Here is a 144,179-nt window from a genome sequence, read left to right as displayed (position 1 = left end):
GTGGATCGTTTGAGCTCAGGAGTTCAGAAGCTCAAGACAAGCCTAGGCGACATGGTGAAACCCTTTAGCTGGGCATGGTGGTGTGCACCTATGGTACTGGCTACTCAGGAGGCTGAGGTGGGAGGATCACTTGAGCCCAGGAGGCGGAGGTTGCAGTGAGCTGAGATCATGCAGATAGGTAATTTAAGGGGCAGATAAGAATAACCTGAAATAAAATGATCAAAGACAGGAGAACCAGAAGAGAAAGGGATCAAAAAAGTCAGAAGAGGATAGAGATCAGGAAGGAGAGAATACAAAGTAAAGAGAAAACATATGCAAAATATTATGAAAGTAATGTGGAACTTGGCAACAAATTGATTCCTTCCTATCTCATTTCTCTTACATGTAAATATGATGCCAAATTGAAAGTCTGGATGATTAGAAGAATAGTCTAATCATTAGAAGATTAGTTAATCTATGATTAACAGAAATAAGGAACACAGAGGAAGAATAAATTGATTGGGAGGAAAGATGATGAATTTCAGTTGTGACACACTGATTCTGCAATTAGGGCATTAATGGCTAAGAAACAGATGGGAAACTGCGACAATCTCAGGAGAAAGGTCAAAGCTGGAAGTAAATATTGGAAATCATCTGCACAAAGATTTTAGTGAAATCCATGAAATTCCCATGGAAAAGAATATCAAAAGTGAAGAGGCAAAGAAGATATACAAATGGTCAATAAGCACATGAAAATATGTTCAATGTAATGAGTCATTATGGAAATACAAGTCAATCATAATGAGACACCAGTTCACACCCACTACAATGGCTATAACAAAAAATACTGATAACAAGCATTGGTGAGGATATGGAGAAAACGGAACCCGTCTACACTGCTAGTGACAACGTAAAATGCCACTAGCAATGTAGGAGGCATGGCAATATAAAATAGTGCAGCCGCTTTGGAAAAGTTGTTCAGTTTTTGTTGTTTTTTTTTTAAGAGTTAAACATTGAGTTATCATATGACTCAGCAATTCTACTGCTGGGTATCTACTCAAGAGAAATGACAACATATATTCATATAAAAACTTCTACCAGGCCGGGCACGGTGGCTCACGCCTGTAATCCCAGCACTTCGGGAGGCCGAGGCAGGTGGATCGCCTTGGTCGGGTGTTCGAGACCAGCCTGACCAACATGGAGAAACCCCGTCTCTACTAAAAATACAAAATTAGCCAGGCATGGTGGCACATGCCTGTGATCCCAGCTACTTGGGAGGCTGAGGCAGGAGAATCACGGAGATTGCACTCCAGCCTGGGCAACAAGGGCAAAACTCCATTTCAAAAAAAAAAACTTCTACCAAATGTTCATAACAACATTATTTACAATAGCCAAAAGGAAGTAACTCAAGTGTCCATCAAGTGATAAATGAATAAACAAAATGTGGTATATCCATATGATGGAATATTAGCCATAAAAAGAAATTGGACTTTAGTAAAATTAAACCAAAAACCTTATGCTCTGTGAAAGGTACTGTTAAGAGAATGAAAACAGAATCCATAGAGTGTGAGAAATATTTTCAAAACACATATCTGATAAAGGATTTGTATCCACTATACACAAAAAGAAAACAATCAATTTAAAAATGGGAAAAATATCTAAACAGACATCACATCAAAGAAAATGTATGGATGGCAAATAAGCATGTAAAAAGATGCTCAACATCATATGTTATCAGAGAATTGCAAATTAAAACCATGAACTACCAGTACAAACCTATCAGAATGACAAAAATCCAAACAACTTACAACACCAAATGATGGCGAGGATGTAAAGCAACAGGAACTCTTATACATTGCTGGTCAGAATGCAAAATGACAAAGCCACTTTGGAAGCCAGTTTGGCAGTTTCTTACAAAGATAAACATAGTCTATGCTCACTGGTATTTACCTAAATCAGGTGAAAACTTATGTGCCCACAAAAACCTGCACACAAATGACTGAAGCAGCTTTATCCATAATTGCCCCAAATTGGAAGTAACCAAGACGTTCTTTAAAAGGTGAAGGGATAAACTGCGGTAAATCCATACAATAGAATATTACTTAGCCATAAAAAGAAATGAGCCATTAAGCCAAAGAAAGACAGGGAAGAAGCTTACATGCATATTACTTAGTGATAGAAGCCTCTCTGAAAAGATTACATGCTATATTATTCCAATTATATAACATTCTGGGAAAGGCAAATCAAAAGATCAGTGGTTGGTAGGTGTTCACAGGGAGGAGGGAAAGACTGCCCTAAAAGTCCCCTGTGTTTTACCTTTTCATCAAAACTCTCTGTATGATACTGTAATGGTAGATATATGACATTAGACATTTGTCAAAACCCATAGAACTGTACAACACAAAGAATGAACCCAAATGTATGGACTTTAGTTAATCATAATGTGTCAATATCAATTCATTGATTATGACAAATATACCACACCAATGCAAGATGTTTGTGGGCAAAATTATGGTCAGGAGTGGAGAGGAAGGCAGTATAAGGGAATTCTCTGTACTATCTGCTCAATTTTCTGTAAACTTAAAACTGCTCTAAAAAGTAGTCTGTTAATCAAAAACGAAAACTTAAAAAAGAGAGAGAATAAAGTGCTGCTACATGCTACAGTATGGATGAACCCTGAAAACGTTACACTAAGTGAAAGAAGGCAGCCATAAAAGACCATACAGTGTGTGATTCCATTTATATGAAAGGTCCAGAATAGGGGAATTCTATGGAGACAGAAAGTAGATTAGTGGTTATCTAGGACTAGGGGGGGAATTAAGGGGAAATAGAGGGTGACTGCTAATGGGTATGGGGTTTCTTTCTGGGGTTTTCAAAATGTTATAAAATCTATTGTGGTGGTTGTGGTGATGGTCTAGAGCTCTGAATACACTAAAAATCACTTTAAATGGGTGACTTGTATGCATATCTCAATAAAACTGTAAAGATGGTAACCAGTTTGAAAATCTCAATAAAAAGGACAATTTTCTAGGAAAATTAGCTAACTGGAATCACAAAGAAGTAGAAAACGTGGGGAAAAATAGGGTGTTACACATTTTCCTCTGATGATTGTTACAGTGCCCAGACAGCTTTATGAGCAAGTTCTTTTTAATTTACAAAGAACAGGTAATTTCCATGCTCTAAAAGTGGTTCTCATTATAAAGTAAAAGAAGGAATAAGCCCATTCATTTTATAAAATTAAAGTTATCCTGATCACAAAACCTGACGAACACCCACACAAATACACAGAGAAAGAAAACTGAAGACTAATGTCACTTAGGAATATAGATGCAAAAATCCTAAATGAAATGCCAGCAAGCCAAATCTGGCAAGACATTATGAGCAAGGAGGGATTATTTCAGGAGTGCAATTTACTATTAGGAAGTCTAGACATATAACTCATCACAACAATCAGTTGAAGGAGAAAACCTAAACAAATGACAAGAAATTAATATTTCAAATTTATTTTTTAAATCTATTAATAAACAAGGAAAAACCTATACCAAAACATAAAGTTGGGCAAAAAAGAAAAAAAAGTTCAGTTTTACTTGTAATTAAATAAATGTTAATTTTAAAATATGATAATCAATTCCTTATAGTCAAATTGGCAAAATAGTAATATCAAGAATTTGGGAAAAAAAGGATATACCAATATTCTGCCTCTAAGATAAAAATTGTCATAGGAACATTTAGCAATACCCATGAAAAGCCTTAAAAATTAACATACAGGTGAAACAACAGTTGCACGTCTAGGAATTTCTTCACAGGGAACAATCAAGGACTTGGAAAGGTGTAGTCACATACTACTTACCTCTGCATTGTTCATAGTACAGAAAAACAGAAAGTAACTGAAATGTCCAGCATTAGAAGATTCATCAAACAAATTCTGGTTTGTTCATTCAGTGAAATGCCATGTAACCAGTGAAGGTAAAAAAGAACAATGAACTTAGGTATTCTGAATACATTCAGTAAAAAAAGCTTATGAAAGAGCATGTAGAATACAGAGAAAAGAAGGCTGGATGGTTACAATAAAATGTTAATAGTGGCTGTCTCTGAGTGGGAAGAATACAAGTAACTTATATGTTGTCTTTTTTTGTATATCTGTGATTTTGTACATGTTCTATAATAAACATATATTACTTTGGTAAAGAAAAATATAATAAGAGTGTATTTTAATGTATATATTCTTAACTAAGAAGTTTTGCTGCTAGAAATTTATCTTTAAAATCAGACATTTACAAGATTTATGTATAGGAACACACATTATTATAAAAGCAAAAAAAGGAAACCAACTAAATGTCTAGCAATAGCAATTATAAAGTATGAAATAACTATGGCTATACAATGGAATACTAGGCAGCTATTAAAAATCATGAGGTAGAAGAACATATAATGACAAAGAAAATTAAGCAAAAAGGCAGATTATAAAATAGTAAATACAAAATGAGGCTAATTTTTTTCTTTCATTTTATACATTTTTAATTTTTTTAATTTTTAATTTTGTGAGTAGTTAGTATGTATATATATATGTATATATATATGGGGTAAAATTTTTAAAAATAAAACTATATGGAAAAAATACTGGAGGGAAATATACCAAAATGAACATCAATTACAGTTCTCCCGAAGCCAAAGAACCACTGGCAATTTGTTTATTTTCACCGTTCTGCATTTCACAAACTTTCCACAATAGATTTTAAACTCTAAGGCATTTGAGGAGCAAGGAGCGAGAAAAGGTATACAACCATAGTAATTCTCTCTGCTGCCATTATACTAGGCATTTATAGTATCCCACAATTGAATGCAAGAATTGCTCCTGTATAAATGGGAAGAACATGGATTAAAACAAATGAGAAAAGGGGCAATGTGCTAATATGTTGTCTGCATAATTTTTTAAAGCATAAACATAAATCTGGAAACCAACATATTACAAGGTTAAGAATGGTTACTTCTTGTTGGTAGGAATGTGGGTAATGGTTAATTTTGTGAGTGTGATTTTTTTTTAATTTTTGAAAAATAAAAAAATAAAAATTAAAACCAAATGAGAGACCTATAAATATTTCCACTCACTGGTGTTGGGGCAGTGTGAGTACACTTCTTCCTCTGTGTCTGAGACTGTGGGAAGAGCCCAGTCAGTCCCCAGGATGGGAGGGAACATTCATGGCCACTGCTTTCCTCCCCTGGTCTCAGAGGCTGAACATTGGTGCCTTCTCAGTGAAATAACACAGCGATGCTAGTCTCTCCATTCACTGTATGCCAGGGAGCCCCTAATCCTATGGCAACGGCCCCATAAATCAGGCTCATGGACCCCTAACCCTTCAGAGCTCCCGGTCGGCAGAGTTCTCTCCCATGCCATGGCCCTCTATTCTGGCTTCCGCACCCTGACATGAGACCGGGAGCTCCTGGAGGGCAGGGCCTGTAGTTTAGCTCAAACCTTGCCTCTGTGACTACCCTAGTGCCTTGCATAGAGTGGATATTCAATGAACATTTATGAGACTTTGAAAGGCAGGCAGGTATGAAACATCATCTTGGTGCCTGACTTGAGAATAGAGGAACATGGATACTAGCATGTATCCATGAAGCCTTTCATCCTCTCAGGAAAAGCACAACCCAGCCCATGGCTTGGCTACTTCTTGGCGTGCGCACGGGTGCAGTAGTCTCACGGATGAGAATGCCACCTAGTGGCATGGATGTGGTAGTCTCGTGGATGAGAATGCCACCAGGGTAGGCATGGGCAGTGATGAAAGCAGGTCAAAGAAGAAATTAAACATGGTTCAAACAGATCTTCTTTGAAATAAAGATATACAAACCATCACAATAAGTGGAACAGTGGGGGCTGGATGAGGTGTCTGTATGAAGGCATGGCAGCTACAAAGTCAATATAGCATCAATATACAAATTTACCTGCGATGCAATAGGTTTCCTTTGTTTCAAACTGAAGGAAGACATTCCATCTCACTGCCAAAGGCTTACAAATTAACGCTGAGGGTCAGGGTTCATGGTACTTACTCAAGGTTCCTGTGGCTGCTGTTGTAGTCCCATAACTTTAAAATCATTCTATCATCTTGGAGTACTTTCTCTTAGTGGGGAGATGATGGAATTTGTTGATCATAAGAAGTATATAATGGGAGAAATCTCCTTTGCTAAAGGTTCATGTAATGAAAGTTATGAAAAAAACCTTTTTTTTCATTAAAGCAAACTAATTTTTCACTGAAGAAAAAGTAATTATTTAAATGTTTAAAGAAACAACTTTTTTCATTAAAGCAAATTAATTCTTTAAATATGTCGGAGTGTCTCCAGGTACTGACTAGTGTTCTTAGAAAAGAAAACTTTTAAGAACAGAAAAATTCAGATCAAAAGAACACAGCCCTTATCTTTCCCCCTTCAAATATAAGTCAAATAGTGGCTGTGAAACTGACTGCAGGGAAATCCCTCCATTTTTTATAACATCAAAATGGAATAAGGCTTCATTGCTCAAGCTCATACATACCAGGTCTGAAAGCACATGTGGGTTAAATATCTCAGACTTGGTTTGTTTGAAATGATGTTCTTGCTTTCAATATGATCAACTAAAGACAGTTACTCTGGACTTAGAGCTTCATGGAACAACATAGACTTGATTATGCCAAAAGTACTTTACACAGCTTGAGAAGTCCACTCTTAACAGGTGCCTTTGGAAGTCAAGGCAAAGGATTTTTTAAAAAATTGAGCTGGAAGAGATCCTGACCAGTATAACTAGACAGCCTGTGGGATTCAAGAGGTAACAGCTTATCTGCTTTTAAACACTAGTACAATAAGAGAGTTCACAATAAAGTTGGACAACCGCCATAACATCTTTTATCGAAACTGTTGCAAGTTTCTAACTGATCTTTCTGTTTTCACTTGACCCAATTTGGCCAAACCCACACAGCCTAGCACAGGCTTATAATTCTACCATTATGTGCCTGTGCTCCAGCCAAACTCAATTTCTCACTGTTCAACTGTATCAATATTTGTTTTACCTCTCTAGCAGTGAAAAAAATTGAGTCACCCCAAAAGGTTGTTAGGATCATTCTCAAGTACTGTAAAAACCCTGTCCAGAAGAGACATATCCTCAGACATGCAGTCACACAAGACTCTGCCTTTGAAAATACAGATCCATGGAGGATGAGACAAGAGTTTATACCTCTCTGCACCTGACCTGGGTTGTTTTATTGCTTGTTATGCTACTGACTAATCCAGTGCTTCCCAAACATTTTTGGAGTTTTGACATTTCACTGGTTCTAAGCAAAACAATTGTTTGTATTGTTTTTATAAAATGCACCTATCCTACCCCCAAGAATGCTATAACTTTTCAAAAAAAATTAAAGTTAATTAAAATGAATTTGGCTTTGAGAAATTTAGAACAATTTTGTGAGGTACTTTGAAATCCTATGAAACACTCTAGAATTCCCAAAACAAGGAGTTGAGAATAACTATTTTGGCAAATATGTTTGTCTCTCCATGCTTTGTTATTCCCACCTATAAAATGAAACTAATGATGCTCCTACTCTTTCCCAAGTTTCCCAGTCTGTATATTATGAGAACCCAGGGTTATAGAAAGAACTTTGCTTTCCCCAGAATAAAGGATTCCCATCTAACCCAGATAAAGAAATTTAACTATAACTCTAAAATCTCCTTATGAGATTAACATTCTAAATGTTACCAGCAAAATATGAGATACTGAAACATTACCTGATAACACAGAGACATAAAATTCTTTCAGGCTGCAAAAAGATATTTATGTTACTAAACTTACATTTGAAGATCACAGTGCTTGAGAAAGCGTAGATCCAACATCCAAACATAGTTGCCATTGGGAAGGAACTGCCTTTAGCTTCTGTGAACAGAGGAGTCTCTTCTGAGGTAGGGATGGGAGTTCAGGACTCTGAGAAGATAACATGTCATAATTTCCACTGGGTTCTCTGTTGAAATGTTTCTTTCTGCAGAGAGATTAGAAGTGCAGCACTGGGAGGAGAGGCTGAAAAACAAACATAAGCCTCCCTTGTTGGAGTACATTTTATCCCCACAAAGTTATTTTGTTTGTGATCACAATTCAGTGAATTCTTTTTGATAGAATTCTTTTATTGCAACTGTCTCTAAGAGGCTAAATTTCTCCAAGCAGCACTCTGGAGAATCCCAGCATTAGACAATAATTATAAATAAGGGTTCTACAAGTAACCAGAGACCCAGGCTAAAAGGAATGTGATAGGCCATACAGGGTACGGCTCTGCCTCCAGGCTGAATAAGAATCCTAACCCAAATGGACTGGGAAAGAGTCCATGTCATTCTAAAATAATAACAGGAAAGAATCTGTTATGGATTGAATGTGTCCCCGCAAAATTTATATGTTGAAATCCTGACCCCTAAGGTGATGGTATTAGGAAATGGGTCCTTTGGAAGGTGATTAGATCATGAGGGTGGGACCATCATAAATGAGATAAGTACCCTTATAAGAACAGGCCAGAGAGCTAGCTCACTCTCTTCCTTCTGTGTGAGAACACACAGCAAGAAGATGGCCATCTGCAACCCCAAAGAGGGTCCTCACCAGAACTCATATTAGCACCCAGATCTAAGACTTCCAGCCTCCAGAACTATGAAAAATAAATTTCTGTTGTTTTCAAGTCATCCAGTTTATGGTACTTTGCTTTGGTAACCCAAACCTTTCTGGATGAGGCAGAATCCAAGAGTTAGAGATTTGAGAGTCAGAAAACACCTCTAGAGATCACTTGTTGTAGCCTTTTGCAGAGAACAAAGGTATTATATTAATTTTTTGTAGGCCTAATGTTAAGGTATCCTTAGGTGAAAATAACTAATGTGACATGAGCTACATATAGTATACAATCTCAAATAACATGATTACACAACTTATTAAGATCCTATGACTATCTTTTGCATATAAAAAAGAAGTTAGTGTAAATTAGTTCTTAGCTAATGTAAAAGTACTGAACAGTCCTTTGTGCTTTTTTTTTTTTTTTTTTTTTTGAGACACAGTCTCACTCTGTTGCCCAGGCTGAAGTGCAGTGGTTCGATCTTGGCTCACTATAACCTCCACCTCCCGAGTTCAAGCGATTCTCCTGCCTCAGCCTCCCGAGTAACTGGGATTACAGGCACCTGCCACCACGCCCGGCTAACTTTTATATTTTTAGTAGAGATGGGGGTTTCATCATGTTGGCCAGGCTGGTCTCGAACCCCTGACCTCAAGTGATCTGCCTGCCTTGGCCTCCCAAAGTGCTGGGATTACAGGCATGAACCTATTGAGCAACTGCTTAGGTTAACCTACTCCTGCTCTTACCCAGAATCACAGGTGACTTTGAGCTTTCAGAAGAGGAACCTATCCCTTAAAAGACCCCAAAGAAACCTTGGAGTGATAGAACAACATTTCATTTTCCCTAGGAATTTCTACGTGTTTAGAAAAGGAGGTCTAGATTAAACCAAGCCACTTCTCAGAGCTAACTAGACATACTAACAGGAGGCTGCAAGTTTCCCAGATCATAAGCCAGGCAAAACCACACACAATTCCTGCAAGAATGGCCATAATTTAAAAATTAAAAAATAATAGATGTTGGTGTGGATGTGGTGAAAAGGGAACACTTTTACACTGCTGGTGGGAATGTAAACTACTATAACCACTACAGAAAACAGTATGGAGACTCCTTAAAGCACTAAAAGTAGATCTACCATTTGATCCAGCAATCACTACTGGGTATCTACCCAGAGGTAAAGAAGTCATTATATGAAAAAGACACTTGTACATGCATGTTCATAGCAGCACAATTTGCAATTGCAAAAATATGGAACCAGCCTAAATGCCCATCAACTAATGAGTGAATAAAGAAAATGTGAGATATATATATATATATCTCCCACATGTACGATGGAATACGATTTGGCCATAAAAAGGAATGAAATAATGGCATTTGCAGCAACCTCCATGGAGTTGGAGACCATTATTCTAAGTGAGTAACTCAGGAATGAAAAGCCAAACATTATATGTTCTCACTTATAAGTGGGAGCTAAGTTATGAGGACATAAAGGCATAAGAATGATATAATGGACTCAGGACTCATGGGTAAGGGTGGGAGGGGTGTGAGGGATAAAAGACTACACATTGGGAACAGTGTACACTGTTCGTATGATGGGTGCACCAAAATCTCAGAAATCACCATGAAAGAACTTTTCCATGTAACCAAATACCACCTGTTCCCCAAAAAACAATTGAAATAATAATAAATTAAAAAATAAAGAAGATGACATTGCTGGTGTGAATATTAACTGATGGAGCCACTCTGGAACACAGTTTGGCCATTAATTCTTTCAAATGCTAAATATAAATTTACCATGTGAACCAGCAATTCAACACCTAGGCAATAAATAAAAATGAAAACCTATGTCCACACAAAGACTTGTAAGTATGCTCATGACTGAATTATTCGCAATAGCCAAAAAGTGAAAACAATCCAAATGTTTATCAACTATTAAACAGATAAACAAAATATGATACATCCATACAATGAAATACTAGCCAGCAAAACAAAGGAACAAAATACTGATATATGCTACAACATTGACGAGCCTCAAAAACATTATGCTAAGTGAAAGAAGCCAGATACAAAAGACTAGATATTGTGTGATTCTATTTATAGGAAATTCCAAAGACAGGAAATCTACAATAACAAAAAGTAAATTAGTGGTTGCCAGGGTTGGGGATAGGAAGGTGACTGACTACAAATTGGCATGAAGGATCTTCAGAGGTGATGGCAATGTTTTAAGAGTAGATTATGTTAGTGGTTACATAACTGTAAATTCACTAAAAGTTACTGAATTGTACACTTAAAAGGCTGAATTTATGGTATGTAAATTTTATCACCATAAGGCTGATTTTTAAAATGAGGGAGAAATAAGGACTTTCTCAGGAAAACAAAAATAATGATGGAAATCCTAGCCAGTATTCCTACACTACAAGAAATCTTGAAGAGGTTTTTTTATACCGAAGGAATATATTAGATGGAAACATAAATCTTCACAAACAAATCAAGAGTGCTAAAAAGAAATAAATTATCTGATCTAAAATATTACTAGAAGTAAAATATTGTGCAGAAGTAGCTATAGTAATATCAGACAAAGTAAACTTCAGAACAAAGGATATTGTCAGAAATTGAGATATTACACAATAAAGAGGTCAATTCTCCAATTAGATATAAAAAGTATAAATGTGCATGTACTTAACAGAGCTTAAAATATATTAGACAAACTGTGACACTACTGAAAAAATAAAATGACAAATACACAATTATAATGGGAAACTTTAACACTTCTCTCTTAGTAACTGAAAGAAAATGTAGGCAGAAAATTAGTGATGACATAAATTACTTAAACAGCACTACTATTCACCTTGACTTAACTGATAACGTATTTTTAAAACTACATCCAATTCACGTTTTTCAGCAGCACATGGAATGTTCATAGAGATCAACCATGCTGTGGGCCATAAAAAAACTCAACAAATTTAAAAGAACTGAAATCATTAAAAGTATATTCTCAGGAGCTGGGCGTGGTGGCTCACGTCTGTAATCCCAGCACTCTGGGAGGCCAAGGCGGGCAGATTGCTTGAGGTCAGGAGATCGAGACCAGCCTGGCCAACACGGAGAAACCCTGTCTCCACTAAAAATACAAAAATTAGCTGGGCATGCTAGTGCATGCCTGTGATTCCAGCTACTTGGGAGGCTGAGGCATGAGAATCGCTTGAACCTGGGAGACAGAGGTTGCAGTGAGCCAAGATTGCATCACTGCACTCCAGCCTGGGTGACAGAGTGAGACTGTGTCTAAAAAAAGAAAAAAAAGTATGTTATCAGGTTATATTGGAAATTAATAAAAGAAAGATATTTGTAAAGAGCACTCTTAAGAGAATAAAAAGACTAACCACAGACTGGAAAAGAATATTTGCAAATCATAAATCTGAAGAAGAACTTGTATCCAGAATTAAAAAAAACCCTCAAAATTCAACAGTAATAATGATCCACACAGTATGGTACTGAAGGAGGTATAGACACATAGAACAACAGAACAGAATAGCAAACATATACTTTGGGAGGCCAAGGTGGAAGGATCACTTGAGGCCAGGAGTTTGAGACTAGCCTGGGCAACAGAGTGAGACTCTGTCTCTACAAAAAATAATAACAATAATAAAAGCTGCATATGGTGGCACACACCTGTAGTCCCAGCTACTCAGAAGGCTGAGGCAGGAGAATTGCTTAAGCCCAGGAGTAAGCCATGATTGCATCACTGCACTCCAGCCTGGGCATGGAGTGAGACACTGACTCTTAAAAAGAGAAGAAAAAGAGTATCAGAGACAGAAATAGATCCACGCAAAGATGCCCAATTGATTTTTGAAAAAGGTGCAAAACCAATTCAAAGGAAGAGGCAGAGTTTTTTCAACAAGTGGTGTTGAAGCAACTGGACATACATGGCGGAGGGGGGGGAAAGAAAGAAAAAGAAAAATGAACCTTGACTTAAACCTCAAACTTTAACTCAAAATGGAACACAGTGTGAAATGTAAAAATGTAAAACTTTTCAAAAAAACACAAGAGAAAATCTTCAGACATAAGATTAGTTGAGGAGTTCTTACATTTGGCATCAAAAGCATGACCCATAAAAGTAAAAATTGAAAATTATACCTCATCAAATTTAAAAACTTTGCTCTGTGAAAAACTCTTTCAAGGAGATTAAAAAAGACAAATTACAAACTGAGAGAAAAATTTGCAAATTATATATCCCACAAAGGACTTATATCTGGAATATATAAAGAACTCTCAAAACTCAACATTAAAAAAAATCCAATTAGAAAAGAGGCAAAAGACATTTAACTGAAAAGGATACACAGATGCCAAATAAGCACATGAAAAGATGTTCGATATCATTAGCCCTCAAGAAAATGCAAATTAAAACCACAATGAGATATTGCTAGAAACCTATCAAAGTGGCTAAAATAAAACACTGTGACAACACCAAATGCTAATGAAGATGTGGAGCAAATGGATCACTGACATCGCTGGTCAAAATGTAAAACTGCACAATCACTCTGGAAAATAGTTTGACAGTTTCTTTTTTTAAAAAAAAAATTATTAGTATTATTATTTATTATGCTTTAAGTTCTGGGGTACATGTGCAGAATGTGCAGGTTAGTTACATAGGTATACATGTGCCATGGTGGTTTGCAGTTTCTTTAAACACTAAAAATGGATTGGCCAGGCACAGTGGCTCACGCCTGTAATCCCAGCACTTTAGGAGGCGGAGGCAGGCAGATTATGAGGTCAGGAATTCAAGACCATCCTGGCCAACATGGTGAAACCCTGTCACTACTAAAAATACAAAAATTAGCTGGGCATGGTGGCGCATGCCTGTAATCCCAGCTACTCAGGAGGCTGAGGCAGGAGAATCGCTTGAACCAGGGAGTTGGAGGTTGCAGTGAGCCGAGAACGCACCACAGCACTCCAGCCTGGCGACAGAACAAGACTCCATCTCAGAAAAACAAAAAAATAGATTTACCAAATGACCCAGCAATGGCACTCTTGGGCATTCACCCCAGAGAAATGAAAACTTATGTTAATGTAGAAACTTGTATATGAATATTCACAGAAACTTTATTTGGAATAGCTCAAAGCGGAAACTACCAAAATTGACAATGCTTAAATTATAGTACATCCATACTACGAAATACTATCCAGCAATAAAAAGGAATGAACTATTGATACATGTCACAACTTGAAGGAACCTCCAGGAATTATGCTGAGTGGGAAAAAAAGCAAATATGAAAAGGAAACATACTATATAGTATGCTTCCACGTATATAACATCCTTGGAATAACAACATTATACAGATGGTAAACCAAATAGTGGTTGATAAGGGTAAGGGATGTAGAGTAGGAAGCGGGTGAGGCTGTGGAGAGGTAATATGAGAGGAACGTTGTGGTGATGGCACAGTTCTGTATGTTGATTGTCGTGGAAGCTACACAAAACTATACATGTGATAAAATTGCATAGAAACACACACACACAAGTATATGTATAACTGGTAAAATCTGAATAACCTCTGTGGATTGTACCAATGTCAATTTTCTGATATTAATATTGTACCATAGTTAGGCAAGATGTTAACATTGGGGAAGGGTGAGTGAAGGGAATACAATTCTTTGCAACTTCCTTTAAATCTATAATTATTTCCAAATAAAGCTTTTAAAATTAACCATAAGAAAACAAGCAACCCAATATTTTGAATGGACGAGAATATAAACAGAAAATTTACCACAGAAGTTAGATGGATGGCAAATAAGCATGTTAAAAGATGTTCAACATTAATAATCATTAGAGAAATGCAAATTATAAGCAGAAAGAGATACCACTATACACCTTAGAGTGGCAAAACAAAACAAAAACATACACAGAAAAACTAGCAGTACCAGGTGCTGGCAAGAATGTGGAACAACTGGAACTCTCAAGCCCTCCTAGTGGGAATGCAAAATGGTACAGCCACTCAGCAAAAGTTTGACAAGTTCTCGAAAAGAACTATAACCCAGCAATTTACCAAGTAACCCAGCAATCCCACTCCTATTTACTCAAAAGAAATAAAAACTATGTTCACACAAACCCTGTACACAAATGTTTATAACAATGTATCCATAATAGAGAAAAACTGGAAACAAACCAAATATCCCTCAACTATAGGACTCATAAACAAAATGTGATACATCTATACAATGGAATATGACCCAGCAATAAAAAGCAATGAACTCCTGGACTGGGTGCAGTGGCTCACGCCTGTCATCCCAGCACTTTGGGAGGCAGAGGCAGGTGCATCACTTGAGGCCAGGAGTTCGAGACCAGCCTGGTCAACATGGCGAAACCTTGTCTCTACTAAAAATATAAAAATTTTTAGCCAGGCGCAGTGGTGCACACCTGTAGTTCCAGCTACTTGGGAGGTTGAGGCATGAGAATCCCTTGAATGTGGGAGGCAGGGGTTGCAGTGGGCTGAGATCACACCACTGCACTCCAGCCTGGGCAAGAGAGTCAGACTATCACACACACACAAAGGAATGAACTACTGAAAACACAACAACATAGTTAAATCTCAAAAGCATTTTGCTACCTGAAAGAAGCTACATCCAAAAGGTTACAACCATATCATTCTGTTTCTTTGATAATCTGGAAAACTACGGGAATGGAAATTAGATCAGTGGCTGCCAGGGTTGAGAATGGAGAAGGGGTTGAATGCCAAGAGGCGGTACAAAGCAACTTCTGAGGTGATGGAATTGTTTGGTAACTTTAGTGATGGCATTAGGCAAAAGCCATAAAACGGTACACCACACCAGTTTGCACTGTGTAAAAAAATAAGTAAACATGCCAAAAAAGGATCCCCCTGCATACCCACCTAAGTGACAACATGTGCTGTCAAGGACGGAGAGCAAATGGAACTCACACATTGCTGGTGGTAATGTAAATTGCTACAGCCGCTTTAAAAATCTGTTTTTCAATATCTGCTAAAATTAAACATATGCATATCCCATAAATCATCAATTTTACCTCTAGACATGTACATAATAGTAATACATATTCACCAAAGAAAGTAAATCCAAGCATGTTCATAGCAGCTTTGTTTGTATTACAAAAACCTGGGAACAATTCCAGTATGTACAAATAGCAGAATGGGTAAATATATCATGGTATACTGATAAAAATGGAATAGTATATGGCAATGAGAATAAAGTATTGCTGACATGACAACATGGATGAATCTCACAAGCAATATTTAATATAAAAATCCAGACAGTAATATGATTACATAGTGTACGATCCCATTTATATAAAGTAATAAAAAATGTTGCAAAATAGCGATTACCTTTGGGCAGAAGTAGTGACTTGGAGGGTATTACAAAGAGGTCCTAGCGGTGTTCTATTTTGTGATTTAAGTGCTGGCTATCTTGTTAAGTTGTGAATGTTCATCAGTGCATTCACTTAATATTTGGGCATGTTTTCTGTTTGCAAATTATACTTCCATTAAAAATGTTTTAGGCCAGGCATGGTAGCTCATGCCTGTAATCTCAGCACTTTGGGAGGCTAAGGCAGGAGGATTGCTTGAGGACAGGAATTTCAGACCAGCCTGAGCAACATAGTGAGATCTCATCTTTAAAAAAAAATTTTTTTTAATGTGCTGGGTGTGCTGGTGCATGCCTGTGGTCCTAGCTACTAAGGAGGCAGAGGTGGGAGGATCACTTGAGCCCGGAAGTCAAGGCTGCAGAAAGCTATGATCACATCACTGCACTCCAGCCTGAGTGACAGTGAAATCCTGTTTCAAAAAAAAAAGTTTAAAAACTTTTAAATGTATGCTTCATTTTCTTTTCTTTTTAAAATTTAGGTTTGCTTATATAGCCAATTGCTAAAAATCTGTAACTAAAACCAAGATTACAGTAGCTCAATGCATAGAAGTTAAAGATAGATAAGGCAATTTTGTAACCTCGCCTTTTACTTTCTGTTTGTTGGCTTTTACATTACTTCAAAATTGTTAAGGAGTAATAAATGCCTGTCCACGTCCATTCCTGTCTGGCCTAGAACATTTAAACTGTCTATAAGTCTTTTGGCTGTAAGTCTCTTGGCCATAGAGGTCCTACCAAGGGACAGGATGGACCTGGGGCAGGCAGCCAAACCACCTCCACAATGCTATGGGACAAAATAAAAGTTTGTCCATTGATGTTGCCTCTGGCAAATCCTGGCCAGAAGGAAAGAATGTAAACCAAAAATAAAATTCTAAGCTCCCCAACCACCTGAATGGACCCCTCCTCTTGGCCAAGGGCATTCCAAAGTTAACCTGAAAAACTAGTTCAGGACATGATGAGGAAGGGGGAGTCGGACATGCCTCATTACCATCAACATGAACACAGTCCTTAAGACTGATACAATAGACTCTTTAAGTCTAATAAGAAACATTTACAATCTATTCTCTCTGAAGCCTGCTACCTGGAGGTTTCATCTGCATGATAAAACTGTGGTCTCCACAACTCCTTATCGTAAACCAGACATTCCCTTCTAATGATTCCAGGTCTTTAGATAATAACTCAACCAATTATTAATACCAGTCAGAAAATTTCTGAACCTGCCTATGACCTGGAAGTCCTCCAACTTCCATTTGTCCTGCTTTTCCAGACCAAACGAATGTACATCTCACATGTATCAGTTGATGTCTTACATCTCCCTAAAAACCAAACTGTGGCCTGACCACCTTGGGCATGTCACCAGGACCTCCTTAGGCAGTGTCACAGGCACGTCCTTAGCCTTGGCAAAATAAACTTCTAAATTGATTGAAAAAAATTTTTAGGTTTTCTGATAAGATTGTCTGATTCCAAGGGAGATGTGTGAGAATTATACATGAAAGCTTTTGTTCCCAATTGGACAGAAGGATGCAAGCGACTTTTGATCACCTGCTCTACCATGAACAGTGCCAGGGGCTTCACAACAACCACGAGAGGTATGTATTTTATGTCCATTTTAGAGATGAAGAAGACTCAAGAACAAGAAGATTACTAGTTTCAATTACAAATATATGATTCCAGCATTTCTAGAATGAAAAACTCAGGGAATATCTGAGAGAGAAAGGTCTATAAAGAGCACTAAATCCAGCCCCTTTATTTTACAAACTGGGAAAATCTGTCCCAGGAGGGAAAGGGACTAGTTCAAGACTACCCAACTACTCAAAGAGAAGGAACTCAAATTTCAATCTCTTGAGTGCCACCCAGTGGACAATGTACCATGACCGATATTTACAGACAAGTTATCAAAAAACTTTACAGAATAGGGGGAAAGAGCACTCATTAAACTGGGAATTGGAAGAACTGGATCCTGTCCCAGTTTTGCCAAGTAAGGTTAGCTTCCCCTCTCTTGGCTTTAATTTCCCCATCTGTGTAATATGAAGTGACAATAGGAAAACCAACATGAGGCAGCAAGTCTTGGATCCAAGACAGAGACAGATCCAGGTTTTGTGGGGCTTGAAGCTTGTAACATCTGGGGCCTTCTTTAAGTATAAGAATGCAAAATTACCAGTATAAAATTGGGAACAAAAGCAAATATTTAAAATGAGAAAAAAAAAACAAAAGAACACACATTTGAAAACGTTGACAAATGTTAGAAACATCTGAAAATTTAGAAAAAAATAACATAAATAGCTACTTATCTTTAGTACTTAACTGCCTCATGCACTTCTATAGTATGTTATTCCTGCTTTTCTTGTTTGTTATAGTTGGAAACACAGGATTCAGCATATAGTTATAATCACAACCAAGATTTATTACAGCAATGTAGTTAGGGCACACAGCCAGATCACAAGCAGAAAAGACAGGCAAAGTTTGGAGGAGCCCATGCACAGACTTCCTTATGCTCTCTCCCTCCCATGAGGGGCCACACAGAGCACATGCTTCTCTCGGCACCAAATATGCAGTGGCACGTGTGATGTTTCTGGCCAGAGAAGCCCAGACTCATTGCCCACACTTTACACTGGTGTTTGGTAACAGAGACTTCCTCTGCCTAGCATGCACCAAAATTCCAGACTCCCAGAAGGAAAGCAGGTTTTCAGCATAAACTACGTTTTCTGTATCAACAGTCAAGGCACAGTGAGCCATCTTATCAGTTAACTGTTGACTAGGGAAATTCTGAGAGTCAAGTTTCCAGATGCCTGCAGGGAGCATAACTTCCAAGCAGGTCTTTCTAAGGGTAGCAGTCACAGGAACTGTGACTGTGCCCTTTCCAGCTCAGGACACATTTGATGCTGTGACTGTTTGGGAATTCAGTCCTGACCAATTTAAGAGGTTGTGTTTCTTAGCTGTCTCTGGCTCCTGGTTTGCGCAGTTTAATTCTGTGCCTGCCCAGCAAAACTCTTCTGCATACTACTCAATGTTTCTAGTCCTTCTACAGGTCCATGTCCTACAATCATAGGAATTCTGAAAAATGCCATTTCACAAAATCCCCTTCCAAATGTGCAAATAAATGTATCTTGTATTTACAATTGTGTACACTGCACGCTGGGTACATTCCTGACAAGAGAGCACTTTTGCTTTTCAGTGAAAATGGAATCCTACACTTACAATTTTACACATCTGATTGATGACTGGAATATTTTTCCACACACTAGCTTCTGGTGCTGTACATTGTGAATCTTGGTTCTCCTCCACTGCCAACATACTCCTGATGCCAAGTGCTGCAAGTCACAGTGACATTACAATGTACCCTTCAGCCCCACCCCTCTTGTCCTAACACTGGATGCATCAGCACAGTGAGCAGAAGTATTCCTGCAAGCTATCCCAATAAAGGGCAGCTGGCAAAAACTGGGAAATATATGGAATTGCCTGTGGACTCCTGAAAGATATCTCAAAAATATATCCTAAACTAAATGAATCCCAACTTAATGTCCCCTTAGTTGAATTCTCAATATGACCATGGTCATTGCATTGCTACCCAACACACAGGCAAGAGGGATAGAGACAGCATAGCGGAAAGAAAGATTCCCTGAACCAACTGTGGTTAAAATATCTTTTGTAGATTTTCCAAACCATACAACTGTAGGACCATAATGCTAGGGCTCCTTCCAGGGCTGTTCAAGCAAGAGACACTGAAGCTTTATCTTAAACTTCATTCACTTCACTGTGTACTTGCATCAGGTCTAGAGACTTACAGAAGAGAAACCATGAGAAAAGACATAGGGCCCAGATAATGAGACAGAAGGGAAGAGAGTACACAATCAGAAACAAGGACAAGGAAATTAAGACAAATTCCAGATAAACAAAGTGCAAAATTTACCTGGGAATGTGTGACCTGCATGTGACCTAGCATGGGAGAGGCAGCCTGAAGAGTTATTCTTCCTAAGCTGGGGCACAACACAAGGACAAAAACAACAGAGCTGGCTTTATTCCATGGCTGAGCCAGGAGGACATACCATGAGATTCTGTCGATATTGAGTGGACAGGAAGAGGACTAGTTCAGAGATGTCAGGCTTCTTAGACCACAGACAGAGAGGTTTTGCTAGGCAGGCACAGAATCAAACTGGGCAAACCAGGAGCCAGAGACAGCTAAGAAACACAACCTCTTAAATTGGTCAGGACTGAATTCCCAAACAGTCACAGCATCAAATGTGTCCTGAGCTAGAAAGGGCCTTCTAGTTACCATATTCCACCATTCCACCACCATCTTGTGGTGTAGAGATCAAATCACCATAGTCAGGGTCAAAAAGACTGGATGAGTCCTGCCTTGATCACTTACAGTACAAGCTGAGGCAAATCACTTCCCCTCTCTGAATTTCAGTGTCCTCATCTCTCGAGTGAAGAGAATGATAATGTGGTCCCAGGAGCCCGTGAAGAATTCAGTGTCACATTAGGATGAGAAAAAGGACCTGGAGAGGCATTCCTGCTGACCCAGAACACAACACAAGAATCTAAGGGCAAGCACGCTGTAAGCCTCAAAGCCTTGCAGGAATGTTACCTTTCCTTTACTACAGAGGAGGCACCAGCAAGGGAACTCTCTCAGCACACAGTTGGAGTCCTCAGAAAATGTTGATTCTCATGGACTCTTCTCTGTCCCTAATGTACAAGCAGTTTCAAGCAGGGGTCTTGTTGGTATTTTAGGGGGAAATTGATGGTATTACTTTGGGATTAATTTGATAAGACTAACGGTCATTTTACAAAGAGAAAGTCATCCCATAAGTAGTATGGCTGGGAAGGGAGAAGGAAGGAGGGCGCAGGGGACCTGAGCAAGCATTGAAATATCTAAACGAGAGGTAAGAAAGCAAGGGCAGTTATGCTGTGATTGAAGATGACACTTGCACCCCTATCATCTCCCCACCAACCTGTGGCCCAGATGACTTACTGGCCACGAGTGAATCAATGAATTCTTCTCAGGAAGAGAACCAGTTTGCCTTTTAAAAATGCTGACAGTGAAACCCAAGTGAGGAAACTCACCTGCTGCACCCAGCGTGCAGGCCACACTCCTTCAGTGGTCCTTTAGGAGTTGGACCCAATCTAGTTTCCCAGCCTCTTCTCCCATGACTTCACTCTACGAATGCGTCTGCTCCAGCCACGAACCTTCTCTGGGCTCCTCGAATGTACGTAACCCTTTCAGACTGTCCTTCCCCCATTTCCCACCTAAAAAAACCCTTTTGACCTTCAAGGCCCAGCTCAAACACCCCCTCCTCTACGAAGCCTCCCCCAGCCCCCTGCCCAGAGTGAGCAGTTCCTTCCTCTTCACATTCACCTAACTCCTCTTGCCTGTAAGATGCCCCCTTACAAGTAACAAAGACATGAGCGTGCACCTACCTTCAAGGAGCCTCTTTCAGGAGGGGGCCTGGCTTCCATCTGCTTTCTGACATACTTTGCATGGAGATCTGCCCTCTCCTGCCAGGCTGTGCTCACACCAATACCAAGAGATCACGAGATGCCCTGCCAGCAAATGCCCTGGAAGCACATCCCCTTCATGCCCCTGGCAGTCGTCTAATGCACACACAAGATCAAAGCAGCTCTCAGGTGGCCTGTTGCAGGGCACAGCACAGTTCTGCCTATGCCAAGGCAGATGCTGGGCCCTTCCCTATTGTGTTCAGCATGCACCCATTCTCCAGGGCACCTTTTCTGGGCATTAATTTATCCAGTCAGTTAATATGGATTGCACAGCCTGCTATATGCCAGGTACCATGTGGACCCCATCACCCGTACCCAATGCAGGCCCCTCTAGCGGGCAACCCTTGCTCCACACCTCCCTGTTGGGCTGCTCGAGACTGTCAGGTCGGGCTCAACCTGCTCTCCAGCCCTGTTTCCTTCCTATCCCTTTCCTGAGTGTTAGTTAGCCCCAGTAAATCTTTGGCCCTGCCAACTCCCTCTCATGGTCTGCTTCCTGGAGGACACAATCTGAGACAGTGGGTTCCAGAGTGGTCTGAGAAAGCAGGTGGTAAAATGGGGTCTTGGTACAGGATTGCCCCACATCTGCCCAACTGGCAACAAGGTTCCCATCTTCGGGAGTAGGTGGCACGCAGGCGGCTCCAGGCACAAGATGGCAGGCTAGTTGCCAGACCTTTGGTGTTAGAACTTTTGCTGGGATGGCCGGCTTGTGGAGAGGAAGTTCCTGGCAGGTGAGGAGATCCAGGCAGGGCGGATGCCTGGAAATGAAAACTCAGAGAACAGACAGTGGTGAGTATGTTTCCTGGATGACCCACAGGGGATTAATGAGAGGCCAAGAGCAATTAACAAACATCTAAAAATTAAGCAGAAACACTGGAGTCTTCCTGGTGGTTTACAAAGTAGCCCCTGATCCAGGCAATGGGCGAGCAGCAAAGTCTGAAGAACAAACCCAGGACTTGCTAAGGTGGCTGAACTCCAAAGACAGGTGAACGCTCAGCCAAGGCAGGTCTGTCATGCCAATGACACCAGCCCTGCTGGGAAAACCTACGTCCCTGATACATGGAACAGGCACATCTAGGAGAAGGTCTCTGAATATCTGGTCTCCCCAGATGCCCTTGAAACTTCTGAGCCCGCAGCATCAGCCCATCCCCTCCCATGAAGCGCTGCAGGCACCCTATCCCGAAGGAGAAATAAATAACACAAGAATTTTCCCCACAGGTGTCCTCCCTCCCAGGAGTGGCCCTCACCTTATCACTGGCTGCCAGGTAGGGTGACCAACAGTCCCAGTTTGCTGAGTGAATTGCAGTGCTAAAAGCCGGCGAGTCCCAGGGAAGCAGGAGGAATTGGTGAGCCGACTGCCAGACCCGTGACCAGAATGCAGGGTCTGCGCAGCGCCATGCAGGCAGGGTGTGCTGGGTCTGGGAAGGGGGAAAGCGATGACACCCTTGAGGAGCTGCAGGATCAGCATGCACGTGCAGCGGCCGGGGGGGTCCCTGTGGGATGGGACCCGGATGCAGCTCAACCAGTGGGGACTTGGAGACACTCTGCTGCTCAACACAACTGAATGCCCTGGTAGGGAGCCGAAGGAATGGGGCAAACCTGTTGATGGCATGGGACGGGCAACAGTGATGGTCCAGGCCTGAGTGACGGTGAAAGGCCCGAATTGTCACGGCAGACAGTGAAGGAAGGGATTCAAAGGCTAAGCAAAGTGAGCTTGCTGGAACTGGACAGAAGAGGTGAGGCCAGAAGACACCCCGGAGGATCAGGTTTCAGGAGAGGACCCAGAGGACGCAAGCGTCAGCAAGGGCATCAGGAATGTGCTGGAGAGAGGGTGCCAGCATCCCTCGGAGATCCAGCGTGGGAATCCTCTGCAGGCCAGGGCTGACCACAGGAGAGTGTCTTGCAGAACGGGGCGCACCAAGAACTGGAACCTGATAAGGGTGGTGCAGCCTCCTCCTCCTCCTCCTCGTTTCCTTCTCCTCTTCTCCTCCCCTCTTCCTCCCCTCCTAATTCTCTCTTCCTCCTCTCCACCTCCTGTCCTTCTTTCTTCCTCCTCATTTCCTCCTCTTACTCTCCTCCTCCTCCCACCTCCTGCTCTCCTTCTCCTCTCCTCCTCATCCTCTCCTCTCTCTCTTCTCTCTTCTTCCTTTTCTCCTTCTCATTTCCTTCTCTCTTCCTCTCCTCCTTCTTCTCTTCTCTTCCACCTCCTCCAACTCTGTTCCTCCTCCTCTCCTCTCCACTCCTCCCCAACCCCCTCCTCCTTTTCCTCTGCTCCTCTTATTCCACTCTTCCTCTTCCTCCTTTCCTCCTCCTCCTCTCCTCCTGGTCCTTTCTTCAGCCTCCTCCTCTCTGCTTTCTCCTCTTCTCCGCCTCCTCCTTTCTTCCTCCACCTCTCCTCTTCCTCCAAATCTCCTTCCCTTCCTCTCCTTCTCCTCCTCCTCTGCTCCTCCTCTCGTCCTCTCCTCTTCCTCCACCTCTCCTCCTTCCCTCCCTCCTCCTCCTATTTCTCTCTTTCTCCCTTCCTCCCCGTCCTCCCCCCTCCTCCTCTCCTTCTCCTCTTTTCTTTCACTCCTCCTCCTCTCCTCCTCTTCTCCTTCTCCTGTTCTTTTCTCTTCCTCCTCCCCCCTCCTCCCTCTCCTCTCCTTTTCTCCTCCTCTTTCTCATTTCCTCCTCTCCTCGACCTCCTCTCCTCCACATCTGCCTCTCCTCCTTCTGTCCTTCTCCTCTCCTCCTACTCCCCCCTCCTCCTCCTCCTTACTCTTCTAGTCCTCTTCCTCTTCTTCCTTCTTTGCTGCTCCTCCTCCTCTTCTCCATCTCCTCCTCTCCTCCTTCTTCTCTTTTCTGTGTCCTCCTCTCCTCCTTCTTCTCTTTTCTGTGTCCTCCTCTCCTCCTTCTTCTCTTTTCTGTGTCCTCCTCTCCTCCTTCACCTCTTGTCCTTGGTCTCATCTCCTCCTCTCCTTCTCCTCCTCCTTCCCTCCTTCAACCCGCTCCCTCTCTTCCCCCTCCTTCTCCTCTTTTCTTCCCTCCTCCTCCCCTCCAGCTCCTATTCCTCCACTTTACCTCTCTCCTCCTCCTACATCGCACATTCGCACGACCCTGTGAGAGTCAGGGCAGAAAAGGAAAGCTAAAAGGCGGACAAATGAGTGCAAGAGAGCAAAAAAGGGAACCCTCTCTAATCTAATGGGCAGGGCACTGGACGCATGCGAGCACCTCCTCCTTGGGGGAGAGGTCACAGCCTCCAGATGGAGGGGCAGTGGGACACTCCATGATCTCTGGGGTTACTTACAATTTGGAGTGCTTAGGTGAATACTGAGTCCAAAACAGCCCTGCAAAGAGACAGAAGAACAAGCCCCTGTGTGGACGAGGTCTCTGAAATACAAAAAGCCAACATGGGGTTAGAGGCAGAATTCAGAAAGAGCTCCTACAACTCCATACCAACAAGGCAAATGACTCAATAGAAAAATGGGCAAGCCAGGCACGGTGGCTTACGCCTGTAATCCCAGCACTTTGGGAGGCCGAGGTGGGTGGATCACCTGAGGTCGAAGTTCGAGACCAGTCCAACCAACAAGGAGAAACCCCATCTCTACTAAAAATACAAACTTAGCCAGGCATGGTGGCGCATACCTGTAATCCCAGCACTCAGGAGGCTGAGGAAGGAGAATTGCTTGAGCCCAGAAGGCAGAGGTTGTGGTGAGCCAAGATTGCACCAGCCTGGGCAACAAGAGCAAAACTCCATCTAAAAAAAAAAATGAAAAAGAAAGAAAGAAAAAGAAAAATGGGCAAAAGCCATTTCCTAGACAAGGAAAGCAGGCTGACCAAAAAGCATCTGAAGGGAAACCATGAATCAGGGTCAAAGCGGTCCCAGACTGGCCGTGCCCCGGAACACTAGGCAGGATCAAACGTCAACCGTCTCCAGAGAAGGGCAACTTCCTCCTGGGCCTCAGAGTCAAAAAAGCACAGCGAGGGGAGGTGGCTGCACTCTGGAAAGTGTCAGTGGGGAGGCAAAGGAAGAGGAAGGGGGTGACAGGCTCAGAAAATAGGAGTCGCTGCACGGAAATTAGGCTGAGCAAAAAGAATGCTTCTCTAGGGGAGCATGTGGGCAGAAGAGAGGGACTGTGCAGCCGGGGATGCTGAGCACAGAGAGGGAAGGTGATGGCAAATTCGCAAGGGACAGCTCTAGCCAGGGAGGCTAGCCTGCCATGGAGGGAGAGGACAGAGCAGGAGAGGGCAGGGTTGGGGGCAGGGGTGGGGGGGCAGGGTAGGGTAGGGTAGGGAAGTGGGGAGAGGGAAGGGGAGGGGAGGGGAAGGGATGGGAGGGGAAGGAAGGGGAGGCAAGGCTCAGAAGGCCACCGGGATGGACAGGGAGCTCTGCAGGGAGCTCCCTGGTGATGAGGAAGGAAGGAAGACCTGAGCGGGGGCTGTGGTTTCAGGAAGGAGGAAGTATCCTGGGGGAGGCAGGCAGAGGATACAGTCAGCTGCAAAGCAAGATCTTTGGAAAAGGCAAGGACTTCCTAAAAGAGATATGATGTGTGGCACGATACGCATGCAAGCAAGGCCTGAAGAAGCAAGCAGAACTTGAGGAAACACACCGCTGGCCCCAGGAGTGGGGGTCAGTTGAGTGTGTGCTACTGGGGTGCAGCCAGGCACAGTGGTTTCAAGGGAGCAAGGAACCCAAGAAGGCCCCGCATGTCTGCAGTTGGCTGACTATTGCCCGGGACTCCAGAGCATCCATGGAGGGCCCCACAGGGGAAGGCAAGAGCAGGACGGGTCTCCGGAGGTGAAGGCCAACCTGACCTGCTAAGAGACGAGAAGAGAGGGAGGGGAAAGTCTTATTCCTGCCAGGACATTGTTAATGGAAGGAGTGAGGAGGCAGCAGGTGAAGAGAGTGTGGCATGGAAGGCAGAAATCAGAGCGTTTTTGGGTCTGGTGCTGACCTGCTACTGGGAATGAAAATCAAGACTCAGGTGCATTCTGGTCCCTTTCTCAGGGTTAGCCGAACACCACCCGCATCCCTGCCTGGCCTGTTGATGCCATTCTTCTTAGGCCCACTCACCGCTGCAGCTGCTTTACTTGCACTTCCTCTCCTCATCCGACCACAGATCAGACCTCTGCTGCTTGCTGCCGCCCAGGGAGCGTGTGCACCTATGTGCGCATTGCACCCCACTGCCCAGCACACCCAGGAGTGAGAGTGAGGAGCAGCTGGGAGAGTTGGAAAAGGGAGCCCTTATGTGGCCACCAAGGGCTTCCCTGCTAGCAGCCACACGGTGGCTATCCAGCTCATTATGCGAGTTCTAGTTCTTCAAACAAGAGGCCACGGGAGGAGCAACAGCAACCCACCATCCCAGGGATCCTCATTCATGATTTGAAACCACTCCCAGCAGGTTCTGGGGTGTTCGGCAGAAGCTGGCAACCATTCTTGGGGGGAAGGAACCCAGGAGGGGATGCTAGCATGCATAGGAATTGGAACTGGTGATCTGAAGGTCCCCTGCAGCCCTACGGCCTACATCCCATAAAGAGGGACCCTCTCCTCCTCACCTCATCTCCAGCATTCCTGCTTCCTCGAGCTTCTCCAGGGAGAAGTAGGCGCATCTCACTAGAAAAAACAAGAAAGCAGCCCTTTGCTCATTCAACACTTACTAAGCAGATACTGTGCCCTGGGCACCCAGTTTCAGAAATGAGTAAAACACCGGCCTTGCCTTCAAGGAACTCAAGAGACCCTGCGGCAGCCACAGACTCTTACAGAGCAATTACCACCCTGGGTTGCAAGAGCCTAACGTGGGGTGGGGACGGGGGAGGTACAAAATGCTATCAGAGCTGGAGACGAAAGTCTCTAACACTTCGGGTGGGCCTGTGAAGGTGACGTTAAAATTGTGCCTTGAAGGAGGCCAGGAGCGCACCAGGACAAGGCCATGGGAACCGCCGGTGCAAAGCAGGGAGACCTGGAACAGCAGGCTGGTGGGGACCAGTGACTAAACAGCACAGCGTGAACCCAAAGAGTGTTCGGCTTAAGGGTGGGGAGAGCTGAGCCGACTCCCTGAACTGCTAGGACTTAAACGTGAGAAGGCCCGGCAGCGTTTTCACTAGAGGATTGCTGGGGACAGATTTGTGACTTAGAAACTGAGCCGATGGAATGCGGACGACAGACCTGAGGGAAGAAAGACAGAGGCCTCCAGGTTGGTCAGGACGCTCATGGAACAGTGCAGGCTCCAGACCACGAGGCCTGAATTCTGGAAGTAGCAGTGGGGATGCAGGACGAGGAGCCGTTTTGTCTCATCAGGCACTCCAGAGGCAGGGACCCAGAACTTGGTTATGAAGTCAATGCGGGAGACTAGATAAGGGGAGGGACAGAGGAGTAAAGCATGGCAGCACTACAGAACCTGAGCCCGTGACTGAGATAGAGAAGAGAGTTTGAAAAGCAAGTTTGCCAGGGAAGTTGGGCTGTGTGCTGGGAGACTTAGGTCGGAGGAGGCAAGACATTAAGAGTGGGGATGTTTCTCATCACCTGCAAAAGAGGCGTTAAAAAACGGTCCCTCTGGACCCCACTGGCAGGCACTGACGAGCGGCTAGGACACAGGAGAGCAGGCCTGGGGGGCTCAGCCCTCCAAGACTCAGCCTAGAGCTGCATGGACCCCAGTCAAGTGTTCCCGCCCTTCTTGCTGCTTCTGTGCCCTCTGGGGGTAGACACTGGAGGTGCAGTTAGGTCGCTGCGGGCAAGTTTGGACTCTTGCCTAAGGGTGCATCACAGAAGGGCCTCAGCTCCCTCCCCCAACTCCATCCACAGCTCCACCCCTAGCTTTTCCTCCTGCAAGTCCGTCCCCAACTTCTCCTCTTGCAGCTCCGCCCAAACTGCTCCGCCCACAGCTCCACCCCAGCTGTTCTGCCCCCCTGCTCCTCCTCCCTCAGCTCCGCCCCAGCTGTTCCTCCCACAGTTCCGCCCCCAGCTCCTCCTCCCGCAGCTCCGCCCCAGCTGTTCCGACGCCAGCCCCTGCTCCACCCGGCACTTAACCATTTCCGCCCATAGCTCTTTCCCACAACTACGCCCTCCTCTTGCAGGCGGCTCCTCCAGAAGCTCTGACCCAGTCCCCGCTGCAGCCACAGCCCCAGCTTCTTTCCCCCAGCTCCTCCTCCCACAGCTCTTTCCCACTGCCCCGCCCTGCTACCCCTTCATCACCACTCCCAGCTCCGCCTCCTCTAGCCCCGTCTCGCTTCTCCTACCCCTCTGCCCACCCCAACAACCTTTCAGCTCTTTCCTCCAGCTCTGCACTAGCTCCTCCCCCGCCATTCTCACCAGACAGCCTTGGTGCAGCTTGGCTCCTCCTTCTCCAGCTCTTTCCCGAAGCCCCGCCCCATCTGCTCCCACAGTGCTTTGCCACAGCCTCGCCCTGCTCCTCCTCCAGGAACGCCCGGCTTTCCCTCAGCTCCACCCTGCAGCTGAGCTGTGCACCAGGCCCTCCCACAGAGCTTTCTCGTGATTCCACCCTACACCTCCCCAAGCCGCCGCTCCCCTAAGCTGGTTCTCAGGAGTCCGCGGAGTCCTCCCGCAGCTGTTCCTCGCTCAATTCTCCCACTGCCCCGGCCTGCTCCTCACACCACTGATTGCAAAGCCCCGACCCCAGACCCTCCCAAGTGGTTTCTCTCGGCCCGGCCCTACCCCGCCCCTCCAGCGGCTGCTTCCAAGGCCCCGCCCCCAGCCCATCCTCAGCGGTTTCTCTCAGCCCCACCCTGCTCCACCTGCGGTTGGTTAAAAGGCCCCGCCCCCAGCCGCTCCCCAGTGGTTTCGCTCAGACCCGCCCTGCCCCGAACCCCGCCCTGCTTCTCCCGCGGCTGCCTCCGAAGCCCCGCCCCCGCGGTTTCTCTCAGCCCCGCCCCGCGCCGAGCCCCGCCTCTCCCCATCTCCTCCGTGTTTCTCCTGGGGGTGCTTCCAAAGCCCCGCCCCCAGCACCCCCCTCAGCGGTTTCTCTCAGCCCGGTCCAACCCTTTTCTGAGCCCCGCCCTGTTTCTCCTGTGGCTGCGTCCAAACCCCACCCCCAGCCCCACCCCAGAGGTTCCCCTCGGCCCTGCCCCGCCCCCCCAGCCCCGCTTCTCCAATGGCTGTTTTCAAAGCCCCGCCCCCCCAGCCCCTCCCCGGCAGTTCCCTCAGCCCCGCCCCACCCCTCCCCGAGCCCCAGCCCCACCCCTCCCCGAACCCCGCCCCGCCCCACCCCTCCCCCAGCCCTGCCCTGCTTCTCCAGCACCAGCTTCCAAAGCCCCGCCCCCAACCCCTCCCCACTGGTTTCTTTCAGCCCCACCTTCCTCCTCTCACCAGCCACCTCCCTCCCCGCGCTGGTTCTCAGTAGTCCGCGAGCTCCTCCTGCAGCCTCTCCTCGCCCAGATCGCCCATAGCCCCGCCCACAATAGTTTCTCTCAGCCCCACCCCGCCCCCCTCGAGTCCCCGCCCCATCCCCTCAAGTCCCCGCCCCATCCCCTCAAGTCCCCGCCCCACTCTCAACCCCGCCCCAGCGGTTTCCTCACTCCCGCCCTTCCCCTCCCCCAGCTCCGCCCTCCTCCTCTCAGCCCCGCCCCCAGCCCCTCCCCATTGGTTTCTCCCAGTTCCTTCCTGCTGGTCTCGCAGCTCTGGGCTTAAAAATCCTGCCTGGTGGCCTCGTCCCGCCCCTCCTCTTCCTCCCTCCGGTTCCTTTTCCTCCTTCCGGTTCTTGGTCCAGGCTGCCAGTCTCGAGCTCCCCGGCCTTGTCCTGGTTGGCTGGCGCGGGACAGGATCCGGCAAACTGAACAGCGTCTCCTTGTGGCAAGTGCGTGCGTACGTGCGTGACGACGTCACTGCGTGGCTTCGTGAATACGTGGCTTCCTAGCGATTTGGCGGTGTATAGGCATGGCTGAATACGTGCCTCCTGCGTACGTGCGTGGTGTACGTACGTGCGTGATTACTCGCACACGTACGTTCCTCATGAAAGGGACGACGGGAGCTGCATGAAAGCCGAAGAGTTATGGACCGCTAGCATCTGTCACTGGCCACCGGTTTCCGGGAGTAAGCGGCAGCTACCTTACAGCCCTAACACGAGCCGGGCGCTCTCTCTTCTCACCGCGGCCCACGTCTCCTCGCTGGCTCCGGTGGCCTCGCTGGGTCGCGAGGAGGCGGAGGACTGTTCTCTGAGGCCAAAAGCCAGAGTCGGCCCTGAACGCCCACGACTCTCAGGGTCCGGAGACCGTGAGACCGGCCGCGGCTGAAAGGTACCAGGGCCCCTGATGCCGGAGCCCGTGTGCTCGGCCCTCTTGCGGACGGTACCTGCGGGCTGGGGTTTCTTTCCCCTGGGTTTCGGTCAGGGAACCCGTGCGGGGCGCGCCCGAAGCGCCCTTTCGTGTCCCTTGCTCTCCCCAGGGTCTCGGCCCCCCTCGTTTTAAGCGCATGTACCCGCGACGTGCGTCTGCAAGTGCTGCTCCACACACAGCGGCCCCATCTCGGCCCGGTCTTCCCTGCCTCCCGCTTGGCCCCTGTGCTGTAAGCTCGCCTGGACCCCAGGCCGGGCGGTGCATAGCTCTGTGGCCTGTGATCCCGTGCTCAGCATGACCTAACCAGAATTAAGCAGTGGACAATGGGATTTAGGCCCCTCAGACCCTCGCCCGATGACAGTGGGAGGGGAAGTGTGATTTTTCTCCCCTCGGATGGAGCGTGCTCAGCTGTAGGAATGTGACTCAACTTGCTGAAATGATTTTCTGCTCTGCGGGCTGGTGCACCCTGTGACCCAGACAGGTGTGGAGGGTCCCACCGCTCTGATCAGCAGAACCAAACCGTGAGTGAGGTGCACATGTGTTACTCTTAGGACCGGCCCTCCCAGCTCTTGGTTTCCAGTGCCTGCTGAGTAGAAGACCTTCGTAGGGCCATTAACCAGCTTTGCTGGCTTTCATTTAATGACCTTTCCTCTTTATCTTCCTTGTTGTGCAGGTAAAGAAACTAAGTGGAAGAGTGTTTCCTCCTCTGGCCGTAAAGCAGGTACTCTCTGCAGCACCAGGTAGGAGGGGACTCAACCCCCTTCTTGCCTTTTCAGTTACATCAGTTGCTACTAGGGATTCCACACACACACAGTTGGCGTTTGTTGTGATTTTGTGGTGATGACGAGAAAAGGGTTGGCTAAGAAACTGGGCGGCAGAAAAGAGGCAAACATTCACTGTAGCCATGTATCCCGATGGAAGTGGCCAGGCCCTGTGGGGGACATTCAGCCTCCGTCAGAAGTAATCCAGAACCAAGGAACCTGGTTATCTTTGGTCACTCATCAGAAGAATAATCATGCTCGGGGCCACAAGTGTGTGAGGAAATGGCACCATGGATGGGTTGGTGGAGGGTACACGGGTGAGTCTTTGTGGAAAGTCATTTGCTGGCAGATATCAGCATCTTAGATGGGCGTGCCAGGCGGCCGAGGCATTTCCTTCAGCGTGTCTTCACACAGCGAGTGTTAGAGGTAATGTCATTTCTAGTGGCAAAAGTGGGAAGCAACTTGTAGCTCTCCATCAGTGGAGGAATGGTCAGGCAAATTATGAGACGACCAACAATGGGATATCACCCAGGCAGTGAAAAACAAGGTAGATGAAGATTGTCAGGTGGAAAGAATGGGCTTGATGTGCTGTCAAATGGCAAACTCGTGCCCTAGCCTGTGCAGATGTGTTGGGAACAGCAGTTTGCCAAGATGGCTGAAACAAAGGACCATAAAGGGGCTGGCTTAAACAACAGACAATCATTGTCTCGCAGTTCTGGAGGATGGAAGTCTGAAATCAAAGTGGTGGCCGGGTTCGTTTGTTCTGTGGGCTGTGAAAGACAATCTGGTCTGTCCCTTTCTCTTAGCTGCAGGCGGCTGGCCGGCAATCTTTGGCACTCATTAGCTTGTAGAAGCATCTCCCTTATCTCTGCGTTTATCTTCTCATGGTGTTCTCCCTGTGTGCATGACTGTTTCTCAAATCCCCCTTTTCATAAGGACGCCAGCCACATTGGATGCGGGTCCGCCCTGATGGCTTCAGTCTCACTTGATTGCCTCTGTAATGACTCTGTTTTTGTATATAAGGCCACATTTTGAGGTGCTGGGGTTTAGGACTTCAACATACGCATTTTAAGAGGACACTGCAACCCATCACAACTGACAAAGGCTCTGAGGTAGAAACAAGCTTGGCATGTTCCCTCAGAGGATGGAAGGCCTGTGTGGCTTCAGGTGGTGAATAAAGGGGAGAGGAGAGGACGTGGCTGGGGTGGGAAACCAGATCAGGAGGGACCTTGAGTGCCCTGAGAGGAAGTGTGGATTCTGTGCTAGTTGGGGCAGGGAGCCCTTGAAAGGTTTCAGTAGAGGAGTGACATAATCTCATTGTCCCTGTACCAAGATCATTCCGATGGCAGTGTGGTCACAAGAGTGCAGAGGACAAGTGCTGAGGCGGGGGTGGGGGTGCTATCAGGAGACTTCTTCAGAAGGCAGGGGGTTTTAGGGGATTGGATTGGGATTGTGGCCATAGAGATTATGGAAAGGGATCAGATTCAGTGTCGGTTTTGGACACAGTGCCACGGGATGTGGGCCGCAGATGTGGGAAAGAAAGGCAGGGCAGAGAGCAGCTAGGTCTGGGGCAGGAACACTGTAGCTGGTGATGCCACTCACAGAGGTGGAAGGGAGGTGGACTTGGTGGTGATGGTTGGGGTCCTGAGTATGTACGGGCCTGTCCACCTAAGGCTGAGTCTGAAGGGGGGTGGCCTGCACCACGGGATTCAGAGCAGGACGGTGAGCAACGTGGGGGTCCCAGAAGGAGGGAAGGAGTGTGCCCAGCCATGCTGGGGCTGCTGAGCATGGACTAAGATGAAGACAGGACTGGCATGAGGCCGGCCATGGGTGCTTGTGGGGATAGGTCAGTCAGTGGAGTGGGTGGTGGGGGGGTGGGGAATAAAGGGAGAAAGGTGGGGGTGGGGGCAGAAGGTTCAGAGAGGAAGTAGAGACTGCGCATGTAGACAGCTCTTCTGAGGTCTCGGCTGTTCAGGGTTGAAGAGAAGGGAGGCAGAGCGGGAGGCGCGCGTGTGCTCAGAGTAGGGATGCTGAGCGAGCATAGATGGTGGCTGGTGGCACCCAGGGCCCGGAGTGAGCCAGAGGAGCAGGGTCCAGAGCACAGCAGGCAACCAGCTCGGCTGAGGCAGCTCACCCCAGAGACGGGAGAAAAGCAGGAGATCTGGAGCTCAGAAGGCTGCAGTGCAGATTGGGAAAGGAGTGAATACCAGGCAGCTTTGGCCCTATCAGGGCTTTGTCTCATGAGGATGGGTATATTTTCTTAAAATCATAGAGCGTACTAGAGGTTGCGTTTATGTGTTGAAAGGAAGGACAGAGAGAGGAGTAGGGGCAGCTCAAGGGTGGAGTTCAGGGCCAGGGGGCGGGGCCACAGGCCTGAGGGGTGAGGGCAGCCACTATTTCTGACTGTTCTGTTAGGTGCCACGTACTGGTCTGGGTGCTCTTGGTGCCTTATCTCCCATCCTCACAGCCATGTGGAAACTGAGGCATCTCAAGAGTCTATGACTGGGCTGAGGTTCTGGTTTCAAGCCCAGGGTTCCTTCCAAGGCACAGGGCTGTCCTCCATGCAAGAGGAGGGGACCCTCTCCCAAGCCACACACGCAGGAGGCTGGGCAAGAGTTGTGGGAAGTCAGAGCCCGTGTGACTGTGGGCTGGTGCCTCATTCTCCTCAGCCATAGAGTGGGCCTCACAGTACCACTGACCCTGCTGGGTTACTTGAAGATTCAATTTGATGATCCGAGGATCATGCCATCCCAGAGGCTGGCACGTGGAAGGCATGTGTGTGGGGTTGCCAGTTGTTCTGATTATCATTCTTCTTTTCTCAGCTCAGATTAGGACAGGGGCGTCTGCTGACAGTGGAGAGCAGTGGTGGGGGAAGGGGCTTGAGGAAGGTGGCACCCAGAGGGGTGGAGAGGAGATGTCTGACTGAGGGCCATCTGAGGTCACGGTGCATCCTGAGGACAGAGCTGAGATTGGATGTCAACGATGTGGGCTCAGCAGCCCTGGAGTAGGAGCTGGGAAGGTCAGTGCCTTGGTGGCGGCAGGGCCAGGGCGCTGAGAGTATTGGCAGGGCACAGCAGGGGAAAGGGAAGAGAAGCAGAGCGTGGGACTGTCCCTCTGTGCTGGAAGAGGGCTAACACCAGCCCCGACTCTCCACTCTGGCTAGGCCGAGGGGGCCCTCTGTCCTCTGTGTTGCCCTAGGGCTCGGTGACCTCTGTCATAGCACTGACCACATGCTGTCCTGCCTGTGCCTTCCTCTAGCTGTCCCCGCCCTACTCCGGACCGCCCCAAAGACTCCATGGGATGGACCTGAGTCAGCCGAATCCCAGCCCCTTCCCTTGGGCCTGCTGTGGTGCTCGACATCAGTGACAGATGGAAGCAGCAGACCATCAAGGTCAGTGCGATTTAGGCCACCTGAGAGACACGGGGGGAAGGTCAGGCCACTGCCCATGAGCTTGGAGGGCTGGCGTGTGATGCGCTTCTGTGCTTCCGCAGGCCACGGGAGGCCCGGGGCGCTTGCGAAGATGAAGTTTGGCTGCCTCTCCTTCCGGCAGCCTTATGCTGGCTTTGTCTTAAATGGAATCAAGACTGTGGAGACGCGCTGGCGTCCCCTGCTGAGCAGCCAGCGGAACTGTACCATCGCCATCCACATTGCTCACAGGGACTGGGAAGGCGATGCCTGGCGGGAGCTGCTGGTGGAGAGACTCGGGATGACTCCTGCTCAGATTCAGGCCTTGCTCAGGGAAGGGGAAAAGTTTGGTCGAGGAGTGATAGCGGGTAAGTGACAATGTACCAAATGCGCAGACAACGCCTAGGGCTGCCGCCCAAGATCTTGCTTGGGGATTTGGGGGCTTCTCTTGTCGTCTGAACTGATTGGCGTGTATAACACAGTTTCCTTTGGCAACACACCTTCAAAGGGGCGGCAAGGACCTTGGGCTGGGGGTTGGTATGGCTGGCTTCCGCAAGCTCTGGTAAACCATTTCTCCACTCTGGGCCTCAGTTCCTGTTTCTGATCTCAGTGAGAAGCCTGGTCAGGGCCATGTGCATGTGGTGTTTGTGGTGTTTGGCTGTGTGTGTTTGCGCATACATGTGTGAGTGCACATGTGTGGCAGAGACCATGAAAAGCAGCCCAGCCCACCAAATGGGTCAGGTGGCCTCTAGAATTGGGCTGCCTGCCTGGCTTCATGAACCTGCCCCAGCCCCACCACTCACAGCATCCTGGGAAAGTCCCCTAACCTCTAGGTGACTGAGGCCTGACATCAGCACCTGTCCCCTGGTGACCTGCTCAGGCATCACCTGTAGCTTCCCAGGCAGTGGCTGGTGCCCTTCCAATCTGCAACCGCTGCCCTCAGAAGTCTGGCTTGGACCTGCCTCTTACTTGTGTGGCTTCATGAGGACAAGGCCCTCTCCTCTGCCTTTCTGGAGCCCTCCCCCTGCCTCTCCCAGCGTTTCCTGAATGGGGTTTGGTTCGTTATCAAAGCTACGGAAGAAGGACTTGACTCCCTTCTTGTCATTTTGCTGATGCCGTCTTACTCTCTATTGATTGTGACTTTGAGTAACTGTGTTGTCACATGGGCAGGCCTTGGGCTATGGAAGTGAAAGGCATTCATGTGTATCTCTCTTTGTGTACAGGACTCGTTGACATTGGGGAAACTTTGCAGTGCCCCGAAGACTTAACTCCCGATGAGGTTGTGGAACTAGAAAATCAAGCTGTACTGACCAACCTGAAGCAGAAGTACCTGACTGTGATTTCAAACCCCAGGTGGTTACTGGAGCCCATACCTAGGAAAGGAGGCAAGGATGTATTCCAGGTAGACATCCCAGAGCACCTGATCCCTTTGGGGCATGAAGTGTGACAAGTGTGGGCTCCTGAAAGGAATGTTCCAGAGAAACCAGCTAAATCATGACACCTTCAATTTGCCATCGTGACGCAGACCTGTATACATTAGGTTAAATCTGAATTTCCACTGCTTTGGAGAGGCCCACCCACTAAGCACTGTGCATGTAAACAGGTTTCTTTGCTCAGATGAAGGAAGTAGGGGGTGGGGCTTTCCTTGTGTGATGCCTCTTTAGGCACACAGGCAATGTCTCAAGTACTTTGACCTTAGGGTAGAAGGCAAAGCTGCCAGTAAATGTCTCAGCATTCCTGCTAATTTTGGTCCTGCTAGTTTCTGGATTGTACAAATAAATGTGTTGTAGATGACTGGTTAGTGTTTGAGGCTTCGTTCTATGTTTTCTCCTGATTTGTTCTGGTCAAAACTCATCAAATGTGTAACTAGCATCCAGGCGACATTACAGAAAGTCTGGGACCTGGCACTGAATGTTTGCCTGGTAGTGACTAGCCGTTAATCAACCGACTCATCCAGGATGAAGAGGACGTCAGACTTAGAGCAGCTGTCTGTCCTTTCAGGTTACTCTCACTCTTGTGAAAGTGTCTGTCAGTTTCTGAAGCATGTGTGTTACCTGCATCACACAGCTACTTCCTATCCTAGCAATACATCCAAAATACAGCTCTAGTAGAGTGAGGTTAACTTGGAAATGTGATCAGTAGTGTTGTTTTATTTTGTAGTAATTTTTTTTTTTTTTTTTTTTTTGGTGATTTAACAAAGTTTCTAGTTGTTATCCATGAGAATGATGGGCATTTCCCCCCAGGTATTGACTGCAGTGGCCCTTCTCTTCTGAGCCAGGATGTTATGGTGGTTGTACATCCCATGGCAGATGGGGTGGCCTGACTTTCAAGTGGGCCTCTTTGGAGGCCCCTGGATGCTAGGCTAGGGATGCTGAGCTGCTGACCAGACACTTCCTGGCAACACTGGGAGGGACCCATGAGGAAACAATCTCCTGTTTGAAGATACAGGAAGATATTGCCGGAATCAGGAGTCTATTCTTTCTCCTGACCAGCAGGCCAGTCTCAGGGGACCAGGTCTTCCTGAGCTTGGCCTCGACACTTCCTAGCAACATCCTTTGCTGAGTGTGTGAAAATGCTGCTTCTCCAAATAAACGAGGACAATGGGGACCACAGCCTGTCTTGGACAGGATTTCCAGCCTCCCCTGGTTTCTGCCAATGAGATGTATATAATATAGAAGGTTAAAAAAAACACAGACAACAGTTCTCATTTAAATTGTTTATTATTTATTTCCATGGAATTTTGTTTTTCTTTATTAAGACCAAAAATGTGTTTCTCATTAGAAAATGGCAACTTTTATGGGCCATTAGTGGCCTGTGAGTTCACGAACTTGCAGTGTTTCTGAACTGTTCACAGAGTCTACACTTGTAATCTGAGGAGCCTTCCTACTCCTCCTCATTGTCAGAGGGCTCATTTGGAGACATGACTGAGAGGGAGGCCAACAGAGCGTAGTAACAGATATTGTACAAAGACATTACACTACCATTATCTGAGTAAACCAGACTACTAAGAATCCCTGTGCCTTCCATCCAGGTAGTAGCCGAAGATGTAAATGTGACATTCCCAGAGGTGCCCTCCCAACTTGGGCCATTTGGTTCCTGAGGGGGCCCATTTCCCAGGGGATGCCTAGTGGCACTCTTCTTGGACCACATGCCAGAGCGCCTGAAGGACTGGGTGCCACTGGGTCCCTGAACACTGGGGGCTCCCTGCTGACGCATTTTGATTGCTGCTTTCCTGGCATTGATGTGATAGATACGTAGGGAGCGTCTTGTAGCTACCAGATTCTTTCTCTTTGGAGTTGGGACACGGGTCGCTTGCTGAGCGGTGTTTCTGAGGGCATCCTTTCTCTGGATATTCTCCAGGAGCCTGGGCTTGTCTCTCTGAAAATTGGAGTTGCAGTAGATCTGAAACAAAATGAAACATGTTAGTTGTTCTGGGATAAATTATTCCTTTCCCACCTCTCAAAATTATGATTTTGTTTTGCAATGGAGAAAAGAATGCTTTAAGTGGCAGCAAGTGTGGTTATGCTCTACAGCATGACCTGACTAAAGATAAACAATTCATAGATCAAGGCAGTAATATATAAATAGCATGGATTTTGATATTAAACTGCAACCCCGTAGAGGTAATATGCAGGTCTGCAAAATATGATGCTCACATTATCTCTAAGGGGGTTGTAGTTTAATATCAAAATCCATACTTTTTAAGTTCTATACTTTTCATCTTTCAATAAACAATATTTCACATTTTCAAATGCTATCTTTGACACTTAAGCTCTTACAGTATATTATTTAAATTGGTGTCCTATGAAGATATGTTTGAGAAAGAGAGAAAAGGGATTACAGAAATGCTTTCTACTTTACCATCATTTTCTTGTTTCCTGGAGAGTTGCTCGGGCGTGTTTTGCAGAATCCATAGAGGTTCAGCTGGCGAATGAAACTCGTCAAGCGGTCTGTTTTGAAGATCCTCTCTGCACCTCTCCGTTGAAGAACCTCCCTCTGGAAGAGATCCTTGTCGATGATCACGGCGTCTCCATCATCGTTCCAGCTCACAGACTTGAATGTGTCTTCCTCCACAATCGTCCAAAGCTTTCTTGGGAAGGAGAGCCTAAAAAGGTTGTGGTTGTCTTCCACATTGACCACGCGTTGGTTTCGGTCTTCTGGTGGTGAGTTATCTTGGGAGCCTGGATCTTGGCTCATGGCTTGGTCCTCGTGCCTGTCCAAAACCTCGCTGGAATCTGGATTTGGATCAGGTGAAGAACCAGGTGGGCCCCCGCTTGTTGGCTCTCCACCAACAGATGGGGCCAGCTTGGCTTCATATTCCTGTTCAGTGTTCTGACTCGCCATGGAGCTACACCAGAATCAGGAGCATTTTGTACCCAAGGCCCTTATCACTGTCCTAGCAAGTCCAAAATGCCTTCAGTCAGAGTAGGTGTGCCCAATAAATACTGTCCACAAAATTCTAGAGTCTCGGTATCAGGGCAACCAGTGGCTTAACTCATCATCTGCTGTATTTGTCACATGATGTCACAAAGGTGGCTCTCAGCCAATCTGGAGAGGGGGCCCTGGCCAGGTGTTGCGGGAGTAGACAGGTGGCATGGCCTTCAGCTTCTCCCTTTTCTAAAAGTATAAACAGGCATGGTTCAAGTTCCCAGAAAAGTCTCCCATCTTCTGACAGTCACATTGTGTCATAGGGCCAGGCCCCAGATGAGCTGAGAAACCATGGCTGTATGGCCACTCCCAACCCTGAAGACAGGGGAGGCCATTTGCTGGCTTCTAATTTGCTCAAGAGCCAGCCCCTAGTTATCCCTAGCTTGGGTTTCACCAAGACTGCCTGACTCAGATGGACCCCTCATGGGTGACTGCCTTCAAGGAGATGGTGGTCCCTACCAGGCTGTTTGGCCTGATCTGTGTGGTAGCACCCCTCTTTTCCAATCCCCCCCATCTCCTTCCTGCTTTGGTCTCTTCCAGGTACTCCTAATGATTGGTTGGATGTGCTCCAGTTGGCCCAGATAAAGTGTTTCTTATTCCCCTTGGTCAAGTTGTCCCCAGAGTGGTGCTGTGCCTGAGCATGGTGGGAGCACTCCCCTCACTCCTCTACCACTGTGTTACCCATAGCACCATTTGTGGTTGGATGGCCACATCCTCAGCTGTGCTTTGGAGTGTCCTGTGGAGCTCTGCTTGCCCCTGCATCTCACCCTCTTGCAGATCACAACAGGAGATTACCTTTAGTTTCATTTTTGCCCATAAATACTGTTTTCATTGCCCAAGACACGTTCATTTCTGAGGCCTGCTTTACACAGACTAGCCTAAGAAAAGTTTCTGCTTGTCTAGTTAGACCTGATTAAAGTAATCCAGCACGAAAGTGCCATCATTATGTATTTGAAAACAGATGAGCGTATGAGTGTGTGTTGGGGTGGGCAGGAGGAGGGAGAAAACCCAAATGAAAGCCATGTTCAACCCCAGATGAGAGGATACGACAGTCTTTTTGGTGATACATTTTCTCTAGCCATTAAAGACAACTTTGTTCTTAATATTCACTCTGTATAGGGAGACAGAGTGATACAGTGGAAAGGCCCCAGACTGAAAGGACCCTGGGTCCTTGTCCCACTGAGTAGCACCCTTTGCCCACTCAGGGTCGGCCCTGAGTGCGAAGAGGGTTGGAAGAGGCTCTTCCAAGGTGCTTTTCAATCTCAGGGCTCTCTAGTCCTTCATGGTGCCCCCAGTGCCTGGATGCAGGCTTGGTTCATGGTCACCAAGCTTTTTAAACAGGTTTACAAAGGTTTTGTTCAAGGACTCAGTGTAACCTGTAGGCACACACACTCTGAGGCTAAATATTAAAATAGAGGCCATTGGTGACATCTCTAAATGAGGATCCTTGAGTATTCAATTATACAGCTGGTATCTTTCACTTACATACCAAAGTGCTTTTTCATAGGGGAATTCTTAAGACTGAGAATGACATTTTGTTGTGGCTTTTGCGAACTTATAAACTCTGCTGATTACTTATATAAAGGCTTTTGGCCATTTGGGAGGGGAACGATCATGAAGAAAATTACTAGGGCAACTACACGGTGGCATTCAGCCAAGAGCTGGTATTGATTTGATTTAGTCACACTATGTCATGTGGCTTCTATAGGACCATTAGCGACCATTGTCCTTTGTTTTAAGTCACAGAATGTACACTGGGATTTTGAGTCTAAGACATCAAGCTCCTCTTGTCCCCTGGAGGGAATATTCAGGGCACTGACTTAAGTCTAGTCCGGAAGAGTCATGGTGGGAAATCCAGCCTCCTCCGGCTAAGCCTGCTGAGTCCCCAGAGATGAGCTCTGCAACCTTCAGCAACCATTCAGACATTCTTTATGAGTCACCTGCCACCTGCAAGCCACTTTGAGGAAAATGGCTGGTCTTCTCTTCCATGCTCCAAAAGCCCCTGAGATGGCCCCTCTGCATTGCTGCTTTATGAATAAAATCATCATGGTCAGGTGACCCAAGCAGAGCACAGCTGACTATGGTATGAGGACCAGTGGCCCTGTGGAAAGCGGTCTCAGTGCTGACTCGCTGCAGCTTCTTTGTAGCTATGCAGCAATCAAGAATAGTGCTGAGCTCTTGATGGTGGAACCCCAAGGTATGAGGCCAGCCACAGGCCAAGACTTGCTGTGTAGGCCTTGCCTGTCACATGATCCCCCAGGCCCTCTTCATCCTCCCCGTGGCCTCTCAGGATCTTCTTCCCTGCTGATCTCTCCCGGGCTCCAGGATGTGTCCCTGCAGTTGGTTCATCCCACCCCAGAGGAGTCTTTCTAAACTGCGGCTCGGAACTTGTCAGTTGCTTAGGCACCAACTCCTCACACCTCCAAGGCCTTCCTTTCCCAGCCTCGTTAGCCACTGGGCTGCTCTTTCTCACACACTCAGGTATCCGCCATGCCACCTGCCCTTAACCCTCCTTCACTCAGCATTTGCTTGATGCTGGGTCCTGGGTAAGACAACTCTCAACCTATTGCGGGATCTGGCCAGCAGTCTGCAATGCAACGGTGCTCTCTCTTTGTTCCCAGGTGGATCGGCAGGATGAGAAATAATAGACACACGCAAAACAGCAAAATCTGGGTCCAGGGGGGTCACCGCCTTCTGGTCCCACGGTGCCAACAACGCATTGGATATACTGGCATTTATTATTAAGTTTAGTGAGGGCAGGGGAAGGTTAATGAGGGATTTAGGGTCATTTGATTATGAGGTGAGATGGTCACATGGGGATGAAGTAATTCTTTAACATAACATCTGTATGCAGAAGTACAGTATACAGGGATAAGAATTTATGATATAGTGTGTGCATCAGTAGTTTCTAACAGAGCCTTAAAACAGAAACACAGTCTTTCCATGACCTATGATTAGCAAGATATTAATCAGCAGTAACAGTTGCAGCAAAAGCTGGTTACAAACAATCCATAGAAACAGGATGTGAAGCTAGACAACCGGTTAGACCAGAAATTCTCAGAAGGGAGTATGCCTTAACCCTAAAGAGGCCTAGAAGAGCTGTGGCAAGATGAGGGCGTTTATAGCCCTATCTTATCCATATGGACAGGTGCTCCTCATGCATCCGTTTATAGGCTCTCCACAAGGGTCACATTCCTTTCCCAGAGCTGTGAACATCTGCTTTTCTAGGATAGGAATCTTGGTGATGTGAAACCTCCCTGACTGCACGTCCATTCATAGGCTCTCTGCAGGGGAAAGCACATCACGTGCTGTTGGCTCATTCTGGCAGTCCAACCTGGCATTGTCTTTACACAATCCTGCATGCAATTATGTATTTACAATAATCAGGAGCATTTCATCTTTTATTCCATAGCAGTAGTTTCAGGGGGTCTCCCTACATCAACCTCTGGTTCCCTCTGGTGCTGTTTTCTGAGCACACTGTGAACTTCCTTGCTGGTAAGGGTGCTTGTGCTGCCTCCCCTATGGGAATGCCCTTTTCAACCCAGAAGTCACTCAGCTTGTCAGGGTCCAGGTCACTCCGTGAGGTCAGCTGGCAAGGCTTATTCCCAGGGGCTGGCCCAGCACAGCTCTCCACCATTGGTTGGGTGGATCCTGAACTCCTATGAGGTTGGGCATGTTGATGAGCCATCTCCCCTCTGGACTAAGAGGCCCATGAGGATGGCCGAGACCACAGTGCAAATGTGGCCCTCAATACATGTTGGATGAGGAAAGTTCTATGTCACCAGGAGCTCAGTGGGGTTTAGCATCCTTGGACATGGCTCTACATTAGAACAGTGATAACAGAACAATTATTGTGAGCTCCTATTGAGACAGGAAAATAGGGTCTAGAAACAGGGAACTTAAGGCCACTCTGTGCTAACTTCCTAAAAGAGAAAACACCAGGGTCTGGAGGCAGGAAATCTAAGGCCAACTCACTCTGACTTCCCAAAGCTGGATCAAAAGGAAAATACCTGGGTTTGGGGGCAGGAAACCTAAGGCTGATTAACACAAACTTCCTAAAGCTAAACCAAAAGACAAAAACCCCATCTCTCCATGCTGAGTAACAAAGGATCAGAGGCTACTCTCCCTACAACCATCCCTCTTCCACCACATCTCAGATGGAAAGGGAGGGGAGGGTGCCTTGTTGACCGTGGGCCAAGCAGGGACCATCCCTTCATCTGCATAGGGTGCCAGTTCACCTCAGCCTTTAATTAGCCACAGACCAAATCCTTCATCCAGATAAGGGGTAGTCATTAAGAACCTCAAATGGGGTACTTAAAGCCCAGAAAACTTTGTAACTGGGCCCTTGAGCCACTTGCTCAGACCCGCTCTCACCTTGCAGAGGGCTTTCTCACTTTAATAAATTCCTGCTTTCACTGCTTTGTTCCTGCATTTCATTCCTCTGCTACTTTATGCATTTTGTTCAATTCTTTGTTCAAAACGCCAATGACCTGGACAACTCATAGTCAATCCGCTGTGCTAAGTGCTCTGCTAGTCTGTGTCATTTACTGTGCACACCCATCTCTTGGGTGGATATTAGGAATGAGCCCATTTCTCCAATGAGCGAAGCTAGGCCATGGAGGGGTTGAGCCATGGTGCAGGTTCCGCAGTGAGGAAGCAACAGGGCCAGAATAGGCCCACATGGTCAGACTCTCAGACTTACAACCTTACTCAAGTACAATGAGTGTTCCAATGATCTGAGCAGAAGAAGTTGTCTTTGTAAGCAGAAAATGGCTGAAGAAAGCAAAAACAGAAAACAGAGCGGATTAGTCATTGATATGGTTTGGCTGTTTTGTCCCTCTAAATCTCATGTTGAAATGTGACCTTCAATGTTGGAGGTGGGTTTAGTGGGAGGTGTTTGGGTCATAGAGGTGGATCTCTCATAAATGGTTTGGTGCTGTCCTTGTGGTAATGAGTGAGTTCTCTGTTAGGTACAAACCACCCCAAAGAGCTTCTTGGTACTGCCAACACTCCCCGCAAACCTCCCCGTGCTGCCCACCCTTCCCCCAAACCTTTTTACATTTCCAAGCCCTTATCTAGGCACCGCAGTGAAGCCAGCCTGATAGAAGACTTTACCTATCAGGCCTTGCTGCGATAAAGCAAACCCCAATTACAAACCATCCGGACCCAACAGGGGGAGGTTGTGGGAAGCATAAACAAACTTTACCTACACCCTCCAGTACCATAAACATCACAAGGTGATATGTGGCAGAATTAACCAGCAAACAACCCCGGGATGCAGCCATACCAAAGGACTCCCTCAAACTCCCTGCCCCAATGTAAACCCCCTGTTCTGTAAGCTTGGGACTGCTTTCCTTGACTGTTAAGGGGGCAGCCGACAGGTTAATAAAGGCTTGCCTGAACTTGGGGCTCTCTCTCTCTCGTCCTTTCTCTCGGCTAACCTTACATTCTCACTCTCTAAGTTCACATGAGATCTGGTTGCTTTAAAAAGCCTGGCAGCTCGTTGTTCTCTCTCGCCATGTGATACGCTGATTACCCTTTTGCCTTCTGCCATGACTGCAAGCTTCCTGAGCCCTTACCAGAAGCAGATGCCAGTGCCATGCCTCCTGTACACCCTGCAGAACCATGAGCCAAAATAAACATTTTTCTTTATAAATTACCTAGCCTCAGGTATTCCTTTATAGCAATGCAAAACTGACTAGCATATAAAATTGGTACAGGAGTTGGGTGATGCTATACAGATATCTGAAGATGTGAAAGCAGCTTTGGATCTGGGTAATGGGCAGAGATATCAGAAGATATCAGAAGAAGACAGGAAGATGCAGGAATGTTTCAAACTTGTTGGAGATTTGTTAAGTGGTTTTGACCAAATTGCTGACAGAAATATGGACAATGAAGGCCAGGCTGATGAGGTCTCAGATGGAAATGAGGAATTTACTGGCAAAGGTCACCCTTGTTATATCTTAGCAAAGAACTTGGCTGCACTGGGTCCATGCTCTAGAGATCTGTGGAAGTTTGAACTTAAGGGTGATAAATTAGTGTATCTGGCCAAAGGGATTTCTAAGCAGCAAAGTATTCAAGATGTTCCATGGCTGCTTCTAACAACCTGTCTCAGATGTAGGAGAAAAGGAAAGACTTAAAGTTGGAATTTATAATTAAAAGGGAAGCAGAGCATAAAAGTTTGGAAAATTTGCAGCCTGACCATGTTGTAGGGAAAGAAAGAGCATTTTCGGAGAAGAAACCAAGCAGGATGCTGAGGAACCACTTGCTGGAGAGATTTGCACGACTAAAAGGGAGCCAAGTGCTACTATCTAAAACAACGGGAAAAAGCCCTTGAAGGCATTTCAGAAATCTAGGCCCCTCCCATCCCAGGCCCAGAAGCCTAGTGGGTAAGAATGGTTTTGGGGGCCAAGCCTGGGGCCCTGCTGCTCTCTGTAGCCTTTGGACACTGCTACCTGCATCTGGCTGATCCAGCTCCACCCATGGCTCAAAGTGCCCCAGATACAGTGCAGGCCACTGCCTTGGAGGACACAAGCTATAAGACTTGGTGGCTTCCCCATGGTGTTATGTCTGCAGGAGAACAGAATGCAAGAGTGAAAAAGGCTTGACAGCTTCCACCTAGGTTTCAGAGGATGTATGTGTTGAAAAGCCTGAGTGCCCAGGGAAAAGCCTGCCACAAGGGTAGAGCTCCTACAGAGAGACTCTACTAGAACAGTGCTCATGGAAAATGTGAGGTTGGAGCCCCTGCACAGAGTCCTCATCATGGTACTGCTCAGTGGGATTGTGGGAAGGTGGCTGAGAATGGTAGAGCCACCAGCAGCTTGTACTCTGAACCTGGAAAAGCAACCGGCACTCAACTCCAACCAGTGAGAGTAGCCATGGGAGCTGCACCCGCAGAGCCACAGGGATGGGTATGCACAAGGCCTTGGCATCCCACCCCTTCCATCACTGTGCCCTGGATGCAGAATATGGAGACAAAGGAGATTATTTTGGAGCTCTAAGATTTAATGACAGCCCTGCTGGGTGTCAGACTTGTGTGGTGCCTGTTGCCCCTTTCTTTTGGCTGATTTATCTCTTTTGGAATTGGAATATTTACCCAATGCCTGGATCACCATTGTATCTTGGAAGTAAATAACTTGTTTTTTTATCTTACAGGCTCATAGTTGGAAGAAACGTGCCTTGAGTCTCAGATTTTGGAATTTTGAGTTGATGCTGAAATGAGTTGAGACTTTTGGGGAACTATTGGGAAGGGATGCTTGTATTTTGCAGTGCAAAAAGGATGTGAGATTTGTTGGGGGGTCATGGGCAGAACGAAACAGCTTGGGTATTTTGTGCCCTTCAAATATCATGTTGAAATGTGAACTCCAATGTTGGAGGTGGGCCTAGTGGGAGAGGTGTTTGGGTCATGGGGGTGGGTCCTTTATGAATAACTTGCTGCTGTCCTCACAATAGTGAGTGAGTTCTCTCTGTCTGTGAGTTCACATGAGATCTGGTTATTTAAAAGAGCCTGGCAGCTTCTCCTTTTCTTGCTTGCTCTCTCACTCGCCATGCGATATGCCAGCTCCTCTTTTGCCTTCTGCCATGAATGGAAGCTTCCTGAGCCCTCACAAGAAGGCTATGATGACGCCATGCTTCCTGTACAGCCTGCAGAAATGCGAGTCAAAATGAACCTCTTTTCTTGACAAATTACCCAGCCTCAGGTATTCTTTTATAGCAGTGCAAAAGTGACCAACACAGTCATTTCAAAGTTACTTTCCTTCTAGAGTTAAAGATGAGGGGACACGCTTATAACACTGACTCAGGTTGACTGAATCTTCTGAGTATTTTTGTATTTTTTTTTAATTGGCCCCTTTGAAAGTTCAGTATAATTATGTGGCATTCGGCACAAGTGACCCCATTCTGGTTGGGTCTGGTCAGCCGGGGCTTAGGGAAGGAGGCTAGTCCACAGCAGTGGCATCCCCTGAAGTTTGTTTCACACAGGCCCCTGAGTTAATGAGTCTTTCTAAAGGAGGCTTTGCTTGGTTTGCTTATCAGCCATCTTTCCACTCTTGCTGTAGACAGGGACACCTGGATGCTCATAATTTGCTTTTTTTTTTTTTTTTTTTTTTTTTTTGAGACAGAGTCTCGCTCTGTAGCCAGGCTGGAATGCAGTGGTGTGATCTTGGCTCACTGCAACCTCCGCCTTCCAGGTTCAAGTGATTCTCCTGCCTTAGCCTCCCGAGTAACTGGGATTACATGCTGGGATTATGTGCCAGCATGCCCAGCTAATTTTTGTAGTTTTAATAGAGACGGGGTTTCACCATGTTGGGCAGAATGGTCTCGATCTCTTGACCTCGTGGTCCACCCGCCTCAGCCTCCTAAAATGCTGGGATTACGGACGTGAGCCACCACGCCTGGCCATGCACGTTTTTAAAAATTAATTAATTTATCCTATTGCCCTGCTCAGAGTAAAATATGCTGGGTTTTTTTTCTACAGTATCTTAAAAGCCTTTTGTAACAATGTTTGTGAGCAATTGTGTTAAAATTATTCTGAATTAATATCTAATGCTTGAACACACACACTGTGTGTGCGTGTCTGTGTGTGTGTGTTAAACTCAAGTATAGCACATAGAGCCTCTGTAGGTGATAATTCTTGCCTCTTGGGTTCCCTGGAAAAAGGAAGTCCATATGGAAAAGAGAGGCAGTCTCCAGGTAGAGATACATCTTCAGGGATTTTAAAGGAAGTTTTCAGCTTGTGTTCTATAAAAGCACCAAAGGTGACTTGTGTGTATAGCCCCTAGGTTGGAGGAAAGCCTTGCTGGTTTTTCTTTTTCTTTTTCTTTTTACCTTGCTGGTTTTTGCTGGTTTCGTTGCAGCATTTCAGCTCTCCTGCAACAACACTGACATTTCTCTATTGTTTTTCTCCTCCACACTGAGACCTATTGGCTCAGAAGTCCACCAGCATAAAACCCAGATTTTCATACTTCTAAATTGTTTTCAACATAGCTCAACCAGGAAGATTGTTAGGCATTGGAGGCCTTCCTGGCTTTCATACCCTGGTAAACCTCACCCCACATGTGCTAACCATAGATAAGATGGAGCCTTGTGGTTCGAAGACCCCCAAGACACTGTCTAGCTGCTGAGAAACATCACTTAGACCCATAAGCTCCTTCTCCAATTTCCATCTCCCCCAGCAGTTCTCTTGCCTTCCTCCCCATTTGATGGTGATCCCACACCCATAAACTCTAGAGAGTCTTTTGCTCTGAGGATGTCCCCGCTTCTGCTACCCTATCCAAGCACCACCCAATAAAGTTGTCTGTGTGGTACTGCCCCTGGTTGGTCATAGCATTTTTCTTGATCAACCGCCTAATCCTGCACAGTGTGCAATGAACTCTGCTGAACTTGGAGTCTCGCACTTAGAGGTTGATGATTATCTGAGCTGAGGTGTGTGATTTTAGGGCGTCTGTTTGGACTGTTAAACTGATAAGGCCAGAAGGCCTTAGAAAAGCACACCAGGCAGGCTTCTCACTGGGACATGGAATGCTGCTGTTGTCTGGTCTTGAAGCATCTCGGCTTTCCCGCTGCAGTAGAAAACTCTCTGACTGTTTTGGAACCCAGAAGTCACAAATTACAATAGGCTTGTCTCGACTCTAAGCTAAAACCCAAAAATGTCCACTCTGGGCTGTTTCAGACTCATGTCAAGCTGTGCTGAACAGGAAGCAGGCATAGCTCGATGCACTGGAGGGGTCTTTGACCCTGTGATCCTGGTAGGTTTTGAACACCCCACTCTGGAGTTTGAAACTGTCACAGCCTAGATGCTGTCCTGGACTGTCTGCATCTCTTGCAGATGCCCATGATGAGGGGATTGTTCTCTGGTGGGGCCAGCGAGAGTGGAGCTGTTCATGAACACTGTATTTTTGATGTAGACAGGTTGCATTTTTTACTGGTAATGCTGTCAAAAGCTGCACATTGAGGGAGGGCACCCAACAGGAATTGTGATCCCTCTGCCCAATTGTGACAGATCAGTCTTAGACCTTCTCTCTGTGATTTCCACTGCTGGTGACTTGTGTCCAGCGATCCACATTAGTTTCAGTTTGGGAAAGTAGACAGACAGCCTGGCTACTTTCTTTCCTTGCTTCTGGCCTACAAGTCAGGCAGTAGGATTATCAAATGCAGCTGTGCCCAGGGAGGGATTATTAGTTTTTAGATTGTTGTTCTACACTGCTCACTGCATAAATGAGCAGGATGAAAAGGAGTAAACCCATTTTGGAATCTTTTGTAAATGCAGGATTTCTTCCTGACTGCTTCCTAAACATGATGGGCCTTTCTGTTCTCATGATGCTGTATGACAGTGTTTTTCTGTAAAAACAGTGTCATCTCTCTTTCATATAGCCCTGCCAGGCAAGAAGGCCAGGGGGAGGGTAAGAGATGACTGAAGCAATGTAACGCTTTTATTGTTGAGTGGGCCATGCTGATTTCATAAGGATGGAGGAAAAAGAGAATGAGACATCTGTAGAGGTGTGGGAGAAAGCATTGTGATCTTGGTGTTTCAGAACTATTCCTGAAAGCTTTCGCCTCTTGCTGAAGGAAAACACCCCATGCTGCCTTTGAAAGCTTCTGCGAGTTTTGTGTATCCAAAATGATGGCCATGCCTGAGACCACACCTGACCCCACCGACTAGGGGACAGAGGAGGTGGCCCCAGCTTCTCCATGTTCCCCTTAGAGCACTGCCAGGTGTCCTCTGGATCTCTCATGCACAAGCCAAACTGTCTGCAAGGGAAACCAAGGATGGAACTGGATTATGTGGCCTGTACTGGAAAACCTGTGACTGGCAGGAGGTGCTAAAGTGGGAGGCCACAGTGTGGCACTGTTAACCTGTGCTGCCTGACTTAGGTACACCCTCTTGTGTTGCCTAAACTATGGTACACTCTAAGTTTGCAGGGAGACCGTGTGTATGCTCGGGTATTGTACAGCTTATGTGCCCTGCCTGTCATGACACTGCCTCAGCCCTGGATGGCTTCCAGGTCAGCTCGAACTTCCTGTCCAGAGCTGTGTTTTACCTGAATTGATGCCCCAATTGATTGAATTGGCCAAGTATAAAGAAAAAGTACTGAAATTTAAGAGGGAAGCCACGTGACTGTCTAAGATACATCTCTTTGGTTAATGGGGTTTGTGTTAACTGGTTCAGTACAGGACCCCTAACAGGCACAAGTGACATCTATATGCAGCTTGGTTTCCACCCTGTTGTGTCAGGTCCTATGATAATTTTCCTGTAATATGCCTTGGCCAGTGGGGTGCACTGTGAAGAAAAGAGTTCACACAGCAGGCCTCACTGCTATCTTTGGCAAAGCCTGCTGCTTTCAATGTTATCCATTGGCTGGATTCTCAGGACTTGGATTTGGGAGGGATTCCACCTTTCTCAGAACTGATCAGGGGGGTTCACTATACCCAAGCTGCTTATGCAAACAAAAAGCTGCACACTGCTTTCCTCCTGGGAGTCTGAAATTTTGGTTCATGCCAGGCAGAACTGCTTATGTGACCAGTGCCAAGTTCAACTCATGAGTGATGAGGTTTTACTGAACTCCACTGGTTGGCAGCATTTTACATGTGTGGTCACACCTTGTTGTGAGGGAATTAAGTGCATTCTATGTGACCCTACTGGGAGATGAGATGACTCTGGAACCTTGTGTCTGGTCTCCTGCACTTCTCCCTGTGCACCCTTTCCCTTTGCTGATTGTGCTTGGTATCCTTTCACTGTAGTAAGTTGTCGTCGTGGGTAGGACTATATCATGAGTCCCATGAGTTCTCCTAGTGAGCTACTAGACCTGATTCAGTGGTCTGGGTTCCCCCATTTCATTTTGGGGACCCTGACACACCTATCCATCCCTTCCATCTCCCACTCCAGGGAATTTCAGATTAGGACGCTGCTGAGAAGAATCATAATGGCCAAGCTTGCTTAAGTGCTTCTTAGGTCTCAAGGACTGTTCTCAATGCTTTGCAAACATCCATAGATTCTATTGTTCCACCCATTTTGTGAAGGAAACTCCGAGTCCTATCATCTATGCAGCTTTTCTGTAAATCCAACTCTGTTCTAAAACAAAATGGTTAGGTTTCCAAAAAGTAAATAGTAACAAGAGCATTGGGGAAAGAAACCAGACTTGAAGTAAGATCAATATGGCAGTGAAAATTCCTGTACCATGTTTTCCTGTTGTATCTCTAAGCCTGGAGTCACAGTCAGCCCAAATATGAGAACTGCACATGAGGTGTGGACAGGAAGAGATCTATGAGAAAGATTTTTCTTTACTGACCAAGAGCTAGGAAGACAGGCCTTTACAGCATACAGATAATGAGGGACAGAACCTTTTTATCTTGCTTGCTCTGCCTCCAGGCCAGCCTCTGTCCTGAATCTGTAACCTGTGGCGGCAGCATCAACCACAGCTGGGCAGGCACATAAACACTCCAGGCAGTGACTCCTACTCTCTGATGAGAAATTTCATCCAAAAACCCTGGAAGGATTGCAAGGAGGAAATGAAAAGCACTTGTGCAGGTCACAGCAAGGGGCACAGGCTAACAAAAAGACTGAGGCCTACTCATAAGTGTGTAGAACACTTCCTCTCCTCCACGCCTTACCACTACGTCAGGAGGGCTCCTGTGTAATAGCAGGAGAATGGCACTGAAACAACTGTGCATCTCAAACTTCATTTAAAAAGTCTCTGGGGAAACCCAAGATGACAGGGGCAGACCAAAAAAAAGGAAACCAGAAGAAAGTTCAACCTCTGATGCCTCTAGCTCCACAAAACAGTAAACACAGTCTAACTCTTAGTCAAATAAAAATAAACCATCACTGTAAAGGCCTATTTTCCTCAATTCCATTTACCCAGTACATTATATGTTTTTAAAAAATAATAGAAATGTTTCTTTATGGAGGTAATGTTTTGTGTGTTGATTTTTTTTTATTGAACAAGTAATATTAAAAAAATGGTAATGGAACACATATAGTCCCACAACCTTTACACATATACCATTGCATTGTGTAACAGCAGTAGCAGTAGTAGCTAGCATTGATTGTACATTTACTGTGTGCAAGGCACAAGCTAAAAACTTTAGGAGCATTGCTTCCTTTAATTCCCATGACGATTATGTAAGATAGTTATTTTACTATCTCATTTTATGGATGAAGAATTTGCAAAACAAAGATAATAATGGATATAGTACACACTTATAACCAGAGCATGAAGTCAACTTTGCATTAAGCTTCTTTCAGTTAGTACAATGATGTATTTTCCATATTGAATAGACCATTCCAGTATATTCACATATCAGTTTTCTTCTCATTAGACATTTAGATCATCCCATTTTTCACAATTATATTTAACATTGTAGTGATCAATTTCATTTAGTGCTTGTCTTGAATTATTTTTCTTAGGATGGGGTCTCAAAAGTGATCTTCCTCAATCCAAAGGTAAAATCACCTAGTTTTGATAATAACATACTAAAACAAAAAACTTTTTAAAGAAAGCCCACATTTTGTCAATGTTTATAAAACCAAATCATTCTCTTCATAGGTTTAGATAGTCATACATTTAAAATAATGGTACTGTAATTTTAAAATTATGAAGGTATTTTTATATAATTCAGTCTCATTGCAAAATCACTCCATGGAGACTATCTTCCAGGCAGCTAGGCACTTCAAGAAAACTTCCAGATTTATGAAGGCAAGATGTTTCTGCCTTCTTCTACTGAATTCACCCCCAAACCACAAGACAATAAGAACCAGAATCACAACTCAATTTTGGACAACACCAGAAGACATTTGTAACTCAGAACTCTGTTGTACAAGCAGAGGACAGTGGCAGGAAAGGTCAAACCAAGTGTCTGAAGAAAGGCTCAGGAACCCAAGGCACCAGCTACTGCAGAAGGTGAGCAAGAAGTGCAGGCTGAAAACAAGGGAGTTATGTGAGTCTGTGTAAGAGACAGAGTCCCCCAATTTTCAGTCCTATTAGCAAGAAGCAGGACGGCATCCTTCAGAGAAACTGAAAAGAGAGCCTCTGGATATAGAGTCACAAGGCACAGAGTGGGGCATGGTGTACCAGACCAGACCCAGGGGACTGGATGAAGTCTGCATCTTGAATGGAGAGACCTCCAGATGTCTGGTTTTCAACAACAACAAAATTACAAGGCATAGTAAAAGAAAAATAACAGGTTGGAAAGAATGAGTATCAGAAACAGACTCAGCATATGGCAGAGCTGTTTTGTGAAGCTAGAGGCGTTGGAGGTTGAACTTTCTTCTGGTTTCCTTTTTTTTTTGGTCTGCCCCTGTCATCTTGGGTTTCCCTAGAGACTTCTTAAATGAAGTTTGAGATGCACAGTTGTTTCAAATTGACAATTTTTCATTTATTTTATTTTTTATAGACACATAGTACCCATAGTAGGTGTATATATTTATGGATTACATGAGATATTTTGATACAGGCATGCAACATGTAATAATCACATCAGGGTAAATGGAATATTCACCACCTCAAGCATTTACCGTTTGTCTTATAAATAATCCAATTATACTCTTAGTTATTTTAAAATGTACAATTAAATCATGTTTTACTATAGTCACTCTGTTGTGCTATCAAATACTAGATCTTATTCTTTCTATTTCTTGTATCCATTAATCATGCTCACTTCCCCCTTCCACCCCCAACTACCCTTCCCAGCCTCTGGTAACCATCCTGCTACTCTCTGTCTCCATGAGTTCAATTGTTTGTATTTTTACCTCCCACAAATAAGTGAGAACATGCAAAGTTTGTCTTTCTGTACCTGGCTTATTTCACTAAACGTAATGTCCTCCAGTTCCATCCATGTTGTAGCAAATGACAGGGTCTCATTAGTTTTTAGGGCTGCATAGTACTCCATTGTGTATATGTGCCACATTTTCTTTTCTTTTTTTTTTTATTATACTTTAAGTTCTGGGGTATATGTGCAGAACGTGCAGGTTTGTTACATAGGTATGCATGTGCCATGGTGGTTTGCTGCACCCATCAACCCGTCATCTACATTAGGAATTTCTCCTAATGCTATCCCTCCCCCAGACCCCCACCCCCTGACGGGCCCCAGTGTGTGATGTTCCCCTCCCTGTGTCCATGTGTTCTCATTGTTCAACTCCCACTTATGAGTGAGAACATGTGGTGTTTGGTTTTCTGTTCTTGTGTTAGTTTGCTGAGAATGATGGTTTCCAGCCTCATCCATGTCCCTGCAAAGGACGTGAACTCACCCTTTTTTATGGCTGCATAGTATTCCATAGTGTGTATGTACCACATTTTCTTAATCCAGTCTATCATTGATGGACATTTAGGTTGCTTCCAAATCTTATCTATTGGGAATAGTGCTACACTAAACATGGGAGTGCAGATATCTCCTTCAATATAATGATTTCTTCCTTTTGGGTATATACCAACCAATGAGATTGCTGGATCATATGATAGCTCTATTTTTAGTTTTTTGCAGAACCTCCCAACTTTCCCATAGTGGTTGTACTAATTTACATTCCCACCAACAGTGTTCCATTTTCTCCACATCCTCACCAGCATTTGGATAAATGTCATTTTAACTGGCATGAGATGATATCTCATTGTAGTTTTGATTTGTATTTCTCTGATATTAGTGATGTTGGGCACCTTTTCGTATACTATTAGCAACTTGTATGTCTTCTTTTGAGAAATATCTATTCAAACTTCAGATCTTTTACTCATTTTGAATTGGATTATTACACTTTTTCCTATAGAATTGTTTGAGCTCCATATATATTCTGGTTATTAATCCCTTATGAGATGAATAGTGTACACATATATTCTGTGGGTTGTCTCTTTACTTTGTTGATTTTTTTCCTTTGCTGTGAAGAACATTTTTTACTTGATGTGATCCCATTTATCCATTTTTTCTTAGGTTGCCCATGCCTGTGCTTGCAAAGATTACTCAAGAAATCTTTGCCCAGATTGATGTGCTGGAGAGTTTCCCCCAATGTTTTTAGTCTTTTCATAGTTTGAGGTCTTAGATTTAAGTTTTTAATTCATTTTGATTTGATTTTTATATATGGCAAGAAATAGAGGTCTAGTTTCATTTTTCTGCATATGGATATCCAGTTTTCCCAGCAGACATTTATTGAAAAGACTGTTTTCTCCAATGTATCTTCTTGCCACCTTTGTCAAAAATAAGTTGACTGTAGATGTATAGATTTAGTTCTAGGTTTTGTTTTCTGTTACATTCATCTATGTGTCTGTTTTTATGCCAGTGCCTTGCTATTTAGGTTACTGTAGCTCTATAGTATAATTTGAAATTGGGTAATGTGATTAATCCAGTTTTGTTCTTTATTAGTAGGATAGCTTTGGCTATTCTGGGTCTTTTGTGATTCTATATAAATTTTAGGATTGTTTTCTATATTTATGTGAAGAATATTATTGGTATGTTGATTGAGATTGCATTTAATCTATAGATAGCTTTGAATAGTATGGACATTTAACAATACTGATTCCTCCAATCCATAAACATAGAATATCTTCCTATTTTTTTGGTGTCCTCTTCAGTTCCTTACATCAGTGTTTTATAGTTTTCATTGTAGAAATCTCACTTCTTTGGTTAAGTGAATTTCTAGTTATTTTATTTTATTTGTAGCTCTTGTAATCAAGGATTACATTCTTGATTTTTCAGATTATTTACTGTTGTCATATAAAAATGCTACTAAGTTTTGTATGTTGATTTAGTATCCTGCAACTTTACTGAATTTATCAATTCTAATAGTTTTTTGGTGGAGTCTTTCGACTTTTCCAAATATAAGTTTGTATCATCTGCAAACAAGGATAATTTGACTTCTTCTTTTACAACTTAGATGTCCTTTATTTCTTCTTGTCTGATTGCTCTAGCTAGGACTTCCAGTGATATGCCGAATAACACTGGTGAAAGTGGGCATCCTTGTCATACTGCAGATCTTAGAGGAAAAGATTTCAGTTTTTCTCCATTTAGTATGATACCAGCTGTGAGTCTGTCGTACATGGCTTTTATTGTGTTGAGGCATGTTTCTTCAATACCCAGAATTTTCAGTTTGTTTGTTTGTTTGTTTGTTTTTTGAGACGGAGTCTTGCTCTGTCGCCAGGCTGGAGTGCAGTGGTGCGATCTTGGCTCACTGCAACCTCCACCTTTTGAGGGGTGTTTTTTTAAATCATGACGGGATGTTGAATTTTGTGAAATGGTTTTTCAGCAGCAGTTGAAATGATTATGTGGTTTTTGTCCTTCATTCCGTTGATATAATACATTACATTGATTTATTTGTATATGCTAAACTATTTCTTGCACCCCTGGGATAAATCTCACTTGGTCATAATGAATGACCTTCTTAATGTGTTGTTGAATTTGGCTTACTAATATTTTGTTGAGGATTTTTGCATCTATATTCTTCAGTGAGATTTGCCTGTAGTTTTCTTATTTTGGTGTGTCTTTGGTTTGGGTATCAGGGTAATACTGGCTGTAGAATGAGATTGGAGGTATTCCTTCCTCCCCTACTTTCTGATTTGAAATAGTTTGACCAGGATTGGTACTAGGTCTTCTTTATCATATAATTATATATATATATAAAATTTACAGTTATAAATATATATAAATATATATTTACAGTTATAAATATATAAAAACATGTATATTTACAGTTATAAATATATAAAAACACGTATATTTACAGTTATAAATATATAAAAACACGTATATTTACAGTAATAAATATATAAAAGCACGTATATTTACAGTTATAAATATATAAAAACACGTATATTTACAGTTATAAATATATAAAAACACGTATATTTACAGTTATAAATATATAAAAACACGTATATTTACAGTTATAAATATATAAAAACACGTATATTTACAGTTATAAATATATAAAAACACATTTACAGTTATAAATATATAAAAACACATATTTACAGTTATAAATATATAAAAACACATATTTACAGTTATAAATATATAAAAACATATTTACAGTTATAAATATATAAAAACATATTTACAGTTATAAATATATAAAAACACATATATTTAGTTATAAATATATAAAAACACATATATTTACAGTAATAAATATATAAAAACATATTTACAGTTATAAATATATATTTAGTTATAGATATATAAAAATTTAGTTATAAATATATATATTTACAGTTATAAATATCTGTAAATTTACAGTTATAAATATATATAAATTTACAGTAATAAATATATATGTTTACAGTTATAAATATATATGTTTACAGTTATAAATATATATTTACAGTTATAAATATATATATTTACAGTTATAAATATATGTAAATTTACAGTTATAAATATATGTTTACAGTTATAAATATATATGTTTACAGTTATAAATATATATGTTTGCAGTTATAAATATATATTTACAGTTATAAATATATATTTACAGTTATAAATATATATATTTACAGTTATAAATATATACATTTACAGTTATAAATATATACATTTACAGTTATAAATATATATATTTACAGTTATAAATATATACAGTTATAAATATATATAAATATATACATTTGTAAATATATATAAATATATATAAGTATACACATTTATAAATATATATAAATATATACAAATATATACATTTATAAATATATATAAATATATACATTTATATATATTTATAAATGTATATATTTATATATTATAAATATATATTTGTATATATTTATAAATATATATATTTGTATATATTTATAAATATATATTTTTATATATTTATAAATATATATATTTTTATGTATTTATAAATATATATATTTTTATGTATTTATAAATATATAAATATATAAATATGTATAAATATATAAATACATATTTATATATATTTATACATATTTATAAATATATATTTATATATTTATATATGTATATATTTATAAATATGTATAAATATATATTTATAAATATGTAAATATATATATTTATAAACATAAATATATATTTATGTATATTTATAAACGTATAAATATATATTTATGTATATATATAATTTATGTATATTTATAAACGTATAAATATATATTTAAATATATATATAATTTATATTTATATATATATTTATAAATATATATATAATTTATATTTATATATATTTATAAATATATATATAATTTATATTTATATATATATTTATAAATATATATATAATTTATATTATATATATATTTATAAATATATATATAATTTATATATATTTATAAATATATATATAATTTATATTTATATATATATTTATAAATATATATATAATTTATATTTATATATATATTTATAAATATATATATAATTTATATTTATATATATATTTATAAATATATATATAATTTATATTTATATATATATTTATAAATATATATATAATTTATATTTAGATATATATTTATAAATATATATATAATTTATATTTATATATATATTTATAAATATATATATAATTTATATTTATATATATATTTATAAATATATATATAATTTATATTTATATATATATTTATAAATATATATAAATATATAAATGTATATTTATATGTATTTATAAATATATTTAAATATATAAATATATATTTATAAATATATATATAAATATATACATATATATTTATATATATTTATAAATACATATATTTATATATATTTATCAATATATATTTATCAATATATATTTATCAATATATATAAATATATATTTATATATATTTATCAATATATATTTATCAATATATATAAATATATATTTATATATATTTATCAATATATATATTTATATATATTTATCTATATATATTTATATATTTATCTATATATATTTATATATATTGATCTATATATATTTATATATTGATCTATATATATTTATATATTGATCTATATATTTATATATTGATCTATATATTTATATATATTGATCAATATATATATTTATATATTGATCAATATATATATTTATATATATAAATGTATATTAATAAATATATATATTTATAAATATATAAATGCATATTTATATATATTTATAAATACATAAATGTGTATTAATAAATATATAAATATATATTAATAAATATATTTATAAATGGATATTAATAAATATATTTATAAATGTATATTAATAAATATATTTATAAATATATTAATAAATATATTTATAAATGTATATTAATAAATATATTTATAAATATATTAATAAATATATAAATATATATTTATATATTTATAAATATATTTATAAATATGTAAATATATAAATATATAATATATAAATATATAATATATAAATATACAAATATATATAATATATAAATATATAAATATAAATATATAAAAATATATAAATATATAAATATATATAAATATATAATATATAAATATATAATATATAAATAGATAAGTATATAATATACAAATATATAAATATAGAAATATATTTAATATATAAATATATAAATGATAATGTAAATATATAAAATATATATTAATATATATTTATATATAAATATATATTAATATATATTTTATATATATATATTTAGAGACGGAGTTTTGCCCTTTGTTGCCGAGGCTGGAGTGCAGTGGTGGGATCTTGGCTCACTGCAACCTCTGCCTCCCAGTTTCAAGCGATTCTCCTGCCTTAGCCTCCTGAGTAGCTGGGACTACAGGCCTGCGCCACCACACCTGGCTAATTTTTGTATTTTAAAAGAGACGGGGTTTTCCCATGTTGGCCAGGCGGGTCTCAGACTCCTGCTAGGTCTCCTTTAAATGTTTGGTAGAATTCAGCAATGAAGCCAGTGGGTTCTGGGCTATTTTTACTGGGAGACTTTTTAGGTAATTAGCTGAGGTCGTATTTTCCTGGATGATCTTGATGCTCATTGATGTTTGCCTGTGTTTAGACATCGAAGAGTTAGGTATTGTATTCTTCACAGTCTGGGCTTATTTATACCCCTCCTTCTTGGGAAGGCTTTCCAGGTATTTAGAATGACTTGGGTGTTGTAATCTAAGCTGTTTCTGCATTAGGGGCCACCCCAAGCACAGTAATGCTGTGGTTCTTGCAGACTCATAGAGGTACCACACCTAGGTGGTTTTGGATAAGATCTGCAAGAATTCATTGGATTACCAAGCAGAGACTCTTGTTCTTTTCATTTCTCTCAAACAAACAGAGTCTCTCTCTATCTGCTGAGCTGCCTAGGGCTGGGTTTAGGTGACACAAGCACCCATGTGGCTGTTTTAGGCCAGAACTGAAGTTAGCACAGCACAGAGTCTTGCTCAAGGCCCACTGTAATCACTACCTGGCTACCACCTAAGTTCACTCAAGGCCCCAGGGCTCTACAATCAGCAGGTGGTGAAGCCGACCAGGCTTGCATCCTTCCCATTAGGGCAGTGAGCTCCCCCAGGCCCCAGGCTGGTCCATTAATGCCGTCCAGGACCTAGGGGCTAGAGTAAAAAACCTCAGAAGTCTGCCTTGCATTCTCCTCTGCTGTGGATGAACTGGCCATCAAACCATGAGATACAGTCCTACCTGATCTCTCCCTTTTCCATAGGCAGAGGAGCCTCATCTCATGGCCACCACTTCTATAGGCCCACGGGAGTACTGACAGGCTACCATTGATGTTCACTTAGGCCCAGTGGCTCTTTAGTCAGCTTGTGGTGAATTCTGCCATGTCTGGAACGTACCCTTCAGGGCAGTGGCTCCACCTCTGGCCCAGGGCAGGCCCCAAAATGCCATCCAAGTGCCAAGACCTGGAACTAGGGACCCAAAGAGCATGCTTGGTACTCTACCCCACTGTGGCTGAGCTGGTACCTAAGGTGCAAGTGAAAGTCCCCTTTTCCCTTTGCTTTCCTCAAGCATAAGGAGTCTCTTACCATAACTCCCACAGTTGGCAATGTTCTGGGTGTCACCTGAAGCCAGCATGTCTCAGAGTCTCATGTAAGGCCCATGGCATACTACCTGGGAATCACTACTGGTTATTCAGAGCCAAAGGGATCTTTGGTTAGCAGCTGATAGATTCTGCCTGAACTGGATACTTCCCTTCAAGGCAGCAGATTCCCTTCTGTCTAGAAGGTTGTGTCTAGAAATGTCATCCAGGACCTAGGGCCTAGAAGGGGCCACTATTGAACAATGACAAGCCAGGAAATAACAAGTATTGGCAGGGATGTACAGATACTGGAACTTTTGTGTTGTTGGAATGTAAAATGATATAACTGTTGTGAAAAACAATATGTGATTTCTTACAAAATATAAAATAGAATTACCATATGAGTCAGCAATTTCACTTCTGAGTATATACCCAGGATAACTGAAAGAACACTCTCAAGGAGATATTTGTATATCCATATTTATGGCAGCCATATTCACAATAGCTAAAATGTAGATGCAACCCATGTGTCCATTGATTAAAAAATGAATTTAAAATGTGATATATATGTATGTATATGCACAATTCTCAAACTGCAGGGTATATATATGTATACACACACACACACACACACACACACACACGGTGATATTATTTAGCCTTAAAAGGGTAGGTAACTGTGGCATAGAATATAACACACATGACCCTTGAGGACATTAGGCTAAATGAAAAAAGTCAGTCACAAAAAGTACTGTATGATTCCGCTTACATGAGGTACTTAGAGTGGTCAAATTCATAAGGACAGAAAGTAGAAAGGTAGTTGCCAGAGGTTGTGGGTAAGAGGGAATGGGGAAGTAATACTTAACAGGTAGAGTGTTTCAGTTTTGCTGGAGGAAAACAGTTCCTGAGATGAATGGTGGTGATTATGAATGTACTTATTACCACTGAACTGTATACTTAAAATTGTTAGGAGGATAAATTTTGTGTGTATTTTACCACAATAAAAATGTTTTATTAGAAAAATAAAATAATTCATTGTAACAAAAATGAAGAATGTCTTATTTAACTCCTCAGTAGATAGGACATGGCTGAGGAAACAAGGAAAAAGCCTGAAGAAATGAAAGCAGAAACTTTCAAAACTGGAATTCAAAGTGAAAAAAGGAAGGAAAAAGATGGAACAGAATATTCAAGAAATGTGGGACAACTACACATGGTGTAACTGTGCATAATTGGAATACCAGAAGAACAAGAAAAGGAGAAAGGAACGAAATAAGTACTTGCAGTGGTAAAGGGTGTAATTTCCCCCAAATAAATGACAGACATGAAAACACATATTCAGGAATCTCAAAACATCAAGCAAGATAAATGCTGAAAGTATATATCTATGCATATCATATTCCGAATGTAGAAAACCAAAGGAAAAAAAACATGAAAGAAGCTGTCAGAAAAAAACTAGTGTGAGAGGAATCCCTTCTGTTATTTTCCTCTCTCTATTCTCCTGCCACTTGGCTACCTAGCCAGACCCTTTCAAGGGAAATGCACAGCTGTGTGAGGAGATGAAAGATCCATGTTTTAGCTAGAGGATCAGAGGGAGTCATCTGGGACCAAGTGAGCATGGAGGAGATCACTAAGAATAGCAAATGTAAGAAAAGGAACACACTAAATTGAGTAGAATTTCCCGGTCTCAACCTAAGGTGCCATGTAGAAATTTTTATATTTACCAAGGACTGGAGAAATGATTTAGGGATAGATCATCATTCAGCTCTCAGCCTTGGCCCAGGGTGACTCACAAACACTATGGATAGAAATATCATGGTACCAACAACATCTGAATATGCATTTTTTAAAGCACACGTGGAAAACTCACCAAGGTAGATCATTTCCTCAGTCATAGAACAAACAACAACTTTTTAAAAATTCAAATCACCAAAAGTACATTCTTTGAACTTTATGGCATCAAATTAGAAAACAACCAATAGCATAAGTACAACAGAAAATTCTCAAACCGCAGGATAATTACACAACAAAATCTTCAACAATCCAAGGGTCAAACGTAGTCTCAAGGAAATTAAAAAACCCATAGAACTAAATTAAAATGGAAAAGTAACATATCACAACTTGTAGGTTGCAGCTAAAACAGTTTTTTTAAGCCTTTGATTTATGGTGATGGTATAAAATTACATAATAGAAATCAATAAATTATAAACGAAAACCCATAGTAATGTAAAATAAAAACATGTTTATGAAGACCAAAGTGCCCCAGGTTAACTAAATATTAGTCAAGATTAAATGATCAGATAGACTTTATGATTCATGAACCATTTTTAAGAAAGCATTTTTTATGAAAAATGTAGAGAAACTGAAAAAATCATAAACTACAATTTAAATTTATGAAGTATAAATAAAATGTTTAAATTATTTGAGAACTACCAAAACACCTCCTGAGCCCTCCATAGATGACCTCAGAGCACACTCAGAACTGGCTCTTTTGCTTCTCAGAGCATTTTCAGAGTCACCTTTTCCATGTGCCTGTGTACCACAACTGCCTAAGTAGCTTTTTTAAAAACATGCATTTCCACATCTAACTTTTTTTTCTTGTATTACACTTTAAGTTCTAGGGTACATGTGCACAACATGTAGGTTTGATACATAGGTATACATGTGCCATGTTGGTTTGCTGCACCTATCAACTTGTCGTTTACATTAGGTATTTCTCCTAATGCTATCCCTCCCCCAGCCCCCTACCCCCCAAAAGGCCCCGGTATGTGATGTTCCCCGCCCTGTGTCCAAGTGATTTCATTGTTCAATTCCCACCTATGAGTGAGAACATGCAGTGTTTGGTTTTCTGTCCTTGTGGTAGTTTGCTGAGAATGATGGTTTCCAGCTTCATCCATGTCCCTGCAAAGGACATGAACTCATCCTTTTTTATGGCTGGTTGCAGCTCAAACAGTTTTTAAAGAGAAAACTGTACCACATAATACTTATATTAAGATAAACAAAGATCTCAAATAAATAATCCAGGCTTGTACCTTAACAGAAAAAGAAGTAAACAGATTTATCCAAAGCAAGCAGAAAGAAAGAAAACAGGAAACAGAAATCATTGACACTGAAATCAGAAAAGAGATAGAAAAAATCTGGGAAACCAGAACCTGGTTTTTTGAAAGGACCAAGACAATGGATGGAACTCAAGTCAGCCAGACAAAGAGAGAAGACACAAGTTATTAAGGTTATGATGGAAACAGGAAATATCATGACAGAAACTGCAGACATGAGAAGGATAAAAATTAAATACTAAGAACAAATCTATGCAGAAAAATTCAAGAACTGAGATGAAACTTAAGATGAAATGAAATTCCCCCCAAACGCAAAATATCAGAACTCACCTTAGGTGAAATGGATAACCTGAATAGTATCCTAGCTATTAAAGTAATTGATTTCATAGTAAAAATCTTTCTGAGAAAGAAATCTGTAGATCCAGATAGGTTCACTGGAGATTTCTTACAAATATTTAAAGAAAAAGCAACACTAATTTTTATACCCTCTTACATAAAATAGATGAAAAATGAATGTTTCCAGAATCATCAGGTTAACATCATCGTAATATCACCAGGCTGACAGTATAAGCAAACAAACTAGGAAATACAAAGAAATGAACATACTCGAGGCCAATATGCTTCATAAACATCGATGCAAAAATCTCAAAGAAAATATTAGCAAGTAGAATTCAGCCATATCTAAACAGTGAGTTTTATCTGGGGAATGCAAGTTTTGTTCAATATTTGATAATTTATCAGTGCCATCCACCATATAAATAGACTATAAAATTTATGATAATCTTAATTGAAGCAGAAAACAGCATTTGAGGAAGTACAATATAATCGTAATAAAAACTCTGAGAAAGCTAGAAGTTTAAAGGAACCTATTCAGCAATGCAGTGGAATTCTTATCAGTGGAATAAATCAAGAAAAATAGGAGGCATTCAGAATGGAATGGATTATATAACATTGTAGCCTCACAAGACATGACTGTCTATGAAGAAAATCCCAAGGAAACTGCACAAGAACTCCTAGAACTAATAAGTGAGTGCAAACAAGGTCGCAAGATAGATATAATAGCACTAAAAATGGAAAGTTGCTCTTGCGTTTCCTCAGGCTCACTGATTGTGTCCTTGGCTCTGTCCAGTCTACTGATGAACCCATGAAAGGTATTCTTCATTTCTGTTACCTTGTTTTTATTTTTAGCATTTCCTTTTGACTCTTTCTTAACAAGTTTCCATCTTTCTGCTAATATTACTTATTTGTTCTTGCATATTATCCACTGTTTCCTTAGAGCACACAGCATATTCCTCATGGTTTTAAATTCCTGGTCAGATCATTCCAAAATCTCTACCATATCTGAGCCTGTTTCTGATGCCTGCTCTGTATCTTCACACTATGGTTGTGTGTGGTTTTTTTTTTTTTTTGGTCTATTATTATACTTTGAAATTTTTTGTTACAAACTTGACATGATGTAGTGGGTGAAAAGAATGGAGTTAAATAGGCCTTTAGTGTGAGGTTTACCTTCATCTGGCTGTGTTTACTGTTTGCTGTAGCTGTAGGTGTCAGAGGCTAAACCTCCCTGTGATGTCCTTCATTTTTCCTCCTTGGTTGTGTTTGGTTTTCTTTGGGAACCTGTTCAGTATGGTCTAGCATGCACAGTTCTTTCAGTTTTTTTCCCCCAGTTGACGTGGTAGTAAGCTGTGGAGAGAGGAGAAACTGTCTATCCTCCTATGATAGAAGGCTTGAGTCAGTATGCCCTGAGCTATAGCTTTCACTAGTGCTTCTCAGTTTTGTTTTCTTTTCCCCTTAGAGATACAAGAAGGCTGGAAAGTGTTGTAATTGGATATTTCCCTTACTCTGGGTGGATTCGAGTCTGAAAAAACTCAATAGGTCAAACTGTAGAAAAAGAGTTTCTCTTGAGATCAGGTCTAGTTAAGAACAGAACACTCTGGGCATATTTGCAAATGACTCCTTTCCACTCCCCCTACAGGAAGTAGGGAGGGATTTGTCTCCGGTCTTTACTGGGACAACCTGATAGGGCTCCTGGAGATAAAACTCCCAAAAATGTGTTAGCCCCATTAAGATTACGCCCCCAGGAGTTGTTAGCTATCAAATTTACCTATGCTGAGCCTCCAGCCATTCATCTTGTGCAGAGGAGGTTTGCCTATCCTAGTACTTGTTCCTGGGTATTTAGCTCCTGGTCTCCAGGGTTGTGACTGTATCTGTATGTCTCTTGAACTTTGGGGCAGCAGTTTGCCCTATGGTCTCAGTTCTCTGAGGGATCAAAGAAAAGTTGTTTTTCAATTTATTCAGCTTTTCTCTTGTTTGTGTCAATAACAGAGAGACTTCAAGCTCCTTACATGCCCAACTGAAAACAAGAATGGACAATAAAGATGGAAAAAAAAACATTTAGAAAAATATCAGTTTTAAGAGAATTAAAAAATGAAATGCTTTGGTACGTATCTAACAAAATATGTACATTATCGGGACGTTGAAACTACAAAATGCTGATGAAAAAAATTTCAAAGAAGGCCCAAATAATAAATGGACATACTGTGTTCATGGACTAGAAGACTCAGTGAAGATGTATCATCTATACAAAAGTGATCTATAGGTTCAGAGTAACTGTGGTCAAAGCAGCAGCAGGATTTTTTTCTACATGTAGACAAGCTGATTTAACAAGTGTGTGGAAATGCAGTGGAGCTGGAATAGGTAAAACGATTTTGAAAACACAGAATAATAGGGAAATCATACTACCCAATTTTAAAATCTGATACAAGCTTATGGTAATCAAGACAGTATGGAATTGGCTAATGGATACACACAGACGCATTTATATAAATATGGAATAGAATGCAGAGTCCTTCAATAGACCCACACAAATTAGCCAATAGAGTTTTTAGAAAGGAGTGAAGGCAATTCATTAGAAAAATGTTAGTGTTTTCAGGCTGGGTGTGGTGGCTCACGCCTGTAATCCCAGCACTTTGGGAGGCTGAGGCAGGTGGATCACTCGAAGTCAGGAGTTTGAGACCAGCCTGGCCAATATGGTGAAACCCTGTCTCTACTAAATATACAAAAATTATGCAGGCATGTTGGCTCACACCTATAGTCCCAGCTACTTGGGAGGCTGAGGCAGGATAATTACTTGAACCCGGGAGGCGGAGGTTACAGTGAGCTGAGACTGAGCCACTGAACTCCAGCCTGAGCGACAGAGCAAGACTCCATCTCAAAAAAGAAAAAGTTAGCATTTTCAATCAGTTGTATTGGAACAATTGAACATCCAACTATTTAAAAAAAAAAACTTTCACTAAAACCTCACACATTATACAAAAATTAACTCAAAGTTGATCATAAATCTAAATGTTATGTGTAAGTACTTTAAAACCTTTAAGGAAAACATGGGAGGAAATATTAATGGTCTGAAGTTAAGCAAAGAGGTCTTAAACATGACACTAATAGCATAATTCATAAAGGAAAATATGATAAATTGGGCCTCCTCATAATTAAAACTTTTGCTCTGTGAAAAACTCTGATGAGAGCATGTAAAGTCAACCAAGAGATTGGACAAATATTTGCAAATCATATGGTCTTTTATGAAGATTATATAAAGAGTCCTAATACCTCAAAAATTAGAAAATACATGTCACAAGACAAATTACACTATATTTAGCTCAATTATCTAATTGGCTTTTATTTGTGATTCTAGAATATGCAACTGCTAATTCTATCAAATAGAGTGGGTGTTCTGATGAGCTAAGCAGAAGAGGTTGACTTTATATGCAGGAAAGGGCTGAAGAAAAGTAGAAACAAGGGACAAAAAGTTGACTGGTCATTTTGAAGTTTATTTCCTTATATGATAAAAGTGGAGAAAACTTTCTTTCCATGCCTGCTCGAGCACACTGGGCTCTTTGTCATTGGATGCTGTGACTCTCCTGTTTCTTTTTAATTTTTGGAAAACTGGCCCATTTCAAAGTTCATTTTGATTATATGGCAATTAGGATGAGTGATTCCATTCTGGTTTCGTCTGTTCTGCTGTTGCCTATCAATGGAGCTTAGTCCAAAACAATTGTCTCCCATGAATTCATTTAACACAACCAACCAGATATTTTTTTTGGGGGGGGCGCCAAAAGATATCAATAGACACTTCACCGAAGTGAACATATGCATGACAAATAAGCACATGAAAAATCATTCTACATCACCTCTGTTAGGGAAATGCGAATTAAACCATGACGAGATACCATAATACTTATTTGAAAATGACTGAAACTTTTTTTTAAAAAATTGCTAAGTGCTAACAAGGATGAAGAACAACTTGAAATCTCATACATTGCTAGTGGGAATTATGATACAACAACTATGGAAAATGATTTCCAAATGTCATATCAACACACTTAGCCATCCCACCCAAGGGAAAAAGAAAAGCTTATGTTCACACAAAAGCTTACATACATGAATGTTTATAACATTTCTGGTCATATTTGCCAAAATCTGGAAATTACTCAAATATATTTCCATGGGTAAATGGAAAATGAAATTTTGGTGCCTCCATACTATGAAATACCACTCAGCAATAGAAAGAAATGAACTATTGATACACACAATAACGTGTAGTATATCAAACTCAAAGGTGTCTTGCTCTGTGAAAGGAGCCAGTCTCAACAAGTTACATATTCTATTATTCTATTTACCTTATATTCTTGAAAGAGAAAAATGAAATGACAAAGTACAGATGAGTGGTTGCCAGGGTTAGGTGTGAAGGGGTGGGTATAACTATAAAGGTTTAGTAGGTGGAGGGGATTTTGGGGGGAGAAGGGTGATGAAAGTGTTACTATCGTGATTATGATGGTGGTTTTATGAATCTACATATGAGCTAAAGCCCACAGAACAGAACACCAAAAGCCAAAAAAAAAAAACAAAAATTTACTGTTTGATAACTTAAAGTAAAAAATTAAAAAGTAAGCTGCAGTGACTATATTATATAATTTCTTTCGACTTTATAAGAAGGAAAATTACCATGGATAGAGACATTATGCAATGATAAAAAAGTCAATTAACAAAGAAGACACAATAGTCCTGTTAATTTACTTAAAAGCAGAGCTTCAAAATACACAAAACAACATCTAATAGAACTTAAAGGATAAGTAGTTAAATCTGCAGTTATATTTGGAGATGGCAATGCTCCTTTCTAAGTAATGATGGAAGAAGTAGACAGAAATTCTGCAAAGTTGTAGAAGGAATGGAAGAACAAAATGAACCAACTTGAGCTGATTGATTTTTATTGCACACTCCACAGCACAGCGGCAGGATATACAAGGTTTTCAAGTGTATGCGGAATTTTCACCAAAGTAGACCCTAAATGAGCCCATAATGAATTTAAAATAATTGAAAATGTACAAAGTGTATTTTAAAAATCTAGAATGGAATAAAAAATAAAATATAATAAAGGAGATATCTGTAAAGTCCCCATGTAAATGAACCACATATATTTACTGATCTATGTTTTAAAAAAATTCTTGAAGAAAATTAGAAAATATTTTCAAATAAATGAAAATGGAAATATGTTTTAAATTTTGTGGAATTCAGCTAAGCGACTGGCTAGAAGAAACATTGTCATTAAAATCTTATATTAGAAAGTAACAAAGGACTAAAATAAAAAATCTAAACTTTGATCTTACATAATTAGAAAAAGAAAAGAAAGCCAAAGGCAAACAAAAATATGTGGATGATATAAATAAGGAGAGAACAATTAATGAAATAGAAATTTCAGAAGTTTCCAAAAAACAGTAAATGATGTTGATGGAACCAAAAAATTATTTCTTTAAATAGATCACACAAGCTGAAATGTCTGATGTCAATCTGAGAAAAATTTTTAAAACGTGGTGGAGAAGTAATGGCTTTCAACACAGCTAGAAGTAAAGGACACTATATGGAAACTATTTTTTTATGATGACAGCACTCCATTTTTAGAGAAACTTGTAAGAAAACCAGATTTGCCTTAAAATTGTCTGAATTTTTAAGTGCCTACTATGTGACAGATGCTATCAAATGCATTAACCCATCTAATTTGAAGAGGATCCTGTAAGGTCAGCATGGAGAGTTCACCTTCTACACTCCATAGCATTTTCTGCACTTCCCTTTGCAACACCATCTATCATCTCGAGAAGCTGAAGATTTCCTCCTTCCATCTGATGCAGGGGCAGAATCTTACCCATCATCTCTGCTACCCTCCATATGACTGTTCTTACCTGAACACATGTACAGGTGCCACTAGTCACACTGAAAGCCAGCATGTTCCTAGAGGCAGATGCCAGACAGGAGGCAGTGGAAGGCTGGTTAATTATTCTTTTCAAATTCTAGTTGGTATGTCCACCAAATAACCATTTTTTCACCTCTGGGAGAAGCCCAGGTTTGGTAAGAATTCAGCTTTAGGAGATGGCTGCTTCTCTTCTACTTCTTATGAGGGGGTGGATGTTCTGAGCACCATCCATCTCTTTGCCTGTTCAGTCTCCACCTTTGGATAAGAACCTCATTAAAATCCTACTGCAAATATCCATGTGGCTTCAAAAACCCACTCTCTACTTTCAGAGCTGAATCTCAGGAACCAGGAAACCTAGAGCAAATATCAAAGTTTTCAGTGAAAGACTGAATGCCTTCTCCTAAGAACAGAAACAAGAAAAGGGTTTCCCCTCTCACTACTCCTATTTAGCATTGTAGTGGGATTCTTACCAGTGAAATCAAACAAGAAATATAAATAAGAGGGACCCAGAATGGAACATATTATACAACATTGTTTCTAACCTTGGAAGACATGCCTGTCTATGCAGAAAATCCCAAGGAAACTGCACAAAAGCTTCTCAAATAAGTGAGAGCAGCAAGCTCACAAGATAGAAGCCCAATATACAGTAATAATATTTCCATGTGATGGCAATAAAAGTGGGAAGTTGCTCTTGCCATTTCTTCAGATTCACTGAGTGTGTCCTTTGCTCTGTCCATTCTACTGTTCAGCTCATCAAAGTCATTCTTCATTCTAGCCGTGATATTTTTCATTTTTAGCATTTCCTTTTGACTCTTACAGTTTCCATCCTTCTGCTATTACTTATCTGTTCTTGCACATTATCTTCTGTTTCCCTATAGCCCTCAGCACATTCCTCACAGTTGTTTCAAATTCCCAGTCAGATCATTCCAATATCTTTACCATATATGAGTCTGTTTCTAATGACTGCTCTTTCTCTTCACACTGCATTTCTTTTGTATTATGGTTTGAAATTTTTTGTTGCAAACTTGATGTGATGGAATAGATAAAAAGAATGGAGTTAAACAGGCATTTAGTGCAAGGCTTTGTGTTCATCTGGCTGTGTTTACTGTTTGCTGTAGCTGTAGGTGTCAGAAGCTAAACCTCCCTTTTGTGTCCTTCATTTTTCCTCCTTGGTTGTGTTTGGTTTTCCTTGGATACTTGTTCATTATGGTCTGACATGTACTGTTCTTTCAGTTTCATTGCCCTATTGATGTGGCAGTGAGCTGTGGAGGGAGGGAAAATGTTCCGTCCTCCTATGACTAGGTGTTAGGCTTGAATCAGTGTGCCTGGGCTGTAGCTTTCACTGGTGCTTCTCAGTTTTGTTTTCCCCTTGAAGACACAAAAGGCTGGATGGTGTTGTAATTGGATATTTCCCTTCCCACCGGTTGGTTAAAGTCTAGAAAAAACCCAGCAAGTTAGACTCTGGAAAAATAGTTTCTCTTGAGTTCAGGCCTTGGTAAGAAGAACAGAACACTCTGGGCATATTTTCTAATTAATTCTTTCCAAACTCCTTACAGGAAGTAGGAAGAGATTTTTCCCTGGTCTTCACTGAGAAAACCTGACAGGACTCCTAGAGAGAAGACGTTGGAAACAGTGGTAGTCCCCTTAACATGGTTCCCCCAAGAGCTCTCAAACTTGCCAATACTGAGCCTCCAGCCATTCATCTCGTAGAGATGAGGTTTTCCCATCTTGATACTTGTTCTTGGGTATTCAGCTCCTGGACTTCTTATCTCCAAGGTGTGACTGTATTTTGCCTGTTTCTTTAGCTTTGGTCTGGTAGTTTGCCCTGTGGTCTCAGTTCTCTAAGCAAATCTGAGAAAAGTTTTTTTTTTTTCAATTTATTCAGCTTTTTACTTGTCTGTGTCAATGGAAGAGACACTTCAAGTTTCTTATAGGCTGAACTGGAAAAAAGAATGGATAATAAAAATTGGAAAACATATTTTAAAATATCAGTTTTAATAGATTAAAAAATAAAATGCTTTGCTATATAACTAATAAAATAAGTCCCTATCTGTGTGGAGAAATGACAAAATGCTAATGAAGACAATTCAAAGAGGTCCAAGTAAATATATGAACATATTATCTTCATGGACTGCAAGACTCAGTGGAGATGTGTGACCTATACCAAAGCTATCTGTAGATTCAAAGTCAATGCTGTCAAACTACTAGCAGGAATTTTTGTACATGTAGACAAGCTGACTCAAAAAGTGTATGGAAAGGCAAAGGATCTGGAATAGTTAAAACAATTTTGAAAAAAAAAAACAGAAAATCATGGTGGAATCATACTGCTCAATTTTAAGATGTAATATAAACCTACAGTAATCAAAACAGTATGGAATTGGCTAATGGATACACACATAGATTAATGGAATAGAATGGAGAGTCCTTGAATAGACCCACACAAATATGGCCAATGGAGATTTTTAGAAAGGAGTAAAGACAATTCATTAGAAAAATGTTAGGCTTTTCAATCAGTGATATTGGAACAATTGAATATCCATATGTTATTAACAAAAAAACTTCACCAAAATTTCACACTTTAGACAAAAATTAACTCACAGTGGATCATAGATTCAAATGTTATACAAAAAACTATAACGCTTTTAAAGAAAATATAGGAGGAAATACTGATGACCTGAAATCAGGCAAAGAGGTCTTAATCATGACACCAAAAGCGTGATTCATAAAGGAAAAAGTGATAAATTGGATTCCTCAAAATTAAAACTTTTACTTTGGGAAATACATGGATCAGAGAATAAAAAGTCAAATGTGGAGTTACACAAATATATGCAAATTGTATGCCAAACAAAAGTCTTTTATGCAGAATATATAAAGAGTCCTAAAGTTTCAGAAATGAGAAAACATGTCAAAAGACAAAATTACACCAAATTTGGTTCAAAAATCTAATTAGCTTTCATTTGCAATTCTATAGTGAACAACTTCTCATTCTATTTAAATAGAATAGGTGCTCCAATGAGCTGAACATAATATGTTGGCTTTACATACAGAGCAGGGCTGAGAAATGTACAAACAAGTCTTCAGCCTGGGCCCCATTCCCAGGTAAGTAGCTGAATTGGGGTTTTGTCTTGGAAATTTTCCGTAATGGCTAAAAGTTAAGATTAGCAAGTAGCTGGTCTTAATTTCTCCTTACCAATAGAGTACTCGGTAATCCTGTGCTATCATTTGTTTTGCTTAACTACCTTTCTGTTTTTCAGTTTGTTTTTTTTTTACTGTTGTTTTTGTTGTTTTAGTCTTTTTCCCAGTGGATTTGGCCAATTCTACTGGACTTGGTCAAATCCAAAGGAAAGTTCCAAATTATGGGGAACAAAGTCTCTGAATTGGCTAAAATCATGCAGCTGAAAAGAAAGAAAGAATTTGATTACCTTAGGTGCATTATTTACATAACAAGGCCACCTTTTAGTAGCCAAGCCAAATTGAAATAGCAATGGCTGTAGTTCAGTAGCTAAGATTCTGCTGTTTTTTCACATGACAGCCTCGGTTTGGTTCCTAAATCAAGTCCTTTCTGGTTTGATATTTTTGTTACATTTGAACTATCAGCAGTTTATCCCAGCCAAAATATGGTAATGAGATTTAAAGAAGTTTTTAAAGAGCACAATTATTATGTCAGCTTAATTAAAAGCTAAGATCCAAGATGTATATGTGTGTGTGCCTCTGTGTGTGTGTGTGTGACTGTGTGTGTGTGTGTGTGTGTGTGTATGTGTATGTTCAGAACAGGGATCTCTGAGAAAAACAGAAACAAAAATTTAAAAAGGTAAATATATATGTATACACATACACCTACATATATATTATATATGTGTGTGTGTGTGTGTATATGTATATATTGAAAAGGCCTTTATGCTTTCCTTCTCTTCTAGAATATTATTTTTTGAGAAAAAGCGTTTTTTACCATTCTTAGTCAACGGAATTCTGTCTTCTCCATTTACTTCTGCCAGTCTCTTTCTTCTTGCCACCGTCTGCTGCATGAGGGGCCTTAAATAATTTCAGGGTCTGTGAAATTAGATTTTTTTCTAATTTCAGAAGAGCTCATTAGAGCTCTTTAGATTTAATTTTTATATATTTAATTATATATTTTATATATTGATTTATAATCTATATAATTTAATTTTATATATGTAATTGGCTTACAGACAAAAAATCACTTAAATCAAATACTTTATCAGAAAAATAGGAGCCCAAATGCTTTTATAAGTTTACTTAAGTAAATCCTTAATAAATAAGTTGGTTTTAAAATTATTGGTAAAATAAAATTAGAAATTTCTTCAGAATGGTCAACATACATTATTGTTGGATTCATTGGTCTAGTAGTTTAATATTTAATATCTGTTAGGTGTTATAAGTTGTCAAAATTTCGCAGGAGAATTGTAAAGCTTGCAGCCCACAAGAGAATTATTTTTGTATAGTTTTTTATAAATAAGGCACTGAATATTGTTGAGTTTAATGGGAACAGCTAAATCTTGAATATTGGGAAAATATACCATTTTTTTAACGTTAAGATTCTTACTGAGGTAAATACCTGAAATGCACGTGCTATAAAATGGTTAATAGGGATATAACTTTAAATGATGACTATCACAATTTTCATAAGCAATCTAGTTAAACTATTGAAAAATACAATTAATTAATTGATTAGGAAAATGTAATGAAATAAATGCTTGCAAATAAACTTCTCACATAGTTTAGAATCTAAAGTTATATTGAGTTAAATAATAGATATTCATTAAATGGATCATTTCCAATTTCTTTAAAAAATAGGGAAACATTTTTCATAAAAAATGTGTTCTTATTTAAAGGGAAATAAGTTTAGTCTAAATTTAAATGTTATTTAATGGTTATTTTTGAAACAAGGTAAAAGGAACCAGTAAATAAGAGAGATGTAAAGAAAGTTATAGATATAATAAGATATTTTGGTAAGAAAGGCTAAAAGGAGACTAATTTTATATAAAATGAACCTTGCATGGTAAATTTTTTGCCCTAAAATAAAATGACTGGTTATTTAAGAAAAAAGTTGTTTAGGATACAACAGGAGGTCCAAGAATGTTGTAAATGGTTTCTCTAAGCCATAATAAAGTTTGTAAAAAGAGCATTCATAAGACAGAAACGTTATGTGATCAAGTTGGCTATAACTAAAAAGAAATTATTTATAATTGTCTTTCTAGAGATTGGGTATTGATAAGGAAAAAACACTAAAACACTAAGGAATTGGTTAGAACAACAACATTTTTAAGGTATTGATTTATTATTAATAAAATTACAAGGGATTTTAATTTTTTAACTCAAAAGTTCAACTGTTATTGCATCTCACTGTTTTCAGCTTTCTCTCCCCTTTGAAAAGGGCTGAGATAATAACTGTCTCCTTTAACTTTTTCATCAGCTCCTGTAACCTTTTTCCTCAGGTTTTAACTGCTGTTGTGGACTGATGCTGAAAGTGTTTCCTTTTAAAGGTCTAAAGGAAATGTTTTCTTCCAGTATGATATTCTGTGCTCTTGGCTTTAAATTCTATGAAACTAAGAATTTTCACTTATGACCCAGGACACACTCTACCTATTTCTAAGTACTATTTTCATTAGTTCTGACTTGCAGGTTATCTAAAAGGACTCCCCATAGGAAAAGCATTCACACTGCAGAAGGTTGTTTTTTGTTTTTTTTTTTAACTTTTGGTAAGTGGCCTAACAAACAAATTTTACATTTTATCAAAATAATTCCTATGTCATTGTTACTATGTTTTGATTTCCTCAGGAAAACTGAGATAAAAAATTAAGATTATTACATCCATGTAAGTTTCTGTATTTTTTTTTTTTTTTTTTTTTTTGAGGCAGGGTCTCCTTCTATCGCCAGTCTGGAGTGCAGTGGCGATCTTGGCTCACTGCAACCTCCGACTCCTGGGTTCAAGCGATTCTCCTGCCTCAGCCTCCTGAGTAGCTGGGATTACAGTTGCCTGCCACCACGCCCAGCTAATTTTTTTTTGTATTTTTAGTAGAGACGGAGTTTCACCGTGTTAGCCAGGATGGTCTCGATCTCCTGACCTCGTGATCCGCTCGCCTCGGCCTCCCAAAGTGCTGGGATTACAGGCGTGAGCCACCATGCCCGGCCAGTTTCTATATTTCTTTTAAAGTCCTAGTGCTATTAAGTTACAGGGCTTTGATTCCTGGGACTAAAAAGGATGCCAAGTCCTGCTAAGAGCAAAAGATGAGCAGAGGAAGGAGCCCAGGGAACGAGAGCACAGGATGAACCCAAGTTCACTTTGATTATGTGGCAGTCAGCACCAGTGTTTCCATTCTGTTCTGGTCTGTTTTTCTGGGACCTGGGGATAGACCTTAGTCCAAAACAATGCCTCTTAAGAATTCATTTAACACAAACAACCAAATTTTGTAAATGAGCGAAAAATATCAATAGACACTTCCCCTAAGTGGACATACACATGACAAATAAGCACATGAAAAAGTACTGTCCATCTCATCTATTAGATAAATGAGAATTAAACCATGATGAGATAGCATAACACATATTTGAAAATGATTGGTTGTTTTTTTTTTTTTTTTTTTTTGAGACGGAGTCTTTTTTTGAGACGGAGTCTTGCTCTTGTCGCCCAGGCTGGAGTGCAGTGGCACAATCTCGGCTCATTGCAACCTACACCTCCCGGATTCAAGCTTCCCCTGCCTCAGCCTCCTGAAGCTGGGATTACAGGCACCTGCCACCACGCCCGGCTAATTTTTGTACTTTTAGTAGAGATGGGGTTTCGCCATTTTGCCCAGGCTGGTCTCAAACTCCTGACCTCAGGTGATCTGCCTGCCTCGGCCTCCCAAACTGCTGGGATTACAGGTGTGAGCCACTGTGCCTGGCCGAAAATGACTGAATTAAAAAAAAAAAAAAAGATATTACTAAGTGCTAGCAAGGATGAAGAAAATCTTGTATGTTGCTAGTGGGAATTGTGAAATGGTACAACCACTGTGGAAAATGATTTGGTAATTTTTTTTTCTAGTTTTGCAGTTTGTACTGCATTTATTGTTTAAAAACCTTTTATTTAATTATTTTTTGTTTCTTCCCAGCTTTTATTTTTGCTTTAGGGGTACATGTTTGTGTTCATTACATGGGTAAATTGCATGTCATGGGGGTTTGGTGCATTGATTTTATATCACTCAGGTAATAAGCATAGTACCAGATAGGTAGTTTTCTTTGTTTGTTTTTGATTCAGAGTCTCACTCTCTCACCCAGGCTGTAGTGCAGTGACATGATCTCGGCTTATTGCAACCTCTGGGTTCAAGCAATTCTCGTGCCTCAGCCTCTCGAATAGCTGGAATTACAGGCATGCATCACCACGCCTGGCTAATTTTTGTATTTTTAGTAGAGATGGGATTTCACCATGCTGGCCAGGCTGGTCTCGAGCTCCTGACCTCAAGTGATCCACCCACCTTAGCCTCCCAAAGTGCTGAGATTACAGGCGTAAGCCACTGTGCCCAGCCAAGAAAGGTAGGTACTCCCATCTCTACCCTTAAGTAGGCCCCAGTGTTTCTTTTTCCCTCCTTTGTGTCCGTGTATACTCAATGTTTAGCTTCCATTTACAAGTGAAGACATGTGGTATTTGGTTTTCTGTTCTGCATTAATTTGCTTAGGATAATGGCTTCCAGTTGTATCGTTGTTGCTGCAGAGGGCATTATTTCTTTCTTTTAATGATGCATAATAGTCCATGGTGTATGTATACCACATTTTCTTTAGCCAGTCTACCATTGACAGGGATCAAGGTTGATTGCATGCCTTTGTTATTGTGGATAGCGCTGTGATGAACATTTGTGTGCATGTGTCTTTATGGTAGAACAATTTGTATTCCTTTGGGTACATACCCAGTAATGGGATTGCTGAGTGAATTAGTAGCTCTGGTTTAAGTTCTTGGAGAAATTTCCAAACTGCTTTTCACAATGGCTGAAGTAATTTACATTCCCACAAGCAGTGTATAAATGTTCCCTTTCCTCACAACCTTAGCAGCATCTGTTATTTTTTGACTTTTTAATAGTAGCCATTCTGACTGTTGTATAATCTCATTGTGGTTTTGATTTGCATTTCTCTAATATTAGCAAGGTTGGACACTTTTTCATATGCTTGTTGGCCACTTGTATGTCTTCTTTTGAGAAATGCCTACTCTTGTCCTTTGCCCAATTTCAATGGGGTTGTTTGTTTTTTGCTTGTTAATTTGTTAATCTTCCTTGGAGATTGTGGATATTAGACTTTTGTTGGATGCATAGTTCGCAAATATTTTCTCCCATTCTGTAGCTTGTCTGTTTACTCTGTTGATAGTTTCTTTTGATATGCAAATTAGGTCTCATTTGTCAATTTTTGTTTTTGTTGCAATTGCTTTTGAAATCTGCATCATGAAATCTCTGCCAAGGCCTAGTTCCAGAATGGTATTTCTTAGGTTTCCTTCTAGGATTTTTATAGTTTTAGGTTTTTGAATTAAATCTTCAATCTAGTTTTAGTTGACAAATTAAAGATTAATCCATCTTGAGTTGAAACTGGAAGGGGTCCAATTTAAATCTTCTGCCTATGGCTAGCCACTTATTCCAGCACCATTTATTAAATAGGGAGTCATTTCCTCATTGCTTGTTTTTATCAATTTTGTTGAATGTCAGATGGTTGTATGTGTGTGGCTTTATTTCTGGATTCTCTAACCTGTTTCATTGGTCTATGTGTCTGTTTTTCTACCAATATCATGCTGTTTTGGTTAGTGTAGCTTTATAATACAGTTTAGAGTTGACTAGTGTGATGCCTGTGGCTGTGCTCTTTTTCCTTAGGATTGCTGTGGCTATTTACATTCTTTTTTTGGTTCTGTATGAACTGTAGAATATTTTTTTCTAATTATATGAAAGATGTCATTGGTAGTTTGATAGAAATAGCATTAAATCAGTGACACATATACACCATGGAATACTATGCAGCCATAAAAAAGATGAGTTCATGTCCTTTGTAGGGACATGGATGAAGCTGGAAACCATCATTCTGAGCAAACTATTGCAAGGACAGAAAACCAAACACCGCACGTTCTCACTCATAGGTGGGGAGAACACTTGGACACAGGGTGAGGAACATCACACACCGGGGCCTGTTGTGGGGTGGGGGCAGTGGGGAGGGATAGCATCAGGAGATATACCTAATGTAAATGACGAGTTAACGGGTGCAGCACACCAACGTGACACATGTATACATATGTAACAAACCTGCACGTTGTGCACATGTACCCTAGAACTTAAAGTATAATCAAAAAATAATAATAATAATAAATAATAGAAAGAAATTATAAAAATAAAAAAATTTTAAAAATCAGTAAATTGCTTTAGGCAGTATGGCCATTTTAACAATATTGATTCTTCCTACCCATGAGCATGGAGTATTTTTCCATTAGTCTGTGTTAACTCCAATTTCTTTCAGCAGTGTTTTGTCATTCTTATTGTAGAGATCTTTCACTTCCCTGATTAGTTGTATTCCTAGGTATTTTATAATTTCATGGCTGTTGTGAATGGGATTTTGTTTTTTATTTGGCTCTCTTTGTGAATGCTGTTGACGTATAGAAATACTACTGATTTTTGTACACTGATTTTGTATCTTGAAACTTTGCTGAGGTTATTTATCTGATCTAGGAGCTTCTGGGCACAGACTATGAGGTTTTGTTGGCATAAAACTATATCATCTGCTAAGAGAGATAATTTGACTTCCTCTCTTCCTATTTGGATGCCTTTTGTATCTTTTTGTTGCCTAATTGCTCTGACTAGGAATTCTAGTACCATGTGGAGTAGCAGTGGTGGGAGTGTGGATCTTTGTCTTGTTCCAGTTCTCATGGGGAATGCTTCCAGCTTTTAGCCATTCAATATGATGTTGGCTGTGCGTTTTTCATAGATGGCTCATATTATTTTGAGGTATGTTCTTTCCATGCCTAGTTGGTTGAAAGCATTTTCCAACGTGGACATATACATGACAAATAAGCACATGAAAAATTATTCTACATCACAGCTATTAGAGAAATGCATATTAAACCATAATGAGATATGGTAACATATATTTGAAAAAGATATTTAAAAGACATGGCCTGGCACTGTGACTCAATGCCTGTAATTCCAGCACTTTGGGAGGCCGAGGCGGGCGGATCACTTGAGGCCAGTAGATTGAGACCAGCCTGGCCAACATGGTGAAACTCCATCTCTACTAAAAATAAAAATAAAAAAAATTAGCCAGGCGTGGTGGTGCACACCTGTAATTTCAGCTACTTCGGTGGCTAAGGCAGGAGACTCGCTTGAACCCAGGAGGCAGAGGCTGCAGTGAGCTGAGATCACACCACTGCACTCCAGCCTGGGCAACAGAGTGAGACTCTCTCTCAAAAAAAAAAAAAAAAAACGACAACGACAACAACAAAAAACCATTACTAAGTGCTACCAAAGATGAAGAACAATTTTAAATCTGATATGTTGCTAGTGGGAATTATGAAATAGTACAACCATTGTGGAAAATGATTTGATGGTGGTGGCTCCCTAAATCTACACATGGGCTAAGGCCACAGAACAGGACACATAAAGAAAACAAAATTACTGTTAATTTAAATAATGAAATTAAAAATTAAAAAAAGAAAGTTGGAGTGATTACACTGAGTAAACTTTTAAAAACTTTATAGGAAGGAAAATTACTATGGATAAATAGGGACATTATGCAATGATAAAAGAGTTAATTAAGAAAGAAGACATAATAATCCTGTTAATTCACCTAAAAGCATTATTTCAAAATACACGAAACAATTTCTGATAGAACTGAAAGGATAAATAGTCCAATCTATACTTGCATTTGGAGATTGCAAAACTCTTCTCTGAGTAAATGACTGAAGTAGACAAACTCTGCAAGGTTATAGAAGAAACTGACAACACAAAGAACCAACTTGATCTGAGTGGCCTTTACTGGACACTCCACAGAATAAGAGCAGAATGTATAATATTTTCAAGTGTGTATGGAATTTTTACCAAGATAGACCATTAAACAACCCATAAAAAATTTAAAACAACCGAAATTGTACAAAGTATATTTTAAAAATCTATAATGGAATAAAATGTAAATATAACAAAGGACATACCTATAAAGTCCCCAAGTATTTTTAAATAAACAACACATTGTTACTATTCTATATTTAAAAAAATTCTTGAGGAAAACTAGAAAATATTTTCTGATAAATAAAAATGGAAATATGTTTTAAAATTTGTGGAATTTGGTTAAGGTAGTGCCTATGGAAACATTTATGTCCTTAAATGCTTACATTAGAAAGTAACAGAGGGCTCAAATAAAACATCTAAAATTTGCTCTTAAATAACGAGTAGAGGAAAAGTACATTAAAACTAAGGCAAAGAAAGATGGGGTGGTATAGATAGGAAGAGAAAAATTAATGAAATTAAAATTTCAGGAATTTCAGGGAAACAATAAATGAACTTTATAAAACCAATAGTTAGCTTTTTTGATAGATCAGACAAGTCCTAATGTCTGATGTCAATCTGAGAAATTTTAAAAAATATTGTTGTTGAGAAACATTGGCTTTGAACACAGCTAGAAATAAAGCCAACTATATACAAACTATAATTTGTCATGATAACTACACCCTTAATTTAATTTCTCAGAGAAGTTTCTAAGAAGATCAGCTTTTGTTTGAATTTCTCTTAATTTGTAAGGGACTGCTATGTGTCAGAAGCTTTCAAATGCATTAACCCATCTAATTTGAAGATAATCCTGTAAGGTCAGCTGGGTGAGTTCACCTTCTTCACTCCATAGCATTTTCTGCACTTCCTTTTGCAACACCATCTGTCACCTCAGCAGGCTGAGGATTTCCTCTTTCCATCTGATGCAGGGATAGAATCTTACCCACCTTCTCTGCTACCCTCCACATGATTTGTTCTTGTCTGAACACCTGTATAGGTGCCAGTAGTCACACTGAAAGCCAGTATGTTCTTGGGGGCAGATGCCAGACAGAAGGCAGTGGAAGGCTAGTTCTTTTCAAATTCCAGCTGGCATGTCCACCAAGGAACAGTTTCTTATGTCCTAGGAGGAGCCCAGGATTTTTAAGAACTCAGCTTCAGGAGATGGCTGCTCTTCTTCTACCTTTTATGAAGGAATGGGATTCCTGAGCACCATCCATTTGCCTGTTCAGTCCCCAGCTTCAGATAAGAAGCTCATTAAAAATCCTTCTGCAAATATGCTAGTGGCTTAGACAAACTACTCTCTACATTCAGTGCTGTATCCCAAGAATCAAGAGATTATGGGCAAAGCAGACTCCACTCACACCCCATTGGGAAAACAAAGAGTATTTAGAGGACTCCCAGGGAGAGAGGACGAGGTGTCTAAAGTCACAGTCCAGAATGGCTGTGGCTATGGGACAGGACTGAGGGTGCGTGGTGGAAAAGTCAGGGAACTTTTGCAGGGCTAGGAATGTTCCATGTACTGCGGAGGGCAGGTGATTCTGTGCAGCCTCCAGAGGTAGCAGGGAAGAGCAAGCAGCGGGCTAGGTTCCCAGAGATGGAACAGAGGGTACATGAAGGGGACCAGATGAAGGGTGTTGTAACTCAGGAAAGTGTTGGAGCCAGACAGAAATGCTGGCTAGGAGTGTACTTGTCCCATGTGCTGAAGGAGAGAATCCAATATGTGGATGAGCACTTGTAGGCTTTCCCATAACGTGTTTCATAGTAGGTGCTCAACAGAAAGCACCCAACAGTCAGCTCCCAGGGGAACCACCATGCCCCTAATGCTGTTTGATTCTCGTTGTCACCTTCTTTTGGCCTGCTTTTAGTACCTTGGCCTCAGGGTCCTTCTTTTTGTCACCTGAGAGACATGATGCAGTGCTGAGAAATGAACTACTTACTATTCAGGAGGTGGGCCTCAGGCTGGCAGGAATGGGAAGAGCATGGGCTCCAGAGGAATCACACTAGAGATCTGGTTCCAGCCCTATTACTAGCCATGTGATCCTGGGAAATGCCCAAGCCCTGTGAGCCTTGGGTTCTTCATCTGTGAAGCAGGTGTGATAAGCCCTGTTCAACAGCACTGTTGGAGTGTATGCAATGTAAATGATGCACCTGGCTCAGGGCCTGGTGTAATTTAGAAGTTTAAAGAATGGCAGATGACTATATTTCTACTATTTGACCCCAGGCCCTAGCACTCTGAGATTTTGTTCTTGTTGATTTCTCCAGGACTTATCAGAAAATATGCAGCTTATTAGGACCTGGAAGAATTACTTAGCCAAAAAAAGAAGTTTTGTCAATGAATTTCAGTAAGTTTACCCACTCAGAGGGTATACTTCAAAATTTCAGTGTGCAGGGGTCTTCCTCAACTGGAATGCAACTCAGAGCTCCTAGAATATGAGTCAAGAATAAACTCCTTCCCTCTCAGCTTCTTTTCCATCTAAACCACTATTTTCATTCATTATATCACCACCCCAAACCTTTTCCCTTGTTTTAACTGGCCAAATTGCACTTCAGATAAGCTAATCAGAATGCCTTTTTAATACAGTCAGCTCTGGCTCTCACAACCAGGAAAAAAGCACCTGGCCAGTGGCATCTGGGCCTCACATCCCAGCAGATTCATGCTTATCTCTCAGGAAACCCATGTGTATGATGGGTATCCATCACCAACTTCGTGTGCTGTGTTCAACCGCACTGAGACAAGAGTGCAGGACACCTCCCATTCCTGCCCCAGGAGGAGATGCCTCTCTGTTTCATCCGCCATCCAAAAGGAACTGCTGAGCAGGTTTCCCTTCCAAGCTTTTCTCTCGTCCTCTGAGAATCTGGCTCTGACCCCACCCCGCTTCATTAGAATCAGCTCTCCCAAAAGGTTCTGCAGTTTCCCAAAGCCCAAAAGGCCTTGGTTCAGGGCATGTACACTCCACCCCTTCCTGTTGCTCCACACATTCATCCCTCTCTTATTTTTCCTTTAGATCTTAGAGGATACCTGGCCACCTTAGTTATGTGACTGCAGATACTAGACTCTACCACCCTAAGGTCAGGGGTGGGCCTGGCTTACCGTAGCATCTCCAATACTAACCCAGGGCCTTCCAAATAGAGGAAGCTCAATGAATATTTTGGGAAAAAATGAGCCAGTGAGCAGGGGGACTTATTTATTCATATTTAATTCAATTTCATTCTCAAAGAAGCCAAGCAAATCCAGGTACATAGGGTACACTAAGAGGTACAGGTAAGGCAAGAATTAACTATTGTTTAATTTCTTTATGTCTTTATCTCATGTATTTTACTATGTTGTTTCACATTTCTAAAAAAACCTTAATCCTCTGCTCTTGTAGTGTCTGAATTCAAGAAATAACATGGGTTTCCCAGTATAAATGAAAAGCAAGACTCTTACTCCTAAACTGTATAAAAAGCAGTAAGTCTGTCTACTGTCATACATAAAATGAATGTTGAAGTTAATTACACCATCCATTAGAAGGAACATTGGAACAATTCCAAAAGAAAACAAAGATAAACCTCCAAATCGCCCAATAGAACAGGAACTGAGAGATGGTCCACACTGTGTTCCCTCACACCCAACATGCTCCCCACTACTGAGAACGGTGACTGCTCTCTTCAAACACAGAGTGAAGAATGGGCCTCATGTAACAGGACAGGGAAAGTGGTGGATGTGGCCCTGGAACGTGCACTGGCCCAGGCCCTCCCACAACCTGCCCCACTGGCCCTAGCTGCAACTCCTGCTCAAACTCCTTTCTCCTCTCCCAAAGCCTCTTCATGCAGGGATGGGTAGGAAATGCGAACTCTTGCATTGACCCTGATCACATGCTCCAGGACTTTCACATAGCTGGTTTCAGCAAGGGCCCTTGGACCCCACAGGAACTCGTAGCGCACAGGATCACTGCCGGGCGCCTGGCGGTACTCCAGGTAGTTCTCCTGCACCCACTCTTGGGTGAGCAGCTTCCTGAGCTTCCAATAGACACTGTGCTCCCTCCCATCATACAGCCCCATCACACTCAACGCTTCCCAGATTGCCTCCTCCGGGGCGCGGCTGCCCTCCATTAAGATCATGCCCAGGACGATTATCAGGAGGCCGGTCTTGGGCGTACTCTGATCATCACCCAGCAGGCCATCATAGGAGAGGCCCAGGCAGGTGACAAGGATGTAGGAGTGGCCAGCAGGGTCCACTTCCTTCACATCAATGCCAAAGATCACCTGCATGCACTCAGAGGCTTTGCTGAAGATATCAGGAAAGTGGTTCTTGTAATTTTTGATGACACTCTCAAGCATTTCTGCCTTTGTGACCGGCTCCTTAATTTGATATTTGCGGAGCAGGAAACGAACTAACTCAGCCACTTTCTCATCAAGTGCTTCCCGGAACAGGGACTCCAGGTGAGCTGGGTCCGGGGAGGTGCTTGGCCCCTCCTCTTCATTGCTGCTGGAACCCTCATCGGATTGGCTCCATAGAGTGCTGTCGGTGACAGTCAGGGAAGAGGAGGCACCCTCAGGACTCTGGGGAGGACTTGGTGACCCAGAATCAGTCACCTCCTCAAGGGTTCCCATGATCAGAGTAGAGGAGGAGGATGCAGCCTTCTGCTCCTCAGCTGTGGGAATCTGCACATCCATAAGCCCTGGTGCCTCTCCTTGGGCCTGAAGGCCTTCCTCAGCCTTGTAGCGCTGACTCTTCTGCCCAAGAAGCATGATGACTCAGGTCAGGGCAGCAGGAGAGTGTGGGCCGGAGCTGGGCAATTGAGACCCACAGGCCTGGGGAGAGAGGAAGCGTGTGAGAGGCCTCAGCTGGGTACTACACCCTGGATGCCCTAACAAAGGTCTACTTACAGGTCGTCTTCAGTGCTTCTCTGGGGCCTCCTGACCTCCTGTTCTCTGCGAACCTGAAGGAGAAATTGAGAGGGCATCTCAGGGTGCAGCCTCCTGGCAAAGGCCAAGGCTCCAGGACTGACAAAAGGGCTGGTAGGACCAGGAACTGTGGGGTTCCTGCTGTTCTGATGCCAGAGGGGCCTCTGGTATACATACAGGGGAAACACCACCTCAGCTTGACTGCTACTACTGCCTGGGCCTCTTATGCTCTGTGATTGAAGATACTGCCTCAGACCAAGACCTCACAGCCTGGTTCCTGGAGCTCCTAGAAGATAAATCGAGGGGAACTCAGGCTGCAGACTGCAAGCACAGCCCCAGCACCCCAGTGCTGTCAGGAGGGTGAGCCTGACTCTGTGAGCTCCCCACTATTTTGTGTGGATGGTCCTTTCTGTGCTCATTCAGGGCCCTCATCTTTCTCCTGGCAGGGCCTGGATCTGGCCCTTTTGCTGGCCTGAGAAACTTTCAGATCAAGAGTTCACATCCCTGATATGGAAGATAAGGACATGAAGGGACCCACATCTGGCCCCACATGCCCAAGGCCTCCTGGAAAAAAAGCAATAGCTACACAAAATACAATGGGGCCCACGTGTCCTGTCCTAGGGTGAGAAAAAAGCAATAGCTACACAAAATACATTGGGGCCCATGTGTCCTGGGCTGACCTGAGGCCACTTCCTTAATCCAAGGACCTATCTCCAGGAGACACTGGAAGAGCAAATGAGGGGATTCCATCCACCCACCTTTCCCTGCACTTCCCATGGCTGACAGAAGGTGCAGGGTGGGGTTCGGTCCTGTGTGTTTGGTGAGTGGTGTCCTCTGAGTCCCTGACTCCTGGCAGGGCCTTGGACCCCCACTCTGCTGACCTGAATGCAGTGCCCTCAGACCAAGGCCTTCTTCTCCCTGAGACCAGTGAGTCTGGTATAACACAGGGGCCTCAGCTGATAGTCCTGCTCATGCTCTCAAGGGTGACAAAAGAGGCCGGGCAGATTTCTGTTGGACCCCCATCTGTTTTTTGCCTGCTAGGAGAACCATCGAGGGTACCCTCAATCTTCCCTCAGTGTTGTCACCTAGACTCTTGGTAGATTCTTGGACCACTGAGTCTGTTGCCCACATGGGGGTCCCTGTTTTGTCCTGAGTTGCCCTCTGAGAACAAGGTCCTCACTTCCCTGAGATCTCAAGAGAGAAATGAGGAGCCACATCTGATGACCACTCGGTGGGGTGTCCAGGGGTGACACTAGGATCTGTCCCTACTTGTTCTTGAGTGGTGGGTTCTAAGGTCTTCAGGGGGTTATTCATCTTTCTCCTGATGGAGCCTGCCGTTCCTCAACCCACAACACCCTGATATGAGCAGACATCTCCCCTTACCACCAAGACCTTATCTTCCTGTGTTTCCCCAACTTCCTGCCCACAGTACAGATGAGATCGCCACTTAGGGCCACCCTTGATCGGGTTCCCCCAGAGATAATAACCAAAGTTAGCCAGACTTTGTGGGGTCCCTTCTTTCCAGGCCAGGAGTACCCCCAGTCATCACAAAATGAGCACATCTTGGGTCCTGCAGATCCTGTGACCCCGTCCCTCTGTTGAACAGGTGTGGCTCCCTCTGCTGAGCTGAGGACGCCCTTCAGACCGAGGTTGCTACCTCCCTGAGACCCAGGAGGCAGATGTAAGGAGGCACTACATGGACAACCCTGCATGGGATTCCCACGGCTGACAGAAGTGGTAGGTTTCATGGGGTCTTTCTCTGTCTGGGTGTCATCCAGGTATTCATATTTACTCCACGACAAGGCATGGCCCTTTCCTTCCTGCTGAACCGTGGATGTGTCTTGCATGCCAAGGCCACCATCTCCTTGAGGCCCCCTACCAGAAAGTGGGGGGGCCACTTCCCTTCCCCACTGTCCTGCCTTGGGTGCCGAGACCTGAGAGCGGGAGCAGGTTTCCTAGGTCCATGATGGGAGGTCTGCTGAGTCCTCCTTAAGGGCTCTGGGGCACCTCTCTCCAGTGATCTGAGACTCCACTCCTCAGACCACAGCCCTCTCCTTTCTGACACCCTGAAAATGCAGCAAGGATGTGCCACATGCAGCCACAGATCCTGGGACCTCCCAAGGCTGAGATCTCCACTGATCTGGAGTCCAAGGACCCCTGAGTCCTCCCTCTTCTTCTCCTTGACTCCTGGCAGGGCTGTTCACCACCCCCCTGCTGACTTGAGTTTCAGTCCCTCGGATTCCTGAGGCCAAATGTGGAGGCCCCTCAGTCTCAGACAGGTAGGGTGGGCCCCCTGTCCTGGGGTCCTGGGTCCCCTCGGGCCTCCCTCATCTCCCAGCATAGCCTGGGCCCTCCCTCTGCTCCTCTGAGTCCGTGCTCATGAAGCCCCTTTGCTGCATCAGCCCCGGATGCGGACGTCAGAATCAGCGAGCCCGGCCGCCATGCCCGGCCGCCATGCCCGGCCGCCATGCCCGGCCGCCATGCCCGGCCGCCATGCCCGGCCGCCATGCCCGGCCGCCATGCCCGGCCGCCATGCCTAGGGCTTCCCAGGGCTGACAGTAGGGGCAGAGATGTGCTCTGTGGAGCCTCAGCCCTCCCTCAGGGTCCTGCCCTTGATGCCTGGCAGAACCTGGGCCCTGCCCTCTGCTAACCAGCCCTGCTCTGGTCACACCAAGCTCTCACTCCAGATTCCCCTGGGGCTTAAGCGCAGGGCTGGCGAGGGGTGGCCCAGCCAGACAAGTCTGCCCCCTGGTGGTCCAGGGCTGGCAGCAGGGGTGGCGCTAGATTATTTCGGGTCCTATATGAGGGGTGGGGGCCTCCTCAGTCCTCCCTCAGGGTCTCACCTTGCCTCCTCACAGACCCTGAGCCCGCTTCCCTCAGCCGATCTCAAGCCGACCCCTCAGAACCAGGCCCTCGCTTCTCTCTGATCCCCGCGGCCACGTCAGTGGCGTCACATCCGTCCACCTAGGGCTCACCTGGATGGACAACAGGGGCGGAACCGGATTCTAGTGGGGCGGGGGATGAGGGTGGAGCGGTTCAATCATCCCTCAAAGTTCTCACCTTGAGATCTGGCAGAGCCTGGAGCTCCGTACTCTGCTGATGGTGTCTGCTTCCGTCAGACCAAGGTTCTGATTCCGAGTCCCCTGAGGTGGCAGTGGGGGGAAGGGTGTGGTGGGGGGACAAGGCTGCTGGGGTCTTTCAGGGCTGACATGAGGGTCTGAGCTGAATTATGTGGCCCCCCTATGTGGTGTGGGTGGACCCTCAGTCCTCACTCAGGAGGGTCCTCTTCTTGACTCTTGGCTCTTTTAGGAGATACTCTGTTTCTGTCACCTCTGAGCATTTGCACAGCTGCACCCCTTGCAGAGAATGGCTGCGGGTCCCAGGCCAGATTCTCCCTGTGGGGTTGCAGCACCTACGATTGTAGTGACCTCTGGGAGAAGAGGCACACCTTCCCACGGGGGCTCTTGCCCAGCTAGAAGAGGATTTTGAAAAAGTTTTGTACTAAATGATTTATTTTTACACTGAAGAAACTGAGTAGCTGCAATAAATTTGTGGAGGTCCTGAGTTTTGAAGTTACCTAACAATTCCTATTCCACTTTAGTGATTTTCATAATTTAATTCGCATTCATATAGTAAGAAACAAATTTTAAATCTATGCCAATTGTATATGTGCATTATATTTATGTTTATATGCATAAACATACATGTATGTATATGTTTATATTATGTATAATTATATGTATGTATGTGTATATATCTTTACATATATTTATACATATATGTATGTCGACTATACGTACTTATTTTATCAAACAATATCTACTCATACAATGTGTGATTCACTCATACTATTCTATTTCTAGTTCATTATATATATTTGATTAAAATAATAGTATTTTGGAAGGTAGTCCTAACCTACTCTTTGTTTCTAGTTGTTATTAGCAGAATTCTGGAGCCATAGTGTCTCAATCAATCCAATTCTCCTGGTGTCCTGATATTACCCCTGGGCTACTGGCCTCGTGTTTTGAGGTGCAGACTCGGATCCTACATTGATGTGGGGTGGTCCTTTAAAACTTTTCCTGCAACTCACCCTGTCATCTGCAGTGGCTGCAGACCTCCTCAACCTCCCTGCCTCTCCACCTGCCCAGAACACAAGTACCAGTTCAACACAGTTTTCGGTTTTCCCCAGGGTTTTCTCCGTTTTGTTGTTTAGACTTTGTTGCTGATATTGTTGTTTTATTTTTCTTTTTCCCTTCTATATTTTTACACAGTTGATTTTGGGAGTAGAGTACAGCAGCCTGGGCTTGATTGTCACTTTGGCAGCTACAGGTAGGCATTAACTGTTTATTTAATTTAAGTAAGATTTACACCTTTGCTGTATTCTATTCCTCATCAGTGAACATCATATACTACTCCATTTATTTGGGAATTTTTTCTCTGAATCTGTCAGCAAACTTGTACAGTTGCTTCTGTAAATGTCTTGCATATTTTGGTTAGGCTTCTTCTTCTTTATATTTTGGATTTAAATGCTGTTGGGGATGGTATATTTTTCATTTTATGTTCTAAGTTGCTCATCTGTGACAAGTCTCTTGTATTTGCTGCAGTGGTCTTTGTATGCTGTCTTCTGAAGTCTCTTATTCATTTGAACATTCCATGTGTCTCTTCCTTTGAATTTTCTTGATGGTCATATTGTGAAAAATATGATCTATTTCTTTTCAATCTTCATACCTCTTTTTCATCTTGATATCCATAGCTCTCTTTTTCATTTCAACATTCACTGCAGCTGTGAACGGTAGCAGTGAAAGCATACATCAATGACTTGCTCCTGACGAGAATGGGAATGCTTCTAACATTTCACATTCAAGTATGTTTCCTGTCAGTTTTAGAAAATTAAAGTGCCTTTTAATCTTCATTTGCTAAAAATGTTAATTTGAAAATATCATAAACTTCATTTCAGAGGCTTTTTCTGTATTTTTATTCCTTGCATACGAACTGCTTGTTCATTAGTCCACTGTTGTGTTGAATATACAATTATCTATTTAGGACATTTGCTGCAATATGAGTGAACACTTGGCTCATATGTTCTTTTTATAAAGGCTGGATGTCTTTTTCTTTTTTTTCCCCCATTGCAGGAGAAGGAGCCTTGGAGAATTCGTTGAATAATTGCCCGTATTTTGGGATTATTTGGAAGAGTTAATATGGTGATTCGTTTTCCCTGACCACTTGGTGGAACTGACCCACAAAACTGCCTGCCTTAGAACGGTAGAGGGTGGATTGAGCTTTAAATACATTTTCAGTTTGTGGACGTACCATTGGTTTTATCCATTCACCAACTGGAAAAAGTATTGATTGTCAATTTCAAATAAGCTGCTATATATGTTTTTGTGTACGTGATTTTGTGTGTATGAACCTGTTTCCAATTTTCCTTGATAAAACCTAGGAGTACAATTGCTGTGTGTAATGGTAAGTCTAAGTTTTGCTATATTAGAAATAGCCAAAGCCCCTTCTAGAGTGAATGTGTTCTTTTTCTTCTCTACCAGCAATGAAAGAGAATGCCACATCTTTTGTACAATTTGGTATTTTCAGGTTGTTGCATTGTATCAATTGTAACAGGTGGGTAGAAGAATGTTACTGCTGTTTACATTTGTATTTTTATTGAATAATTATGGTAATCATCTTTTCATATGCTTTTTTTGTGATCTGTGTATCTTCATTGGTGAAGTCTCGAAATCATTTACTATTTTATTGGACTCTTCATTTTTATGTGGTTGCATGTTATAAGGTGTTTATTCATTCAGTATATGAATCCTTTATCCGACACGGGGTTTACAAGTATTTTCTCCCCATTTTTGGCTTTTTTCCCCATTCCTTTAAGTGTTTTTTTTTTTTTTAGTAAACATTTTAGAGTAATTTTAAATTTACAGAAAAGTTGCGAAGACAGTTAAGAGGGTTTTCCTATACATCATGTCCAGTTTCTCCTATTATTAACATCATGCAATAATATGATACATTCTTCATAATTCATAAATCAATATTCACCTGCACATTCCTGTCATTGTTTGAGGATCCCATCTAGGATACCATGCTACTTTAGTCATCATGTCTCCTTAGAATCCTCTAAGCTGTGATAGTTTCTCAGACTATTCTTGTTTTTGATGACTTTAACAGTTTTGGGGAGTATCGATCAGGCTATTTGTGGAATTACCCTCGTTTGGTATTTGTCTGAGTTTTTTTCATATATAGACTTGAGTAATGGCTTTGGGGTAGGAGACCAGAGAGGCGAAATGCCATTCTCATTACACGATATTTTAGCAACATGACTCATCGCTGTTGATGTTGACTGATGAACTGGCTGAGGTAGTGTTGTCATGATTTCCCTCTGCAAGGTTTTTACATTCCCCCCTTTCTGTATTGTGCTTTATAAAAGAAAGTCACTAAGGGCAGCCATTGGGTAGTAGGGAAGTATGGTCCACCTTCTTGGGAAGGGGTAGTATTGACATGAATGATTTGGGATTCTTCTCAATGGGAGATTTGTTTATTCTCCCCCATTATTTGTATTTATTTAACCTTCAATTTATCTCGGCTGAACTCATGGTAATTTATTATATGTTTGGGGTTATAATTCAACACCACTTTTATTTTGCTGCTCAAATTGTTCCATCTTTGTCCATTGGAAGCTCTTTCAGTTGGCTCTGATGTCCCTTTCACGTAACTGAGCCATTACATTTGTTTGTAGCTCTGTCTTACTTTATGGTATGACAAGATGATGCAGGCTCATTTTTATATTTCCTGTTCCAGTCATAGAAGAGTCAATTTTCCATGGTTTCTGCTTCCTTTTGTGGGAGAAGAGTATTGGAATGTGAGAGGTGGGTGCTTGGCATGCTCATTGTTCCTGAGGATTTGTTATTCCTAGCCACTTCAATTCTCAGAGTAAGGATATATATTTTGGTATATTAACCTGTGTATATATACATATCTATAATCAGAATTCTTAAACCCAGTCCCTGTGGGAAATAGCTTTAGAAGCCAGACAATACTGCTTCAGTACAGTTTCTTTTAACTTCAGTCCCAGAGACTAACTTCCACAGGTACTTAGGCCAGCACCATATCCCCAGATACTCATTAGAGGTTGTTTCATAGATTTGTAACACAGTTATATTGTTTTGTCATATTCTATACTCCATCTTGGCATTCCTCGACCTCCTAATTTTTTCAATTTTGCATACATTGCGGTTTACTCTTTGTGCTTTAAGGTTTTATGCTTTTTGACAAATGCATAATATATTCCATTTTTTGACAGCATGTCATCAACCATGACATGACAAAATCAATCATTACAGTAGCCTAGAGAATAGTTTCACCTGTCTAATAAATTCCTTCTGCTTATCCTAGTCATACCTTTTCCCCACCCCTGATCCCTGGCCACAACAGGTATTTTTACTGTCGTTATAGTCTTGTCTTTCCAGAACGTCAAATAAATTGCATCATATACTATGTAGCCTTTTCGGACTGGCTTCTTTTACTTAGAATTAAGCATTTAAGATTTATTCATGTTTTTGTGCGCCTTGATAAGTAAATATTTTGGTTGATGAATAGTGTTCTGTTGTTGTTGGACCACAGTTTGTTTATTCATCTGTCTCTTGAAGAACATCTTCGTTGTTTCCAGTTTTGGCCAATTATTAAATAAGCTGCCACACCCATTCATATGCAGGGTTTTTTTGTGGGCATAAATTTGCAAATTAGTTCAATGTATACCTAGGAGTGTCAAGAATTTGTTCAGCTTTGTAAAAAAATCAACTGACAAACCATCTTTGAAAGTGGCTGTACTACTTTGCATTCCCAACAGCAACAAATGAGAGTTCCTTGTTGCCAGGAATTGGTATTGTCAGTATTTGGATTTTGGACATTCTAATAAGTGTGTATCTTTGTTATTTAATTCATAATTCTCTAATAAAGAATGACATTGACTATGTTGTCTTATGCTTTTTTTTTATGTGTACATGTTTTTTGTTAATTTGTCTGTTCAGAGCTTTTGCACATCTATTAATAGAGGTTTCTTAAGTTTGTTTTCTTAGTTACTTTTAAGCATTTTCTGTATATTCTGAATAGTTCTCATTGTTTAGTTTTATACTTTCTCTGTAGTTTTTGGATACAAGTCCTCTATGAGATGTATGTTTTGCAAATATTTTCTTAAAGTCTGTAGCTTATCTTTCCTTTTTCTTACCAGTGTCTTTTACAGAGCAGTAGTTTTGTTTTTAATTTTTAGAATGTCCACCTTTTCGATTTTGTCTTCTATGTGCATGCTTTTGATGTTGTATGTAAAAACCCATCACCAATATCAAGGCCATGTAGATCTCCATTTATGTTTTCCTCCAGAAATTCTATAATTTTACATTTTATATTTGAGTCTGTGAAGTATTTTAAGATAATTGTTTGTGAAAGTTGTAAGGCTCTTTCTAGGTTCATTTCTTTGCATATTGATATGCATTTGTTCAGGTACCTTTTGTTGGAAAGACTGTCATTTCTCCATAGAATTGAATTTGCACCTTTGTCAAAAATCAGTAGACTGTATTTGCGTGGGTCTTTTTCTGGGCTCTATTTAGTTCCATTGATGTGTATCTGTTCTTTTGCCAATAGCATACTTTCTTGATTACTGTAGGTTGACAGTATATCAAAGCTAACATCAACCATGAGAAACCATTCATATGTCTAGTGATTTCCTTTTATATGATGTAATGAGAATGACATTTTACCTCTGATATGTTCTCCTAAATGTCCCTATCTCTATTCTTTTTTTTTTTTTAATTTTTATTTTCAGTTCAAGGGTACATGTGCAGGTTTGTTACATAGGTAAACTGGTGTCATGGGGGTTTGTTGTACAGATTATTTCATCACCCACGTATTAAGCCTAGTGCCCATTAGTTATTTTTCCTGATCCTCTTCCTCCTCCCACCCTCCACCATCTGAGAAGCGCCAGTGTGTGTTGTTCTCCTCTATGTGCCCATGTGTTCTCATCATTTAGCTCCCACTTATAAGTGAGAACATGTGGTATTTGGTTTTCTGTTCCTTTGTGAGTTTGCTAAAGATAATGGCCGCCAGCTCCATCCATGTTCCTGCAAAGGACAGGATCTCATTATTTTTTATGGCTGCATAGTATTCCATAGTGTATATGTATAACATTATCTTTATTCAGTCCATCATTGATGGGCATTTAGGTTGATTTCATGTCTTTGCTATTGTCCATGATGCTGCAATGAACATACATGTCCTTGTGTCTTTATAATAGAATGAGTTATATTCCTTTGGGTATATACCAATAATTTGATTGCTGGGTCAAAATGTATTTCTGTTTTTAGGTCTTTGAGGACCTGCCATACTATCTTCCACAATGGTTGAACTAATTTACACTCCCATCAACAGTTTATAAGCATTCCTTTTTCTTTGTAACCTCCTCAGCATCTGTTATTTTTTGATTTTTTAGTAATAGCCTTTCTGACTGCTGTGAGATGGTATCTCATTGTGGTTTTGATTTGCATTTCTCTAATGATCAGTGATGTTGAGCTTTTTTTTCATATGCTTGTTGGCCGCATATATGTTTTCTGTCTTCTTCTGAAAAGTATCTGTTCATGTCCTTTGCCCACTTTTTGACGGGGTTGTTTATTTTCTTCTTGCAAATTTGTTTAAGTTCCTTATAGACGCTGGATATTAGATCTTTGTAAGATGCATAGTTTGCAAAAATTTCCTCCCATTTTGCAGGTTTTCTGTTCACTTTGTTGATAGTTTCCTTTGCTGTGCAGAAGCGTTTTAGCTTAATTAGATCCCATTTGTCAATTTTTGCTTTCGTTGCAATTGCTTTCAGCATGTTTGTCATGAAATCTTTGCCCATTGCTATGTCCTGAATGGTATTGTTTAGGTTATTTTCCAGGGTTTTCATAGTTTGTAGTTTTACATTTAAGTCTTTGATCAATCTTGAGTTAATTTTTGTATATGGTATAAGGAAAGGGTTCAGGTTTTTTATTTATTTATTTTTTTTTGAGACGGAGTCTCACTTTGTCACCCAGGCTGGAGTGCAGTGGCGCAATCTCGGCTCACTGCAAGCTCCGCCTCCCAGGTTCACGCCATTCTCCTGCCTCAGCCTCCTGAGTAGCTGGGACTACAGGCACCCGCCACCACGCCCGGCTAAGTTTTTGTATTTTTGGTAGAGACGGGGTTTCACCATGTTAGCCAGGATGGTCTCAATCTCCTGACCTCATGATCCTCCCGCCTTCGCCTCCCAAAGTGCTGGGATTACAGGCATGAGCCACCGCACCTGGCCAGGGTCCAGTTTTAATCTTCTGCATATAGCTAGCCAATTATCCCAGCACCATTTGTTGAATAGGGAATTTTTTCCCCATATCTTGTTTTTGTCAGGTTTGTTGAAGATCAGATAGTTGTAGGTGTGTGGCCTTATTTCTGGGTTCTCAATTCTGTTCCATTCATCTATGTGTCTGTTTTTGTACCAGTACCATACTATTTTGATTATTATAGACCTGTAGTATAGTTTGAAGTTGGGTAGTGTGAAGCCACCAGCTTTGTTGTTTTTGCTTAGGATTGCCTTGGCTATTTGGGCTCTTTTTTGGTTTTACATAAATTTTAAAATAGTTTTTTTTCTAGTTGTGTGAAGAATCTCAATGGTAGTTCAATAGGAATAGCATTGAATCTACAAATTGATTTGAGAAGTATGTCCACTTTTATGACATTGATTCTTCCTATCCATGAGCATAGGATGTTTTTCCATTTGTTTGTGTCATCTTTGATTTTTTTGAGCAATGTTTTGTAGTTCTCATTGTAGAGATCTTTCACCTGCCTGGCTAACTGTATTCCTAGGTATTTTATTCTTTTTGTGGCAATTGTGAATGAGAGTTCATTCCTGATTTGGCTCTTGGCTTGACTGTTGTTGGTGTGTAGGAATGTTACTGATTTTTGAACATTGATTTTGTATCCTGAGACTTTTCTGAAGTTATCAGCTTAAGAAGCTTTTGGGCTTAGACTATGGGGTTTTCTAGATATAGGCCATGTCATCTGCAAACAGGGATAGTTTAACTGACTGCCTCTCTTCTTATTTTGATGCCCTTTATTTCTTTCTCTTGACTGATTGTCATGTCCAGGACTTCCAGTCTTATGTTGAATGGGAGTGCTGAGAGAGTGCATCCTTCTCTTGCGCCGGTTTTCAAGGGAAATGCTTCAAGCTTTTGCCCATTTAGTATGATGTTGGCTGTGAGTTGTCATAGATGAGTCTTATTATTTTGAGGTATGTTCCTTCAATACCTATTTTATTGAGAGTTTTTAACATGAAGGGGTGTAGAATTATATTGAAAGCCTTTTCTGAATCTATGAAATAATCGTGTGATTTTGTCTTTAGTTCCGTTTATGTGATGAATTACATTTATTGATTTGTATATATTGAACCAACTTGTATCCAGGGATGAAACCTACTTGATCGTGGTGGATAAGCTTTTTGATGTGCTGCTGGATTTAGTTTGCCAGTATTTTGTTGAGGAGTTTTGCATCACTCTTCATCAAGAATCAGGGTTCTTGCACTGATTCTTATTATCCTTATTATCTTTGTGGGCTTATGTACCTTCAGTCTTTGAGGTTTCTGACCTTTGGATGGATTTTTTCTTTTATCCCATTTGATGACCTTGAATGTTCGATTGTGGTGTAAGGTGAAGTGAGACTCCAGCCTGGGTGACAAAGTGAGACTCCATCTCAAAAAAAAAAAAAAAAAAAAAAAAAAAAAAAAAAAAAAAAGTCAGCTGGCTGGCTTTGTTTCCGGAAGATTTTAGGGGACCAACACTCAGCACTCAACACCTGGACTGTATGTTCTAATTCTGGGGGACTTGTATTGGGTCCCATCTTTGTTCTCTGGCTCCTCGAGGTTTGGAATCCACTGCCCTGTGCAGGCAGAGGTACAACAGCTGTGGTAGAGTGTTTGTGGGTGCCAGGGTGCCTACCTCCCTGCGTGTGTTCACCACAGTGGCGGAGGCAATGCAGCTGGATGGGGGATGGGGGCCCCCTGCTGGAGACTGTGTGTGTGGTCACACTGGAGGTGGTGGTGGCTCAGGGGTGGGGTGCTGGTGAGTGCAGGTCTAGGTGCCTTCTCTATGCCCCACAAGCAGGAGTGATCACTCATGGTGGGGAAGGATCTGCTGTCATATCCCCATTCTAATCAGGAGAAAAAGATAAGACAAATACCACTGGATGGATTTTGTGCTAAAGAGCTGACCAATATTCCTCAAAAGTGTTAAGATCATCAAAAACAGGGACAGTCTCAGGAATTTTTACAACTAAGACAAGACTAAGGAAGCATGACTAGCAATGGAAAGAATTAAACTTTTATTCTGCCCTTCCTGTGTATTTTAAGATTACTCTACAGGCACAGTTGAAGAGGGAGAGCTGTTCCTCACTGAAAAATTTAAGCCAAGCCTAGTGAAGGCTATGTTTAACAAAAGAAACAATATCTAGAACCCCAGTGACTGAACTGATGTAGGTTGAATGAAACACTTTGGTTAAAGGTCAGTGAGGCATCAGTCAAAGGAGGAACGAGACTGTCATCACCTGAACCCACGATCAGTGCTGATATGGTAAAGAGTGAAAAAACCAGAAATCATGTGCTTCATGCTGGGATGCTGTAGGAGACATGGCACCACTGATGAAGTCCTTTTATCAGAAAAGTGAGACCTGCCTCTAACCTTGACACAGAGGCTAACTTCCTATGATCAGAAACACTGGGAAAGAGCAACAAGTTAAATGACACAAGAAGGCAGCATACAGACAAATGAATGGTGGTGAGACATGCTGCAGGACCACAGGCCAGTCTGCTAAAACAAGCCAATAGAATGAAAAAGGACAATGGGATGAAGGCAGACATTGTGGGCAATAGGTCTGCTAGAGACTAAAAGAGACCCAAGAGTATGATCTAAAGCAGAACATCCGTATACCCTAAGCTCCAGAATGTCCCCTCTGAGGTATGTACTAGTGAAAAGGCCTACTTTCATTTGGCAAAAGATGTGTCTAAGCATGCCCTCAGTAGCATGCTAGAAACAGCCCCAGTGTTCATCACCCTAGCATGGGTAAATACATTGGAATATATACAAAGGAATACTATACAGCCATGAGCATGAAAAAACCATTGTTACTTCTACAACATGGATGAAGGTCACTAATCTATTTTTGATCAAATATAGCCAGACCCAAAGAGTATCAGCTCAATAATTCCATTTAAATAAAGATCAAAACAGGCAGTACTACTCTATCCACTAAAGTTAGGATAGTGGTTACCTTGGGAGACAGTGACTGGGAGGGGAATGAGGGGGATTCTCAGAGAATATGTTAATTTCTTGAGAGACGATGGGCCCTCCAGGGATATTCACATGTGAAAATTAAGCAAGTCTATGTTTGTGATCTGTGCACTTCGTCAGCAGGGAGAGGGAGAATTAGGAGACATGAATGAATACAGTGTGCGAATCTAGTGGGTTTGGATCCAAACAGACACAATCCCATAGGCCACAATTCCAAATGTTGAAACCCCAAAAGGTCAATCTTTCTAAAGTCTAAATTCCAAAATATCAAAATCCCTAAGCAGAAGATGAGAAAGGTTAGTAGAGAATGCTCATGTCAGTGTAACATAGAATTTCAATAAAGCAGTGCCATGAAGAAAACAAATGTGAATATATTCACTGAGGATACCCATGTCCTAAAAGAGAGAGAAAAAAAAAAGCAGCTATATGATGCGATGCATGACTTCAAAATATAGTAAATGATCGTGAAATCTGGCCAGTTCTTAACCACTATCTCCATGCAATTGCCCATAATTTATACCTGTGATGCACTTTTTCTTATGTCATTTTTTAAAGTTTTTGTTTCCTATTTCTTTTCTTTTTTTCACTATGTTAAATTGTCAGCATTATTTTTTACAATGTGTCATATTTCTTTCATCTTGGCATTGCTTCCAGTACTAGAGGCATAAATTGTGTAGAGACTTTTAAAGAGTCTAATTTGTTTTATGCATTTTTTCAAATTAGATTCCACAAAAGTACATTATCACAATGCTTTGTGTGTAAGCATTGTGATGCATGTATAATCTTGCTGAGTAAATGAAGAGATGTCTTTTTTTGTTCATGTGCATTTTTGAAAGATAAAATTTCTCGAGGTCTTGACTCTAGGTGAAGGTGTGTGCAGTGGTGATCCATAATGGTTTTTGATTGTAGTTGTAAAAGGCTTAGGTTGTTGGTCACAGTATTTCATATGACACCAAACTTATAAAATGAGTTTACAAAATTATCAACTATAGTAATATTTGTTGATACATTTGCTTGTGTGACCTATTTCTTTATGATTATGGTTTGTCCGCTTATAAGAGTTATACCTGTGTGACTGTCATTGGTGTAACTGTTTGTGCTTGCAAATATATGCATGTTATTGTTGTCTATTTCATTATATAAAGTGGCTTATGAAGTATTCTTTCATGTTTTTACATTTCTCAAATAAGCCTACATTTTTAAAGAGTAAATAAACATCTTCAATGATTTTTAAAATTATTTTTCCCAGAAGTGCATTTTTGGCATTTTGATATTTTGGGATTTCAGCATTTAGGGTTATGGTGATTGGCATTGCATCTTGTGGGATTATGGTGGACTCCTCACTGTAGGCATTGTATTCTGGCCTGCTGGCCCTAGTGTGTGGCCAATGGTCAGCCTGCCCAGTGGGGTTGGCCTACAGGTGACCTTTGGGCCACCCAGTCAGCTAGGAATGAAGGAGATGATTCAGGGCAGGTATATGGGAGTGTAGGGCCCACCCCTGAACAGGAGTGCAGCCTCTGGAGGGCGGAAGGGACCTGCACCATCCATGTACAAGTGGAAGCTTCTCCATCCTCACCCACTCTGTCCTAAACCCCAACTCTCCTCCAGGGCCCTTGTCTGTATTTTAGAAAAGGTGGTGTCCTAATGGAGATGGGGAGAAGACAGGTGGGCCAGGTCCAGTGACAGTCTCTCACTGGCTTCCTTGCAGGCCTCAGCCATGTGGCATGGGGCATCTGGCACTGGGTAACTGTTGATTACAGCAACCCTTCCCTGGTCATGGGGTAGACAGCTGAGGCCAGGGTGAGGGCAGAGCCCTGTTAAATGCAACTGTTGCTGGTTATAAGCTGAGCCAATCACGTACCTTCTCTGCCTCAATTCTTCATCTGTAAAGTGGGAACATAATAGCACAAGTTCAGAGAATTGGTGTGAGTTTTTACCTGATGTCACCCACCTGCATGTAAAATGACTGGCCCAAATGATGTGGTCAGTAAGAAGTAGCTTTTGTTACAGTATGTCTAAAATATGCCTTCCCTCATATTTTAACATTTCTAAACCTGTATATGTCTTCAGATCCACTTGTACACTGATTAATGCATTTATTTTCATTTCCTTCTGAAAATCTGTTATGATGGATGGTTCATCTCGCATCTCGGAACTGTGAAGACATGGTATAACTTGTTCCAGCTCTGGCTGTGGTAACAGTCAGGGCTACTGGACCAGGGCCTGGATTACTACATGAGTCTGTGGGACTTGGCCCTGGGAAGGTTTCCAACACATCTTCCAGGACCACACTCCCTGCACCCAACCCCAGACCTCAAAGTTTTGCAAGGGACAGTCCTCCAGCTGGAAACCCCGAATGCCCACACTGTGCCTGTCCCTGGACTCCCAGGTTCATGTTTCTAGAGAATGCTGGAGCCACATTCCAAATTCTTCCTGCCATAGCTTGGATTTGCAAGGAGCCTTCCACATAGGTATGTAAAAACCATTTTTGCTCACACAATTGTTTTCAAGGTTTGACTCAGCCTAGAGTTACCTACTTAGAAGCTGCAAGCCTCTCTTGAGCCCAAGATATTTACAATTTCCTTTTCTGAATTTCCTTCCAGAAAGCATCCAGAGGAGGAATTATGTCCCCAGGACACAATTATGTGCTAAACCATGGCTAGGAACTTGTTGATTGCATAGACATCAACCTTTCGTATGTCCAAGGCCTTGCCCTCTCAGCTTTGTCATCCACTGCACTTTTCTTTTTTGCACACTCAGGAATCTGCCACGCCACCTGCCCTTCACCCACCTTCTGTCAGCATTCAATGGGTGACAGGAAACTGCTGCACAAAGTGCTCTGGGGGTCTGTGTCATTTGCTATGTGCAACCCTCCCTTCAATGGATATTTGGAAGGAGCCCATCTCTCCGATGAGCCAGACTAGACCATGGAAGGGTTCAGACATGGCCCAGGTTCCATAGTGAAGAAGTAAGAGGACCAGAATAGGCTCACATAGTCAGACCCTCAGACTCACAACCTCTCTCAAGTAGAATGAGTGTTCTATTGAACAGAGGAGAGGAAGTTGTCTTTGTAGCCAGAAAAGTACTGAAGAGAGTGGAAACAGAAAACAAAAAGCAGGTTGGTCATTTCAAAGTTGCTTTCCATTTAGGACTAAAGTGGAAGAGACTTCCTGATTATGCTGACTCATGTTGATTGGAATTTTCTTTTTTTTAAATATATATATATTTTTTATTATACTTTAAGTTCTAGGGTACATGTGCACAACGTGCAGGTTTGTTACATATGTATACATGCGCGATGTTGGTGTGCTGCACCCATTAACTCGTCATTTACATTAGGTATATCTCCTAATGCTATCCCTCCCTGCTCCGCCCATCCTGCAACAACTGGATTAAGAAAATGTGGCACATATACACCAAGGAATACTATGCAGCCATAAAAAATGATGAGTTCATGTCCTTTGTAGGGACATGGATGAAGCTGGAAACCATCATTCTCAGCAAACTATCACAAGGACAAAAAACCAAACACCACGTGTTCTCACTCATAGGTGGGAATTGAACAATGAGAACACATGGACACAGGAAGGGGAACATCACACACCGGGATTGGAATTTTCTGAATTATTTTTAACTGGCCCATTTGAAAGTTCAATTTGATTTCATGACAATTAGCATGAATGACTCCATTCTGATTTGTTCTTCTGGGGCCTAGTACAGGAGGCTGGTCTGACACAATGGCCTCCCATTAACTTTGTTTCACAATCCCCCCATTTTGGCCAGGGTGAGAGTGTGGCCAAATCAGAGGGCATGAGTGCTACACTCAGTTACCATCAGTTTTGGATTTTTGGTGTTAACATGCCATTTGTATATTACAGTGTCCTTGTTGTCATGTGTTTCTTGGAGCTTTCATCATTCCAGCTGGAGAGAGGCCATTTAGCCTTCAGCAGATGGCTGCATGGAGATTTCTAAGCCTTTTCGAGAGGATGCAGTGAACTAGGGAGACCACTCTTATGACTGTCAGGAGGATAATGCCAAGAGTTTGGAGTATGCTCTTGCAATGGGAATGACAGAGCAAAGGTTGCTGCCTAGCCAATTGAAGTAGAACATCACACCCAAATGTCTCAAGCCTCTGGTCAGAGATAAAAATTTAGAGGTGTCTCTCCCACCTAAAAGACTGGGCTTCCCCTGTTTTTCCCTCCATATCTTTTACTTTAAAAGGACCATTCAGGCATTTGCCTGTGAACTTAACATGACCCGTGTCCTATTTTTCTATATTTATACTGCTCTCTCTCTCTCTCTCTCTCTCTCTTTCTCTCTCTCTCTGTCTCTGTCTCTCTCCCCTCTCTCTCTCTGTGCCTGACTCTTTGCTTCTTCATTCCTGCCTCATATCATTAGGGAATGGAGAACCGTCCTCCCAACTCTTTGAACCCTTTCTGACCAGGATCTGTAAGTAATAAATCTTTGAACTTATTTCCCGTCATGGTGGTAATTTGAATTTTTGCCTTCCATTTGAATATCCTGTGTCTAACCAAGGCCAGGCTTTACCTGGGATGTTGTGGGGAACACAAGATCAGGGTCCATGTGACAGAACAGTGGTCAGGCAGGCATAAACTAAACACAGATTAGACAAGAACCACAGTGACATCTGCCATTATAAACAAATTTCCCACATGATGGGCTACCTGATCAATGGTTGGACAACTAGGCACAAGAATTATCCTGTGAAAGGCATACTGGAAACACCTACCTTCAGCTCCTCTTCATTTCCAGTTATGGAAACCTTACCAGCTACTCTGGTACTGGAACCTCAGTTTGGCTGGGGATTTTAAAAACAGCCCCGTAGGCAGGCTTCCCATGAATTAAACCAACTGAAATTGAACAGATCAAAGAATGAGCCAGATGAGGAATGTCCTTGTTTTAACCAAGCAGTCTATTTGTCCTATTTATCCACATGCAACTGAAAGTGTTAGCAACTGCAGAGATCCCTCCGTTTTGAGCTAGAAGGTTGCAGTTCTATGATCTACTATCCTATCACAGGGCTAAATTAAAGCAGAGAGTGAGGTCAAGTGGGTCTGGAAGTCTGACTCTATAAAAGGGATTACTAGTAAAGTTTGGATAAACAATTGCATCAAGGATGTTGATAAAGCTAGCTACTGGGTGGATTAAAAATTCTTTTAGGTCATGTAAAAATATGGGTTTGGCATGGCATATCCAACTTTTTATGGAATCTAATCATTGTAAAATTCTAACTACTTTTGACCCTTGAACAACGTAGGTTTGAAATGTGTCGGTCCAGTTACACATGAACTTTCTTCTGCTCATGCCATTCCTGAGACTGTGAGAATAACCCCTCCTCTTCCTTCTCTTCCACAGCCTACTGAAAGTGTGGATGATGAGGACAAAAACCCTTATCATGACCCACTTCACTTAATAAATGGTAAATATATTTTACTAAAATATACAAATACATAAAATATATAAATACAAAACCCTTATGATGATCCACTTTCACTTAATGAATAGTAAATATGTTTTGTCTTACATAGGATTTTCTTAATAACCCTTTCTCTTCTCTAGCTTTCTTTATTGTAAGAATATAGTACATAATGCATTAAACAGAAAAAAATATGTGTTAATTCTTACGGTTTCCAGTCAGCCGTAAGCTATTAGTAGTTATGTTTCTGGGGAGTCGTATGTTATATGTAGATTTTTGACTGCACTGGGAGTCAGTGCCTCCAACCCTCACTTTATTCAAGGATCAGTTGTACAGGTATTATCCTGACAAGTGAATGAGGTAAGCATAAGTAAGAAAAAATTAAGAGGGGTTAGGGTGTCGTTGTGATAGAGAGTCTTATTTCAATAAGACTTCAGTAAGTCAATAAGTTTTATTTCAAGTGTGACTTCATAAGAAGTCATACCTTTTTAACTTTTATGTTAGGTTCAGGGGTACTTGTGCAGGTTTGTTATTCAGGTACATTGTGTGTCATGGGGGTTTGGTGCACGCCTCATCCAGGTAATAAGCATAGTACACGATAGATGGTTTTTCAATCCTCACCCTCCTCCCACCCTCCAACTTCAAATAGGCTCTTGTGTCTGTGTTCCCTTCTTTGTGTCCATGTGGACTCCATGTTTCCCTCCCACTTATAACTGAGAACATGTGGTATTTGGTTTTCTGTTCCTGTGTTAGTTCACTTATAATAATGGCCTCCAGCTCCATCCATGGTGCTGCAAAGGACATGATCTCTTTTTGTGGCTGTGTAGTATTCCATGGTGTATATGTACCACATTTTCTTTTTCCAATCTATTGCTGATGGACATGTAGGTGATCCTATATCTTTGCTTTTGTGAATAGTGCTGCAATGAATATATGCATGCATGTGTCTTTATGATAGAACGATTCCTTTGGGTATATACCCAATAATGGGATTGCTGGGTTTAATGGTAATTCTGCCTTAAGTTCTTTCAGAAATCACGACTGGGTTTTTCACAGTGTCAGAACTAATATACATTCTCACCAGTAGTGTATAAGAATTCCCTTTCCTCTGCAACCTCACCAGTGTCTGTTATTTTCTTCACTTTCTAGTAGTAGCCATTCTGACTGGTTTGAGATCGTATCTCATTGTGGTTTTGATTTGTATTTCTCTAATAGTTGGTGATGTGGAAAATTTTTTCATATGTTTGTTGGCCACGTGTATGTCTCCTTTTGAAAAGTGTCTGTTCATGTCCTTTGCTCACTTTTTTGGGGGGGGGTGGGGTCGGGGAACAGAGTCTCACTCTGTCGCCTTGGCTGGAGTGCAGTGGCGCAATCTCGGCTCACTGCAACCTCCACCTCCCAGGTTCAAGCAATTCTCCTGTCTCAGCCTCCCAAGTAGCTGGGATTACAAGCATACACCACCATGCCTGGCTAATTTTTTTTGTGTTTTTAGTAGAAGCAGGGTTTCACCATATTGGCCAGGCTGGTCTCGAACTCCTGACCTTGTGATTTGCCTGCCTCAGCCTCCCAAAGTGCTGGAATTACAGGCATGAGCCACCGTGCCCGGCCCCTGCTCATGTTTTAATTGAGTTGTTGTTTTGCTTGTAAATTTGTTTAAGTTCCTTATAGATTCTGAATATTAGACCTTTGTGAAATGCATAGTTTGCAAATATTTTATCCCATTCTGTAGATTGTCTGTTTATTCTGTTAATAGTTTCTTTTGCTGTGCAGATGCTCTTCCGTTTAGGTCCTATTTGTCAATTTTTGTTTGTGTTGCAATTGCTTTTGGCATCATTGTGAAATCCTTGCCAGGGCCTAGGTCTAAAATGGTATTTTCTTGGTTCTCTTCCAGGGTTTTTATAGTTTTAGGTTTTAGGTTTAAGTTTCTAATCCATCTTGAGTTGTTTTTTGAATGAATATGATGTAATGAAGTGGTCCAGTTTCAGTCTTCTACATATGGCTAGCCAGTAATCCCAGCACCATTTGTTGAATGGGTAGTCCTTTCCCCCCTGCTTATTTTTGTTGACTTTGTCAAAGATCAGATGATTGTAGGTGTGTGGTTTTATTTATGGGTTCTCTAACCTGTTCCATTGGTTTATATGTCTGTTTTTTGTACCAGTACCATGGTTTCTTGGTTATTGTAGCCTTGTAGTGCAGTTTGAATTCAGGCAGTGTGATGCATCAAACTTTGCTCTTTTTGCTTCAGATTGCCCTGGCTATTTGGGCTGTTTTTGGTTCCACGTGAATTTTAAAAATAGATTTTTTTTTTCTAATTGTGAGAGAAATGTCATTGGCAGTTTGATAGGAATAGCATTGAGTCTCTAAATTACTTTGGGCAGTATGGTCATTTCAACAATATTGATTCTTCCTCTCCTTGAACGTGGAATATTTTCCATTTGTTTGTGTTATCTCTCATTTCTTTGACCAATGTTTTATAATTCTTGTAGAAATGTTTCATCACTCTGGTTAGCTGTATTCCTAGATATTTCATTCTTTTTTTGTGGCTGTTGTGAATGAGATTGCATTCTTGATTTGGCTCTCTTCTTGGATGTTGTTGGTGTATAGAGATGTTACTGATTATGGTACGTTGTGTATCCTGAGACTTTGTAGAAGTTGTTTATCAGAACTAGAAGTTTTTGGGCAGAGACTATGGGTTTTCTAGTTATAGAATCAAATTGTCTACAAACAGAGGTAGTTTGATTTTCTCTCTTCCTATTTTGATGCCTTTTATATGTTCCTCTTGCTTGATTTCTCTGGCTAGGACTTCCATTACTATGCTGAATACGAGTGGTGAGAGTGGTCATCCTTGTCTTTTTCTATTTCTCATGTAAAATGCTTCCAGCTTTTGCCCACTCAGTATGATGTTGGCTGCAAGCTCGTCACAGATTGCTGTCATTATTTGGAAGTATATTCCTTCAAAGCCTGGTTTTTTTTGGGTTTTTAACAAGAAGGAATGTTGAATTTTATAGAAACTCTTTTATTCATCTGTTGAGATCATCATGTGGTTTTTGTTTTAGATTCTGTTTATGAATCACATTTACTTACTTGCATATGTAGAACCACCTTTACATCCCAGGGATAAAGCCTACTTGATCATGGTGGATTAGGTTTTTGATATGCAGCTGCATTTGGTTTGGTACTATTTAGTGGATGATTTTTGTCTGTGTTTGTCAAGGATATTGGCCTGAAGTTTTTTTTTTTTTTCTTGTGTCTCTGTCAGGTTTTGGTATGAGGATGATGCTGACCTCATAGAATGAGTTAAAGAGAGTCCCTCATCCTCAACTTTGTGGAATAGTTTCAGTAGGTATGGTAACATCACTTCTTTATAATCTGGTAGTATTTGACTGTGACTTTGTCTGGTCCTGAGCTTTTTCTAGCTGGTAGGCTTTTTACTACTGATTCAATTTTAGAAACTATTATTGGTTTGTTCAGGGATTCAGTTTCTTCCTGTTCAATCTTGGAAGGTTGTATGTTTTCAGAAATTTATCCATTTCTTCTAGGTTTTCTAGTTTGTGTGCAAAGAGGTGCTCATAGTAGTCTCTGAGAGATTTTTTTTTTGTATTTCTGTGGGGTCAGTGGTAATGTCCCCTTTGTCTTTTCTGATTGTGTTCATTTGGATCTTCTCTCTTTTTTTGTTAGTCTGGCTAGTGTTCTATCAATCTTATTTATTTATTCTCTCAAAAAATCAAGTCCTGGATTTGATTTTTTTTAATGGCTTTTCACATCTCAATTTCCTTCAGTTCAGATCTGATTTTGGTTATTTTTGCTCTTCTGCTATCTATGGGGTTGGTTTGCTATTGTTTCTCTAGTTCCTCTAGGTTTGACATTAGGTTGCTAATCTGAGAACTTTCCAACCTTTTGATGCAATACTATAAACTTCCCTCTTAACACTGCTTTAGCTGTGTTCCAGAGATTTAGGTATGCTATATCTTTGTTCTCATTAGTTTCAAAGAATATTTCAATTTCTAAGTTAATTTTATTATTTACCTAAAAGTTATTCAGGAGAAGCTTGTTTAATTTTAATGTAATTGTATAGTTTCAAGCGATTTTTTTGAATTGATTTATCTTTTCATTTCACTGCGGTCTGAGCGTGTGGTTGGTTGGCATGTTTTCTTTTCTTTTTTTTTTTTAAACTTGCTAAGGATTGTTTTATGTCTGATTGTGTGGCTTATTTTAGAATATGTGCCACATGCAGATGAGAATAATGTGTATTCTGTTGTTTTTTTGGTGGAGAGCTCTGTAGATGTCTGCTGGGTCCATTTTGTCAAGTGTCAAGTTCAGGTCCTGAATACCTTTCTCTGTTTTCTGCCTCAGTGATCTGTAATACTCTCAGTGGATTGTTGAATTTTCCAACTAGTATTGTGTGGTTATGTCAGTCTCTTCATTGATCTCTAAGTACTTTCTTTATGAAACTGGGTGCATATATATTTGGGATAGTTAAGTCCTCTTGTTGAATTGAACCCTTTACCACTTTATAATGCCCTTCATTGTCTTTTTTCATCTTTGTTGGCTTAAAGTCTGTTTTGTCTGAAATTAGAATAGCCACTTCTGCTTTTTTTCTGTTTTTCATTTGTTTTATAAGTTCTTCTCCATCTCTTTACTTTGACCGTATGGGTGTCATTGTATGTGACATGGGTCTCTTGAAGACAGCATACCATTGGATCTTGCTTGTTTATCTTGCTTGTTTAGCTAGTTTGTGGATTTTAATTGGGGGAATTTAGCACATTTGTATTCAAGGTAACAATTGATATGTGTGGAATTGTTCCTGTCATCATGTTGTTAGCTGGTTATTAAGTAGACTTGTTTGTGTGGTTGTTTTATAGTGTCACTGGTCTATGTATTTAAGTGTGTTTTAGCAATGGCCAGTAATGGTCTTTCCTTTCCATGTTTAGCATTTGCTTCAGGACCTCTTGTAAGGCAGCCCTGGTGGTAACAATATCCCTTAACGCTTGCTTGTCTGAAAAGGAATTTATTTCTCTTTTGCTTATGAAGCTTAGTTTGGCTGGATATAAAATTCTTGGTTGAAAATTATTTTCTTTAAGAATGTTCAATGTAGGCCTCCATTCTCTTCTGGCTTGTGCAGTTTCTGCTAGAAGACCCTCAGTTATTCTGTTGGGGCTCCCTTTGTAGGTGACCTGCCACTTTTCTCTAGCTTCCTTTAACATTTTTTTGTTTCATTTCTACCTTGGGGAATCTGATGACTATGTGTCTTGGGGATAGTGCTCATGTGTAGTATTTCACATGGGTTCTCTGCATTTCTTGAATTTGAATCTTGGCTTCTCTAGCAAAGTTGGGGAAATTTTCATGGATGATATCCTAAGTATGTTTTCCAAGTTGCTTGCTTTCTCTCTCTGTCTTTCGGGGACAACAATGAGTCATAGAATTGGTCTCTTTACATAATCCCATATTTCTCAGAAATTTTATTCATTCTTCTTTATTGTCTAAGTTGTTTTGGAAATCAGGTCTTCCATCTCTTAGAATCTTTCCTCAGCTTGATCAATTTAATTGTTAATACTTGTAATTGTATTTTGATATTCTTGAAGTGAACTTTTCAGCTTTCTCAGCTTGGTTTGGTTCTTTATTAAAATGGCCATTTCATCTTCTTTCATCTCCTGAATTGTTTTATTGCATTTCTTAGAATCCTTGGATTGAGTTTTGCTCTTGAAGGTTGATGATTTTCATTCCTAACCATATTCTGCATTCTATGTCTGTCATTTCAGCAATTTCAGCCTGGTTAAGAACTATTGCTGGGGACCTAGTGTAGCTCTGACTTTTTGAGTTTCCAGAGTTCTTGCACTGTTTCTTTCTTATCTGTGTGGGCTGGTGTTCCTTTAGTCTTTGAAGTTACTGTACTTCGGATTTTTTTTTTTTTTTTGCATTTATCTTCTTTTTTTCTCTTAAGTGTTTGATTGTGGTATCAAGTGTGTGCAGTCAACTGGCTTCATTTCTGGATGATTTTAGGAGGCCAAGGCTCAGCTCAGCACCCATGAATTGTGGGCTCTAACTGTGGGGGGCTGAGACTGGGCCTCTAGCTTTGTTCTCCAGCTGCTCAAGGTTAGCAACCTGCCATGCTGGAGGAGAAGAAGTGTTGCTGGTCTGCTGGTCACCACACTCCCATGAGTGGTGCTAGCTAAAGTACATTTTTAGGGAAGTGACATTGGGATCCTTGCCTCCTTACACATGTTAGCAGCCACAGAAACACAGCATGGTACATGCATCATGGCTGAGGCTGAGTACTAGCAGGAACAAGGCTGAGGCATTATAGTGTATACTCATGGCAGTGGCAGCAGCTGTGGTATGACAAGGTATGGGATGTGGACAGGGGCAGGGTTGCTGGAGTCCATGTGTCCGCTCATGCCAGTGTTGGCAACAACAGGGGTGGGACACAGGCGGGCCTGGAGCTGCTGGCTTCCATGAGTGTGTTTGCACCAGTAGAGGTGGCAGTGCAAGGTGGTGGGGCAGAGCTGCTGGTGTCCATGCCTATGTTCACACCTGTGGCGGCACGGGGGAGGGGGGCTGGTGTTGCCAGCATACATTTGCACATTCACACCAGAAGTGGCAAGATATCTAGGTGCCAACACGTCAGCAGGTGGTGTGGTGGGATGTGCTCACACCAGCAGCAGTGGCATGACATCCTGTTTGCTCATATGCATATCAGCCGAGGAGGGGAGTTGAGGTCTGCCTGCATGTGTGCATAAGCAAAGTGGTATGGTGGTGGCTGTGGGTGAGTATATGCCAGCAAAGTGGTGTGGGGGAGGCTGCAGTGGGGAGAGTGTACAGGTGGGCTGGGACACTTTGATGGGGGCCACTCTGCTGCAGTTCTCAAACATGTTCTGCTGGTGAAGGAACTACGATAAAGACCCCGGGAAGCACTGTGGTAGGGCATCCCAGGCTGTACTGCAAGCAGGCAAGGCTAGGCTGGGGCCCTGGGAGATGAGAGCAGACAGGGTGGCACTCAGATTGGACAGGTCCCATGTCACAGGCAATATCATGCTGGTCTGTCCAGGTCCAACAGTTGCCCCAAGGCTAAAGTCTTCTAGAGGAAAATGGTGAGCCTTGTGGAATGGGCATCCCTGGTGGTTCTCCACTGCAGACATTTCAGCACCAAACCATCTGGGCTCTGCACAGGCTGGAGTATTGACCGTACCACCTCTCTAAGTAGCTCTCCCTGCCAGCTCAAGTGCCTGTGGGGGTTGTGAGGTCTCCTGTTGCTAGGATTCCTCAGGTCTACGGCAAGAGCAGACCACTCCCTGCCTGTTTAACTCACCCCTTCCCCAGTTGTCGCTGGTTGCCAGGAATGAGTCCCGGTGCATTGTAGCCTTGTGCAGGGTTCCCAGCTTCCTCCCACTTCAGCCCAGCATCTGCATCCCATCTCCATCCACTCTCAATGCTTTCCCTCTGAAGATCTGCTTGGAGTGTGACAGTCTTCCATATGTCCTAGTCTCGGTGGCAGATGATCCTCCTGGCTGTGTCTAGTTAACCATCATGACTGAAACTCTGAAGTCATCAACTTCTTACCCTGGTTTGCAGTTTGAATGTCCCTGGTTATGGCTTCATGGATTGTAGTGAACTCCTGATTGGCTCACATATCAGGCAGGAATGTTGTCCCTTGACACTTACATTGAGGGGTTCACCTCCAGCCTATAGAGGAATGGAGCAGATTTTGTTGTTAGTACAGGACTTGTAGCCAGGTAATGGAGAAAACTAGAACAATTTGGAATCAAGTATGGTCTACAAATAGATAATAAGAACTCAAAAACAATGAACAGAGATACAGTCTAATAATAGGTGCACAATAGTTTTTTTTTTTAATTTTCCCAAAACATATTTTTTCTGTCTTCGGTCATCCCCGTTTCTAAGAAAGATAATCAGAGTATGACTATTTTGATAGCAAAATAAGTTTAGTATCATCAAACTTGGCCTGATTATTTACTTAAGCGCAGTAAAGATTGTGATTAGCCAAATAAGCTCTTTTTAAAGGTTGCTCTGCTGGAGCTTTTAATAAGGATTATCAGATTACACTTTTCAGAGCCTCTTCATGCTAGGAAGCCAAACCAAGGCAGACTTCAGACTTTGCCTGCTGTACAGATTTGGGTGAATTCCTCTCTTCTCCGGGTCCCCAAAATATTTTGAGGTCCCTGGGCCTTCAGGAAGTGACTTTTTTTTCCTCACTCAGTATAAGGCTAGGAACCCTCAAAGCCATGAATTCTATGGACTTTCCCAAATGTGGTGTCCCAATGACTGTCTTGGTAATATAACTAGTATTGCCAACTGTATCCTGTTATAAAGAGAGCAGATTGTGATTTAACTTATGCAAACAATATCACCATAAAAACTAGAAAATATATATATTGTTTCTGATTCCTAGAGGGACCAAGTAGACAGAAAAATTAAATGATTTCAATTTTGTTCACAAAATTATACTTTACCAAATTATAGTGAGCCCTAGATACCTTAAAATAAAGAAGTTTCCTTAAATCTGGAAAACAAAACATTAAAATAAAGAAGCAAGAAAATTCCAAAATAAAAAATATGAAAACATTATCCTCATCAGTTCATTTATTCCCGTGTAATTAATTCTTGTTCTGCTTGATGTTGGAGCAACGGTTTCATGAAGTCATCAGTTTCTTCATTAGATTTATGGACATTCTTATCAAGTCCAATGGTATGATCTTAAAGTTGCCAGAATCCTGTACTTTTCAGAATCTTTTCCATGAGTCTTTTTGAAGACAAAGCACTTAAGGATTACAGTTGCTGGGCCAGGTGTGGTGGCTCATGCCTGTAATCCCAGCACTTTGGGAGGCCAAGGCGGGTGGATCACCTGAGGTCAGGAGTTCGAGACCAGCCTGGCCGAAATGGTGAAACCCTGTCTCTACTAAAAATACAACAATTAGCTGGGCGTGGTGGCAGGCGCCTGTATTCTTAGCTTCTCAGGAGGCTGAAGCAGGAAAATCACTTGAACCTGGGAGGTGGAGGTTGCAGTGAGCTGAGATCACGACACTGCACTCCAGCCTGGGCGACAGAGTGAGACTTGATCTCAAAAAAAAAAAAAAAAAAAGGAAAAAAAAAGGATTACAGTTGCTTGAAAAAGCATTCAAAAATAATTAACTGTGGGTGACAAGACTCGAAATGGTCATGGTTTCAAATCTGATGAGCTCATTCTCAGCAAACTATCACAAGGACAGAAAACCAAACACCACATGTTCTCATTCTTAGGTGGAAATTTGACAATGAGAACTCTTGGACACAGGGCGGGGAACATCACACACTGGGGCCTGTTCGGGGGTCGGGGGCTGGGGGAGGGATAGCATTAGGAGAAATACCTAATGTAAATGACTAGTTGATGGGTGCAGCAAACCAACATGGCACATGTATACCTATGTAACAAACCTGCATGTTGTGCACGTGTACCCTAGAACTTAAAGTGTAATAATAATAATAAAAATCTGATGAGAGTGCATTATAATGATGACACTGTTGATAAGGAAATTTGGTTATTTCTGTGACATACAACATTTTAACATAATGGCTGAAATGATGACTGATAACATTTCAGTTTTCTAGGAATCTCATGCAACTTTTGGAGTGCATATTAGTGACATCTATAAAAATAGAGTCAAAGAAGGTTAAATATCACTTTTTATTTGACAGTGTGTCCCAATAATTTAACTTATCAAATAAGCCTAATTGGTTTAATATCTCTCTTCCTTTGAAGAGGTTTAGGAGCCCTTTGGAATGTTCTAACATTAATTTAGGATCAAGAAAGACTTAATTTAGGATATGATTTTGAGAAGTTTTTGAAAGACGTCACAAGGTTTAAAGCACTTCACTAAACAGTATCACCAATCATTATGAAACAAAGACAAATACAGATATGTTACATAGCTTTCAAAAGACTTAGGTCTCTGAAGATTTACAAGACTCATTTTTTAAAAAAAAATCGAAATACCTGATAAAAGACCCATAAAAAGACAAAATACCTTATAAAAGACGACAAAAAAATCCTGACAAAACACTGAATTTATTATTTTTTTGTTCCTTAGGTAGATCACTGAAAGGATATGAAAATGTTTCCTAGTCTCTTATCAACACTCCAAGGAAATACCCATTTTCAAAAGCAAAGACCCGATTCTAGTTTTGCATCAGGGTACTTTTGATATTAAAGCTCATTCAAAAAAACCTCTTATAATAAATTTATTCCATTTTAGCATGCTTGACCCCACATGAAATTCTTTTCACAATCCTATTATGTTCTTGTATCTCTTTGGTCTTTCATATACTTTTTCACATTGTGGAACAACCAGTCATTCTATTTTAGGATAAAAATTGTTCTCTTTTTCCCTTAAGGCAAACACAGCATCATACATATGCCTTTTTTTAAAATAAAATATGCCTTCCTTTCCTCACTTATAGAGTTGTTTTCCTTTATTTTAGTTTTAGTTACCACATATTAGAATTTTCAAAATCGCTTATGATCTTAATTTTTATGTGAAACTATACAGGAAGCAAGTTTGAACTGTCATATGCTAACATTTTATAGATATACTTTTCATATCACAATTTTTTTGTTTAACAACAGACTCAAATATATTAAACTTCACTATACCTATAAAAACAAGCTTCCAAAGTATTGATACTTTATATTTATGTTCAGCAATTAATGTTTCAATAATTTAACTTACTTAGGAATGACTTAGACATTTTATGACTATTATTTCATTTAACATAACATAATATTAAGATGCTCAGTGATGAAACAAGATTTTTTTTTTAAAGTTTTATTTTACTTTCAGGGGTACATGTGCAGGTTTGTTATATAGGTAAACTTGTGTCATGGGGGCTTGTTTTACAGATTATTTCATCATCCAGGTATTAAACCTAGTACCATTAGTTATTTTTCCTGATCCTCTCCTTCCTCCCACCCTCTACCCTCCAATAGGCCCTAGTATGTGTTGTTACACTCTTATGTGGCCATGTGGAAAAATATTTTTGAAACTATGAAAAGCTTTCTTATAAAGTTTATTCCATTTATATTTACCTAATTTACTCATTCTTAACAATTCAATTGCTCATTAAGCAAAGCTAGCTATTGGAGGAGTTCATAAAATGCCAACCTACAATGTGTTGCTTTCGTATACTAATCACTTTGAGCTTAAGGCTCTTGAAGAATAGCAAAATGTAAGGCAAGGCTCTCTGAATTCCCCTTATCTATCTAAAGACAGATCCTTCAAAAGGAACTCAACTGTCATGAGTCCTCTGAAGATGACTCTTATCACATAATAGGAGGTCAGAAGTCGACATCACACCCAGACAGACCTCCTCACAAACCACCATCTGTTCTTCTAAGAGACCATTAATCTTCCCTCCAAATCAGTTACTCTGAGGATGTCTCTTCTTCATCCCCTGACCATTTTACCCACTCCAGCGAAGGGGTTGAATCAAGGGACCCTTGCCCTATTCTTGATCCACCTACCTGATTGTTGCCCTGAGCAATTCTTACCTGAGCACTTCTTACCTTGTCATCTCTGCCTTGTGGTTTTTAAAATTTTTACAGAAAGGGAGAAACAGAGCACACTTGTTTGGGGTACTGCAAAGTTGAGGAACTAGCAGAGAGTTTCTCTGGTCCATTCAACTATTACTAAATTTAACCTTTTTTCTAACTCCATTACTGTCGTTTTAATTCATCCAATTTTTAAGAAAGAAAAATTATCCTAAATTTGCATCTCAAAAGGGATAGTTCTTAGGTAAATCAAAGTAGGAAACTTACATGTCAAAGGCACAGGACTTAGATTTCAGGACTGAGTTCCTTTACTTGCCAGACTGAAAAGGAACAGTTAGGAAGTCCAGTAAAGACAAAATGGTAAAAGGTGAGGCTTGTCTAAATCAATACTTTCTCCCACTGCAAGAATTTCTGGTGATTTTCTAAATGCCAGAAAGTTGTATTTTGGAGACTGATTTAGTTCGATGTGTGGTATTTTCAACTCAGCTTCTGTTTCTCAACTAAATGACCGAGTTTAAGGCAATGTTCATTAAGGAATAGTGCAGGCAAAGCATTTTCTATAGCTGGAATCATCAGCATGGATAGTTCTGAAAAAGAATCAAGCCTGCTTGTCCTGGACTTAACTTATAAACGCCTTATCTAGCTTCCTTTCTATCTTTGGAGCAGGAAAGTAACTAAGTGAAAATGTTGGCAGATTCCATTTTCCTGTTAATTACCTACTTAAACTTTGCATTTGTTTTCTATAAGGGATTTCTTAAAGAGGCAAGGCTTAAAAAAATCTTTTTAGAAGTTTGTGCACATGAATAGTCATCCGTGTGGGGGCCTATTTCAGGAGGCCTAACTTTCTTTTGACAGGTAATTTGGATCTTTATTTCAGTAATTGTCCACATATTGTGGTAAACACTCTTGTTTTTAACAAAATCGATATCTGCAGAAACATTGTTTGACACTTTGTTAGAAGCAAAGTGTCTTTTTCTAATATGATGGATACATATTATTCCATTGAAATCAACAATTGAGAGTCAAGTTTGATAATTGAAAGACCTTGTTGATTCTAATAGAATCTAAAATAACTGCTTTTTTCTAATGATCAGTGATCTTGAGCTTTTTTTGTTCATATGATTGTTGGCCTCATGCATGTCTTCTTTTGAAAGTGTCTGTTCATGTTCTTTGCCCACTTTTTAACGGGATTGTTTTTTTCTTGTAAATTTGTTTAAGTTCCTTATAGATGCTGGATATTAGACCTTTGTCAGATACACAGTTTGCAAAAATGTTCTCCCATTGTATAGGTTTTCTGTTTACTCTGTTGATAGTTTATTTTGCTGTGTAGAAGCTCTTTAGTCTAATTAGATTTTGTCAATTTTTGCTTTTGTTGCAATTGCTTTTGGCAACTTCATCATGAAATCTTTGTCCATGCCTATGTCTTGCATGGTATTGCCTAGGTTGTCTTCCAGGGTTTTTAGTTCTGGGTTTTATGAGATATCATCTAACAGCAGTCAGAATGGCTATTAATAAAAAGTCACAAAACAACAGATGCTGGTGAGGTGGCAGAGAAAGAGAAACACTTATACACTGCTGGTAGGACTGTAAATTAGTTCAGCCATTGTGGAAGATAGTGTGGCAATTCCTGAGAGACCTAAAGACAAAACTACCATGTTACCCAGCAATCCCATTACTGGGTATTTACCCAAAGGAATATAAATCAGTCTATTATAAAGACACATGCATGTGTATGATCATTACAGCAGTATTCACAATGGCAAAAATATGGAATCAACCTAAATATCCATCAATGAGATTGGATAAACAAAATACACCATGGAATACTATGCAGCCATAAACAAGAATGGGACCATGTCCTTTGCAGGGACATGGATGGAGCTGGAGGAGGAGGCCTAATTTTTAAGCACATTTTTGGGGTGAACAACCTTGTTCATCTGAAATGTTCACATGATGGCCATTGTAAGTCTAAATTATCCTTATTAAGATTGTGCCATTTTTTAAAGAGCTTGCAGATTCTGCGGCCTAATACTTATACACACAAAAAGCAAGTATAGCCAGAAGGTGGAGGACACAGGTCTCTGGAAAGTAAAGATCTCAGTAAAAATTGTTTTTTCCATAGGTTACTGGGGTGCAGGTGGTGTTTGGTTACATGAGTCAGTTCTTTAGTGGTGATTTGTGAGATTTTGGTGCACCCACCTGAGCAGCATACACTGCACCACGTTTGTAGTCTTTTATCCTTCACCCCCTCCCACCCTTCCCCTACAAGTCCCCAAAGTCTATTGCATCATTCTTATGCCTTTGAGTCCTCATAGCTTAGCTCCCACATATCAGTGAGAACATACGATGTTTGGTTTTCCATTCCTGAGTTACTTCACTTAGAATGATAGTCTCCAATCTCATCCCAGTCACTGTGAATGCTGTTAATGCATTCCTCTTTATGGCTGAGTAGTATTCCATCATATATATATCTATATATCTATATATCTCAGATATATATATATATATATATATATATATATATATATATATATATATATATCTCACAGTTTCTTTATCCACTCGTTGATTGATGGGCATTTGGGTTGGTTCAACGACTTTGCAATTGCGAATTGTGCTGCTATAAACATGCGTATCTAAGTATCTTTTTTGTATAATGCCTTCTTTTCCTCTGAGTAGATACCCAGTAGTGGGATTGCTAAATCAAATGGTAGTTCTACTTTTAGTTCTTTAAGGAATCTCCACACTGTTTTTCATAGTGGTTTTACTGCTTTATATTCCCACCAGCAGTGTAGAAGTGTTCCCTGATCACCACATCCACGGCAACATCTACTGTTTTTCGATTTTTTGATTATGGCCATTCTTGCAGGAGTAAGGTGGTATCACCTTGTGGTTTTGATTTGCATAAGGACATGAATAGATGATTCTCAAAAGAAGATACACAAATGGCCAAGGTCTCATTTTTATGTTGACTCTTGGGTCTTTCAGAGCTGACATCAAAGTCTAAGAAGGAAATGCCTTGGGATTGGGTCCTGGATTGCTTTCTAGTGAAACTTCCTGCATGGATGCTATCTTGAAGTTGGTGGGTGACATGGTATTAAACTTGTTTCATGACCAGCTGATCCTAACATGGATGTCTTATTTACAGGTGGTGAGTGCTCTAATCGCTCCTAAGTGCCTAAACCATGCCCACCAGTCAGATCATGGCTGTGACTCTGAGGTCCCCTTGACTAATGTAGCCAATGAATCTCTCATACTATGCACACACACCAAAAGGAACTGGAAGAACCAAATCTCTGCAAATTTCCAAAAGCCAGAGTCACACACTGCATGTGGTAAGCTTCTCCCACCATCAGTTACCTTTAAAACTGCAAGTCTTGTCAGTGACTTGTCAGCCCCCACAAACCCCCAAGAAACTCATGTGCTCTCTCACTGGACACATGAATCCTGGAATCAAGAGCCAGAAGTATCAGGGGAATCAATACAAAAATGTGACCCTAGAGGAACTTACAACCCTTGTGTCTGTGAGAGTGAAAGAGGACTCAAAAGCTGTCAGCGGCATCTCCCCTGCATTTGTCAAGGGGTCTCCAGAGTCATCAGCAGTGCCTTTTGGGTCCTATCATGGGTTGCCAGAAACTGCTAAAAGAACAAATAACAGCAAATCAATTTAAAAATCAAACTGGCTTTTATTTGCAATAGTAGAATTGGGCAACAGCACATTCTATGAAATAGAATGAGTGTGCCAATCAACCGAGAGGAGGAGGTTGGCTTTGAAGGCAGAAAAGGGCTGAAAGAAGCAGAAACAGAAAAAAAAAGAAAGCAGGTTAGTCATTTTGAATTTATGTTCCATTTAGGGTTAAAGAAGATATTCCGCTGACTCAGGGACTCAGGTTAATGGGAAGATTCTGTTTTTTAGTTTTGTTTTGTTTTGTTTGTTTTGTTTTGTTTTTTGTTTTTCCCCATTGGAAAGTTCAGGATCATTACGTAACACTCAGGACAAGTGACCCCATTCTGGTTGGGTGTGGTCAGGTGGGGCTTAGGACAGGAGGCTAGTTCACAGCAGTGGCCTCTTGTGTAGGTTGTTTCACTCAAGCCCCTGAGTTAATGGAGCTTTCTAAAGGAGGCTGCGCTAGCTTTCCTAAACAGCCAGCTTTCCTCCCCCTCTGTAGACAGGAACATCTGGATGCTAGTGGTTTACACTGGTTTTCTTTTCTACAGTATCTTAAATGATTTTCATAGAAAAGCTTGTCTGTGAGGAATTGTAGTATTAAAATTCTCAATCGATATTTAGTGCTTGGATTTGCCTTCTCTCTCTCTCTCTCTCTCTCTCTGTATGTGTGTGTGTGTGCTAAGCTTTTCAAGTAGGGAAACTAGAACATGTCTCTGTAGGTGATAATTCTTGCCTCTTGGGGTCCCTGGAGAAAGGAAGTCCCCATGGAAAAGAGAGGCAATCTTCAGGTGGAGATACATCCTCAGAGATTTAAAAGCAGTTTTCAGCCTGTGTTATATACACGTACCAAAGATGACCTGTGTGTAATCCCTAGGCTGGATGAAGGCCTTGGTTGTCGTTTAGACATGGGATGTTGCTGTCGATTGGCCTTGAGGCTCCTCAGCTATCCTGCAGTACCGCTCGTGTTTCTCTACTCTTTTTCTTCACAAGACTGAGACCTGTTGGCTCCGAAGCCCACCAGCACAAAACTCAATTTTTCACACGTTTGATCGTTTGAAACATGGCACTGCCAAGCAGATTGTTAGGCATTCAGAGCCTACCTGGCTTCCATACCCTGCTAAACTTCACCCCACATCTGCTGACCATAGATAAGATAGAACCTTGTGGTTAGGAGACTTCAAAGCCACTTTGTCCAGCTACTGATACACATCAGCTAGACCTGTAAGGCCCTTATCCAATTCCCACCTCCTCCAGCAGTTCTTCTGCCTTCTTACATGTCTGATGGTGACCTCTGAACCATAAACTCTGGACAGCCCTCTGCTCTGAGGATATCCCCTCCCCAGCACCCTATCCAATCACCACCCAATAAAGCTTCTTTGTGTGGTACAGCCTCTGGTGGTCCTATCATTTTCCTTGATCAACCCCCCCAGGCGCACACAGTGTGAAATGAGCTCTTATGAACTCAGATGTCTGACCCTTAGAGGCTGATGATGGAGCTGAGTTGCATGATTTGAGGGGATCTGTTTAGACAAGGCCAAAAGGCCTTAGGAAAGCACACCAGGCAGGCGTCTCACGGGGACAAGGAATGCTGATGTTGTCTGGCCTTGCAGCATCTCGGCTTTCTTGTGCTGGAGAAACCCCCCTGACTGTTTTGGATTCTGAATTCTCAGATCTCAACAGGCTGGGCTTGACTCTAAGCTAAAACCCAAATTGTCCACCCTGAGCTGTTTCAGACTCGCCACAAGCTGTGCTGGACAGAAAGCAGGCATAGCTCAATGCGATAAATTAGTCTTTGACACTGGAATCTTGATTGTTCTGGGCCCTACTCCATGGGGTTCAAAACTGTTGCAACCTGCATGCAGCCCTGGGCCATCCACATCTCTTGCAGATGCCCATGATTTAGGGCTTGTTCTCAGGTGGGACCCACTAGAGTGGGACTGCTCGTGGGCACTGTATTTCTGATTCAGGCGGATTGCACTTCTAACCAGTCATGGTGGCCAAAAGCTGCACATCGGGAGAGGGCACCCCACAGAGACTGTGATCCCTCTGCCCACTCATGACGGATCAGTCTCGAACCCCCTCTCTGGGATGCCCACTGCTCGTGACTCGTGTTTGACAACCTACATCAGTTACAGGTTGGTATAGCAGATGGACAGCCTGACTTCACTTCCTCTCTCTCCTCCTGGTCCACATGCCAGGCAGTGGGGTTATCAAATGCAGCTATGCCCAGGAAGGGATGAGTTGTTTCTGCTCTGCTCACTGCATAAATAAGGGGGATGGAAAGGGATATGTAAACCCATTTTGAAATCTTTTCAAAATGCAGGATTTTAAATATGATGGGTTTTTCTGTTCACATCTTGTTTTATGACAGTGTTTTTGTCCCTGTTACATACAGCCTTGCTAGGTGAGAAGGCCTGAGAGAAGGTATGAGTGATTGAGGGAATGTAAAGTTTTTATTACTGAGTGAGCCACGTTGATTTTATAAGGGTGGAGAAAAACACAAGGTATCTGTGGAGGTGAGAGGGAGAGCACTGTTGTCTTAGTGTTGCAGAACTGTTCCTGGAAGGTTTCCTCCCTTGCTGAAGGAAAACTCCCCATGCTGCCTTTGCAAGCTGCTGCAAGCTCTGTGACTGCAAACTGATGGCTTCATCTGAGCCCATACCTGACACCATACCTGACCCCACTGACTAGGGGAGAGAGGCGGTGTCTCCAGCCCCTCCATGTTCCCCACGGAGCACCTGCAGTTGTCATCCACAGCAGTCATGGACAAGCCAAATTGTCTGCAATGAAACCAGGGACTGAACTGGATTATGTGGCCTGTACTGGATACCCCGTGGCTGGCAGCAGCTGCCACAGAGGAAGGCCACAATGAGGCCTTGATGTCCTGTGCTTCCTGACTTAGGTACACTCTCCTGGGGTGCCCAAACCATGGTACACTTGGTGTGTGCAGGGACACCATGTGTGCCCTCATGTATTGTACATCCTGTGTGCCCTGCCTGTCATGACACTGCCTCAGGCCTGGATGACTTTCAGATCAGCTCCAACTTACTGACCAGAGTTGTGTTCTACCTGAATTGATGCCCTCGGCTAGGTAAAAAGAAACCATTTGTACTAAAATTTAAGGAGGGAGCCATTTGGTTGTCTAAGATAGTCCTGTGTGGTTAATGGGGTTTGTGTTGACTGGTTCAATCCAGGACTCCTAACAGGCATAAGTGATATCTGTATGCAGCTTGATTTCACCCTGCTGTGTCCGGTCCTATTGATAATTTCCTGTAATATGCCTTGACCAATGGGGTGCACTGTGCAGAAAAGACTGCACACAGCAGGCTTCATTCCTCTACTTAGAACAGCCTATTACTTTCAACGTTGTCCATTGGCTGGATTCTGAGGACTTGGATTGGGGAGGGATTTCACTTTTCTCAGAACTCATTATACCTAAACTATGTATGGAAACAAAAAGCTGCACAGTGCTTTCCTCCTGGGAGTCTGGAATTTTGGTCCATGCCTGGGAGAACCACTTGTGTGACCAGCCCCAGTTCAACTCATGGGTGATGAGGTTTTACTGAACTCCACTGGTTGGCAGCATTTTACATGTGTGGTCACACCTTGTTGTGAGGGAATTAAGTGCATTCTGTGTGACCCTACTGGGAGATGAGATGACTCTGGAAACCTGTGTCTGGTCTCCTGCACTTCTCCCTGTGCACCCTTTCCCTTTGCTGATTGTGCTTGGTACCCTTTCACTGTAATAAGTTGTAGTCATGGGTAGGACTATATGGTGAGTCCTGTGAGTTCCCCGTTAGTGAGATACTGGACCCGATTTAGTGGTTTGGGCTCCCCCATTTGGTCCATATGCCCCATATCTGGCATATCCATCCAGCCCCCCCATCTCACACTCCAGGAAGTTCAGATCAGGACACTACTGAGAGGAGTCATAATGCACAAGCTTGCTTGAGTGTTTCTTAGATCTCAGGGACTCTTCTCAATGCTTTTTAAAACATCTAATATATTCCTCATCACTCCCCGTTGAGATAGATTCTATCATTTCACCAATTTTGTGAAATAAATCCTTGGTTTTCTCTATGCAACTTTTCTGTAAATCCAAATCTCTTCTCATACCAAAAGTTCATGCTTCTATAAAGTAAATGGTACCAGGAGGTTTGGGCAAAGAAACTAGAAGTTGAAGTAAAATCTGTATGGTGGTAAAATTTTTGTGCTTTTCTTTCCTCCTCTATCTCCAAGACTGAACTCAAAGGCTGCCCAAATTTCTAAATTGCACATGAGGTGTGGACAAAAAGAGTTTTATGAAAAAGGTCTCTGTCTATGGCCCAAGAGCTAGGAAGGCAGGCCCATACAGTATACAGGGAATGAGGGAAAGAACATTTGGATCCTGCTGGCCCAGCTCACAGATTAGCTCCAGTCCTGAATCTGTATCCTGTGGCTGCAGCATCAACCACAGCTGGAAAAGCATCTAAAAATCTCAAGGAGGGGAATCCTACTCTCAAACAAGATATTTTGTCCAAAAAAGTGTGAGAAGATTGGAAGGTGGTAATGAGTAGCACTTTTGCAGGTCTCAGCTCAGGGCACAGGCCAATAAAAAGACTGAGACTTACTCATACGTCTGTGGAACACTTCCTCTTTGCCACACCTTACCAGTATGTCAGTAGGACTCCTGTGTAATAGCAGGGGAATAGCACTGAAACAACTTCATATCTCAGATTTCATTTAAGAATAAATATCTAGGGAAACTCAACACAAGAGCAGAAAGTTTAACCTCTGAAACCTATGGCTCCAGGAAACCGTAAACACAGTTGCACTCCTAAACAGACAAAAATAAACTGTAACTATAAAGGCTTATTTTCCTCAATTCCATTTACCTAGTACATTATGTCTGGCTTTCAACTGAAAAAGGAGTTACAAAGCATTATAAAAAAAGAAAATACCCAGTTTGAAGAGACTAAATATCAAACAGACTCAGGTACGGAAGAGATGTTGGATTATCAGTCTGACAATTTAATACCAGTATGGTGAATATGCTAAGGGCTCTAATGGAAAAAGTGAATAGCATGCAAAAATAGGTTGGTAATATAGGCAGGGAGATGTAAACTCTTTGAAGCAGAGTCAAAAAGGATATGCTAGAAGTTGAAAATACTATAAAACCATCAGTAAAAGAAAATGTGTACCTATTGGACTTCATAAAAATTAAAAACTTCTGTGCATGAAAAGATATTAGGAAGAGAATCACAATGCAATCCACAGACCAGAAACAAATATTTCCAAACCATATATCTGATAAGAGATGCACATGCAGAATATATAGAGGACTCCTAAAATTCAACAACAACAGAAAACAAACCAATTCAAAACTGTGGAAAGTATTTGATTAGAAATTTCTGCTTAAAAGCTATGGAAGTGGGCAGTAGGCATATGAAAAGATACTTAATGAAACTAATTGTTAGGGAAATACAACTCAAAACCATAGTGATACACCACCTCACGCTCACTAAGATGGCTACTATTTTTTTTTAAAAATGAAACATCAACAAGTCAGGAAATAAGTGTTGGCAAACATGGTGATATTGGAACATTTGTGTCTTCTGGAATGTAAAATGATATGACTGTTATGCATAACCGTGTGTGATTTCTCAAAAAATTCAAAGTAGAATTACTATATAATTCAACAATTTCACTTCTGAGTATGTGTCCAAAATAAACAAATACACAGACCTAGATTTTTGTGTACTGAAAAATATGGTATTATTACTCACAATAGCTAAAATGTAGAAGCAACCCAAATGTCCATTGCTAAATGAATAGAGAAGCAAAATGTGGTATATGCATACAATGGAAACTTATTCAGCCTTACAAAGGAAGGACATTCTAGCATACATTACAACATGCGTGAACCTTGAAGATATTATGCTGAATGAAATAAATCAGTAACAAAAAGACAAATACTGCGTGATTCCATTTACACGAGATACTTAGAGTGGTCAAATTCATAGAGACAGAAACTAGAAAGGTAGTTGCTAGGGGAGTTGGGAAAAGTGAATGGGGAGCTATTGTTTAATGGTTATAGTGTTTGCTGTGCCAGAGAAAAGAGTTCTTGAGATGAATGGTGTAGATGGTTGCATAATAATATGAATGTACTTAAATATCACTGCTCTGTAAACAAAAACTGGTTGAGAAGGTCAATTTCATGTTATGTATCTTTTACCACAATAAAATGTTTTATTAAGAAAAGAAAGAAACCCCTACTGTAACAAAAATGAATAATGCCTTTGATTGGCTCATCAATAGACAGGACAGGGCTGAGGAAACAAGCACAAGCCTGATGAAATGTCAATATAAATTTTCAAACCTGAAATGCAAAGAGAAAAAAGAAAGGAAAAAGACAGAACAGAATATTCAAGAACTGTGTGACAATTACACATGGTATAAATATGTATAATTGAAATACCAGAAGGAAAAGAAAGAAAGAAAGGAACAGGAGAAATATTTGAATTGGCAATGGCTGAGAATGCCCCCAAATTAATGACAGACATGTATTCACAGGTCTAGGAATCTCATAGAACACCAAGTAGGATAAAAACTAAGAAGTATACATCTACACAAATCATAGACAAACTGTAGAAAATCAAAGAGAAAAAAAATATTGAAAGGAGCTGGAGGAAAAAACAAGTATCAGAGGAATTCCTATTGTTATTTTACTCTATCTTCCTGCTTCCTAGTTTCCTAACCAAGCCCTTTAAAGGGAAATGCACAATAGTATGAGTAGACAAAAGACCCACCTTCTAGTGAGAAGGTCAGAGGGAGTTCCCTGGGATCCAGTGGACATGGTGAAGATCACTGAGAATAATTGATGTGGTTTGAATTTGTGTCCCCACCCAAATCTCATGTCAAATTGTGATTCCCCAGTGTTGGAGGGGGGACCTGATGGGAGGTGACTGGATCATGAAGGTGGATTTCCCTCTTGCTGTTCTCATGACAGTGAGTGAGTTATCATGAGATCTGGTTATTTGGACGTGTGTGGCACCTCACCCTGCTCTCTCTTCCTCCTTCTCTGACCGTGTAAAACATTCCTTCTTCCCCTTTGCCTTCTGCCATGATCGTAAGTTTCCTGAGGCTTCCCTAGCCACGCTTCTTGTACAGCCTGTTAATTAGACCTTTTTTATTTATAAATTACCAAGTCTCAAGTAGTTCTTTATAGCAATGTGAGAATGGACCAATACAGAAAATTGGTACTGAGAGCGGGGTATTTCTATAAAGATATCTGAAAATGTGGAAGTGACTTGGAACTAGGTAATAGGCAGAGGTTGGAAGAGTGTGGTGGGCTCAGAAGAAGAAAAGATGAGGGAAAGTTTGGAGCTCCCTAAAGACTTGTTAATTTGTTGTGACCAAAATGCTGATGGTGATATGGTCAATGAGGTTTAGGCTGAGAAGGTCTCAGATGGAAATAAATAACTTACTAAGAACTAGAGCAGGCCGGGCGTTGTGGCTCACGCCTGTAATCCCAGCACTTTGGGAGGCTGAGGTGGGCAGATCACCTGAGGTCAAGAGTTCGAGACCAGCCTGACCAACATGGAGAAACCCCATTTCTACTAAAAATATAAAATTAGCCGGGCACGGTGGTACACGCTGTAATCTCAGCTACTCGGGAGGCTGAAGCAGGAGAATCACTTTAACCCGGGAGGTGGAGGTTGCAGTGAGCCAAGATCACGCCCTTGTACTCCTTCCTGGGCAACAAGAGTGAAACACTGTCTAAAAAAAAAAAAAAACAAACTAGAGCAAAGGTTACTTTTGTCATGTGTTAACAAAGAGTTTGGAAGCATTGTGCCCCTGTTCCAGAGATCTATGGAACTTTGAACTTGAGAAAGATAATCTGGAACTGGAACTTATATTTTAAAGAGAAGCAGAGTATAAAAGTTTGAAAACTTGCAGCCCAGCCATGTGGTAGAAAAGAAAAACCCATTTTCTGGGAAGGAATTCCAGCTGGCTGTAGAAATTTGCATATGTAAAGAGGAGACAAATGTTAATTGTCAAGACGATGGGGAAAATGCCTTGAAGGCATTTCAGAGACCTTCCTGGCAGCCCCTCCAATCACAGGCCTGGAGGCCTAGGAGGGAAGAACAATTTTGCCACCAGGCCCAGGGCCCTTCTACCATGTGCAACCTCAGGACATCGCTCCCTGTGTCCCAGCCACTCCAGCTTCAGCTGTGGCTAAAAAGGCCACAGATATGTCTCAGGATTCTGTTCCAAAGGGTGTAAACCATAAGCCATGGCAGCCTCCACATATCGTTAAGCCTTCATGAGCATAAAGGGCAAGAGTTGAGGCTTGGAAGCCTCTACATAGATTTCAGAGGATATATGGAAATGTCTGCTGCAGGGTTGCAGCCCTCATGGAGAACCTCTGCTAGGGCAGTGCAAAGGGGAAATGTGGGGTTGGAGCCCCTACACAGAGTCTCCACCGGTGCACTGCCTAGTGGAGCTGTGAGAAGAGGGCCACCATCCTCCAGACCCCAGAACAGGAGATCCACTGACAGCTTGCATCATGTACCTAGAAAAGCAACAGGCACTCAACACCAGCCCGTGAAAGCAGCCGAGGGGGCTGTACCCTGTAGAGCCACAGAGGCAGAGATGCCCAAGGCCTTGGGAGCCCACCCTTTGCATCAGTGTTGCCTGGAAGTGAGACATAGAGTCAAAAGAAATTATTTTGGAGCTTTAAGATTTAATGACTGCACTGCTGGATTTCAGACTTGTAGGGGGTCTGTAACCCCTTTGTTTTGGCTAATTTCTCCCTTTTGGAACAGGAGTATTTAGTCCATGTCTGTACCCTCATTGTATCTTAGAAGTAACTAACTGGTTTTGGTTTTACAGGCTCATGGGTGGAAGGGACTTACCCTGTCTCAGATGAGACTTTGGACTGTGGACTTTTGAGTTAATGCTGGAATGAGTTAAGACTTTGGGGGACTGTTGGGAAGGCATGATTGTATTTTGTAATGTGAGGAGAACATGTGATTTGGGATGGGCCAGGGGTAGAATGATAAGGTTTGGATTTGTGTCTCCACCAAAATCTCATGTCAAATTGTGATCCCCAGTGTTGGAGTGGGGCCCTGGTGGGAAGTGATTGGATCATGGGGGTGGATATCCCTCTTGCTGTTCTTGTGATAGTGAGTGAGTTCTCATGAGATCTGGTTGTTTGGAAGTGTGTGGCACCTCCTGCTGCTCTCTTCCACTTCTCTGACCATGTAAGACATGCCTGCTTCCCCTTCACCTTCCAGCATGATTGTAAGTTTCCTGAGGCCTCCCCAGCCATGCTTCCTGTATAGTCTGCAGAACTGTGAGTTAACCTCTTTTTAAAAATAAATTACCCAGTCTCAGGTGCTTCTTTATAACAACACAAGAACAAACCAATAATGGCAGCAAATGTAAGAAAGAACACTTTAAATTTGATAGAATTTCCTGCATCAACCCAAGGTGCCCATGTAGGAATCTTTCTATTAATCTAGGATTGGAGAACTGGACTAGAGATAGAGCATTATCCAGTTCTCAACCCTGAGCAGGACCACTCACAACCCATGGATTCAAATATCATGACAGCAGCAACAGCAGAATGTATAATACATTTTTTCCAGCACACATGCAACACTCACCAAGCTGGATTATCTTCTGAGTAGTGGAACACACAATAAACTGATCACGAGGTCAGGAGATCGAGACCATCCTCGCTAACACGGTGAAACCCTGTCTCTACTAAAAATACAAAAATTAGCTGGGCATGGTGGCGGGCACCTGTAGTCCCAGCTACTTGGGAGGCTGAGGCAGGAGAATGGCATGAACCCGGGAGGCGGAGCTTGCAGTGAGCCAAGATCACGCCACTGCACTCCAGCCTGGGTGACAGAGTGAGACTCCGTCTCAAAAAAAAAAAAAAAAAAAAAAATTGAAATCACCGAGTATGGTCTCTGGCCTTTCATGGCATCAAATTTGCAATCAAACAATAACATTAATACAACAGGAAAATCTGAAACCACTTAGAAACTAAATCACACAATCTTCAACAATTCAAGGATCACACTTAATCTCAACAAAATAAAAAATCCACAGAACTAAGTTAAACTGAAAAAGCAACATATCACAACTTGTAGGATGAAGCTAAAACAGTGTTTAGAGAGAGAATTATAGCAGTTAACACTTAGATTAAGACTTTTTAAAGGTCTCAAATAATCTAAGCTTCTACCTTAACTAACTAGAAAAAGAAGAAAACAAATTAATTCAAAGCAAGCAGAAGTAGAAAGTCAGTAACTGATATTAAAAAGAGAAAATACATAGGAAAAAAATTGAGAAACCAAAATCTAGTTCTTTGAAAAGATAAAGAAAATGGATGGAACTCTAGTCATCCAGACAAAGTAAAAAGAGAGAAGACACAAATTATTCAAATCAGGAAGGAAACAGGAGTTATCATTACAGAACCTGCAGACATTAGAAAGGTAAAAATGAAATACTGAAAACAAATATATGCAGAAAAATTCAAGAATTGAGATGGAATTGGTGATGAAATTAAATAAATTTCCTCTAAACTCAGAAACTACCAGAACTCATCTTAGCTGAAATGGATAACCTGAATAGTACTCTGGCTAATAAAGTAATTGATTTCATAGTAAAAATGTTTCTGAAAATTAAATATGTAGACCCAGATATGTTCACTGGAGATATCTTACAAACATATAAGGAAAATGTCACACTCATCTGGACAGTCATACAGCAAATAAAAGAGAATGGAATGTTTTCTGAATCTTTTTATCAGGTTAACATTACTGAGCTATTACCAGGCCAGCAGTACAAAAAAAGAAAAAAAAGAAATATAAAGGAAAAAATTAGAGGCCAATATGCTTTATAAACATAGATGTGAAAAATCTCCACCAAAACCTTTTTGAATAGAGTACAGCAACATCTAAAAAGTGGGATTTTTCTGGGAAATGCAAGACTGGTTCAATATTTGATAATTAAGCAATATAATTCACTATCTCAACAGACTAATGAAACTTATGATGATTTGAACTAAAGCAGAGAAGAACATTGAGAAAATACAACATATTCATAATCAGAAGTCTCAGAAAACTAGATGTAGAAAGGAACTTAACCTGACAGAGTACATATACCAAACCCTAGAGCAAATATCAATGAAGGGAAAGAGTAAATGCCTTCCCCTAAGAGCAGAAACAAGAAAAGGATGTCTACTCTCACCACTCCTATTCAGCAATGTAGTGGGATTCTTACCAGTGAAATCAAACAAGAAATATAAATAAGCAGCATCCAGAATGGAATGGATTAGACAACACTATTTCTAACCTCAGAAGACATCCCTGTCTATGCAGAAAATCCCAAGGAAACTGCACAATAACTTCTCAAACAAGTGGGTGCAGCAAGCTCACAAGATAGAAACTCAATATACAATAATCATATTTCTACGTAATGGCAAAAAAAGTGGAAAATTGTTCTTGCCATTTCTTCAGGTTCACTGATTGTGTCCTTTGCTCTGCCTAGTCTACTGTTCAGCTCATCAAAGTCATTCTTCATTTTCATTATAGTATTTTTTTTTATTTTTAGCATTTCCTTTTGACTCTTTTTTACAGAGTTTCTATCTTTCTGCTGATATTACTTATCTGTTCTTGGACATTATCTACTGTTTCCTCAGAGACCTCAGCACATCCCTCAAAGTTGTTTTAAATTCCTAGTCAGGGCTGGGCATGGTGGCTTGTGCCTGTAATCCCAGCACTTTGGGAGGCTGAGGTGGGCAGATCACGACGAGGTCAGGAGATCAAGACCATCCTGGCTAACACGGTGAAACCCTATCTCTACTAAAAACACAAAAAATTAGCCAGGTGTGGTGGTGGGCACCTGTAGTCCCAGCTACTCGGGAGGCTGAGGCAGGAGAATGGTGTGAACCCAGGTGTGAACCCAGGAGGCAGAGCTTGCAGTGAGCCAAGATTGCGCCACTGCACTCCAACCTGGGTGACAGAGCGAGACTCTGTCTCAAAAAAAAAAAAAAATTCCTAGTCAGATTATTACAATATCTCTACCATATATGAGTCTGTTTCTAATGACTGCTCTGTCTCTTCACGCTGCGTTTCTTGTCTATTATGGTTTGAAATTTTTTGTTGCAAATTTGATGTAATGGAATGGATAAAAACAATGGAGTTAAATAGGCCTTTAGTGTGAGGCTTTATGTTCATCTGGCTGTGTTTACTGTTTGCTGTAGCTGTAGGTGTCAGAGGCTAAACCTCCCTGTGGTATCCTTCATTTTTCCTCCTTGGTTGTGTTTGGTTTTCCTTGGAGACTTGCTCACTATGATCTGGCATGTACAGTTCTTTCAGTTTCATTCCCCCATTGATGTGGCAGTGAGCTGTGGAGGGAGGGAAAATGTTCTATCCTCCTATGACTAGGTGTCAGGCTTGAATCAGTGTGCCCTGGGCTGTAGCTTTCACTAGTGCTTCTCGGTTTTGTTTTCTCCTTGAAGACACAAAAGGCTGGATGGTGTTGTAATTGGATATTTCCCTTCCCACAGGTTGGTTAAAGTCTAGAAAAAAACCCAGCAAGTTAGACTCTGGAAAAATAATTTATCTTGAGTACAGACTCTGGTAAGAAGAACAGAACACTCTGGGCATATTTTCTAATGAATTCTTTCCAATCTTTTTACAGGAAGTAGGAAGGGATTTTTCTGACCAACTCTACTGGACTTGGTCAAATCCAAAGGAAAGTTCCAAATTATGGGGAACAAGGTCTCTGAATTGGCTAAATTCATGCAGCTGGAAAAAGAAAAGAAAAGAAAAAAAAACAAAGATTTGATTACCTGTGATGCTTTATTTACAGAAGAAGGCCACCTTTTAGTAGCCAAGCCAAACTGAAACAGCAGTGGCTGTAGTACACTAGCTAAGCTTCTGCCTTTTTTTCACATGACAGCCTGCATTTGTTCCTAAATCAAGTCCTTTCTGGTTTGATATTTTTGTTACTTTTGAAATATCAGCAGTTTGTCCCAGCCAAAATATGGTAGTGAGATTCAAAAGGATTTTTTTTAAAGAGCACAATGGTTAAAAATCAGCTTAATTAAAAGCTAAGATCGAAGATATATATGTTTGTGTGTGCCTGTGTGTGTGTGTGTGTGTGTGTCTGTGTGTCTGTGTACGTGTTATATATAAAGTTTCGGTGCCACAAAAGGAATAGCACTCAAATATAAAATTTTCTTTTTAATTCTCAGCAAGGCAAGTTACTTCTGGTGAGCGCACACTTGGACAAGGGAGGGGAAGGGGCTCTTATCCCTGATGCACGTGGCACCTGCTGTGTCGTTCCCCTGTTGGTTAGGGTTAGACTGCAGAGGCTAAACTAATTCCGATTGGCTAATTTAAAGAGAATATCGGGTTGAGTGCTTTGGCAGGAGTCAGGACAGAGCAGGTAGCAGGTAATCTGAATGAGTTAGGGTGGAGCAGGTGATCAGAATGAGTTAGGGTGGAGCAGGTGATCAGAATGAGTCAAGGTGGAGTGGGAAATCGAAAAAGGTTGCTTTACGAGGAAGTTAAGTTTAAAAGTAGAAGGCAAAGAATTGAACATACTGACATATTATTTGAAAAGAAATTTAGAACTCATATCTAACAACCCCTCCCCTTGTATTTCCTTACAGCTTTCTTTTCAAACTTTTTTTTTTTTTTTTTTAACATGTCTTGGCTTAGTTGTTTTGCTTGATTTTCCAAAGAAGAAGCTTCTCTGGATAAAGTGGAGGATAGTTAAGGGAGGTTTTAGTAAGTGCCGTTTTTATGAGCCTCTGCATCAACTTACAGATGCATGGTATGACACAGCACCCAACAAGAATAAGTACACCTATTACGCTGCAAGGGAAATAAGAATCGAGGCTATTATTCCTTTCCATTTACTGAACTACTTTTCTAGCCATCCTGTAAAGGGACCATTTACCCAAGTTGCTGGCTAGCTCATTGGATAGAGCAGTCAGACCTTGCAGTGCCTTTGTTATACTTCCACTAGGGGTGGTGTTGTTTGGGATGAAGGTGCAACATTGAGTTGTAATCATGATGCAAACTCCTCCTCTTTCTGCTAATATCATGTCTAAGGCTATCCTATTTTCCTAAGCCGTCTCACTAGCAGCCGCTAATTGTTCAGCTATTTAACAGCATCTCTAGTGTAGTTAATAAATTGCTATTGGTTGTAATAGATGTAGTTTATCCAATCTGCATTTTTATTAATTGTCACCCACCAAAGTATTGACTCAAATCCTGCAGCTATTTGATTTCGGGCTTTAAATTGATCTGGTATTCCCTGTGGGAATTTAATTGTGTGTAAATAGATGTGAGAGTCAAAAGACCCATAAGGGGCTTCTCTTGCTTTATGGTGTCTTATTTTTTCCTTCCTCTGGTTGATGAAATGCCAGGGTGAAAGGGATAGCCAATTGGACTAAAGCACAAGTGCCACTCCAGTTATTTGGCAAAGTGTCCAGTAAAGGTCCACCACAATACTACCACACATCCGCCTGGGGATGAACAAGGGCTGACTGATTGATAAGCTCTTGAAAATTCTTAAGCTCACCGCATCCCTTCAGGTCTCCGAGTAATGCTAAGTTTCCTCCCTGTAGTGAGAGACACGAAGTGAACTTGGTGTTGGGAGACAGAAGCTGGATGGCCCTCGGGGTCTCACTCGCAGGGTGCCGGACTTTGGGATATAGCAGAGAGAGAGCTTGGCACGACTTATTACTCCAGGCTGTAGAATCCTGGAAAAGAGCTACCATGCAGCCCACACCTTGTCAACTGGAGGACCACCTTAGTGGAAAAGGGACAATCTGGGCCTCTGGCCTGCCGTGTGCAAAGCATAACAATTGCTTTTGTTTAACATGTGGACAGAATATTTGATCCATTCCAACCAGGCATTTGCATCTTGGTATCCTGTCTTAATTGCCAAAGTTTGTTTTAAGTCTTTAACTTCTATGATCCTCTAGTAAAATGAATGTATAGTTTTAGGAAATTACAAAAACCGGTTGGGGCAGTCCATCCTTGCTCTTTAGTGGTCCAGAAAACGTTGGACCAACTACTGCATAAAAGCTGTACATCGGGGAGCAAGAATCCTGGTTAACACTGGGGTCTTTATCGAAATCTCCCCAGATTAAATGGTCCTAATTTACTAATGCCCAGTCTGAGGAGAGTCAGGAGGGACAGAGGTAACTTTTCTGAAGTAGAGAGCTGTCTTTGACTTGGCAAGTCCCCACAGGGTGTAACAAGGCATCAAATCCAATAGTTTGAGGTGAAATTGACTTGGTTATGTTAATAACTAGATGGTCAGCAATAGAGTGAGGAAAGAAGAAAGAGTAATAGAAGAGGGGAAAGAGAGTTAAATTTTTCTTAGCTTTAGTTTGGTAGGGTTTTTCCCTGAGACTATGGCCCACAACTGTGGAGGGGGTGGCACTTTCTTGACTTGGGTGTGATGAGTCCATCCCTTTTTCGCTGTACCAACAGCAGTCTTGGTGGTTAGCAGTACAAGGTAGGGTCCTTCCCAGAGTAGCTCGAGTTTTCCTTCTTTCCACCCTTTGATGAGATCATGATCTTCAGGCTGGTGCTGGTTTACTGTAAACCAGGGGTGGTACCTGTGCCAAGACTTTTAGTTTTGAGGGAAAGGAAAGTGGAAGATAAACCAAGTATATAATTTCTAAGAAACTGACCTTTTGTTTTAAATGTGGGGACATCAGCAGTGGGCTTTATAGTCCTTGGTGCCTTCTTACTGAGAAATTTCTTTTCGCACCTATTTGTATTAGTTTTTAGACCAAAGAAAGCCAAACACCATTTTATATTTGACAATGCTTCCTGTATGACTTTTATACCAGATAAGCTAAATTTCACCTTTATATTAGTGTGTTATTAATGTTAAACTTAGTTTTAATAAAACTTTGTAGACATACTTATTCGATTTTTAATGTCTGACCATAAGGTAAGATTTTTATAGACTCTTTAACCTTTTATATTTTTTGTTAAAGAGCAGGTTAGTGCTTTCAGAAAAACCTGTTGTGCTTTTATTTTGCTGTTTGAAATGCTTGTTCCCCAGTGCTGTAAAGAAATGGCACTTGAACATAAACTTAATTTATTTAATAAGGCCATTTTTACTTCCTACAGAAAGGGTACACTCGCCAGCAGTTTTGCCATGAGAGTACACCAAACAAAGGAGACAGGGTCATTTATAACCTGACACGTCCACCCTACTGCTGTGTCTGGCTTCCATTGGCTGGAACGGCACCTCACATTCTGTATTTGTCCCGATTGGCTAGCAACTTAGAACTTTTTAAAAGAGGCAAAGGTAGAGGAGAACAAAGGAAGGAGGAAGTAACTTGTGGAATGCTGAGAAAGGTAAAAACACTTTTAAATAAGGAAGAGGAACAGGCTATGACCTAATGCTTGCTTGGACCAGTATAAGCATGCCAGGGCAAGTATTTAGGAGCACAGGTCTTTGAATAAATTTTGCTTCTAAGAGAAGTTACTATTTATTCCTAATTAGATAGGGAGGAAAGTCTTTGAAGAGGAACCTCTACTTTACTTTTTACAATATTCCCCCTCTTTTTATTTCATAATTTCTCTTCAAACTTGTTTAATATGTTTTGACTTAATTGCTTTGTCCCTGTAAAAGAAGTAATTTTTTTTTGAATAGGGTGGAGGAGAGTTAGGAGTTAACTCTGTAAGAGTGGCAGAGACAAGTTTTCGTATAAAACTTTGAAGGCAGGGAATAATATAACAGTCTACAAGAATAAGTACACCAATAATAAGAACGAACAAGGTGAGAATTGAAGTTAAATTTTTTTTTAATTTATAGTTACCTATTAGAACAACGTGGATTTAAATTTTGCATCTATTTGATTTTGTGCTTTAAAATTATTTGGCAGTTCTCACAGGACCTTAATAGCATTTATATAAACCTGAGGATCAAAGGACTTACAAGGAGTTTTCCTTGGCCTGTGGTGTTTTGTTTTTACCTTTTTAGATGGATGAAATGCCAGGGTGAAGGGGATAGCCAATTGGATTAGAGCACAAGTACTGCTCCAATTATTTGGCAAAGTGTCTAGTAAAGGTCCTCTACAGTATTACCATACGTTTGCTTGGGGATGGCTAAGCACGGACTGATGGGCAAGCTCTTAGAAAGGCTTGAGCTCTTTATATCCTTTTATGTTTCCAAGAAACACCAAATCTTCCCCCTGCCATGAGAGGTACAAAGTAAACTTGGCATTTAGAGGTGGAAGCTGGATTGCCCTCGGGGGCTGGCCCACAGGGGGTTGAACTTTAGGAGATAGCAGAGAGAGCTCAGTAGGATGGATTATTCTAAGCAGTGGGATTTTGAAAAAGAGCCACCGTACAGTCCATATCTGGTCAATGGGGAGACCATTCGAATGGAAAGGGGATAATCTGGGCCTCTGGCCTACTGTGCATACAAGCGTCATAATCGCTTTTATTAACGGATTATTTAATCAATTTCAGCCAGGCATTTGCATTTTGATATTTTGTCTTGACGGCTGTTTGTCTTAGGTCTCTTATTTTTATAATAGACACCCTAGTTTTATTAGAGGTAGGAGCAACCGGTGTGAGATCTAGAACTGAGGCTACTGAAGAAGGGGAAGACGGGGGAATAATGCATATTTTAAAAATACTTATGGGGATCTTTTCCATTTATGTCAATCCTTATACTATAGAAGCGACTAAGGGCAGGTTTAGAGTTAGTTAAGGTGGAGGCGGTGATAAAGAGAAGGACGGGGTTATATTGATAAGGCTGACAGTTAGAAGGGGTAGTCCTTTTAGTGAAATAGATGAGGGATTTTAGATCTGCACAAACCTTTTTCGTGGAAGTTTAACTTTGCTCCTGAGTAGTTTAATGGATGTAGTCCCATTTACTACAAGGTTGCCAGCCTGTAGGAGCAGAAAATTGGCATCTTGGCTGCATGTGATTACAACAATGAGTGCTAGGGTTAACCGTGTCAATTAGAGGGCTGGGACATAAATATTTGTGTGAAGAGACTAGCTGTTGTTGATCGTTTACATTTCCACAAGGTATGACAGCGCAGGCATTAAAGGCAATGGTTTGAGGTGAGTTAGATTTAGTTACATTAATAACAAAGGAGCTAGTAACAGAATAAGGAAAGGAAAGGAAGCAATATAGAAGGTATATGAAAATTAAGCTTTCTTTAACTTAGTAGGGCTTGATCCTAGTACAGTAACCCACGATTTTGAGAGGAAGTTTTTTTTGACTCGAGTATGGTGGGTCCATTTTTTTTTTTCTTGGCTGTGCAGATGGCAGTCTCAGCAGTTAACAGCATAAAGTAGGGTTCTTCCTAGGCTGGCTTGAGTTTTTTCTATCTTTTGATGAGGACGTGGTTTTCAGGCTGATGCTGATGTACTGGAAATTCTAGGGGTGGTACCCGTGCTAAAAGACTTTTAGTTTCAAGGGAAGGAAAAGTGGAAGATAAGTATAAAATTTTTGCTGCATATTCTGGGGCTTGAGGCCTCATGGTGACGCCTCCTGCTCCATTCTTGCTCAGTGCCACCTAGGGGATGCTGCGGTCCTGCCCCTTCTTAATGTCTTGGCCTTCTTGTGGCCTTCACTGCCCCTGTGCACTGTGACCTTGAGGATGAGGGGCCTTGTGACTTACCTGGCTGCCTTTGGGCCTTAAGAAAGCTAAACAGCATTTTATACTTGACAATATTTTTTGTATGATTTTATACCAGATAAGTTAAATTTTATCTTTATATTAATATGCTATTAATGTTAAACTTAATTTTAATAAAATTTTGTAGACATTATCTAATTTTAATGATGTCTGGTTATAAGGTAAGACTTTTATAGACTCTTTTTAACTTTTTATAATTTTTGTTAAAGAGCAGGTTAGTGCTTCAAGAAAGATCTATTGTGCTTTAATTTTAACGTCCAGTTCAGAAAAACTGGATGATACCCCTTTAACTTTAGCCAGTATGTTTACACACAGAATTTCCTTTACAATTAACTTTTAAAACTTGCTTAAACCTTTAAAACAAAAAAAAAAATTTTAACCTTTAACGTAGGTAAAAATCCACATTCTTATGCCTCCTTAAAATCCTGTTATTAAAAGTATATTTTATGTTTCTTACATACCTTGTACATAAACTTTTTAAAAATAATTTTACATTCAGGAGGCCTAATTACTTTTAAATTATACAATATTTCTTGCATAAATTCCCTTTTATAGCTTTTCTTACAACTTTCACAGTCTGCAACATGTCTTAACTTTGTGCCTTCCTTTTACACTATTTCTTTTTCTAGTTTCACCCTCTATGTCTTTGATTTCTGTCTCTTCCAGTTTCTCTTACCCTTTCCATTTCTCTTTCTCTCTCATTTGCACTGTATTTCTCTCTCTCTCTCTCTCATCCTGTGTCATCCTTTGTCATCCTGTTTCCCTTTCTTTTCCCGAGTTCTCTTGCTCCTGCCGTGAGCGGGGACCAGCCACGGCCGCCCCCCACGCGTGCGCGGCCGGCTGTTTCTCCTGTGTTCCCCCACTTTACTTTCTTCTTTTTCCTTTCTTTTTACACTTAGTTTCTCGGGCTGGGTGAGATTTGCGTGGCTGCAGTCTGGGCCTCGGGCAGTCACCAGCCTAGAGGCTTGGCAGATGCCTGCCGCAAATTGCAAGAATTATGCCCTATTCACCTCCTCTGCTCTCCTCCCAGCAAGGGTCCACCGCCCTCTTTTTCACATAGACTGGGGCTGGGGAGAGGGACTTAACCCTTGGCGTGCCTGCCTCGCTGTTTGCCTCTGTGACTGCTGTTTTTGCTTGCTTTCTCTCTTCTCTCCTAAGTTCTTTTTCTTCTCTGCTGGTCTTTCCTTAGTCTCTGCCAGCCACCTATGCTGCTGTTTTTCCTTCTCCTTTCCCTTCCCTTAGGGGAGGGACCGGCAGGAGTGGAGCTACTCTTTCTTCCTCTGAAAAGAGGATGCCCAAGATGGACATTAACTCGACCCAGGTGTACAACTGAGGTCCTAAGAATTGGTCAATTTGGTCTGCCACTCTGTAAGGGTCATCTAGTAGTGATTTAAGCTCCTTTTTTAAAATTGTGGACTTCTGAACTCGGTAGGGTAGCATTTACAAAGCCAATGCCCCCTTCCCCCCTCCCCCCAACCTTCTTGTGGTACCTCTTTCAAAGGTAAGAGGATCAGAGCTAACCCCTTAGGTAAAGAGGGAAATGGGAAATTCTGAATATCTTTTTTACATCGTTCTACCTCATGCTGGAGTCCTTTTAGACAGGGGTATTCAGGTCGCGAGGGAACAGACTGATGGAATGGTAATTCCCAAGAGTCAGGGTTATAAGGAGGAGGGATAACATGAGTAGAGGGGGAATTTGGAATGGGATCTGAGGTGTCAGTGGCTGTCTGAGGGGAAAGATTGGGGACACTGAATGGGGGAAGATAGTCTAGAGGATCTCATGCGCTGGAATGTTTAGGCGTGAGAGCTGGCTCCTCTGACTTTTCATTTTGAGGTGCCAGATTGGGTTCTTCCCTATTTGTTTTTAAGGGAAAAAGGAGGGCAGGTCCTTGTCTCCATAGCCTAGTTCTTCTTGAGACACTGGACTTTTATCATTAACATATTGGATTAGAAGCTGACACATTACATGCTCATTCGACCTAAACTTTAGCCAGAAGATTGAGGGTTTGAGGATGGGTCCCTGAGTTCAAATCAAACAGCAATATTGTATCATTTGTTGCTTTTTCCTTTTTTCTTTTAGTCCCTTCATTATCCTTCCAGTGTTTTAGCATGAGACCTAGGGGGCTATCCGGGGGGATATCCTTGTTACCATCTTTATCCTCCTTGCTCCCTGTCTTGCTTGGGGTATTTCCCATCTTGATGGTCTTGGGGTAAGGTTCAAGGTTCAATTTCCCTTACTGGGAATTTCTCACCTTTTGGGGTGAGGCTCAATGTCCCCACTGGAAATTTCTTGCCTTTTGGGGTAAGGCTCAATTTCCCCACTGGAAATTTCTTGCCTTTTGGGGTGAGGCTAAATTTCCCCCACTGGAAATTTCTTGCCTTTTTGGGGTGAGGCTCAATGTCCCCACTGGAAATTTCTTGCATTTTGGGGTGAGGCTCAATTTCCCCACTGGAAGTTTCTTGCCATTTCTACCACTGGAGATTTGTGTGAGGTTCAGTCCCCCACAATGGGGATGTCTCACCACTCTTTAACTTCTAAGCCACCCCGACCAAGGAGTACTTCACCGCCCCCGCCCCACTGCAACTTTCTTACCTTGGTCCTGACCACCAAGGAAATATTTTACCAGCTCCCACAGCTTCTCCTTCCTTGGTCTGTGCACAGAGTTGTTGCCACACTATGTGAGGATCCTTTAAGCTAGGTTGCTGGCCAGTCCCCTGCCCCCACGTTGCTGAGAGCCCAGGTTATTCCTCACACTGGGTGGGTCTTGATTTCTCACCCCTGAGGCTGCCACAAGGGGGCGGGGTGTGCCTCCTCACAAGAGAGAACCAGAGAACGTCCCTAGAGGGGAATGTAATCACAGGCGAGCCCCCAAATTGTTATATATAAAGTTTCAGTGCAGCAAAAGGAATAGCACTGAAATATAAAATTTTATTTTTAATTCTCAGCAAGGCAAGTTACTTCTATAAAAGGGTATGCCCTTACAGATGGAGCAATGGTGAGCGCACACTTGGACAAGGGAGGGGAAGGGGTTCTTATCCCTGACGCATGTGGCCCCTGCTGTTGTGTCATTCTCCTATTGGCTAGGGTTAGCCTGCACAGGCTAAATTCAGATTGGCTAATTTAAAGAGAATGTTGGGTTGAGTGCTTTGGCGGGAGTCAGGGCAGAGCAGGTAGCAGGTAATCTGAATGAGTTAGGGTGGAACAGGTGATCAGAATGAGTTAAGGTGGCACAGGTGATTGGAATGAGTCAGGGTGGAGTAGGTAATCGAAAAAGGTTGCTGTACGAGGAAGTTTAAAAGTAGAAGGCAAAGAATTGAACATACTGACATATTAATTATTTGAAAAGAAATTTAGAACTCATATCTAACGTCTGAGAAAAAAAAGAAACAAGAATTTAAAAAGGTAAATATAGAGCAGTTTCAAGATGGCCAAATAGGAACAGCTCCAGTCTGCAGCTCCCAGCTTGAGTGATGCAGAAGATGGGTGATTTCTGCATTTCCAACTGAGGTACCAGGTTCGTCTCACTGGGGCTTGTCGGACGGTGGGTGCAGTTCACGGATTGTGAGCCGAAGCAGGGCGGGGCATCGCCTCACCCGGGAAGTGCAACGGGTAGGAGAATTCCCTTTCCTAGCCAAGGGAAGCCATGACAGACAGTACCTGGAAAATTAGGACACTCCCACCCTAATACTGCACTTTTCCAACAGTCTTAGCAAACAGCACACAAGGAGATTATATCCTGCGCCTGGTTTGGAGGGTCCCACGCCCACGGATCCTTGCTCACTGCTAGCACAGCAGTCTGAGATTGAACTGCAAGGCAGCAGCAAGGCTGGGGGAGGGACGTCTGCCATTGCTGAGGCTTGAGTAGGTAAACAAAGCAGCTGGGAAGCTCAAACTGGGTGGAGCCCACCGCAGCTCAAGGAGACCTGCCTGCCTCTGTAGACTCCACCTCTGGGGGCAGGGCATAGCTGAACAAAAAGCAGCAGAAACTTCTGCAGACTTTATAGCAGCATGATTTATAGTCCTTTGGGTATATACCCAGTAATGGGATGGCTGGGTCAAATGGTATTTCTAGTTCTAGATCCCTGAGGAATCACCACACTGACTTCCACAATGGTTGAACTAGTTTACAGTCCCACCAACAGTGTAAAAGTGTTCCTATTTCTCCACATCCTCTCCAGCACCTGTTGTTTCCTGACTTTTTAATGATTGCCATTCTAACTGGTGTGAGATGGTATCTCATTGTGGTTTTGATTTGCATTTCTCTGATGGCCAGTGATGATGAGCATTTTTTCATGTGTTTTTTGGCTGCATAAATGTCTTCTTTTGAGAAGCGTCTGTTCATGTCCTTTGCCCACTTTTTGATGGGGTTGTTTGTTTTCTTCTTGTAAATTTGTTTGAGTTCATTGTAGATTCTGGATATTAGCCCTTTGTCAGATGAGTAGGTTGCAAAAATTTTCTCCCATTTTGTAGGTTGCCTGTTCACTCTGATGGTAGTTTCTTTTGCTGTACAGAAGCTCTTTAGTTTAATTAGATCCCATTTGTCAATTTTGTCTTTTGTTACCATTGCTTTTGGTGTTTTAGACATGAAGTCCTTGCCCATGCCTATGTCCTGAATGGTATTGCCTAGGTTTTCTTCTAGGGTTTTTATGGTTTTAGGTCTAACGTTTAAGTCTTTAATCCATCTTGAATTGATTTTTGTCACGTACGTTTATTGCAGCACTATTCACAATAGCAAAGACTTGGAACCAACCCAAATGTCCAACAATGATAGACTGGATTAAGAAAATGTGGCACATATACACCATGGAATACTACGCAGCCATAAAAAATGATGAGTTCATGTCCTTTGTAGGGACATGGATGAAATTGGAAATCATCATTCTCAGTAAACTATCTCAAGAACAAAAAACCAAACACCGCATATTCTCACTCATAGGTGGGAATTGAACAATGAGATCACATGGACACAGGAAGGGGAACATCACACTCTGGGGACTGTTGTGGGGTGGGGGGAGGGGGGAGGGATAGCATTGGGAGATATACCTAATGCTAGATGACGAGTTAGTGGGTGCAGCGC

The 144,179-nt window shown here is 41.6% G+C and overlaps 2 protein-coding genes and 1 long non-coding RNA gene across 10 annotated transcripts; 1 reads left to right on the top strand and 2 right to left on the bottom strand.

The window, feature by feature from the left end:
• The first annotated feature begins 30,083 nt into the window (after positions 1-30,083).
• Positions 30,084-44,979, top strand: EOLA2 (endothelium and lymphocyte associated ASCH domain 2). 8 transcript variants are annotated; one of them, XM_063703177.1, is made up of 6 exons: positions 30,084-30,483; positions 31,399-31,446; positions 34,745-34,877; positions 35,145-35,260; positions 36,116-36,294; positions 38,777-44,979. In XM_063703177.1, the coding sequence occupies exons 1-6, from the start codon at positions 30,426-30,428 to the stop codon at positions 38,825-38,827; spliced, it is 585 nt and encodes a 194-aa protein (XP_063559247.1). In that variant the 5' UTR covers positions 30,084-30,425; the 3' UTR covers positions 38,828-44,979. The 8 variants fall into 8 exon arrangements, with proteins under 8 accessions (XP_063559247.1, XP_063559248.1, XP_055232982.1 ...); XM_063703178.1 differs by having other exon boundaries at positions 30,090-30,483; positions 38,800-44,979; XM_055377006.2 differs by having other exon boundaries at positions 30,298-30,483; positions 31,399-31,465; positions 34,979-35,260.
• A 39,736-nt stretch (positions 44,980-84,715) lies between these two features.
• On the bottom strand, positions 84,716-89,367 carry LOC129529929 (melanoma-associated antigen 8). Its single transcript, XM_055375991.2, has 3 exons — positions 89,265-89,367; positions 86,404-86,456; positions 84,716-86,328 (listed from the first exon to the last, which is right to left on the bottom strand). Exon 3 carries the CDS (start codon positions 86,263-86,265, stop codon positions 85,309-85,311), a length of 957 nt encoding a protein of 318 aa, XP_055231966.1. The 5' UTR covers positions 86,266-86,328; positions 86,404-86,456; positions 89,265-89,367; the 3' UTR covers positions 84,716-85,308.
• A 1,384-nt stretch (positions 89,368-90,751) lies between these two features.
• On the bottom strand, positions 90,752-141,803 carry LOC129529930 (uncharacterized). Its single transcript, XR_008675450.1, has 3 exons — positions 141,695-141,803; positions 112,756-112,878; positions 90,752-91,204 (listed from the first exon to the last, which is right to left on the bottom strand). It is a non-coding gene; the product is annotated as an uncharacterized lncRNA (long non-coding RNA).
• Positions 141,804-144,179: the final 2,376 nt, after the last annotated feature.

Source organism: Gorilla gorilla, chromosome X (assembly GCF_029281585.2).
Source record: "Gorilla gorilla gorilla isolate KB3781 chromosome X, NHGRI_mGorGor1-v2.1_pri, whole genome shotgun sequence".
NCBI lineage: Eukaryota > Metazoa > Chordata > Mammalia > Primates > Hominidae > Gorilla > Gorilla gorilla.
This window is presented reverse-complemented; position numbering and strand designations above follow the sequence as displayed.

Bases quoted from the DNA above. Each gene is read 5' to 3' on its own strand.
- EOLA2 (XM_063703177.1), top strand. From the start codon at position 30,426: ATGAAAGCCGAAGAGTTATGGACCGCTAGCATCTGTCACTGGCCACCG. The intron at 30,484-31,398 runs GTAAGCGGCAGC...CTTGTTGTGCAG, and splicing joins CTGGCCACCGGTTTCCGGGA to GTAAAGAAACTAAGTGGAAG. The intron at 34,878-35,144 runs GTCAGTGCGATT...CATTGCTCACAG, and splicing joins GGAAGCAGCAGACCATCAAG to GGACTGGGAAGGCGATGCCT.
- LOC129529929 (XM_055375991.2), bottom strand. From the start codon at position 86,265: ATGCTTCTTGGGCAGAAGAGTCAGCGCTACAAGGCTGAGGAAGGCCTT.